We start from the raw sequence: 127,635 nt of genomic DNA, 5'->3' as shown, positions 1-127,635 counted from the left end.
TGAATGGCTGTTTATTTCTGCCCTTTGTTCTTCACTGTTTGACCTTTCACCTCCTAGATTTGAGTCTTGACTGCCTGCTGCTCCTTCCTTAACTGAATTTATATCTTTGCAGAAATGAGCCAATACCTACTTGCTTTGTCATTTTTACCCTCTGTGAGATTTCTGGCTTAGATATGTGGCCTGACTTACCTTTCCATATACATGTGCAAGTCTTAATTACATATGCTCACACAAACTCATTGGCACACTACTAAGCACTTAGTTCCAAATTCTTCAACTTACCCTGTCCCACTGCTACCCAAGTACTAATGCAGCAATTTCCGTGGAGGTGAAAGAACAATGTCCAATAGTATGAAGAATTTCTTTTTTTTTAATTACTCAATGAATTTATTACATTTATAGTTGTACAATGATCAATGACTGCTCAGCATTTGGTTGTAAATTTTGTTGTTTTTACAAGAGAAGTTGAGCTCCAGTCCTTCTATTCTGCCATCTTAATCCCATCCATATGAAGAATTTCAAAGAGCTCAACTCCACCACACTCCGCTCTCTGTTTTACTTTCTCCCTGCCCTCATGGTATAGTGGTTAGAGATCTGCAGCTAATGAATTACCATAGAGACACTATAATTCAATGTATGGTTGCATAAAATGGTTGTTCTCCTGGCTGTATCCTATCTCCCTGTTCCCTAATTCACCTCTTACCAATGTCCCCTGACCCAAGCTCTGACCCATCTGAAGTTCTGGATCTTCTTCCATGCACAATCATTAAATGTACTAATGAGTAATTTAAGAGAGCCTCACAAAATCTATATTTCTATTTTTTACATTTTACTATGTCATTGATATTTACTTTGAATATTTTCACTTCCCATACACAGTTGGTGCTATACCTCCATAACTCTGCTTTAGAAGTTAGACAAACCTGGAGTTCCCATCATGGCTGAGCAATTGGCGAATCTACCTTGTATCCATGAGGACATGGGTTCGATCCCTAGCCTCGCTCAGTGGGTTAAGGATCCAGCGTTGCCCTGAGCAGTGGTGTATGTCACTGACAAGGCTTGGATCTGGCGTTGCTGTGGCTCTGGCGTAGGCCAGCAGCAACGGCTCCAATTAGACCCCCTAGGCTAAGAACCTCCATATGCTGCAGGTGCAGCCCTAAAAGGTCAAAAGACAAAAAAAAAGAAAGAAAGAAAGAAAGAGAAGGAAAGAAAGAAAGAGAGAGAGAGAAAGGAAGGGAGGAAGGAAGGAAGGAAGGAAGAAAACGAACAAACGAAAGAAAGAATCCCACTCTTAGTTATGAGGCAACTTACTGCCTATTTTTTTAACTCTGTTTTGATTCTATTCAAAATCTATTCTATTTGATTCCTAAATCTATTCATCTATTCACCTACTCTTTTTTTCCATTTGGGTGCTCTTACAATCTCATAGTTTGTCTATTTTGAAGAAGGAGGCAGAGAGAAAGAAAGGGATAAGGAAACTGTGTCCTGTCTCCAAACATTATTTGCAGTAAGGTCTCTCTCTGCTGCCCCCTGGAGAGAATTTGGTAAAACCAAAGCTAATGCTTTTACAAAGAGCAAATTCAGCAGCAGCTACACTTTGAGATTTTGATCACAAAGTATAACATCCTAAACATCGTACATTTATTTATATCTTCCAGTTGATATAACAAACTCATTAAACATAACAAATGACTACCCACTGAATAATATAGATGTTATAACCTAAAGAAATACCACTAAAAAAATAATGAATCTCCTGAGATGCCAGGATGGCTTAAGACACAGTGAAGAGATAGATGGGTTGATGAATGAATAGACGGATGGATGATGGATAACAGATAGATTCCAGGGAAATTTGAAATAGATTGTCACAGGTTGGGTACCCTGAAGAGTAAACCCTGAAATGGAATTTAAGGTGAAGGATGGTTTTTAAGGAGTAACCCTGGATCATCCATCCCTTGTGGAAATGAAGGGATAGAAACTGGTGTGGGCAGTAGGAGAAGTCAGATTTTAAGGTTGGCTCACAAGAGGCTCAGCTAAGTCCATGGAGCTTGAACTGCTCTTTGGACTTGTCATCTTTGGGGCTGAAAAGTCCGTCCTTATACACTCTTGCATCTATCGGTCTCATTGGCTCAGGGAAGGGGCATGACCTTGGGTGAGGGAATCCATAGCGGGGCCAACTTCTGAGCTAAGGATAACACTATCAACACTGGAGCAATGAAGTTCTGCATTGACGGGAATCAAGTAGTGCCTCACAGTGTCTGCTGGATTGATAAACTCTGGGAAGTAAACTATTCTAATTCTGGTTTCAAGTACAGTGGTATCCCAGTCAATCAATTATGTTTCATTCCCAAACAACCAAATTAATGAATAGAAATCTTTTTGAAAATTTAACCTTGGAGAAGCTCTGCATTAAGATGCCTGCGAAATGAGGGCCCACCCACACCAAGCTTTCTTCCCCCTTCCACCTCCCACCACTCTACTTCCCAAGGAGACACAGGACATGGGAGAGGAGGAGGAGTATGGGCCTGAGGAAAACTCCTTTCCCTGGCATTAGAAAGAGGCACAGCTGGGGGTCCCCCCACCCATTTCCCCCTCCTTTCAAACTCCTGCCCGGCCCCTCAATCAGTGTTTGTGCCTCCTCCTTCCCCTTAGGCACCCCTCGGTGAATCTTTGGTGACGATTTTGGCAACGTCCAGTATAACTAACAAGTCTCACAGAAGAAGAAAAAAATTTAGAGGAAGTTATGTTATTTTCGTCTATGAGTGACAACTGGGAAGGGGAAGTTTGGAAGAATACAGAAATGAACTGAAAAAAATGAAAATCCAAGTCATATACCTTGGCTGAAAACCAAAATTCAGGCAAACTATTCTGAAAAGAGACACATATTATCTGAGCTCTAGAATGCTCTAATTACTAGAGTCAAGAAGGGACCAGAACTTTAAAAAATAAATATTCCAGACTAAGCCAGATGGGATCATCTTAAATGTTTTAGACAGGATTCAATTAATAAATTATTTCTGTGTAAATTTTCAGTAAGATAATATGAAACGTGAAAATTATATCAATCATAGAAGCTGTTCTCTTCAATTTTCAAAGGAACTTTTTCAAGGGAATGACAAATGTCCTGTTGGTCATGGTTTTTATTATCTCAGTGGCTTAAAATTTGTGTTCCCAAACTATGTATTTGACTCTATGTCTTTTATAAGATGATAAATGTTTCAATGTTTTCAATGATTAGCTAGAAAGTAGTTTAAGTAGTTGGAAGTTTTAAAATGTTAAAAAAAAATAGAAATAAAAATGTTAAGAGTTCTCTGATGGTCTAGTAGTTAGGATTCACTGTTCCCATTGCTATGGACCAGGGTTCAATCCCTGGTCTGGGAACTGAGGTCCCCACATCAAGCTATATGCTATGACCAAAAAGAAAGAGAATACAAATATTGACAAATTTTCCTGGTTTTGAGAGTAGCTGTTAAGACTATGTCCCCTAAAGTCAAACTTTCTGGGTTCAAACTTCAGTTCTGCCGCTCAGTTTTTGGTTACTGCATTGTTTTTTGTTTTGTTTTGTTTTTGTTTTTTTGTTTGATCTAGAATGTCTATTCTGATTCTTCTGCTATCATTTTTATAATTTCTAGTTTTCCACCAAAACTTTTGATTTTGTCTTCTGTCCCCTTGAGCGTAAAAAGAGTATTTTAGAGTCTCTGTCTGAGAATTCCAACATTTAGGGTGGATATGAGTAAATATCTATTATCTATTAGTTCTACTGGTTCTTTCTGTGGCATTGGGTTTCCTCATGTGCCAAGCACTGTGTTTGATTTTCCAAATTGTAAAAATAATTTGAGGCCCTGTGTGATTTTACCTTTCTCCAGAGAGGATTTTCTTTTACCTCTGCCAGGGTTCATGAATATTAGCAATCTGGTATCGTCTTAATAGAAATGTGAAGGATAGATTTTCTAGGCAACCAGGTTGCCACCTATGTGAGAAGTGGTTTTATTTTCTCCTCACCTCCCCCCACCCCTGCCCTAAGAAACTGTCAAAGCACTACTTAACTTTTCAGCCAGCTCTTCTAGATCAACAAATGTCCCCAATGTAAAAAGTACCAGCCTCTTTCTTTTTGTTTCTTTTTCTGGATCTTGTGGTCTAATTCTTCATCACTTTGTGAGTTCTCTGATACTTTCCAAAAGATTTATCATCATGATCATCACTACTACTTATACTGTTACTATTTCTAGCTTTTCTACATGTCTTCATTTCTAAATTTCTATCTACCAATACCTGATATGGAAGTCCCATCTTTTGATTCTTTCTTTTCCTTATCTCTCACAATCCATCAGCAAGTCTTTTGGTTTCTCCTGTAAGATACTTCCTAACTTGACCATTCTAAAAAAAGAGAACAAAGTTATTAATTCAAAAGCATGTTGTTGTTGTTTTAACTTAACTCATGGCAGCAACAAAAAGATAAACACATACCAAAAGCTGAAAAGCCCTTACATTTGGTGGGTGCTCTATTTTATCACAACTTTCTGCAATCCACTCTATTAAAAATCTTTGTTTATTTTGGTCAATCGTAGCATTGATTATGTTATGAAACATAAAAGCTCAGATATTCTATATATCAAATTTAAGAATGTTAGGAGTTCCCTTGTGGCTCAGCAGGTTAAGGATATGGTATTGCCTCTGCATTGGCTCAGGTCACTGCTATGGCACTGGTTTGATCCCTTTCACATGCCACAGCTGCAGCCAAACCAAAAAAAAAAAAAAAATTTAAGTCGGAAGTCCTACTTTAAGATATTTTTCCTGGAATTTTTTTTATGATGTATTAACATCTGTCTAAATTACGTTTCTGTGACTATTTTCCTATTAGTAATCTTTCTTTCTTTTATGTTTTAATTAGTCTTACTTATTTAATATGCTGCCAATAATTTGGGAATGGTTTAATATGATTTGAAAATGTGTCTAGAGGAATTTTCTAAAGAATACTGTTATGATCATCTCAACTTTAGGGGGAAAAAAGCGTTGTGAGACTGTTGAAAATGTTTAGATGTTGAATGCTTTGTATTGAAAAGAGGAAGTAGATAAGATCTTTTTGGTTTAGTCTTTCTATATTTTACTCGGCTGAACATGATAAAGCAATCAAACCTATAAGAAGAGGTGCCCTGGTTCTAAAAACTTTGTCCTAAACCAGTTATGACTGAGCTCCTGCTGGTGAAAGGGAGAATAAACCAGGGATGAGCTTGCAACACAAGTCAATCTATAAACCCTAGTTCTTCAAAATGAGACCCCCCCAGAACCAATGGTAATGGGAACACAGCAGCCATGCTTCCATATTCAAAAGGAAACCATCACCACAGTATCCACTGTGAGAAACCTCCATCCAGAGGGAGGAAACCCTGACCATTAGAATGTCTTGGGAGATACTTTTGGGTGAAGGGATATGGGCAGTGATATCTTTATTAATTGTACATGTATTAAATAACTTTCTTTTAAGATAATGCATTTTATGACTGCTTAAATTTGGTTTGCTGATATGAGAGGATCAGGAAAAAAGAGAATATAAAACATTATTACTACTAAAAGAGTTAAGCTTTCCCAGGAATATATCGTCAGGTATTTAACTTGGGTCTATTTGGAAGCAAATAACACCTTGACCCCTGGGATATCAGTGTTATTGAGAATAAGACTCAATATATAGATTGGAACTTGTTTGGGGGAAGTGATATGTGGTAAAATGCATCTTTTTAAAAATCTTATTTATAGTCTTTTATTCCACAGTTATTCTTCTTTCAAAAGATTATCCCTTTATTCAAGTGCAAATATTAGTAAGTCAGTTATGCTCTTCTATACACCAATTTGTATCTCTATCAAATGGGATTAAACACAACGACTTTAAGAGGCCATTCGAAAGAATGATTCTGTGAGGCAAAACAATGTGTGAGATAAAGTATACTTTCTATAAAAGGAAAGACAAAGTGGGAAAGGGATAGAAATGTATTTTGAATGGTTATTAACATAAAAATAATATCTTCTTGGCAAAAACAATGGAAACAATGTAAACAGTAGCACAAAATTATATAAAGTAAAACATAAAACTATTATTTTGAGTGCTACTATTTCTGCGTGCCTTCCCATTCCCACTCTTCATGGTAGAAAGAGCAACGTTTCTCCCAAATACATTCACATCCTAGTCCCTGGAAACTGTAAATAGGTTTCCTTAAAAAGCAATAAGGAATTTGCAAATGTAAATAAGTTAAGGAGCTTAAAATGGGAAAAGTATTTTGGATTGCCTTGTTGGGTCCCATATAATCACAGGGATCCTTATAAAGCAAAGAAAGAAGGAGGCAAGTCAGAATCAGAGTTGAAAGATGCTGCACTGTGGCTTTGAAGATGGAGAAAGGAGACATGAGCCAAGGAATGCAGGCTGCCTCTAGAAGCTGGAAAAGGCAAAGAAGCAGATTCTCCTCTAGAGCTTTTAGAAGGAACACAGCTTTGCTCAGACCTTGTTAAAGCTATATCAGACTTCTGACCTCTAGAATTATAAGACAATAAATATGTAAAACAAATTTGCTTTAAGCCATTAAGTTCGAGGTACTTTGTTAAGCAACAATAGGAAATTAATACACAAATTTAACCAGTGCCATGCTTGTATAGTCTTCCACAATAGGTACAAAGGCCTGCTGTGATTTTCTTTTATTAATCTCCCTCCTTTATCAGGCCCAGGTAAGAATACAGATGAAGGCCTTAATATTTTAAAGTTATAAATCAAATAAATAAATTACTAAGCAAAATGTGTCTTATCCTCTACCTTAACAAGTGGAACTTCAAAACCAAAAAAAAAAAAAAAATTGGCAGGGGGGCGATGCACATCTGCCACATATGGAAGTTATACGACCAGAAATCAAATTCAAACTGCAACTGCAGTAATACTGCAGTAATACTAGTATACTGGACCCTTAACCCACTACGCCAGGTCAGGGATCTCATCCCAGCCTCAGTAGCAACCTGAGCTGCCACAGAGACAATGCCAGATCCTTAACCTGCTTCACCACAGAAGGAACTCCAAAACAAAAACTATACAGCAGGACGTCATTGCTTATCCACTCCAAATGCAATAGTTTACATCTACTAACCCCAAAATCCCAGTCCATCCCACTCCCTCCCCCTCTCCCACAGCAAGCATAAGTCTGTTCTCCAAGTCCATGAGTTTGTTTCTTTTCTGTAGATAGGTTCATTTGTGCCACATAATTGGATTCTGGATATAAGCGATATCCTATGGTATTTGTCTTTCTCTTTCTGACTACTTCATTTAGTATGAGAGTCTCTAGTTTCATCCATGTTGCTGCAAATGGCATTATTTTGTTCCTTTTTATGGCTGAGTGGTATTCCATTGTGTGTATATATACCACATCCTCTTAATCCATTCATCTGTCCATGTGTATTTAGGTTGCTTCCATGTCTTGGCTATTGTGAATAGCGCAGCAATGAACATAGGGGTGTATGTATCTTTTTCAGTGAAAGTTTTGTCTGGATATATGGAATAGGAGTAGGATTGCTGGGTCATATGGTAGCTCTATATTTAGTTTTCTGAGATATCTCCATACTGTTTTCTGTAGTGGTTGTACCAATTTACGTTCCCATAAACAGTGTAGAATGTGTAGAAAAGTTCCCTTTTCTCCACACCCTCTCCAGCATTTGTTATTCATTGACTTGTTGATGATGGCCATTCTGACCAGTGTGAAGTGGTACTTTGTAGTAGTTTTGATTTGCAATTCTCTAGTAATTAGTGATGTTGAGCATTTTTTCATGTGCCTGTTGGCCACCTGTTGGCATCTTCTGCCCATTTTTCAATTTGGTTGTTGGTTTTTTGTTGTTATTGAATTGTATATGTTGTTTGTATTTTTTAGAGATTAAGCCCTTGTCCATTGCATCATTTGAAACTATTTTCTTCCATTCTGTAGGTTGTCTTTTTGTTTTAAAACAATTTTTTTTAAATGTAAACCTACAATTTGTATAAGGCCAAATGTTAAAATATCAAAGACAGTCAAATTCAACTACCACTCTGTAAGTCTGGGTCTTCTCTTGATGGTCTATGTTTGAAAGAGTCATAAAACATTTATAATTCATAAGTGTTATGTTTATGTCATAAATCCTTTTCCTGTTTCTACATAATTCAATTTTCCCCCTCAGTAAACTGACCATTCATTTGTTTTCCCTAGCCTTTTCTTTTTGTACTTAGGTTAACTATGTTTTTCATGATATATTTAAGTTCCTTATGTTCAAGATATTAATCATGTCATCTGCCTCCTGACTTGGCCCCACCCCATCTGTCTGCTTCCAGTTGTTTAAAAGAAGCATATATTTTGTTTTTAACTTTGCCTCAAAGAGAACATATAGAATCATCTAATGGATTTGAACCTTGCATTTTCATTGTATTTGTTTTTGTTGTTTAACATTATAAAAATTTTATCACTTTATGGGTTAGCTGAAATTTTTTACATTTATTATATTGCTGTGATATTAGTTTCTTTAAGCCATCATATTTAAGGTTATCTATTAAGCATGCTTTTACATTTATCTTTTTGTAATATTCCCATTAGAAGAATTTAATTTTCTTATTCTAAGAGGTATACATCCTATTTTTATTATTATTATTATTATTTCATTTTCTGTCTTTTCTAGGGGCACACCCACGGCATGTGGAGGTTCCCAGGCTAGGATCTAATCGGAGCTGTAGCCACCAGCCTATGCCAGAGCCACAGCAAAGCCACATCCGAGCTGCGTCTATGACCTACAGCACAGCTCACGGCAATGCACAGATCCTTAACCCACTGAGCAAGGCCAGGGATTGAACCTACAACCTCCTGGTTCCTAGTCAGATTCATTAACCACTGAGCCATAACGGGAACTCCCCTATTTTTATTCTTACTACTTCCTTTCTTTTGGCTGTGGCATGCAGTGGCTTCATGTGGGATTTCAGTTCCCAGACCAGGGATTGTACCCTGCAGCGGTTGAGCTGAATCCTAACCACTAGACCACCAGGAAACTCCCCCAATTTTTATTCTGATGGTGGAGAGCCCAACTTAATAAGATTCATATTTATGCTTACTTTTTCTGTAAAGTTTTAAAGTGTATTAATATCTAAAACTTCTCTCCACCACAAAGCCAAGACAAATACCCAAACTCAGGCTCATGTTCCTATGGTCTTGTGCACCTCCACCCCACCTCCTTCCCAAAATGATATCATCTGCTCGCAGGCTACTCAAAATATGGTCCATGAACCAGCACTAGTCTACAAATTGTTTGACATCAGTTATGATATTTTTTAGGTAGGGAACTTTGTGCCAGTGTGTAAATCATCTGTATTACTAAGCAAACAGTTTATTCTAGCTGACATTTTTTTTCCCTAGCAAGATTTTCTCAAAAAAGAAGAAATGTATTCATTTACATTCCCATACATACTTCTTTTCTCTTCCAGATGGATAACAAACTATTCTTGGACTGGCACTTCAAGTAGCATATTGTTAGAATATGCTTTTGTGCGTCTAAATTGTTAAAATATGCTTTTGTGTGTCTGCTTATTTAGTCAACAAGAAAACATGCTAAGCTTGATGTTCACATTCCTTGATACTTTATTTATTTATTTATTTATTTATTTATTTTGCTATTTCTTTGGGCCGCTTTACTGTTCACAGGATATTTATTTATTTTGTCTTTTTGCTATTTCTTTGGGCCGCTTCCACGGCATATGGAGATTCCCAGGCTAGGGGTCTAATCGGAGCTGTAGCCACCGGCCTACGCCAGAGCCACAGCAACGTGGGATCCGAGCCGCGTCTGCAACCTACACCACAGCTCACGGCAACGCCGGATCGTTAACCCACTGAGCAAGGGCAGGGACCGAACCCGCAACCTCATGGTTCCTAGTCGGATTCGTTAACCACTGCGCCACGACGGGAACTCCCCTTGATACTTTAAAAATGCTACTTTATACTTTTCTTGCATTAATGCTGCTACTCAGAATTTTTTATTTTTTTATTTTTTATTTTTTTGGCTTTTTAGGGCCACACCTGCCACATATGGAAGTTCCCAGGCTAGGGGTAGAATCGGAGCTACAGCTACCAGCCTACAACACAGACACAGCAACACCAGATCCAAACCACGCCTGTAGCTCACAGCAACACGGGATCCTTAACCTACTGAGTGAGGCCAGGGATCGAAACTTCGTCCTCATGGATACTAGTTGGATTTGTTTCCACTGAGCCACCAAGAGAACTCCTATACAGTTATTATTTTAAATTGTTTGCCCACCAGATTTGTTCACTCTGATTACTTCTAGTATGATTTTTAAAATTTTTATCTTTTTTTTGGCTTTTGTGTTCATAATGTAAATTTGTGAGGTCATATTATCATGGTAAAATCGAATAGTTACATTGGCAAATAACAGATACAGGAGGAGAAGAGTGAACTAAGCCCTAGCGTGTAGTTAGTCTGGGCAGGAGAGAGGTACCTTACAGCATGAAGACTATCTTGCATTACATTCTGGGCTCAGCCACTCCTTCTACGGCCTCTGCCCATGAAGCCTGTCTGTCAGGTAACTGCCTTGTACCTCTATTCCAAGCATCCTTTCTAAAAGTATTCACAAAAAAAATATTTTGTAATTTATTGTCCACCTCATGAAGGAGAGTGAGTAGGAAGCTGGAGAAAATTTCCAGAACCTAACTGCACTCAACTTTAGCTAAATACCCCAGGATTCACTTAGTCACCCTAGAATCTGCTGTTCATACCAATTCAATCACTAACGTTCATTGTACTGCTCTTTAGAGGCCCCATACTTCATGACAGGTGGATGACACAGCAATGTTGATTATAACCTCCTTCAACATAAAGATTTCTGATTTTTCCACATTTCACTAAAATGATTGGAACACGTTTTTCCCATCTTCCTCAAAAATCTCCAGAAAAGTCATTTGTATTTAAAGTGGAACCTGGGAGTTCCTGTTGTGGCGCAGTGGAAACGAATCCAACTAGGAACCATGAGGTTGCGGGTTTGATCCCTGGCGTTGCTCAGTGGGTTAAGGACCCAGCGTTGCCATGAGCTGTGGTGTAGGTCGCAGACACGGCTTGAATCTGCTGCTGCTGTGGCTCTGGCATAGGCTGGCAGCAACAGCTCCGATTCAACCCCTAGCCTGGGAACCTCCATATGCTTCGGCGCGGCTCTAAAAAAAAAAAAAAAAAGACAATAAATAAATAAATAAGTGGAACCTGAAATACACTTTCTCTACAAGTATACAATCTTACAATTAGGTGCAGATGAGAAACTCATTTAAAAATTTTTTTTAACCTTTTAATCTAGGTGCAGAAAAGAGTTATAGCAGGCCTCTGACTGTTGTCCTTAAAAAAGGCTTGCTTACAAGATTAGCCATTGACTGGCATGAGAACTCGATTAGAAAACGTTCCCTAAATGATAACAATGACTCATTATATGTAATTTGTTTGTACAAACAATGTGATTTATGTTGGTTGACTACTTGCTTTCTTTCTGAGAGTCTGGAATTTGAGTGACCACAGTTAGTCACACAGGCACTACATACTTACACAAACAGCCAATGATAAAATGCTGGGGTCCTAGGCTCAGGTGAATGTTCCCAGTAGACATTTTATACGTGTTGCTAGAGCCCACTGCTGGCAGGATGAAGTACATTCTGGGAAACTCCCCTGGGAGAGAACTCCTAGAAGAAGCTTGTGACTGGTTTCCTCCAGACTTCACCTTGAGTACCTTTCCCTTTCCCAATTTTCCTTTGTATTCTTTCTCTAGGATAAATCATAGACACAAGCAGGAACAACTGCCGAGTCCTGTGAACCCATGTAGTAAATCACCAAACTTGGGGAGTAGTTTTGGGGATTCTTGACACAATGTGAATGAGTTAAACAATCTGAATCTATTCCCACACTTCTGCTTATGGAATGTCATCTCACCTCTTCAGGTGCCAGACAGCACACCATTCACTTCCAATAAGGCAATGACATTACAGACATGCTGTAATGTAAACTTGCCCATCAAAATGATCTCGCCTAAAATAAGAACTAAAATGTTAATAAATTATCTATGAGAACAGCAAAAGGCTTTTTTTTCCAACAAGAGCAAACTAAATTATATAAAAACACAAGTTGAAGGGTGTTCTAAGGTATTTTAATAACATTAGTATGGGAAAGAGATCAAATACGCGTTGACAAGTGAGAAAAAAATATCTAGATAAAACAATTGTTTTTCTTCTATTGAGAAAAACAGCCTTGAGGGAAGTGAAGCTCTATACACCTTCAAACCCAGTTCATTCTAAGAACTCATCTCCTACACATGAACACTGTCTGATATTTAATCTCCAGATCTCTTTAGAGAAATCTGTTAGTACAGCAGGCATAACCTTAGAAGAAAGCTCAAAAAACTTCCCTGAAGAAAAAAAAAAAAAACAACTCTATGAAGTTAGAGATATTCTCTAAAGTTACATTAATGAAATATAAAATGAAACTAAGTGATTTGATGAGCCCCCTAACAAGAGGATTTCTTTCTTTCTTTTTTTTTTTTTTTCTTTTCAGGGCCACACCTGCTACCTGTGGCGTATGGAAGTTCCCAGGCTAGGGGTCAAATCGAAGCTGCAGCTACTGGCCTAGGCTGCAGCCACAGCAATACCAGATCCGAGCAGATGCAACCTATGCCAACAGCTTGCAGCAACAGTGGATCCTTAACTTACTGAGCAAGACCAGGGATTGAACCCACATCCTCATGGACACTAGTCAGGTTCTTAACCTGCTGAGCCACAAAGGGAACTCCTGTCTCCGTTATTTCTTGAATGATGGTCAAATAATAAATTTCAGACATAACAATTTATAAAATATAATTAGGAGTACAAATCATATATCATGTTACACATCTGTGCCATAAATTTGTGTCAACATGTTAGGTGATGTTTAATTTTTATTTAGTGGTTGCACAGAAAAATTGAAAAACATAATAAAATGCATTTTTTAATTTAAAGCATTCATTCAGGCAGTAGTTATTACAATTTAAGCAATTTAAGTTACATGTGGAAAGCTCCCCCATGTTACTCTCATTCAAACAATGTGCCTTCCTAATACATGTGTTTGAGATCCAAATTAGATTGTAACCATCTTTTTCTTTTTCTTTTTTTTCAGGTATTAATAAGTTTTATTTTTTATAATGATTTTTATTTTTTCCATTTTAGCTGGGTAACCATGTTTTTCTATTTGATTCCTGGCACCCAGATCAATTCCTCGCATAGCAAGCAATCAATAAACGTTAATGATTGTTGTTTAAAACAAGGGGAGAAGTATGGTGGAAAAGGTCTTGTGTAAATTAGACACTGAGACCTAACCCATTGCCTCCCTCTGCGTGTAGAAGTAAGTTTTCCAAGAATCTCTGAGTCTATAGGTCTTTCACATGATTTCTAGCTTAGCATCAGAGTTACCTGTGCATATTGCTTGCATGCTAACTCTCTGGTGTCACTGATTCTGCCTAAAGTGTTTGCCTTCTTCATGTCTTAGATGGATTCCCTAAACACTTATAGGACTTGGACATAAATTGAGATCACTCTGGATCCAACGGCCATTCATTGTAAAGACAGACATCACTGAAGAAACGATTGAGATGATCCTGTCCTAATGGTAAGATCTCATCACTGTCCTACCTATGTTCCTTGCGTTCTTATTAGATAAACATGACAGAATATAACTATAGATTTAGGTTGGATCAGTTCCAGCAATAAAAGCTGATTCTAAGGTATGTGTGTAAAGTATATAATACCTTCCCAAGTTATATTAAATAGTAAAATCTTGTTAACTTCGTGTTGAGCTACCTCCTAGACTAAGAGAAGTTACTTTTCCTCAGAAGGGTGACCATTAGCACACTGAACTCTGCTAATTTTCACAACATAACCAGACCATTACCAAAGATAATGAAGAACTACTGGATGAGGAAATATCCGGAGTGGAAGGGTGATTCTTGACCTCCTAAAATCCAGCTGCTACATTAAGAGAGGATAACCGTTTGGCTTGCTTAACCTGCAGCCACAGGCACTCTAAAGCTTTACCCCGCCTCCTCCATAATAGGATTGAAATTTACATAGGACATTCCAATTATCCTTCATGGTAGTCTGATGGCTCTGGATTTACACAAGGAACCACACACCATCTTAAAATGCTACTTTAAACAGGACTCTTGGCTGCAGTCAAATTAGTTTCAGTAACAAGGAGAGGAATGTATTGACTTGTGTGATGGGAGAGCAGAGGGACAGAGAACATGATATTCAGCATAGGTCATAAGGGGTCATGCCACTGCCTCCCCCACCTCTCAATACTGTTTTTCTTTCTGTGTTAGCTTCATTGCCTCTTAAAGCACTATAGGCATCCTTTACAAAGCAGTGGAGAATAGCCTCACATTCCAGTATTGTGACAGGAGGCTCAGGGCAGGGCCAGCTGCCTCTTCAACTTTAATGTAATGATTGCCTTGGTTGGAATCACTCTCACATTATTCAAATAATCATTATTGTCTTAAAACACACAATGTAGGGCCAAATGCCTCTTCCTGTGATCAGAAGAGTAGAATTCTGTTCATTGATACCCCCAGTAGAACCACACAGAGTAGATGTGGATGGTTCCTCTCTATACAAGGGATGCCAACCAACTAAATACAACATATTATATGTTCACTTCAAATATCTATATCAAAGCCAAAACTTGATAGGAATAGCTAGAGTCACTGCCCGCATCCATCTTTTTTTACTTCATCCTGACCACGTTAGCTTCCTTGCTGTTCCTCAAACTAGCCACACACACTCCTGCTTCTGAGCCTTTGCGCTTCCACCAAAATACTTCCCCCAGATAATCACATGCTTATTCCCTCACTTCCTTCACATTCATGTTCAAATGTCAGCTTCTCAGTGGAGATCACACTAAAACACACACACACAGAGACACCACTTACTTCCCTATCTAGCTTTAGCTTTTTCCTAAGCATTTATCATTATCTAATAGACCCTGTGTTTTAGTTATCTACCTCAAGACCATAACATGAGAACATAAACATTTTTCTGTTTCATTTATTCACTCTTCTATCTCCAGCTCGTAGTACATGCCTAGCATGAATATTTGATGAATGAACAAATGATGGACTTGAGCAGGGGTGCCTCACTCCTCTCAGTGTGAGATAATGTACACTACAGTATTGTATGGGAAGGAGTACACAACAGAACAGTACATAAACACAGGCTTCATTTTTCGACCTCCCTGGGTTACCAGTTTAGTACGTCCTCATGTCAGTGCTGTGGAACTAGACCAAGGATGGGTTTTCCACAGTTTTCTGGGAGGAGTGCTAAGATGCCCTTAGATCAATTCAAGCCCCATCTCACATCATTGTTATATCTGTGCAATCTGCATAACTAAGTTGCTGCTTTGTTTCCTAATGCAAATTCTCTTTCCCCATTAGGACTTAAATACTATTCTGAATCACATCCCTGACACCCTGCCTAGTCAAAAGGCTTGATCCTGACTCCCGTTCCAAAGCCATTGGCTAGGGTATACTACTCCACCCAGACAGACCACCTGGAACAAAGATGCTTCCCACAATCAGAGTAAGGATGTTGCCAAAAAAACAGAGTACCACTGCAACCAGACTGGACCCCCTTCTATACTGATTGGGACTCATTTATTTTCCTAAACATTGACAATTCCCTGAGTATCCTATGATTCCCATTGCAGTTCCACAGCTGCATTTCCCCTAAGCCAATTACTCCCATTTCTAGCTTTTCCCCTCTGACTTGTAGGCCTCATATGGGACTAAAAAATGAGTACTGTGATGCCTATTAAGCCCTGAACACCTCCAAAACACCTGTAAGAATTGGCAAAGGTCCTTTACACTCAGGTTTATTTCCACACCTGGGACCAAAAGGTTTAGAAATGAAATGGCACATATGAAATGCTCTTTCAAAGTTCAGAGTTGTCTGCAAACATACCCACATACACTTTCAGTGAAGAAAAGATGAATTATTTCGTAAATATTGTTGAGGCAACTGGCTAATTATTTGGAAACAAATATAGGGGAATTCCTGGCAGATTCTTTTCATTAAAACAAATTCCAATTGTATTAAATATTTAATGTTATTGTAAAAAATTAAATTACTAGAAGAAAAAATTGGTTAATTTTTTTATAATCTTAGAAAAATTTTCTAAACAAAACAAAGCTTAGAACACATAAAAGACTTCAGTTTGGCCACCAACAAATTAAAAATCGATACAATCAAAAGTACTATTAAAGTCAAATTTGGAGTTCCCGTCGTGGCGCAGTGGTTAACGAATCCGACTAGGAACCATGAGGTTGCGGGTTCGGTCCCTGCCCTTGCTCAGTGGGTTAACGATCCGGCGTTGCCGTGAGCTGTGGTGTAGGTCGCAGACGCGGCTCGGATCCCGCGTTGCTGTGGCTCTGGCGTAGGCCGGTGGCTACAGCTCAGATTCGACCCCTAACCTGGGAATCTCCATATGCCGCGGGAGCGGCTCAAGAAATAGCAACAACAACAAAAAGACAAAAGACAAAAAATAAAAAAAAATTTAAAAAAAAAGTCAAAAGTTAACAAGTTGGGATAAATATTTTAAAAACATGACAGATAAGAGGTCAATGTTCTAAATAACTGGTTACTACAGGTCAATTTTCAAAAGTGATTATAACCTAATAAAAAACATGTTGCTTACAAAAAATAAATACAAATGGCCAAATAAAATGTTAAAATGTTTATCCACTTTAATAATCTGGAGAATATGAATTAAAAGAAAATAATTAAATTTTTTCATCTATGATGGCAAGATTATACTTAATACTCTACTTTTATAATGCCTGTTTTAGTGCTGTAATTCTTCATTAATAGGAGTAATTTGTTGTATTTTCTTTAATGATAATTTTTCTACAGAAATATGAAAAATAGAAGCACACATACCTTATGCACCTGTCAAGTCCTCTCCTTGGAATTTATCGGACTTCCACAAGTGTGCAAAGATATCTATTCATAAGTGCTCATTGTAGCACTGTTTGTAATAACAAAACCTAATTAGTGATCAATAAGACACTGGGGGAATATATGGAATAATATGCCTCCATTAAAAACAATCATGTAGGTCGGTATGTGCAGATGTGTAAAGATTTACAAGAATATTGTTAAATTTTTTTTTTTGTCTTTCTGCTATTTCTTGGGCCGCTCCCGCGGCATATGGAGGTTCCCAGGCTAGGGGTCGAATCAGAGCTGTAGCCACCGGCCTATGCCAGAGCCACAGCAACGCAGGATCCGAGCCGCGTCTGCGACCTACACCACAGCCCACGGCAACGCCGGATCGCCAACCCACTGAGCAAGGGCAGGTACCGAACCCTCAACCTCATGGTTCCTAGTCGGATTCATTAACCACTGCGCCACAACGGGAACTCCCGTTAAAAATTTTTTTAAAGGCTATATAGAACAGTCCTTTGAACTAAATGCATTCATAGTTATACATATCCAAAATGTCTGGACATTTACAACAAAGTGTTCTCTTAAGGGAGAATGAGATTAGGGGTTGGAGGAAAGCCTCAAAGCCTAATGCAAAGATCAGTTTTAAAAATTAGCCAGCAAGCAGTAGGTCAGGCTACTCTCAAAGTCCTTGAGTTCTGTTCACTAACTTTTGTGTGACATTACTTCAAGAATTTCCCTGATGAGTCACTGAAAAACCTGGGGAATCGCTCAAGAGACCCTGAGTTCATAATGCTATGCTGTTTGCTGCTAAGGTTGTAGAAAACCCATTGTCTTTAAGCAAGAATATCTTTCAGATATTTATTTTATCATGATCCCTGTATTCCCCACTCTGGCACTGATCAGTTTGAATTGTTTTGGGAAGAAACTTTTGAAATAAGATGCCATTACATAATTTCAATGAAAGAACTCTGGAACACCTGTGCAAACTGTTTTTGCTTTTATTCTGTAAGAAATCTCTAAAACTTAATGACATTTCCTGCAGCTACAGAGATGGTTGAAATGAAATATAAGATGCTTTTTCAACTACATTTCTCACCATCTCTTCTCATTTTTACGAAACTGTTTTCTTGTGACTTGTACATCAACGTCAACGATCTGTGAGACAACCAGAAACTGAAGAGTAAACCCGCCTAAAATCCACCAGAACTTCACACGTTTTCTTCTTCACTTGAGCCTCAAGGGTCACACAGCCAAATAAGCTTTTTCACCTCTAAAAACCGTTGAACAGCCTTCCCACAGCGGCATACAGGGCAAAGGCACAGCTGTCAGCGCTAGAGTGTGAAAGGAAGCCACCGAGTTTTTCCCTCTGCTGGGCAACTTCTGCCTCCCACTCCCAGTACTCGAAGAGCTTCGGCCTGAGCGAAGACTACAATTCCCAGAAAGCGTAGCGGGAGCCGAGTCACGCATGCGCATCCCACATTCTGGGAAAGAGGCAGGGGCGAGGCTTCTGGGAAAGGAAAATGGCAACATGCCGGTTGTGGCCTGGGGTGGGCCGGCTGTTTACTATAGAGACTGTACTGGGGCGAGGAAGACGAGCTTACAGCGCGTCCCTGGCTTTTGCAGAGGTTCTACGGCTGCCAAGCAATCAACGCACGAAGCTCGTGTTCCCGCTGCAAGAACTCCAACGGTTTCTCGTCCCGGGCTCGAACCCAGACCTCCACCTGAAGATCTTCGACCCAACTCTGGAGGACATCGCGAGGGCTGAGAGCATCTTCACGGCATCCGCCCGGAACCGCATCGACTACGTCAGCTCCGCTGTGCGTCTCGACCACGCCCCGGACCTCCGCTGCCCTGAGGTGAGCGGGGGGAGCCCCCGCAGATCCTGGAGATTCGGAAGGAATTTTGCTGTCACTCTTTGTCTTGTCACCAAATAAGAGATTCTCTAGCTTTGTTTAGATGCATATCATTATTATAACTAAGCAAATATAGTTTTAATTACTTTGACAGGGAATATAGAAGACTTTAAAAGGCATTCAGGAGTTCCCATCATGGCTCAATGGTTAACGAATCCCACTAGGAACCTTGAGGTCGTAGGTTCGATCCCTGACCTCGTTCAGTGGGTTAAGGATCTGGCGTTGCCGTGATCTGTGGTGTAGGTCGCAGAGGTGGCTCGCATCCCCCATTGCTTTGGCTCTGGCGTAGGCCAGCGGCTTTAGCTCTGATTAGACTCCTAGCCTGGGAACATACATATGCCGCGAGTGCGGCCCTGGAAAAAGTCAAAAAATAAATAAAAGGCATTCAAAAAATTGCCTGACCATGTCTTTTTTTCTGTTTAATTGAAGTAGAGAAAACATGCTGAGACAGACAAAATGAAAAATGTTAAAGTACAATAGTTTCACAAACGAAGTGATCCTTATCAATAGGTAGTTTTCGCCCAATCTAAATTTCCTATGTACAAAAAATGTTATATATAGATAGTAGTAATCTAAGATTTTTTAAAACAACTTTATTAAAATTCAGTGAGTGTGCATTTTATGAATGTCCTGCAGCTTAATATTTTATTCGCTCTGTTAAAAGAAGGCTCAGACCACCTTTCATATTTGTGCTGTTTAACATCACGCTGAAACTTTCCTGCTAATATATTTAGAACTGCTGTAATAATTTAGGAATATGGTAATCATTTAGTGATTTTTAGATGACATCGTTTTCAATTTAAGCTTCTAAATTACTGGACTTTTTGTGTAATTGGTTTTTTAAGTTGTTTTATTATCTGTATATTATCATTGGATTTAATCTGGGAGAGCATTTGAAATTTATGCAGGAACCAAATGAATTCATTTTGAAGGGACTGACCTCGGTATGCAAAATATATAGCATCGCTGTCTCCTGCATGCTAAATGCAGCCCAAACCTGTTGATAACAAAAATGCCCTTAGAATTTCTTAAACAACCCCCCAGGGGGCGGTACCGTTCTCATTTAAAAGCACTGATTGGAATTGGTAAGTACCCTCTTCAATACTGTATTAAAAATCAGAGCCATGTGCATTAATGGTTAGTATTAAGAATATTTTGTTACTTCTTACACTCTAAAGGACAAAGGAGAAAAGCGTAATTAGAACTAGAAAGGTCAAAAAAAAAAAGGAATAATTACAATGGTGTTTTGGTAAACTCTGAAAGTTTGGATGGAAATGGGGTTCCAAACAAGGGTACACCATAGAACCGGTTTTGTTGAAATGCATCAGGGTTTTAACTTCAAAAAGCTTTGTAAATATGGAATGCTTAGTAAATATTGCAGATATTCTTGAGTAGCATAGTGTAATTAAAAGCACAGGTTCTGGATATAGATATCCTGAGTTCAGATTCCAGCTTCTTCATTTTCTGGGTGTATAATTTTGGGCCAGTTATTTAACCTCTTTCTCCCTCTAGTTTTATCACGGTAAAATGAAGATAATAATATTCTCTACCTCATAGAGATATTTTAAAAATTAGATAAGCAATATATGTTAAGTGCTTAACATAGTGCTTGCCACATTTTATTTGATAGTAGCTGTATGTTAGAATTTGAGGTTTTACTAACCATAAGCCATTTTTTATGGGTTAGCAAGATTTTTGCTGCTAATGCAACATACATATAACGTATATGTATAATATATATAAAATAAACTAATAGTTATCTTCTTTTTTTATATTAGGTGTGTTTTATAGGTAGAAGCAATGTTGGAAAATCGTCTCTAATAAAGGCTTTATTTTCATTTGCTCCAGAGGTTGAGGTTAGAGTCTCCAAAAAACCGGTATGTTAAAATTTAAAATATATCTGAACTATCTCTGAATTGACTAATTTGAATAATAAATGTTGGAGGGTGTACAAGACAACATAATTGCTAAATTCCTAGAAAAATTATTTCTTTCAAATACATACTAATATATGACATTATATCTTTCAAATACATACTAATATATGTATTTTTCTGAAGAAAATGGAATGCGTCTAGATGTGTTTTAATGGTCTTGCCTGTATCTTGAGGAAATCTTTCTTGGTCCAAAAAGTTGTTCTATAGTTATTGTATATTTGCTTCTATGAAAATGATCATCTCGTTCATTGATTTTAGAGGAAACAGCTTTAAAGAGTTATTTTTTCCTCCTATAATCTTTTTTTTATAGTGATTTCTATTTTTTTCCATTATAGCTGATTTACAGTGTTCTGTCAATTTTCTGCTGCATGACAAGGTGACCCAATCACACATACATGTATACATTCTGTTTTCTCACATTATCATGCTCCATCACAAGTGACCAGACATAGTTCCCAGTGCTATACAGCAGGACTCATTGCTTATCCATCCCAAAGGCTATAGTTTGTATCTATTAACTCCAAATTCCCAGTCCCTCCTACTCCCTCCCCTCTTGGCAACCATAAGTCTGTTCTCCATGTCTGTGATTTTCTTTTCTGTGGAAAGGTTCATTTGTGCCCTATATTAGATTCCGGATATAAGTGACATCATATGGTATTTGTCTTTCTCTTTCTGACTTAACTCACTCAGGATGAGAGTCTCTAGTTGCATCCATGTTGCTGCAAATGGCATTATTTCGTTCTTTTTTATGGCTGAGTAGTATTCCGTTGTGTACACACACACAACACACACCACTTCTTAATCCAGTCATCTGTCAGTGGACATTTGGGTTGTTTCCATGTCTTGGCTATTGTGAATAGAACTGCAGTGAACATGCAGGTGCATGTGTCTTTTTCAAGGAAAGTTTTGTCCAGGTATATGTCCAAGAGTGGGATTGCTGGGTCATATGGTAGTTCTATGGATAGTCTTCTAAGGTACCTCCATACTGTTTTCCACAGTGGTTGTACCAATTTACATTCCCACCAAGAGTGCAGGAGGGTTCCCTTTTCTCCACACCCCTTACAGCATTTGTTATTTGTGGACTTATTAATGATGGCCATTCTGACTGGTGTGAGGTAGTACCTCATAATAGTTTTGATTTGCATTTCTCTAATAATCAGATGTTGAGCATTTTTTCATGTGCTTGTTGACCATCTGCATATCTTCTTTGGAGAAATGTCTCTTAAGGTCTTTTGCCCATTTTTCCATTGGGTTTTTGGCTTTTTTGCTGTTGAGTTGTATAAGTTGCTTGTATATCCCAGAGATTAAGCCCTTGTCCATTGCATCACTTGAAACTATTTTCTCACATTCTGTAACTTGTCTTTTTGGTTTCTTTTTGGTTTCCTTTGCTATGCAAAGGCTCGTAAGTTTGATTAGGTCCCATTGGTTTATTTTTGCTTTTATTTCTGATGCTTTGGGAGACTGACCTGAGAAAACATTTGTAAGATTGATGTCAGAGAATGTTTTGTCTATGTTCTCTTCCAGAAGTTTGGTGGTGTCTTGTCTTACATTTAAGTTTTTAAGCCATTTTGAGTTTGTTTTTGTGCGTGGTGTGAGGGTGTCTTCCAGTTTCATTGATTTACATGTGGCTGTCCAGGTTTCCCAGCAATACTTCCTGAAAAGACTGTCTGTTTCCCATTTTATATTCTTGCCTCCTTTGTCAAAGATTAATTAACCAAAGGTATCTGGGTTTATTTCTGGGCTCTCTATTCTGTTCCATTGGTCTGTTTGTCCGTTTTGGTACCAGTACCACACCACTGTCTTGATGACTGTGGCTTTGTAATATTGCCTGATGTCTGGGAGAGTGATGCCTCCTGCTTGGTTTTTGTTCCTCAGAATTGCTTTGGCAATTCTGGGTCTTTTGTGGTTCCATATAAATTTTTGGATTGTTTGTTCTAGTTCTGTGAAAAATGTCATGGGTAATTTGATAAGGATTGCATTGAATCTGTAGATTGCTTTGGGTAGTATGGCCATGTTTACAATATTAATTTTTCCAACCCAGGAGCCTGAAATATCTTTCCATTTCTTTGCATCCTCTTTAATTTCCTTGATTAATGTGTTATAGTTCTCAGCATATAAGTCTTTCGTCTCCTTTGTCAGGTATAATCTTTTATACCTTGTTGACTCATATATATTCACCAATCAAGCACTTCCCAATTTACCCAGGGCTGAATTATGTGCCTATTATCCCAGCCAATCTGCTGTAGTAGCTTTCTTTCATTTCTTTATTTCCTCTACTTCCTTCTCTACAGTGCATACTCTAATATTTAAGATATTGTCTCCTCAACACTCACCCCAGTTCCCCTCACCTTATTATCTGTCCTTAGCAAAACACTCCCACCAACAGTGTTTGCTGCCCCCATTTCCTTGGGTTGGAACCCTTCCCTGAGACTTCACTGGACTTATCTTGTTCCCCACTTATCTTATGATTCCCTGGTAACATCCCTGATGATCGTAGTCATTTGTTAACCCTCCTTTGCTTACTCCCTCCTGCCCTGCCTCACCAATAACCAAGCTAAACTCTGACTTCTGGGTAGAGTTGTTCCCTTTCTGCTCTGAGAGGACAATGAAAGAAATGTATTTTATTTATTTATTTATTTTTTGCTTTTTAGGGCCGCACCCATGGCATACAGAGGTTCCCAGGCTAGGGGCTGAATCAGAGCTACAGCTGCCAGCCTACACCAGAGCCATAACAACGCAGGATCCGAGCTGCATCTGTGAGCTACACTGCAGCTCACAGCAACACCAGATGCTTAACCCACTGAGCGAGGCCAGGGATCAAACCCTCAACCTCATGGTTCCTAGTTGGATTCATTTCCGCTGTGCCACGACAGGAACTTCAAGAAATGTATTCTTGACATCCCTGATCTGTAATTCTAATATTATTTTCCTATAGGTAGACTCATAAGCTGACTGGGAACCTAAACATCATTTTTAAAATCTTTCCTCTGAAAATATTTGTTCTAAGTTCTGAAAAATTGACTTCTAAAAGTATTTGTCTTAATCTTTCCCTTTCTGATTAATAAATGTCCATGGACACAAAACCACAGGAATAAACCACTTTTTATCATCTTTGCGTCAGTTTTATTGCATAAATATTTTGCAGTTGTATATGCTTTAAAAGATGGCTTAATGAAAGCACTAAACTCATCTAATAAAACATGCATGAGTTCCCTTGTGACTCAGAGCATTAAGGAACTGGTGTTGTCACTGCTGTGGCTCACATTGCTGCCACTGGCACAGATTTGATCCCTGACCTGTAAACTTCCCCATGCCTTGGGTGAGGCCAGAAAAAAAAAGAAACAAAAAGAAAATAAAAACAGAAAAGAACCATGCAAAACATCTTGATTTTGGGGAAGCAAAAGTCTAGGCATAATAAACTATCAGGCTTTGCATCTAGGTTTTATGAAAATTTATATGACCAACAGTAACCATTTAATTTAACCTATCTGTGCCATAATTTATTTCTCTTTAAAATGGAGATATATTTTCACAGAGAATGTTAACTAATACAGTCATACTATTTGTTGTTGTTGTTGTTAGGGTTATACCGCGGCAGATGGAAGTTCCCAGGCTAGGAGTCCAGTCAGAGCTGCAGCTGCTGGCCTATGCCACAGCCACAGCAACACTAGATTCGAGCTGCATCTTTGACCTACACCATAGCTTATGGCAATGCTGGATCCTTGATCCACTGAGTGAGGCCGGGGATCAAACCCGTGTCCTGGTCAGATTCAGTACTACTGAGCCACGACAGGAACTCCAACAGTTATGTTATTTAGAATAGAATTTTCACTGAGAGGTTACTAATGAAATAAGAAAAACTCAAAAATATTTTGTCTACATATTTATAATAGGGAATGTAAAGTCATTAAGTCATATAGATTCTCTTTAAAAAATGAATTGGAGGAAGTGGTGTCATCTAAGCTTATCTCCAGTCGCTTCCCTTCTATCTTCTTTTCCTGTATCCTCATCAGTGTAGGTAGGATGATACACAGAATAATTTTATGCTTTTAATAAAATTTTTTTTTGTCTTTTGTTGTTGTTGTTGTTGTTGTTGTTGCTATTTCTTGGGCCACTCCCGCGGCATATGGAGGTTCCCAGGTTAGGGGTCGAATCTGAGCTGTAGCCACCGGCCTACGCCAGAGCCACAGCAACGTGGGATCCGAGCCGCGTCTGCAACCTACACCACAGCTCACGGCAACGCCGGATCGTTAATCCAAAGAGCAAGGGCAGGGACCGAACCCGCAACCTCATGGTTCCTAGTCGGATTCGTTAACCACTGCGCCACGACGGGAACTCCTGCTTTTAATAAAATTTTAATTTAATTTTTAAATTATTGATTAAATAGAAAATATTTTGAGTCATGAAGTATATAAAACACATCTCTTAAGAAAGCTTTTCTTTTTCCATTTACTTTATCAGGGGCACACCAAGAAGATGAATTTTTTCAAAGTTGGAAGATATTTTACACTGGTGGATATGCCAGGTTATGGCTATAGAGCACCTGAAGATTTTGTCGACATGGTAGAAGACTATCTAAAAGAACGGAGGAAGTAAGAAAAGCTTTTCCTTATAGTTATATTTAACCCCCAAACATATTTTCATGAAGAGGACATTCAACATATGAACACTTCAGTTTTATCAAATAAATTTTATTTTCAACTTTATTTTCATAATGTTCTGCAGTACAGTATTTGAGAGCAAAATATATGCTGCTTGCTTAGTTTTCTCCTATAAATTAGCTTAAACTTAAATTCAAGTGTTTCCCTAAATTGAGACTATAACGGTACCTCATCACAGTTTATTATTTTTTTTATATATATATTTTTAGGGCCGCACCCAAGGCATATGGAGGTTCCCAGGCTAGGGTTCCAATTGGAGCTGTAGCCACCGGCCTACACCACAGCCACAGCAATGCCAGATCCGAGCTATGTCTGTGACCTACACCTCAGCTCACGGCAACGGATCCTTAACCCACTGAGCAAGGCCAGGGATCTAACCCACATCCTCATGGATGCCAGTCAGGTTCGCTGACTGCTGAGCCATGACGGGAACTCCTGTTAATTTTTTTATACTAAATTCTTAGCTGGCTATTTTTGAAAATGAAAATTGTTGGTTAATATGGTATTTACCAGATTTATTTATTTATTTATTTATTTATTTATTTATTTATTTTGTCTTTTTGCCATTTCTTGGGCCGCTCCCGGGGCATATGGGAGGTTCCCAGGCTAGGGGTTGAATCGGAGCTGTAGCCACCGGCCTACGCCAGAGCCACAGCAACGTGGGATCGAGCCGAATCTGCGACCTACACCACAGCTCACGGCAACGCCAGATCGTTAACCCACTGAGCAAGGGCAGGGACCGAACCCGCAACCTCATGGTTCCTAGTCGGATTCGTTAACCACTGCGCCACGACGGGAACTCCCGTATTTACCAGATTTAAATAAACTTCATTAAATTCTGATCATTCTTGAAGTTCCCACTGTAGCTCAGTGGAAACAAATCTGACTAGTAATCATGAGGTTGTGGATTCAACCCCTGGCCTCATTCAGTGGGCCAGGGATCTAGCATTGCCATGAGCTGTGGTGTAGGTTGCAAATGCAGCTCAGAACCTGAATTGCTATGGCTGTGGCATAGGCCATCAGCTGTAGCTCCGATTCAACCCCTAGCCTGTGAACCTCCATATGATGCAGGTGTGGTCCTAAAAAGCCAAATAAATAAATAAATAAATAAATAAATTCTGATCATTCTTAAAATACTTCTGACATTACAGTCTCTGTAAATGTGACCTTTTTTGCCTCCATAGGTAGTCAAGTAGCAGTTCTGTGTTTGAAGCATTGCACAATATATAGAACAATTAATGTTAAACTTTTAAAGTGTAAAAGTGTTTACTAGTATTTGCTTGTTGTAGCTTTACATAGAAACTAATACAAAATATTTACACAGGAAAATACAAAACAAATGTGTCTGGTTTCCATTAGCTGTTAGTCTTAAAGTAACATTTGAAAACTTAGGCGTTTTTATGGTAACTTACAGTTAATTTGGTTCCTTTTTCTTTCTCCCACTAGAGTTCAGGCTCTTAAAGGAGGAGGCTTATTCATCTTTGCATCCAGTTCTAGGCAGAATGTCTTATGTTCAATACATGTTATTGAAATAAGTTTATATTCAGCGATTTAGTTATTGAACATACACAGTATTGAGACCTATTAGACTGTAAGATGGACTTCCTAGTAAATTAAGAATTCCTTTTGTACAAAAAATCTTTAATTTTGAATTGATAATTATTCAAAGGAAGTTTCTTAGTGTAGTGAGGGTTGGGGGGAGAAATGAGAGTGTATTTTATATTCTGTTAATCTTCATTTCTGCTTTCTTGTAGTTTGATGAGAACGTTTTTGTTAGTGGATAGTGTTGTTGGAATTCAAAAAACAGACAATATTGCCATAGAGATGTGTGAAGAATTTGCATTACCTTATGTGGTAAGTATTTCTTTTGAATCATGGTCGCAATTAGAAATACCAGTTCCCTGTGTGTGCATGTGTATGCGTGCTCGCATGCATCTTTTTAATGAATGAGTAGGTCTTGACTCCTCAAGAGATAAAGGAACACCAGAGTTCCCTATGTGGCTCAGCAGTAACGAACCCGACTAGTATCCATGAGGATGCATCTTGGATCCCTGGCCCCACTCAATGGGTTAAGGATCTGGTGTAGCTTCTGTGTAGGTCACAGATGGAGCTCGGATCTCACATGGCTGTGGCTGTGGTGTACACCGCTGGCAGCAGCAGCTCCAATTTGACCCCTAGCCTGTGAACTTGCATATGCCAAGAGTGCAACCCTAAAAAGGGAAAAAAAAAAAGAAAGATAATGTATTACCTTTTGAATAATCCTTTTAGTTATCATCCATTAAAGTTAAAACAGGCTCTGTGGTACTTTTATTCTCTTTTCCTTTTACTAGGCTTAAGTTTTCAAAATTATAGTTAGAGTTTTTCTAGACTGTTCATTTAGTTTAGAAAACTAAGTGCTTTCTTTGTTTTGGGGTGTTTTTTTGTTTTGTTTTGTTTTTTGCTTTTTAGGGCCACACCTGCACTATATGGAGGTTCCTAGGCTCGAGCTCGAATTGGAGCTACAACTGCCAGCTTGTACCACAGCCACAGCAACACAGGATCTGAGACACGTCTACGACCTACACCACAGCTCACAACAACACCAGATCCTTAACCCATTGCGTGAGGCCAGGGATCAAACCTGCAACCTCATGGTTCCTAGTTGGATTTGTTTCCCCTGAGCTGGGACGGGAACTCCTGGGATTTTTTTTTAATTATAGTTGATTTACAATGTTCTGTCAATTTCTGCTGTACATCAAAGTGACCAAGTGATACATACATATATATGTGTATACATACATACACACACACACACATTCTTTTTCTCACAATACCCTCCATCATGTTCCATCACAAGTGACTAGATTTAGTTCCCTGTGCTATACAGCAGGATCTCATTATATTTGGAATTTTTTAATAGCATTAGAAATGTTTGCTAAAACATGTTAATAGCTCTTTAACAGCAGCTTGACAGATAGTACTTATCAGAATGTAAATAAAACTGCAAAAGGAAATTTTCCCAAACTGATTTGGAATTTAAGGACATCTCAAGAATGTAGCATGTTCCAACACACATAATAAATAGGATGTTTATATTCTTAAAGAAATAAAGTTTCTTATGAGAATATCTTTCAATTGATTTTATAATCGCCCTAGAATAAAAAACAAATTAGTAGGTTGGTATCCACATTTATTTTGCTTTGTCAGTTTTCCAGATAAAATGGTAGTCTTAAAGTTCCTCTGTAAGGCAAAGAACCCACTGACCATAATTTGGTTTCAAAAGAAAACCACTAAAATGTAACAGTGGAGTTTAATGCAAATCTAACCATGTTACCAATCAGAAATTTTTTTGTTATCTTGAGGTTATGGACTTCTGGGGATTTGCAAAAGCCCTGTGAAACATTAGAGATAACTTATGGTCACAAGGAGCCAAAGAATTGTTAAACATAGTCTACATGTTAAAAAAAATACCAAAATATTGCTGAACTGGTTTTATTAAGTATTCCTAATTTGGTATCATAGATAATGCTTTGTGAAATCATGTATTTTCCTCAGTTTTAACTTAAAGGAAATACTACTTTTTGTCTTTGGCAAAGAGGTTGTTATAGAGGATTTTTGTTTCCTTTTTTTTTTTTATTTTTTATTTTTTTGGCCTTGCCTATAGCATGCAGAAGTTCCCAGGCCAAGGTTCAAAATCACCCCTCACCCCAAAAAAATGGAGTTCCCATCATGGCTTAGCGAACACGAATCTGACTTGCATCCATGAGGATGCAAGTTCAATTTCTGGCCTCAGTGGGTTAAGGATCCAGCATTGCTGTGAGCTGTGGTGTAGGTCAAAGACACAGCTCAGATCTGGTGTTGCTGTTGCTGTGGCTGTGGCCAGCAGCTACAGCTCCCAATTCTACACCTACCTTGGGAACCTCCATGTGCCACAAGTGTGGACCTAAAAAAGACAGGAAAAAAAAAAAGGACACAGCAGTGACAACACCAGATCCTTAACCCACTGAGCCACCAGAGAACTCCATGTCTCCTTTTAAATATCAGCATATTTGCCTTTATGAAGAAAGACTTCCACTTTCTGCTTCTCACTCCTTTTGCCATTAATGTTTTTATATTGAGGTATAGTTGATTGAAATTTAATTGTATAGAAATTTCCTAGGAAAACCTGTGATAGATACATCAAGGTTTTACTTTTCAATTGATTTTATAATCACCCATGCCTTGACCATCCTCTAATATGTTATTGTCTTTGAGTAAGTTATTCAAAGTGGTTATTTACTTTAAAAATTCTAGCTTACTTGGAATATAAATATATGTAACTTATAATATAACTATAGTGTATATAGGTAGTGGATACAGCCTACAAATAGCCTGATTTCTAATTTCTCCAGAACCATTTTGTAGGTCAAAAAGAGTTGGCAGTTTTATATGGATCAACTTAATGTACTCATATATAGCGATCATATGAAACATTTGGCCTATGGCAATTGGCTCCAAGTTCCTTTTCATTGGTCTTGAATCCAAGATATTATGGCCCTGTGTAGTTAAAGCTCCGGAAACAGCAAACACATAGTATGTGCTTTATATTTGCATGTATTAACTCTTTTAATTGTTGTACTAAGTCCTTAAGAAGTATTGCTTTTATTTTATGGATGAGGAAACGAGTACAGAGAGATTAAGAAACTTGCATGAGGAGTTCCCATTGTGGCTCAGCAGGTTAAGAACCCGACATAGTGTCCATGAGGATGCGGGTTTGATCCCTGGCCTTGCTCAGTGGGTTAAAGGGATCCCATGTTGCTGCAAGCTTTGGTGTAGGTTACAGATGCAGCTCGAATCAGACGTTGCTGTGCCTAAGATGTAGGCTGGCATCTGCAGCCCTGATTTGACCCCTAGCCCAGGAACTTCCATATGCCAAAAGTGGGGCCCCAAGAAGAAAAAAAAAAAGAAAGGGAGAGAGAAACTTGCGTGAGTCACCTAGTGTTATTGAATATTTGTAACTAAAATGTATAAAACTGTATATTAAGAAATAACAGTTGACCTTTGAACAATGTGGGGGTTGGGGCACCAACCCTCCTTGCAGTCACAAATCCAAGTATAACTTAGAGTCAGTCTTCACTGTTTGGGGTTCCTCCATGTTGGCGGTTCCTCCATACTGGCAGTTTCACATCCACAGGTTTAATCAACCACAGATGATGTAATATTGTAGTATTTACTATTTAAAAAATCCACATAAAGGTGGACCTTTGCAGTTCAAACCATGTTGTTCAAGGGTCAATTATACTTTATTTTTAATCCTTAAATACTTGATTCTTACAGATGGTATTAACAAAAATTGATAAATCTTCCAAGGGACGTCTTTTAAAACAAGTGCTTCAGATCCAGAAATTTGTTGACACTGAAACACAAGGGTGTTTTCCTCAGTTGTTTCCTGTAAGGTAAGAGTTGAATTGCCTTTATAACTTTATATGCTAAGAGCCCTTAGTGTTAAACCGGTGTTTGTGAAATTGAGGTATCATTTAAAATTAGAGGAATTTGGAAGACTGTGCACTTAGTCACGATTTATTGGTATATCCCATCCACATTTTTATTTTTTTTTCCCTCTATTCTTTCTTCCTTCTGCAGATTCTTGCTGAATCTTCCCTGCAGTATCTTCATTATCTTTCTGTTTCAGCCTTGTTCAACCCTAGAACACAGTAGGAATGAAATCTTTTTACTTTTAAAATCAGCTAAACAACAGCCACAATAAAGATACTACCATCCTTTCAATCCAAAGAAGAATAATTCATCTTTATGGTGGAAAGCTCATTCAGGCTGTGAGGGATAAGAATTTTCCTTTTAAAGGACCATAGGTAAAGAGGAAAGGCTTCACATAAGTTAGAACTAAGCTTTGGTAGCAGACAGAATGGTTATTTCCTGAGCCAGCAAGTTTTGAGGTATTAGATGTGGTTTAGCAATGGAATATGTGTTTGTACTTTCAGGGTATACTTTGGGTACAGTAGGTAACCTATACCATAGCAGAAATACAGTGCCACTTCCTTGTGATTTTCTTACTCTTCGTTGTGGAAGGCACTATGGTAGTTTCTATTAGAAAATAATGAAAACAAGTAACTCTTAGTTGTATATGAAACTGTCCTCTAAGGAGTCATTCTAGGCCCTACTAATCCGAATCACAGTTAAATTATTTATAATTAATGAGCATGCCTGTCAAAATCAGTCGTTAATCATTCCTATGAAATGCTTTTCTCCCTTGACTTATGTTCAAGTATTCATTCTTTTCATTGTCTGTGTCCCATACATATATTGGAAACTCCTAGGAGCAGGAATGAAATCCTAATTCTTCTTAGAGCCCTGAGCATTGTCATAGAAAAATAACTTTTTTTTTTCAAATGTTTAATAAGAAGGAAGTGAGACTTCAGCTAAAAAGGCAAAATAAAGATAGGGCAAATTCTGCCTAACAGCAGAATTTATTGGGAAAAAAAATGTTTTAGTTGACTATAAGCTAAGTTTAATAGTAGAGTGGGGCTGGAGAAAAACTGACAAGGTTTTATTGAGCACATTAATAGAATTATAGTGTTAGCAAAACAAGAGAATAATCAAACAGTAGTCCCACACTGCTATAAGCTGTGTGCTACCAAACCAGTCAAGCTAGATTATGGTTTGACATTTAAAAACAACTAGAGGAGTTTCCATTGTGGCTCAGTGGAAATGAATCTGACTAGTATCCATGAGGACACAGGTTTAATCCCTGGCCTCACTCAGTGGGTTAAGGATCCGGTGTTGCTGTGAGCTATGGTGTATGTGGCAGACGTGGCTCAGATCTGGTGTTGCTGTGGCTATGACCATGGCCAGCAACTGCAGCTCCAGTTCAACTCCTAGCCTAGGAACCTCCATATGCCGCGAGTGTGGCCCTAAAAAAAAGACACACACACACACAAAAGAGAGAAAGAACAGCCAGAGCTATCTGAAAACAGACTTGGGAGAGGTTATATCACTTCATTATTCAAAACACTTAATTGAGCCACAAGGCAAACATCCCTGTTTCACAGGTATGATTACAAGTAGGAGAAATGAAAGATATTTGCTGAAATAGAAAGAGTATGGACTTCAAGGTCAGACAGCTATGGTTTTGCATGGTTTCTCTACTTCTTGTTAATAGATTTTAAAGCAACTTATTTCATTTTCTGAGTAAAAATGTGATAGGTTAGAAGGATTAAATAAAATATATTGTGACTGATGTACACACATTAGCCACAAAATAAATTTTAGTTTCTTTCTTTCCCAGAGGTCAGTCAGGCAATGAATGGCAGGGTCAGGCCAACAGTCAAAGCTATCAGATTCTCAGTACTTTTTAGAGGCATTCCCTTCTTTAGATATGCCAGCCTTTTCTGCTGCATGACCTTGGAATCACTATGCCACCATACTCCCTAAGTGACTAAGGCACTGCACAAGCCACACAGCATTCAAAGTCTTAAGAACTGAGACATAGCAGGCTGCTGGCTTTCAGGAACTTAACGTTCACCATACTACAGTGACCACATACAGGAAGTTGTCAGATGGTACTCTGTAGCTCTCAAAACCTAGTTCAGAAAGCAGAGCTATTTATACACCTTGCTTTTTATTTGCTTGACCAAGTCCCAGTGCATCCCTCCAAAAGAGTTTGTCCTCCTCACAGAATAATTATTACAAAATAAGTCAGGTTTTAGTCTCTCCTCTTCCTATATGGTGTTGGTAGGAGAAAAGTAGAAGCGTGGGTAGATACGTAGTCCAGCAGGGTTTGGCCTTTAAACATGCTGGCAAAAGTTAAGTGCTAACCTTCATGTCTGAACTCTTCCCTAGTTGAGTAGAGAAGTAAAATTGATGCTAGGATCAGTCTGTTTTTATAAATGGTATGGAAGAGATGTATAAGTAGATACTATATAATTGTTTCTCTAGTTTTCTATGTAGTAACATTTTAAGCAAATGAGAACTAACTCTGAGGACAAAGAAAATCATCAGTTGACAGAAATGTCTCAGATGTGTTCATGGTGCCATAGTTAGTGTGTGGACTTTCAAAACTTGTATCTCTCCTTTAAACCATATGTGGGTAACTTCAGTTATAACTGGGAATCATTATGGGCTGCTCTCAAATAGGCAGCTTTGGTCAAAAAGTCAAAGATGCTGTACTTTTATCAAGGGTATTTAGGACTACAGCAGAAAATATCTTACATGTTTCATATGTAGGTATGCACTGTACCTGTACCCATAAAAGTCATAGTGTCTCCATAAAAGTCTATGTATCCCCGGAAACCATGTGTTCATTTCCATGCCAAAAAAATGAATGAATGGATATGGGTGGATACAGTGTGACAGATCAATAATAGATACAATAATGGCGATGATCATTTTAAAAATCATGAAAAAAGGTCTAAGTCATCAAGATGATTGGATCTTTGTCACAAAAAGAACAAATTAGAGAGATCAGAATTTTAGTTTGGGAAATAAAAAGCAAAATAGAAGACATTCCAGTGGCATTTTTCACAGAAATAGGACAATCCTAAAATCTGTGTGGAACCACATAAGACCCTGAATAGCCAAAGCAGTCTTGAGAAAGAACAAAGCTGGAGGCATCACACTTCCTGATTTCCAACTATGTTACAAAGTTATAATAGAGAAAACAGTATGGTGTTGGCATAAAAGAAAAAACCTACAGAGGTCAGTGGAACAGAATAGAGAGCCCAGAAATAAACACATGGCTATATGAGCAATTAATTTACAGAGGATCCAAGAATATACAATGGGGAAAGGACAGTCTCTTCAATAAATGGTGCTGGGAAAATTGGACAGCCACAAGCAAAAGAATTTAATGAGGCTACTGTCTTATATCATATACAACATTTAACTCAAAATGAAATAAAACTTGAATCTAAGACATGAAATCATAAAATTCCTAGAAGGAAATTGGTGAAGTCACTTGACATCAGTCTTGGTGAAGTCCAAAAGCAAAGAAAGATAAGTATCCCTCAATGGATGAGTGGATAAAGATGTATTATTATACAATAGATCCTTGAACAACTTGAGGGGGCTCTGACCCTTGGCCCAGTCGAAAATCCAATTATAACTTATAGTTGGCCTGACATACCAGTATAATCCTGTAGTATTTACCATTGAAAAGATGCCATCCACCCATTTCAAACCTATGTTTTTGAAGGGTCACTGTGTATACACAAATGGAATACTACTAAGCCATTAAAATGAAGGAAATCTTGCCATTTGCGACATTAATGGACCTTGAGAACATTATGCTAGGTGACGTAAGTCTGAGAAAGACAGATATTGTGTGATCTCATTTATATGTGGAATTTAAAAAACAACAACAAAACAAATAGATAAAGAGAAGAGATTGGTGATTGCCAGAGGTAGAGCTTTGGGGTGAGAGAAATGGGTTAAGGAGGTCAAAAGGTACAAACTTCCAGTTATAAAGTAAGTCATAGGGACTCACTGGACAACATGGTGACTATAGTTAGTAATACTATATTATATATTTGAAAGCTGCTAAGAGAGTAGAGTTTAAAAGTCTTCATCACAAGAAAAAAAAGTTTTTAACTACATGTGGTGGCAAATGTAACCAGACTTATTGTGGTGATCATTTCACGATATATACAAGTATCGATCATATTGTGCTACTAAAACAAATATAATGTTATATGTCAGTTATATACCACAATAAAAAAATTTTTATCTGGAAGATAAAAAGTAAATAGATATGGTGAAATTTTTAGAATCATGAAGGAAATAGATGAGATAATGTGGATCACCAGATATAGAATACTGTAAGAGGCTGAGGGAAAGAGAGGAAAGGTAGAACAAACTAAGACATTCTCTTTCACACATGGAACTCACAACAATTTGCGAACAGATTTTAAGTTAGATGAATTCAGACCTGTTCCCACCTCTGAAGTAAGGAAGAAAATGATTTTTCTTTTCTTTTCACAGTGCTGTTACCTTTTCTGGAATCCATCTATTGAGATGCTTTATAGCAGATATAACAGGAAATCTTAAGACTAGTGGCTTCCAGTTTAGCTGAAGATTCAAAATTCTCTATTTCAACTGAAGTTAAATATCTAGAATTTCAACATTGTTTTAAATGTTGTGTTTCTGTAACTTACAGAAGGATCACTTCAGCTTTAAAACCTGCATCTTCCCAAAGCAAGAATGAATTTGTGCCTGGTGGGGGAAAGGTTTAAAAATGATTGAATTATACCGTCCATTAGAATAGATACAAGAAGATTTTTCTGTTTTAACAAACTGACAAACAAGAACATATAGAAGAAGTCCATAAAATGAAAACCTGTTTGTTTCCTACTGTGTAGACAACGGTTTGCTATATTATTTATTGGGTTTTTGTCTTTTAAAGAAAATATCTATTACTTATATTTTTTAAAATATTACAATGGACTAGGTTAAAAAAAAGGGGCTACTTTTCTATTGAGCACTGGTAGTTTGAAGATAAATTCTCATATATGTATGGCTATAATTTATCTTTTTTCAGCGTCCTTATTTGAATGTAAAAGAAACTATTCTTGGGATAAAATTTCAGTGGAAGCACCAGTCATTTGAGGCTGGGATCAGTTAATTTAAGGTGACCACAGGGTTTGGAATCAGAAGATGAAGGTTCAAGTTCCAGTTGTAATATTTATTGTATGTTGGACGTTGGACAAATTGAATTCTCTGAACTTCTTTTGTTATCTCTTACTTCAGAGGCTATGAAGATTAAAATGTGAAAAGGACATTTGCATATTCTGCATATTTGTAAAGTGAAACCAACCCAAATATCTAGCGAAATTCACAGGTAGATTTATCACAGAAAACATCCTGTCATGGAGGAAATAACATTTTATCTAATGAAAGGCCAGAAAAAAAGAAAAATAGCTTTAGGTGAGAAAACTGATTTGCAAAAAACAATACCATCGGATAAAAAATTAAGGCTGTTAAACAACTTTGTGGCTTTTTTAGAAAATTCAATTCTGAATATATTTTCAGTTTTATAGTTGATAGTGCTAGTCTCTTCTAACCAGCAGTGTTTTAAGCTTAAAAAAAATCTTTTTTATATATGCATTTGCAAAATAAAATACATAGTAGCAACAAAATTATCTTAAAAGTCATCTTTCTACCCGCCAGTGTTACTTTACTGCTTTTCTTAGCCTTGGTTCTGATTCCCCAAAAGCAGGACCCGAGACAAAAGCTTGTGTGTAGTAGTTTATTGAGGATGTGATCTCAGGGAACAGGAGTGATGGAGAAATGAAACATGTGGGAGAAAAGACAATCAAAGATGCATTGAGTTGGACACCATGTAGGCACTAGGGCTTGAATTTGAGGGACATGAGGGAGCCTTATGAAGTATGCCTCTGAATTGTCTTTGAAGGGGGGGTTAGAGGGTGGCCCCACACCTCTTCTACACTATACATGCCCAAATACCAAGCAGTTCATATAGCTTCTCAGAAGCCAGGAGGCAGGGAGAAGCCTTCAGAACAGAGGCAAGGTGGATTGCCCAGTCCAACTTGAAACTGGTTTCCATAGTAATGGCTGAAGTACGAAGACCAAAGAGGATCTGAAGTGATACATGGGAGTTCTCTCACACTGCACTTATAAATGGCCTTACTGTTCTAATGCCACCAGAAGTCATTAAATTGGTGTTCACTATGACGATGCTAACAGTAGTTTCTAGTCTAATTTACTGGCTAAGTTACGGGTTTGTATATATAAGATTTCACTTTCAAAACACTTGAATTTGTTTGGAAAAAATAACATAGAATACTATATTCCTTACCTATAAATTGTCACTTCATGGCATATGAAGCTCTTTACTATTTTTTCCCAGAATTTTAAGGAGCAGGAGGTGAGAAAATGAAGAAATATTCTCAAAGGAACAATTGATGAAGCAGAAAAATATGCTAGGCTTATAGTCCAATACAGTTTTACCTCCTTAGACAATTCACTGAGCTACTGTTTTTTCCATGAGGGATAATCTCTAGTCTATTCCCGCTGTAAAAGTTTATGATTATTGGACAGTAATGCTACTTCAGATGAAGGAACCTAAGCCAGGGAAACTTGCTGGCTTAGTGGAGTCGTGTGCAAATAAAAGCAGAAGCAAGACTGGACCTTAAATCTTAAAAGTTAATGACGGTTTCTAGACTCATGAATGAAATTTCCTTGGTTATTTTCCATGTTTTAAGGCACTAAGTAGTTCTACCACTTGGTAGGAAAGCAGGAGAAATATAAACAATAAAAAGTGACTAGAGATTAAGAACTCAATTAAATCAGGATATTTAGCAAGGATTCAGGGCAGAAGAAAGCTAAACCAGAGCTTATCTAACTGTGCATTTTGGGGTACTTTGTATCAAAATCACCTGGGCCCCTTATTAAAAATGCAGACTTCTGTCCCTGTACCCTAGCCATGTTTATCAGTCTCTTTGGAAAGGACTCAATCTGCATTTTTAAACAACCCAAGTGATTCTCAAAACAGCATACAATTTGAGAACCACTGATACAATAGGTAAGTGGGAAAACCTATAGAAAGCAGACAAGGAAATGGCCAGATAAAGAAGAAAAAGGAAATTTTAAAATGATGGGTCCTTGCTATTCCCAACCCCCACTCCCCATTTACTGAAGGCACAGAGTAGGTTTTGTAAACCTAATTCTTCACATCTTGTTTAAGTCAAAATTTGACTATTTAATAGTCAAATATTAAATAACACAAAGCTATGATAAATGTTTATTGAACTGAAATGAACTGTACAATGTTGTACTAAAGCAGCTCCTCTGAGTCCAAGTGGTACTTTCCAGATCTTTCCAGACCTCAGCTATTCTACTTACAACAGCAGAACACTGGATCAGCTGGTTAATCACTTAAGAGTCATATAAAAGCATCTAAACGCCCATTAAAGCAAAAATATCATCAATGTCATCTGTCTTAATGGTTCCTAATGTATTATGTTTATTTATTTGCATCATTGTCCAAGAAGAATCAGTTTCATTTTTATTGCTTCCTCTAAGATTTTCATGAGTTTGTTCCTCCTTGGTTTGTATGAAAGGATTTGAAACTCCTATACTCGGGAGTTGCTGCTTGTTAGGGTAGAGATCAGTTCTATGAACTGCAGGGTATGAGAGTCTTCCTTTAATGATGTCTGTAGCACTCTGGGTCCCTTTAGGGGACTGCTGGATTTCCTTTGAAAGAATTGACTGTAACTTTCTCTGTGGTTTCCTTTGTCTCAGTGAAAATTTATTCTGTGATCTTCTTTGTCTCAGACGATGCTTTGAAGTTTTGATGCCTGAGCCATGAAGAAGGCAGTTGCAAATAGAGGTTTTTATGCACTCTAGTTTCTTTGGCAAACTTTAAAGGATAAAGAGAGGGAAAAAAATGGAGGTTGTTAAGATACAGGAAAACATTCTCAAAACTTGTTTTCTTTTTATCAACTCCCAACTGAAAAAAGACAATTTGTAAGTCCTACGCCTGTGTACAACTCCAGAATCATAAGGAAAAATAAGGAAATTAGAGCTTCCATCCAAACCTGTTTTCAGAATACAACATCCCCCTGATTTGGACTGTAGGCAAATGTGTCCCCATTATGTTTCCAAAGTAGCTGTTGCAACTAGCAAGGGGGCTGAATGGTGAAATATCTCTGTATTTTAATGCCAAAGCTTTCCCTCAATAATTGCTCATCTGTTCATAATATAATAGGAGGTGAACTGGGGAAAAGATGTATCACAGGCAGAAAATTTGCCAGGATGCATCAACCTCATTTCTTGATTAACACCGCTGTGTATTATGGCAGGAAATGAACAAGGAAAAAAGGAGTAAAAGTGAAGAGGGAGTTTTCCATAAATTTTTTAAGAAAATTTAATAAGTTTTAGACTGTGACTCATCCATTGAAACCATTATAAAGTCCTGAACAGATAAATGTGTACAGCTAAGAAATTATGGTGGATGCACAGAATATTTCTTAAAGGATACATAAACACTGGTCAGAGTGATTGCCTCTGTGAAGGGGGAATAAGAATCTTTATGTCTGAAAGTGTTACCATGGGCATCTGTTTTTTCCAATAAAAACATAAAACTGGTATCTAACTTCATGTACTGTTTTAAGCAGTACTGGCTCACAGTCAAAGATAACCATCTTTAAGCAGTTCTTTGAATGTAAGAGTCACAGGAAAACGAAGAAATCATTACATGGAGAGTTGAGCTCCTATAAATGGAAATTTTCTGGCCCCAGAGTCTTCTGTGTGCTTTTGTAGGAAGCACCTTCTGCTCTCCCACCCTCATTGCACTGAAGCTGTAGGCAGACTAGCCTTCTCTCCCACTACAGATAGTTCTATCCAACATAAGCAGCAAACAAAATTGCAATTTGAGTCTATTCCAATTTTAGCCCCCAGGCTACTGGACATCCCGTTTTAAAGAAGGCTAACTTGAATACATATATATATATATACTTTTGCCCCAAATGAAAACAGAAAAAGTAAAGGAATATAATTTTGTAATATACCTACCTATAGCCTTGAGCTTCCAAATGTTTAAACCGGTTACTTTTAAGAAGTTTATTACCCAGAAAGGCAGTCTGGGCCTTGAGTTTTTTGCTCCTACACCACAGAATTGCCGTTTGGATTTCTTCAGAAAGTTGTCTGAAAGTGTCAGCCTCTCGGAATCTTTGCACAAAACTTTTTATGCAAGGAGTTCCTATTGCTTTCTGAGAAGAATGTTTGGTTGCCTTTAGTTTGGCTTGAGAACATTTAAATGCAACACTGGTCTCCTAAAATATGGAAAGATGAGAAAAATATATTGATTTGTTACTGACTTATAAATACATGGCAGCTGAGAAAGTTGACTCACAGACTATTAAAATTTGAAAATGTCTTTTTAAAAGAAGAAAATTTTGAGACACCAGCTTTACCTTAAATTTACTTGGTTTCCAAGTCAAGTAACTGGAACCAGCTCACCTAGGAACAGGTGGGTGGACTACAGAAGTTTCAAAGGTCACAGAGAGCCACAGTTCCTAAGAGAGCTGACAAAACTATTTTGGGGACTGGTATATTGATAAAGGACAAAGACTATGTAACTAAACTGCCTGAGTTCAAATCCCAGCTCTGCTGCATATTTGCTGTGTGGCCTGAAGAAATTTCTTATCCTTTCTGTGCCTCAATTTTCTCATCTAAAATATGAAAACAATAATAATAGCACTTTCCTTACAGGGCTCTTGCAAGGATTATATGAGTTGACAAATATAAAGTGTTTTGAACAATTCCTGGCAAAGAGTAAATGCAATATAAGTATAATGATGAGAATGATGTCATCTCCCTCTGGAACTCGTGAATGGACAAAACATAAATGCAAGCTGGAATCCTTGTAAACCTTTAAGAAAGTACTCTGACCCATTAGAAATGGTTAAAAATTCGGGGTTCCCTTCGTGACTCAGTGGTTAACAAACCCAACTAGGATCCATGAGGATGTGAGTTCGATCCCTGGCCTGGCTCAGTGGGTTAAGGATCTGGCATTGCTGTGAGCTGTGGTATAGGTCACAGAAAAGAGGGTGACACTGATGTACTTATCTGTGTTAAATCCAGAACAAGCAGAATTACAGACAGTGGCCAAGGAGAGGAATTGTGTTAATGCTCAAAATGCTGACATGTAGAAAGAAATAGAAGCCTCATGAAAAGGATGAGGATGATGAAAGTAGCTTATAGCATCTAACACCAGTTAAGTGCTGACCACAATCCAGACTCTGTGCTGAACACTTTATGCGCACTAAACCGGGCACAGCCCTATGGGGTACATACCCTTAATAGAAAGTAGAGGTATAGACAAGTCAAGAAACTCATGTAAGGTCCCACAGCTAGGAGAAACCAAAGCCAAGACTCAAACCATTTCTGTCCGACTACAAAGCCCTTAGTCTTAAGCTGAAATACAGTCCACTCCTATGATGGATCCTAGGATCATTTTAAAATTCTAGCAAACCCTTAATGTTTCTGAAGCTATTCTATTAACTGAATTAATTATATGCACTTGAATCCCTTGGGAGTGCCCCTATTCATTCAGAAGCACAGATTGAGACCTAAAATGGTACTGTGCTTAGGCTGGGGATAACAACAGAGGTAAGATTCGGTCTCTGCCTTTGGTAAGTGGTCTACTCTACAAATTAGCAGAAATCATAAGCTATATTAAAATGAGCCAGACAAACCTGCATAGCTTTGTGTTTCAGCTGTTTGTAGAAAGCCCTCACATCAAATTCTGATGACTTTTCTGTGGAAGGAGCAGACGCAAAAACTTAGGCATGCTATTTTCAAATAGTACAGATACTATTTTCAAATCAACAAATTCTTAAGTGCATGACAACATTCCTTGTCAAATTACTACAAAAAAAAAACAAAGGGAATTAAGCAAGCAAAGAACTATGAAGAAACAACAGAAGCAAATAACTTTAAATGCTCAAACTTAGAAAACACAGGTACCACTGTACCTCTCTAAAAATAATGAATATGACTTACAAAGAGAGATGCCGAATTTTTTCCTACACAATGCATGACTACATCATAATGTCAATAGCTTTTTGTTTATTCGTTTGCTTTTTAGAGTGTGTGCGATATCAAAGCAAATTACCTTTTAAGATTTTCTTATTCTTTACTGGCTGTCCAAGATCCACATTATTCTGTATATCAATCTTCATTTGTTTAGCTTTTTTGGAAATTTTAAGTAAAGTTTCTTCACTGGACCTCTGTGATTGCTCTTTTGTTAAAAACAGTTTATTGAGCAATTTGGTTACTCCTTTAGCTGCAAAAACTGTAGGCATTTTTTTCTTAAAGACTTCAAAATAGGGCTGTCCTAAAAATTCGGCAATATCAGAAGGAAAGGTAAAACCTTTGAAGTAAGGCAATGGTTGAATCTTGGAGACCTCCTGAAGTAATCCAAACAATGGCTCATATAAAGAAATCAGCCTTTTTAAAACATCTTTATAGAGAACCCTAGAGAAAGAAATAGGAGCAAATGAATTAGCCAGTAATTATAATTTGCAGATTATATAATAACTGTAACAGATTCACAGATGAAAATAATGCCTATCAATCTGCCTCTATGGATTAAAAAAATGATATATCTCGTACTTGCAAAGAGCCAGATTAGTCCAGCCCAAACAGAAAAATCCAAGTAAAAGATGTACATAAAACCAAATAAAGTGCTATATGCAGACATACCTCAAAGATTGTGCGTCAAAATCCTAAGTGTGGTTTTATCTACAATCTTAAGTGAGACGTTAGGCAAATTTCAGGTTCTTCACCCTTTTGTCTATTTTTTAAAAATGTTTCTTAAGCATGTATTATTACTATAATGAGCAAAAATTAAAGCTATTTTCTTTTTTTTTTGTCTTTTTTGTCTTTTTGCCTTTTCTAGGGCTGCTCCCACGGCACATGGAGGTTCCCAGGCTAGGGGTCTAATCGGAGCTGTAGCTGCTGGCCTACGCCAGAGCCACAGCAACTCAGGATTCGAGCATGTCCGCGACCTACACCACAGCTCATGGCAACACCAGATCCCCAACCCACTAAGCAAGACCAGGGATCGAACCCACAACCCCATGGTTCCTAGTCGGATTCATTAACCACTGCACCACAATGGGAACTCCAAAGCTATTTTCATTATGGAAAAGAATAATGTAGATACAACATTTTAAAATAATATGATTAGTAATTCTAACACTGTTAGCTCTAAGACTAAGCAGAATGCAAAACAAGATGATTAGAATAGTACTTGAGATATCCAGGTTAAGATATCAAGAGTTCCCATTGTGGCTCAGTGGGTCAAAAGCCTGATATAGTATCTGTGAGGAGGGAGGTTCACTCCTTGGCTTCACTCAGTGGGTTAAGGATCTGGCATTGCCATAAGCTGCGACAAACACAGATAACAGATGTGGCTCAGATCTGGCATTGCTGTGGTTGTGGTGTATGCTGGCAGCTTCAGCTCCAATTCACCTGCTGGCCCGGGAACTTCCATATACAGGAACTTTTCTTCCATAAAAAGAAAGAAAAAAGTTATCAAAGCAAGGGTTAAAGAGAATTATTTCTCTCTCTCTCTCTTTTTTTTTTTTTGGTTTCATTCAAATTAGAGCTAATCACCCCTCTTGTTTAAAATGGCTGAAAATAGATCTCCTTATAAACATGGGCAAGTTTTGAGTCCAATAAATAAGTTTTATAATACATATTATGAGTTGGACTAGTATTTGGTTTGGAACTAGTATTACCAGTTTTCCTTACATCAACTAACTATGCCTCAAAAAGTAGTGGTGTTTCAGGTGGAATAAAGGAATCTAGAACACTTAAGACCACTGCCATTAAAAATTAGAAACCTAGTGACAAAATCAAATGATACAGACTGCACAGGAACCCCTTCATTTTAAATGTCTCAGCTTCTCAGGTGCTGAATGATTACAGCAACTTTTTTTTTTTTTTAAATGCCAGCTAATCCTAGGAATTCATTTGCTTAGTTGTTTAGTGTTGAGGTGATCTCATGGCTTCAGATTCAAAGCCTAGTCTTTTTGGACATAACCATCAACACTCAGCTTCTCAATCCATCCCAAATAAATTCTAATCAAATGAAAAAATGAAATTCCCTCATCTTCAGCATCCCATATGGGAGAGCATATATGAAAACTATTAATAAGAAACCTAGTTTGAGTTAAAGAGATGAAAAAGAAATAAAGGGTTTCACAAGTACCTACTACATACCATAACCTGCTCACCAGCCCAACCATCACAAGTTTTAAAATAACGAATTCTTGCAAACCTAGGTGTTTCACAGTCAAGCTGGAGTATCAAGTTAAAGTTGGAAGACAAAATCAAAGGAATTTAGGTTTTAAGTTACATTTATGAAAGAAACAGACTGGAAGTAGAAAGAACTTTCTTGAAGGAATTAAAGCCTTAAAACATGTTCTATATAAGTCATGGAAACGTATACACTCTGCTGGAGGTCTCATTAATAAATTTAGTTTCTAAGATTAAGAATTTCTGTCAGAGTTCCCTTTGTGGCTCAGTGGTAGTGAATCTGACCAGTATCCATGAGGACACAGGTTTGATCCCTGGCCTCACTCAGCAGGTTAAGGATCCAGTGTTGTCATGAGCTGTGGTATAGGTCACAGACATGGCTCAGATCCTGCGTTGCTGTGGCTGTGGTGTAAGGCTGGCAGCTATAGCTCCGATTAGACCTCTAGCCTGGGAACTTTCATATGCTGCAGGTTCGGCCATAAAAAAGCAAAACAAAAACCATACACACACATACACAAAACAAATTTCTGTCAGTGCCCTTAGGATAACACATACTAGGCAGAGACAGAAGTCTCTGGCAATGGCTATATCAGGCAGTTCCCAGGAAAAGAGGCCAAAAAGCAAACTTTTAATAATTCTCTTAAGTAATAACTCCTATAAACTCCCTAGCTTTCAAACAGCTATACTGCTAAATATAGCCAAACAATCCCAAGTCAGAAGAAGGTATTTCATTGACTGAAGGATACAGAAATGTCTTGCAGCAGCAGTCCAACAAGCGAAGTAGCAACTTGCAGCCTCCCAAAATCTTCATCAACACCATTTCTACCACTGGTTGGCTGGGGATGACGCAAGCTTTGGAATTTAGAGGCTGATTTTCACTTGACAGAAATAAAAAAGTACATTACTTTCCTTCTTAAATGTAAACCACTTACATAGCAATTTTCAAGTGCAGACGTACTTTAAGTTCAATTTGAGGTAGTTATGCTTAATAATGACCCACTGAAGTTGACTGACACTTAATATTTCAGTATAATCCATCATGACCCAGATTTCAGAGTCACACCATTCCCTCCCAAAGGCCAACAGAGGGAGATTACCACAAACACCAGGGACCCTTTATTTGAACAAAATTTGTACATCTGAGATAAAATTATTTATATTCTAACAATAAGTGGAAAAAAGTCTAAGCAAAGTCACAGCAAGACACTGAATTCCCAGCCCATCACAAAGCCTACTGCAAAGAGACTGGACCACTTACTTCGAAGAAAACAACTCAGAGAGATCTTGAATTGAACATTCCAAATCCATGTTTTTCAGGCGTTTTAAACACTGTTCAACCTGAAAGGGGAAGAGCGGTTCAAATTCATATGTATATAATATACAGACAAAGCCACCAATGTGACCAGGTAAACAAAGAAATGCAAAATTTCAAAGTATGGAAATATACTGAATACCACACAATACCTTTTTTTAAGGGGGAAAAAAAATCTGTAGCCCAAAGCAATTGCGTCTGCTTAAAAATTTGAAATTTATCCAGGTAGATACATTTATCAAATCAATTATCTCAGGTTATAACTAAGAATTTACTATATGCCAGGATGTGCTTGATGCTACAAAGGGAACCAAAGAAGATATTATATTCAAGATATAATTTTTCTGGAGCAACATAATTTCTAATAGTGAAACTATCAAAACGAGATAGTAAATTATTAAGTACTAAATTTCAGCAGTCTGTCAGTGCCACAGACATGAAGAAAATGTTGGAGGAATTGGGCGTTCTAAACAGACAGGACCAGGTGAGCAAAGGGAACAGAAGAGGGAACACATGGGGTGAGTAGAAGGACTCACAAAGAGTTCAGATTGCCTGGAATATAAAATCTATGAAGATGAAGACCAGAGAGAAGCCTGAGCTAAGGAAAACTGAAAAGGCCAGATCATGGAGGATTTTGTAAGTTAAGCTAAGAGGTTTAGTTTTTATTCAGTAGACAATGGAGAACCATGAAAAATTAAAGATGTGTTTTAAGATGATTAAATAGAGGAAAGACCAGTCAGGATTGCAAGACAACTAAAAATTGACAAAGTCTGAAAAAAGAGATGGCAGCCAGAACTAAAAGGGACTAGATGCAGAGAAAGTTTTGACTGATCAGTGTGAGCAGGTGGGAGAATTACATAAAAGGAAGAAAAGAAACAGAACACCAGGTTTTTCTGACTGGATAATTATTCACAACTTGGAAGCCAGGAGGAGAAATATGTACGTTTAATCTAACAAGTTTGGTTTCGGTGTTAAATTCTCAGAAGGAGATAAAAGCTGCCTGAGAAAAGAAAACTTTGGGAAAGACCATGATCCCAAATCTTTCTTTGATGAAGAAATCTTGGAGTTCCCATCATGGCTCAGTGGAAATGAATCTGACTAGCACCCATGAGGACACAGGTTCAATCTCTGGCCTTGATCAGTGGGTTAAGAATCCAGCTGTGAGCTGTGGTGTAGGTTGCAGATGAGGCTCAGATCCCACGTTGCTGTGGCTGTGGTGTAGGCCAGCGGCTACACTTCTGATTCAACCCCTAGCCTGGAAACCTCCATATGCCCTGGGTGTAGCCCTAAAAAGACAAAAAAAAAAAAAAAAGAAGAAGAAGAAATCGTCATCTTTTTTGCCTTAAGTAAGGGAGTGAAAAACTAAAGAGCATGAACCTGTAAGGTTCAATACTATGCCTGTATTTTTTGGCCCATACACCCAGCATGAAGCACAGTGCCCAGCACATAGGAAGGCACAGTAATTTAAGATTGCATGTAATGAAGAAAATTTTTCCTCAAATTACCTATCTACTAGAAAAAAAGACTGGGAAAGAATCAAACATAATTCCTTTCTAAATAAACTTTTAAAAAATGCTTTCACAAAAAAAGAGAACGCCCACATGCAACTGTGGGCTGAAGACCTATAAATCACAAGTAATTTACTGTGATTTCCATAAATAACAAAATATTAAGTGGCAGTGTGATGTCCATCTTCATCAAGTAAACATGTTGAGTCTTAAATACAGGACTTCCTCCTTACCTGTTTGAGGGCCAAATGGGGCTTGTGGCGGCCCATTCTGTTGTGATTGCTGTAAAGGAATGCGCATAACACATCCGTTTCTGCATCTAAGGTTTGGCTCTTCAGTGACAGTATAACAAGAGAGCATTCTTTAATTACAGCTGCAATGCAAAGGTCTAAAGCAGAGATGTTTAGTTAGACTTAATATGCATTTCTACATTTTAAGTATAGCATATAAAATGTACATTGAAAGAAGCATCTTCCCTTATTTGTTTTAATAAATCAAGAACAAATTAATGTCATCAGTCTCACCTGTAGGAACAAAATGATTTCAAGTATGTGAGAAGTCACATAGGAAGGAAGGAAAATGGTGCCAGATGATATCAAGTCCAAGAAGTCACTGAGAGAACATGTGTTAAACTAGTATACTTAACACCTTAAGTACCCTAAGGTGGGAAACATGTTGTATACGTCTCTAAACGGATAAATTAATTCTCTTAAAAGTCAAAGGCACTGTATTTGGGTACTGCTTTATAAATATATTCAGAAAAGAGAAACCACTGTTAACAACTGGAAATTATGTAATTTATGTGTGACTGAACACATGGTACTTAGTAGAATGAGATGATAGCTTTTTGGTCCGAAAAGCTTTGAAGATGGAGTTAATGTGTTGTCTGTGGCTCTCAGGGTAGTACTAGCCTCCTAAGTGGAAGTAACACAGAGGCAGATTTCTATAGAACATAGAGAAGTTTCTTACCGTCCCAACTATTTGAGGCCAGAAAGGGGTGCCTTTGGGATAAAGAGAGAGCTGGTGAATTTCCAGGCCTAATAGGAATCATGTTAAGGAATTTTTGAATAGAGGATGGGGTAAGGTTTATTGTAAACTGAGCAGGATGGATGGATAGGGCTGGGGATGTGATGATTAGGTAAGTTACAGGTATTAAATATTATTAATAACAGCTATCATTTGAGTATTTATTCACTGTATCAGGCACTGTTCCAAATACTTTACTCTTTCCATCAAAACAGTTCTATAGGAATTCCCGTTGTGGCGCAGCTGAAAGGAATCCGACTAGTATACATGAGGATGCGGTTCAATTCTTGGCCTGGCTTAGTGGCTCAGGGATCCGGCATTGGCATGCGCTGTGGTGTAGGTCCCAGATGTGGATCGGATCCCCCATTGCTGTGGCTGTGGTGTAGGCTGGTAGCTGTAACTCTGATTCCACCCCTGGCCTGGGAACTTACATATGCTGGGTGTGGCCTTAAAAAGCAAAAAACAAACAAACAAAACCCCCAAAAAACCAAACAGCTCTGTAAGGCAAATACTGTTTTACCCTCATTTGGAAATGAGCTGAGACCCAGAAATGTGAAATAAGGACACTCCCATCCCTCACCCTAGCTCCAGCAGAGGAAGAGCCAGGTTTTAAACCCAGACCAAGCTCCTGCTGCTTGATAACGGCAATGCCACCATACACTGATATTTCACTTTAGAGCATACTCACCTAAATGACATCATTAGATCCTCCCAACAACCCAGTGATGGGCAGGGAAGACTAACCCTATTTTACAGAAAAGAAAGGGGGATCTAGGAAGAGTGCGATTTAAGTGCAGAGTGCTTGAGTGACCCGCCGCCCCTCGGTGGAAGAGGTCGGGAAAGACTGTGGAGTAACCACGGCTCTTGGTGGCCTGCGTCAACAGAGGGTTCCCAGGCAGCACTTTTCCCTGATGCTAGCTGCGTTCGTCCCTCTCTGCCTTTTCGGCGCCCCATGGAAGCCCTGCGGTCTGCACGGTGGGTCCAGAGAACAGCAAAGCCAGAGGCCCCCACAAACGCCAGACCCCAGATGCCGCACACCGCTGTCATACCCAGCGTTCCGCGGAGTCCGGAAGTCCCGCCCCTCGCGCACGTGCGCCGGCAGCGGCCAGACGCCTCCTGCGAAAGAGCCTGCGCCCCTTATGGGGCGCCTCACTCACCCAGCGGTGCGTCAGGGTTCTGCACGATTACTGTACTGCGACTCCCGGCTTTGGGGATCCTCACGCGGTTCCACAGTTCCGGGCCCGGCGGCAGCGCAGCCATCTTGAGAGACAGAGGAGGACCTGGAAAAGGCGGAGCTGGGCGAGACAGAGTGAAGCGACAAAGCAGGAGACGTCCGGGGCAGGCGGGGGAGGGGAGGTTGAGGAAGAGGGAGAGGGGGCGTGGCCTGGAGGCGGGGCGGAGCCTGGAGGCGGGGCGGGGGAGGGGGAGGGTCCTTTACGGAATCAAATGCGGTGTACCTGAACGACCCAGAAGTCATTCAGGCGCTGGTCAGGTACCAGAATATTTGGGAGATTTGCAGATGAGGGGGTGAGGCGGAGCCCCATCCATGTATTACTCAATCAAAATCTCTGAATAGGGCGAGGAATCTGCATTGTGTGTATGCTTCTCCAAGGGATTCTGAGGCGCAATCAATTTTGGAACTATTTCAAAGCATTTCACAAATGTGCAGAGTGAAGCTCACAGTTTAGTTGGTGCATACACCTCTATCTCCACCCCAGACATTAGGGGGAAAGGAAGAAGGGAAATAAGGAGGCAGAGTTTACATTTGTAACATAAGTGATTTACTTTGAGTTAGTCAGGGACAGCTCTACCTTGAGCAGCAACAAAACCACGATCACATCACAGAAATTGGAGGCCGTCTGACTCTATCAACCCCATCTTCTGTCAGCGTCCAAAACAAGTTGATATCCCAAGCACTGCTGACCCCCACCTCCTTAGTATCTAATAGTTCATTTATTTTCAGCCACCCTGATGCTACTTTACTAAAGGCCCCCACCGCAGTGCTAAATTACTAGCTCCTCCAAACCTTAGTATCCGTATAGATAAAATGATGATGATAATACAGAATGATAAAGTGCTCAGAGCTGAAAAGTGTTTTGGAATGGTGCCTGGCATACAAACAGTACTCTTAGCAGAATTAATATTGTTAATATTATTTTTACTGTTTAATGCAAATAGAGTTGTCATAACACTTTCCATGCTCTCTGTTTATACCTTTATACATATTAATTTTTCTACCTGGACCATTTCCCTTAAACACAATCTCCCTCAGCTCTCAGTAATTCTTCCTGAACATCCCTTTCCCACTCTACAACTTGATGTAGAGACCCCTTTATGTACTACCATAATGCCCTGTGTTGGCTTCTGTATTAGCTTCCTGTTGCTGCCATATAGTCACTTACAGTTATATTACATTTCTGGAACTTAGAAGTCCAAAATTGATCTCACTGGATCAAGGTTGGAAGCGCTAGTGGAAAATTCATTTTCTTGCTTTTTGCAGCTTTTAGAGGCCACATGTTCATGTTCATGTTCCTTGGTTCATGTCTCCATCTTCCATTTTCAAAGTCAGTAGCAGAGCATTTTCCAGTCTCTTTGCACCTTCTTTTTCTCTCTCATCCTCCTGCCTGCCTCCATCTTAAAAGGACCCTGGTGATTATTTTGAGCCCACCAAAATAACCCAGGATGATTTCCTCATTTCAGAATCTTTAACTTAATCACATCTACAAAATTTGTTTTGTAATGTAAAGTAGCATATTCATAGATTTGGAGGATTAGGATTTGGACATCTTAGAAGGGGGCATTCATTATTCAGCCTACCACAAACTCTCACAGAATTTACCTCACTGTACTATATTAATTTGTATATTTGTATATCTCTTTCTTCAGTGGTATGTGGGCTTAATGTAAATACTGTAAATAATGTAGCTTATTGATCTCTATATAACAATGCTCAGCTCAGAGCCTGACATGTAGTAGGACCTCAATTAATTTTTGACAGCTTTATTGAGGTACAGTTGGTATGCCAAGAACTGCACATACTTAGTGTGTACAGTTTCACTAGTTTGTCAATATTTAATGGCTTAAGTAAGAGACTAGGTATTCTTGAATAATGCTTTTGATGAACAAGTAGGAATTTCCCTAGCAGATAAGGGAAGAAGACATTCCTGACAGAAAGATGGTGAACAACGTGGGTTGAAGAATCACTCATCCTGGATGCATCAGTATTGCTGGAGCATGATGTATTTTGAGGGATAAAGCTGGGAGTAATGGTGTCAGGGACAGAATTTGGATTTACCTTGAAGGCTGGTGGCTCTCAATCCTGGCTGATATAATAACCTGGATAGTCTTTTAAAAGAGAAAAATTTCAGGCTTCACTTTGGAAATTCTTATTCATTAGGTCTAGAGTAGAGTTCTAATCTGTGTTTTTAAATGCTCCTTGTGATAGTGGCCTATATTAGGAATCCCTTATTGCAGGTGACAGAGAAGTCATTGAGTCTTAGGCTGGGCATTTGTGGTCACCTTGCATCAGAGGACAAGCACTCTGGAGAACAGATTTGAAGGAGGTAAGCCTGGAGAAAGGGAGGTAAGGTGATCTATTAAAAGCTGAGGCAAGAGGGAATGAAGGCCTGAATTCAAACCCTGGCACTGAAGATGGACACTGACTTATTTAGATGTCTAGTATTTAGGTATATAAATGTCTAGTATGACTTACAGACTTTTGCCTTGAGTTTGAGATGTCACATCCAAAAGAAGAACAAATTTAAGTAGTTGGCAGGAATAGAGAACTCTTTGACATTCTGAGTTTGAGATTGCCTGTGGGCCATGTTGATACATAAAACTGACCATGATAGACAGAAAATGATTTGATCACCAGAATAGGCCAAGGGAAATGGGGCCAAAAGAGTGAGTGAAGCTGGACCTACTAAAGAGATGAAGGGAAGAGAATTGATGAAAGAAGATGCATTATTCATTCAGCAAGGTTTTGGAGCATCAGCTGTTTGCCAGACACTATACTAGGTCCTAAAGGAAACAAGCAGTGGTGGAATGAAGTGCTTAGGTAGAGGGTTTGTCTTAAAGATCAGAAAGCTTTTATTTTCTGAGCCAGGGAGAAAACTAAAGATAGCTTTATACATGAGTATGTTTGAGGTGGGGGAACAGAAAGATGAAGGAGCTTCAGTGGAGTAGGATTTGCAACCATTACCCAGAGCAGAGGGCAGGGAGATGGGTTCCAGGCGAACAGTGGAAAATTAAAACCAGAGCTTGCTTGAACTGGGGGATATGGAAGAGGCATGGGCTCTGTATTTTACAAAGAAAGTAAGGTTTTAGGGCCATGCTTTAAAAAGTTTGAATTTGTGAAGAAAGACTGCCACAAACACAAATCACTGTGAAATAGATGAAACCCTGTCCATCTCATTAGTAACCCAAGAAATACAGACTAAAATAATTTTGGAGTATTATCAAGTAGACCATAAGTAAAAAGCATTATGTCCCATGTTACTAGGGCTTTGGACAAAAATTTATATATGAAGTTATCCTTTGTCACAGTCATAAAAATGGAAAATGATATATCACACAATGAATCAGTGGTTTTCAAGTATTTTGGCAGTGGAATTCTTTTTCCTCACAAAAATCTTAACATGGAAATCAGATATGTAAAACAAATGAAAGCAGAATTGCAGTGGTTAAGGGTGCAAGGTAGAATGCAGGGTCCTTGCATTAAGGCCTCTTCCTAGGAAAGAGACACTTCCTAGAAACAGTTTGGAATCCAGTGTTGTAAATAAATGAATTTGTATTAATGAGAGCACTTTTAAATGATACATTAAAAGCAGCTTAGAAAACTATGTACAATGTGATTCCATGAAAAAAGTTGTCGTCCACACGTTGAGAAAGGTCGGAACGGATCTAAATGAAGGTGTTAATGATGGTTATCTTTTCAGCAGTAGGATGGGTCTTTTTTTCTTCTGTGATCTTTTTTGTATTTTCTAGTTAAAGGAGAGAAATATGTGTTGCATTGTAATGAGAAAAAATTATTTTTAATGCTAAATAGCATATATCAAACTCTTAGGATATGTGTGTGCATCTGTGTATGTGTGTGTTTGTGTGCATACGCCGTATATTCAGAGACATACACTTTATGGGCCATTTAGCTGCTACCTCTCAGGGCCAGTCCCAGGCTTCTGTACTTGGCCCTGTGATGCTGGGCTGGGATTCTGCCAAACCCCATGGTCTTTGCCAGCTAGTAGTTCTCCTCATATGGACCACTAGAGGGAGATTGGAAGGCAGGAGGAGCGAAGGGACTTGTTTCTTCCTGTTTTCTTATTCGTGACAGTGTTACCTGGCAACAACTTTTCATCCCATGTAATGGCCTTTGCTTCTAGTTCCTGACTCATTTTTACATATTGGCAGAGCTAATTGACCCCTCAGAGGTACTCGTAGCACTTGGATGCTAGTATGCTGGATGCTTTTCTCGTCGAAAGATCTGGGTCCACAAATCCTTTCTCTAAAAGTCTAAATTCTGGTAACTCTAAACTCTCCCTCTTGTCTCCCCAGCTCCAGGGGTTGTAACTGTTTCTCAACATTTATCTCAGAGTTATATCAGTGTTGCCTGTGTGCTTTTCAGTTCTTAAAATCATTTTAGCCAATTCATTATATTATATTCTCTCTGGTGAAATATTTAGTATGATTCTGTTTTACTAAGAATGATTCATGAATAAGAAGTAGTTGGCTTAGCTTTGGACACAGTAGTGATCTCTTTACCAAGGGGAAACGGGATTTGAGTATCCATGATATGCTGTGACATTATGCTTAATCATGTGTATTTGATTGTGATGAAATGCCTTATACAGCCCTAAGGGGACCAGATGACTGTTATGCTTCTACAAGAAATGACAGGCTCAGATCATTAACTCTTAGCTTGAGTCACAGAGAATCAGAGAGCTTCTCTGGTGGTTCTAAAAGACTCATCTATTGCTTAAAGCTTCAGGGCTGACCTTGTCCCAAAATTTAAATTTGTGGGTTGCAGAATTTCAACCTAAATTGAATTTATAGATTCAAAAATCTTTTACGAGTAAGTTAGGACATTGATTAATAAGAAGGACTCTGAGACTTGAAATAGGAACCATCTAGACTTGGGAAAAGCAAAGAATTGTGGAGCAGTTTGCCTTCTTGTGTCTGAGGGGACTCGCATAAAGACCCTATAATAACCTCAAGACCCACTCCAGCTGCTTTTCTTCATCTCTAGAGCTAACTCAAGTCAGATCTCAGTTTGCTCCAAGGGGACAAGTACAAAGTCTGACATGGAATGAGATGGTTTATTCCAAAATAATTGCAAAATGTTACTAATTTTTATTGGTGGAGACTGAAGTAATAGTGGATTTTAAGGTTATTAGACTAGAGAATAGAATACAAAACACTGTATTAGGCCAAAGGTATTAATGTGGGTCACATATCGGTTATTAAAGATTTTTACAGTTAGAAGTTTATCTAATTTTCTCAGTTGCTTGAAACTTGAACACACCTATAGCCTATACTCAGTGAAGGTAAAATGCTAGGTTTTTCCTTGCATTATATAGAAGGAGGAATCCAAAGTCTCAGGGAAATTGGAATGATAGAGTAGGTATATAATCTGTGACCTTCAGACCCCCCTTTCTGAACTTTGTCCTTTGAGAGGTAACTCCCTCCACTGAGGCATTGAGAAAGACATGAATGAGAGGCTACCACTGTCCTCACAAAGTTCAGTGATGGGTGTCTTCATAGGTTGTGGTGGTAAAAGATACTGCCATTGAAATCAGCTCCCTGATTTCAGTGAAAATGATGGGATCCCAGAATGACAAAGGCCAAGTGACAATGATTATTAACTGTAAGAGACAAGGTTAGGGCATTTATTATAACGAGCAATAGAAACAAAATGTAACCAAATTGTTGTGAGTAGCAGGAATTTTTAGTAGTAACTAATTGATTATGGTATATGTAAAAATTGAATAGATGGCAGCCTATTAAAGTTATTAAAATATTATTTCATTTTATACTATTTGTTTTTATAGTGTAACAGGGGCCCCAAACCTGGTTTGAGCACCAAAATGGAAAGACAGGACTTCTTATTCATTTTCCAAACTTAAACAATTTCAATAATATAGAATCCTTTGATGAACAAGGAAGCTGGTACAAAGATGCTTATCACTACTATTTATAGTAACAAAACTTTAGGAACATGTAAATATCCCTTATCAGTTATCTATTGCTGGTTGGCAGTCAACATATTAGTGACTTAATCATTTCATTGCTTACATTTCTGTGGATCAGGAGTTTGGGCAGGGCTCTGAAGGACTAGCTTGTCTTTCCTCCACATGATGTTGGCTAGGGGGGCTCTACTGGTTCTAGAAGACCCACAATGGCCTCCCTTACAAGCCTGGCACTCCCTTTGGGATGACTCAAATGGCTGAGGGTGAGCTGGGATGGCTGGGTCTCTCTTTTTCCAGGGCATTAGCTGGGCTGACACATGCATCTGAGGTCTCAGTTCTCCTCCATGTGGTTTCTCTCTCCTTGTGGCATCGCATCCTCTCAGACTCGTCCCCCAACCCTCCCTCCCCGCAAACACAGACTCCGTCTCCAGTAGGATGTCCTAGACTTCTTTACATGCATCTGGTTTTCCCCTGAGCAAAAGCAGGTGCTACAAGGCATCTTAGAATCTGAGCTCAGAAATCCCGAAATGCCATTTGCATCACATTTTATTGATCAAAACAAGTCATAAGGGGGCAGCATAGATCCAAGGAATGGGGAAACAGACACCAGCTCTTGTTAGAAAAAGCAGTAAACATGTTTTGCAAAGAGATGTGGACACAGGGAGACCTGATCCAGTTCTTGGGGCCATTTTCAGCAACTTACTATAGTCTAATAAGAAACATTTCTTTTAAAAAATTAGAGTATATCCACACAAGAAAAATAGACAAAATTGCTATAACAAGAAGACCCCAGAATATGTAATGGTTCAAACACTGTACATGTTTGTTCTCACCCATGTTGTGTTCAATACATGATTGTTCAAAAATTTAGTTCCCTTCCACTGCTTGACTTTGAATCGCCCTAGGGCCTTGTCATTGTCTTCATCTAGCTGCAAGAAGAAAGGACATAAAAGAGACATAACTGCCTCTTAAAGGTGTTGGCTCACGAATAGCACACCACGTTCATTCATATTCTTTCGGCTATACCTAACTGCAAGGCCTAGAAATGTAGCCTAGCTGCATGCCCAAGGAGAAGGAAATAGATTTTGATGAACAACTAGAAGACCTTGCTTGCCACAGTGATTTGGTAAAGATAGGTAATAGCACAGGGAAATGCTCACAGTTTATTAAATGAATGAAAGAGATTATAAAACTTTATATACAGTGTGACTTCAAGTTGGGGAAGGGGCAGAGGTGTATATCTGGAATGAAAATGATGCTAAGATATTAATGAGTTTTGTTTTTCTGGTTGGTGAGAGTACAGAAGTTTTATTTCCTATTCTTTTCATTGTCAGTGAACACAAATTACCTCCATAAGATGAGAAATAATATTTTTAAATGTTAAAATTTCTAAAGTATAAACTCAAAGCACTCTTTGGGCATCATTGCTGACAATCAGTCTCAATCCCTAGAAGCTCATGGAAATGTAAAGAAAAAGTGTCCATTGATAGGTAGCATTATTTTTGCCACTCTATTTTCTCAAGTATTTAGGGGCTGGCTTACAATTTTAATACAGACAGTTCCTAACTTAGAAAGGCCATTTCTAAATGCATTGTTTGAAACTGAATTTTTTCTCTCATAAAATGAAGTAAAGGATGATCATTAAGATCCAGAGCCAGCCACCAAAGCCACTTTCCTCCAGGCATTCATCATGTCCCAGCCATTGATTCTACAGAGGACAACTATGGATTCCAGGATTGTTGCAGAAAAGCACTTTTTACCATCAAGATTAAGGTAGCAGGAGCACATCTCTCAACTTGCGTCACCCTCACACCCAACAAGCCCTGGCAGCCAGAATGGGGGGTTCACACACTGCCACATCCCAGAATCGGTTTCTCCACCAGGGAGAAAGTGGAAGCTGGAGTGGAAGCTGGCATGGGGGGAACAGAAGGTAGAGGGGAAAGCAAGGTTCTAGGCCTGGGCAGGGGTTCCCATATCGCATGATCATAGGAGATCTGGGATTCTGAGGGAGATGTGGTGGTGGGATGTCAGGTTAGGATGACGGGGGAAATGCTAGGGACTCCTAGGATGGAGAAGAGCTGTTTTTCCCATTCACTTCCCTGTCATTGATGTACTGATCTTGAATGCTTTAGTTCCACTCCATCCCAATCCTCTGTCATCCCAGCTTCTTACCAGTCCTTATCTCCAGTTACGGTCACAGCCACTTCACTTCAGCCATGTGCTCTCGTCATGTCCCAAATCTTGTCACCATCCGCAATTATTCCATCTCTGATGTCATAAATTCAGACATTTTTTTCTTTCTGATGATAGTGTCCTATCTTTTCAACTTTCTTACTCAAGTTACTTCTTATAAATCTGATCTTAAACCTCACTGGATCACCTTTCTGTAACCTCTTACTCTTCCCATCAGTATCTTCCACTTCACCCTGATTTGTATACAGCTTAGAATCTCCCAGTCCCTTGCTTGCCAATGTCATCCATCCCCACTCTCCCTTATACTGCCATCATATTTGCCCAGCAAATGTCCAACCCTTTATTAATTCTACTCTCTGAATTTTCTGTAATTAGGAAAAAAAAGAAAAAAGAAATCCTCAGACAAGAATTCAACTTCCTAATACCAAACCTATGAATTTACTTGTCCCTCCGCCCATACTGCCTTCCATTCCTCCAGTTAGAGTGGATAAGGTGATCCTCCCTTCACCTTAACTGAAGTGAATCACTTAATTAGTTGTCTCCACCAGGGAAAGCTTTTTCCGAAAAAAGGTCATGTGTGCTTGTACCTAGCAGAGCATCTGGCGTAGAACCAGTGCATGACATTTATCAAGTGAATAGTAAGTTAAGGAAGAGATAGGGACTGAAAAGAGGAATAAAATGGTTACTTGTCCTCCCTTGTTTTACTGTTTATAGTCAAGAGACAAGAGCATTTTGAGGAGGAAGGCAGAAATCTTCTTATATGTAGAGGACAGAGGTTGAACAAGACAGTCATTGAGCTGTTAGTAAGTCTTAGATTTCAAAAGTCACTTGAATGAATGAATGAAAATCATTTCCATGGCACTTATTTTCCTAAGAAAAATTCTTCCTTTAAAATATTCATGCACAATTTTTTTTTTGGCCACACTCACGGCATTTGGAAGTTCCTGGATCAGGGATCAAACCCATGCTGCAGTTGCGATCTGTGCCACAGCTGCAGCAGTGCCAGATCCTTAACCCACTGTGCCACATGGAAATGTCCTCTTCCTTTAGAATAAATTTCCAAATAAATTCCTTCATTTCTGCCATGTAGAATAATTTTATGTCTGAATCCTATTCATCCTTTAATTCCCAGTTCAGATGCCTCTCGTTTCACCTGCCCCCAAAGCTGGAACTGATCTCTTCTGTCTCCCATCTCCCTTTTTCTCTACCTCCCTACGAGAGTGACTGACAACAGTTTGCCTTGTTCCTGAGACACCTGTGCTGGGTCCTCTAAGCACCTTCAAGCAAGGGATGTATGTCCTCCCTCCTGCTGGCACATGGGTGCTCAGTAAATACCTGTTGAATAAGTACTGAATGAATTAACTAATGAATAAAAAGGCCTTTCAATAAGAACCAAGTACTAGCATAGCATTAAAAATTTCTTAATTGAAGAAATACAACAGCTCTGTAAGTCGCTGGACCACATTTGAAAGGCCAGTCATACATATGCATAATGGGTTAATAACCCATACGCTAGTGTCCAAAATGTTTCCTTGATTCTAAAAAGCATCTTCTACCTGACTAGACTTTTAATATAGTTTCCCATTTTTAGGGCTGTAATAAAACATATTTTCTTTCAAAATGTAATTTACATGTAAAAGTCCTAAGGGGACAGCCTCTCATTTGCATTCAGGAGCTTTCAGAAGATATAAGACTCACATATTTCATTTGAATTCCTGAATTGAATTTTCGTTTGAATTTTGATCTGAATGTATAGATATAAATCCCAGTTTAAGATCTAGAGTATATAAAAATTTTAATTTTCATGGGTCAAATGCTGATTTTCACTTTTTGGAAATGTGTGAAGATGACCCCTTGCAAGAATCTTATAATTATCTAGAGATACATGAAATGATGAAGAAAAGAGCTGAGAAGACATTAACAAATGAGTTCCCAGAAAACAGAAATAAAAGAGGTATAGAGGGTTCCCTTTTCTCCACACCCTCTCCAGAATTTGTTATTTGTTGACTTGTTAATGATGGTCATTCTGTGTGAGGTAGCACCTCATTCTTGTTCTCTAATAACTAGTGATGTTGAGCATTTTTTCATGTGCCTCTTGGCTAACCATATGCCTTCATTGAAGAAATGTCTATTTGAGTCTTCTGCCCATTTTTCGATTAGGTTGTTTGTTTTTTTGTTGTTATTGTTGTTGAGTTGTGTGAGTTGTTTGTATATTTTGGAGATTAAGTTTTTGTCTGTTCCATTGTTTGCAAAGATTTTCTCCCGTTGTGTGGGTTGTCTTTTTGTTGTTGTTGTTGTTGTTTTAATGGTTTCCTTTGCTTTACAAAAACTTTTGAGTTTAATTAGGTCTCATTGGTTTATTTTTGTTTTTATCGACCTTATTCTAAGAGGTGGATTAAACAGATGTTTCTGTGATTTATGTCAAAGAGTGTTCTGCCTATGTTTTCCTCTAGGAGTTTCATAGTATCTGGCCCTATGTTTAGGTCTTTAATCCATTTTTGAGTTTATTTTTGTGTATGGTATTCAGTGTTGGTGGGAATGTAAATTGGTACAACCAGTATGGCAAACAGTATGGGTGGGGTACCTCAGAAAACTAAATATAGAACTACCGTATTATTCAGCAATCCCACTCCTGGGCATTGATCCAGACAAAACATTCATTCAAAAAGATACACATATCCCTATGTTCTTCGCAGCACTATTCATGATAGCCAAGACATGGCAACAACCTAAATGTCCCTCAAGAGATGAATGGATTAAAATGTGGTACATATATGCAATAGAATATTATTCAGCCATAAAAAAGACAAAATAATTTGCAGCAATATGGATGCAACTAGAGATTCTCATACTAGATGAGGTAAGTCAGAAAGAGAAAGACAAATATCATATGATAGCACTTAATATATGGAATCTAAAATATAGCACAAAATGATCCTATCTGCTAAACAGAAGCAGATCGCAGACATGTAAAGCAGACTTGCAGTTGCTGGGTTGTGGGGCGAGAGTGGGATGAATGGGGAGTTTAGGGTTAGTAGTGCACACTGTTGCATTTGGAATGGGTAAGCAATGGGGTCCTACTGTACAGCACAGGCAACTTATGTCCAATCTCTTGGCTTAGAACATGATGGAAGATAGTATTAAAAAATGTACATGTATGCATGCTCGTGATACTTGTTATACAATAGAAACATTGATGAAACATTGAAAGAACATTGTAAATCAAATACAATTTAAAAAATAAAATTTAATAAAAAACAAAAAAATTTAAAAAGGGATAGAATAAAAGCCCCCATTACTGGGAAATCAGACTCCTATAGAGCAACCTTCCAAACTCTATTCAATACATATTTTTATTATAACATTTAGCTTTACAGTAGCATATAACTTAATAGCTTTAAGTGGAATTACTCCCCATGGACCTTTGTATGGACACTGAAACAGCTCAGAAAATCAGTCCTCAGTTATGGCTTGTGCAATACCCACCTCTCCACCAGAGGGCAGCAAGAGGCTGTACCCAGATTACTCTTTGCTGGCTTCTAGCTTCAGTTAGAAGCCAAGCAGAACAACCTAATCTACATACCAACTCGCCAGTGGAATCTCAGCTTCACAACCTCAGACAGAATGGAGACAAATGGACTTATCCCTGGCAGAGGAGATTTAAAATATCAAAGAAACGTCTTCTTATAGGCAAAGTAGATGCGCATGATTTCAAGGCTTTGCCCCTGACTTGGAAGCAAGTCATGTGACCTGAAGACCTCCTTTGGCCAGAAGTGGCATAACTTAGTTTATTGACAAGGAACAGAGTCACCTGACCCTAGCATTGTCAAGACTTAGAGAAAAAGTTGATAATCAGATAATTGGATGTGCTTTTTTTCTGCATTAAAGGCTCAATGCCCAAGAACTGGCCTTGGAGAAAATGAAATCATTATTCCTATTCTTTGACAGCCTTGAGGCAGAATTTCCAAGGCAAATTTATAAGGTGTATAAGGATTTAGTTTCTTGTTTTGCTTTCTTCTCTCTTGCCAGTTACCTCCTGAGAGCTGGGCATGGATCAGTAAAATCCCTCTGCTGTGGCTGCCAGCAAGTCTGTGCCTGATTTGGTGCATTTCTGAAAAGGTACCAGGGCCTCTAGTGGAATATAACACCCTAATACTAGGCCAAGGGTTGGATCCAAGCCACATTTCAATGTCTGCTGCTGAACCAAGCTCTAAGCAGGGACCATCTTTTCTGCCCAAGAAGTTGTTGCTGGAATCTTTCAAGTGTTTGCTTTTGCAACTAAACTGGTCAAGAAAATGTTTTTAAAAATTAGGAGTCACTCAGAAAGGAGATAGCCTCTTTTCACCCAACATTTCCAAGAGACACATCATCTGTGTACCCAGATACCCTCACAAAAATACACATGTGTACATGCACACTTGCCAAGACACAGAAAGTTCTCAGGAGACTCATGTTCCTAAAAGCTTTCTGTCTTTTACACCAGTGTTTATTGCTGTCTAGTCTCATACGACCTACTATGGGAGATACTGGCATAGCAAGAATTTTGCATCAGGAATATATAAGAAAACATGATCAAGGCAGAAAGCAGGTGTATTCAAATAGCGTCAAGGTATTCAAGTGTGATAGAGCCAGCAGGTAGAGTAACATCTAACTCAGGTCGACTCCAGGATAAAAAGATATTAAAATTCACATTGAAAATCTCCCTCCAGGAGCCTATAGGCATCATGAGAACAGGGATGTTTAGTTCCTTCTTCTAACAAGAAGCTATTTCGTCCCTCATTCTGTCCTAAGTGCCTAGAACAGTTCAAATACTCAATTTTTGTCAAATAAAGAAAATACTTAAGAAAGTTACCACATCAGAGACCGATAACTCTCAGTGAATCTGTTTCAGACAATCCTTTCCCCCTCCAACATTAAGGCAGATCATGATTTATTCACTTGAACACTAGCTGATGTAGTTGGCCTGGCTCAAGAGGCTGTGTTGTATGCATCTTTAATAATAGCCGCATCCAGAGAGGCAAGTTGCTCGCCTCAGAGAAGCCCATGGGCACAGATGCTGGCTGAATAAAGGAAGATTCCCTTCTCCTACTCTCTTGTGGCCAGATTTAGCAAGTAAAAATAGAGCATGCTCTGTTAAATTTGAATTTCAGATAAATGAATTTAGCATAGTACAAACTTGTACTAAAAAAACAATCCATTATCTAAAATTCAAAAGTAAATGTGTCCTGTATCTTTGGCAGCCCTAATCTACAGCATATACTTGCTGAGCAGAAGGAGGGAAGAATTGTCTGACCTTTAAATTTTGACCTTCCTAGGGTCACACAGGTTGTATTTTTTAACTTCAGTGTATGAATGCCAGTGTAGCGTGACCATGACAGTAGACCCCATTTAATTCCTTTAGGTGTGCCATTGAAAATTCCAATATTTGGAAATGTTCCCTGAACTCAAAGTTTTGAAAACCTAGTATAGGGTCTTTGGTAATCGGTCTCCTTTGATCTGAATGAAGGGTCTTCCCTGTAACCTTCTCCATCCTCTAGACTTTAATTCTAGGCAGATTTTAATTGTAAACAGACTTTGATTTCTGGGCAGATAGCTTTGTTCAGAAGGTTGAAACTAGACATAGGAGGTCCTGTGTTTCCTAAGTGATTTCCAGCCTATTATCAACCTCCTGATCATGAAGCGGCTATCACAGCCAATTTTGGGAGTGGGGCAGGAATTCATATTGCAAGAGTCGGGGAAAGTACTGAATTAAGTAATGATAACATGAACTCACTTTTTCCAACATGAATATGGTTTAGAAAAAGTGATCCCCAGACTTCTGTTCACAAACATCATTTATTAGTCCTGGGCCAGAGCCAGTCTTTCCTGAGAACCCATACCTGGCTGTAAGCTAAACAAGTGTTCAGTTCCTGGCTGTGGTCTCAGAGGGACCTGGTCCACCTTTACCCAGAGCTTAGCCCTCATACATGATGGCTTAGCTCAGCCAAAAGGCTCTGTGGATAACCCTGGGCACCTTGGGTGGGGGTGGGGGTGGAGGAGTGGCAGGGGGCAGAGGAATTTAGGTGGTAGTCGGAAAAGGAGAACTCTTTTCATTGAAAATCTTTGTTCAGATAACCTCAAAATGTATTGACAGAATTTTGTAAAGAAAATGTTCTTTTGTCACTTGTAAGCATTATTGCTTTTTATTGAACTATACTATACATAAATAGAAGGAGACCAAATAAATGAATAAAAATAAAACTCTTACCTTCCTAGAAACCTCCATTATATTACATGGCATTTAAGATCTTTCACAAATTAACACCAGTCTATCTTTCCAACCCCATTTCCTGCCACTTCTTTCTAGGACTGTCATACTCTACCCTGGGGTTTCTGAACCTCAGCACTATTGGCATTTTGAATAGACAATTCTTGTCATAAGGGACTGTCCTGTGCATTGTAGGATATTTAGCAATATCTCTGGCTTCTACCGACTAGATGCCAGGAGCCTTCCCCAACTCCCACCTTGCTATCACCCTCATGATAGCCAAAAACTATCTGGAGACATTGTCAAATGTCCCCTAGGGAACAAAATCACCCCATTAAGAACCACCAGGGGATAACTCCTCCAACCCCCACTGAAACCACATTTCTGTGAACACATTTTTACACCCCCCCAAAAAAAACCCTCTCTTCCTGTTCCATTTACCTACTTCCCCCTTTCCATTGACTAACTACTTACTCTTGGAAGCCTAAATCAAATGCTACCTATCTGTATAGTTTCCCTTATAATCCATGCCCACTGAATTTCCTTTCCCTCTTCTGGCTGCCAAAGGCACCACACACATCTTTACTGCTGCTGCTAATGGTGTTTACCACACAAAGGTGCAATTATCCCTTCCTCTCAGGAGATTGAGTTTCTCAAGAGCAAAATTCGCATATCCACACTACCGGCTGGGTCTGTGTGTGTGTGTGTGTGTGTGTGTGTGTGTGTGTGTGTGTGTGGCAAGAAATATATATAGCACTCAGGTAGATGTTTTTGTTGAAACATAAGCCAAAGTCCTGAGTTATACTGTTTTTTTCTGTATTTCCTAAGGAAATAAATGAATTTTCATACTTATCAAGTTTATCTACTAGACTGCGCTTCAGCAAATCTGGATTACTCAACATTTCTCAAACACGCATGGTAATTTCCTATCTTTAGACCATGGATGAAATTGTTTTCTTCACCTGGAAGGTTCTATTCTCATTTCTCCCTATTAAAATTCTCCACAAACACCATCTCTACTTCTCACAGCTGTAGACATGCACACACACTATGATTTCTTCCTTCTGAAGCCATCATTGCTTTTTTTCTCTTCCTTTCTAGCTCTTCTCATTCTCTTATTCTCAGTGGTTTTCTCTTAAAGTTGGAGTCTACACTTTGAAGGCAAAATCTCTATCTTCCCCTTTTTGCAGCTCCTCCCCAACGGATTTGTATACATGAGGCACTGATCAAACATTTGTTGAATTGAATAGAAAAATCAGAGGTTGTTTAAAAAACGCTATGCAGAGATAAATATAAGTATATGCAGAAAGCAAGGGGACTGTGACCCATCAAAGGGAAGCTTTAGAAAGATCATTTCACCTAGGCCAGGAGAGAATGGAGGTGCGTTATCAGACAAACTCAGTGTTCCAAGGGTAAGGTAAATTCATTGCTTCGATAATAACAAAGACGTCAAGAACAATGACAGGGTTTGGTACCTAACTGGAAATGAAACAAGAGAGAGAGGAAGAGGAATAAATAATATTCAGATCCTGATTCTGAGTGCTAGGATGATGACAGCATCACTCACCAAAATATAAAGTTTCAAGGGCAAGGTCATGAGTGCAACCGTTGAGTGTCACTGAGTCACCCCAATAAAAATATAACAAACACAGTTGGAAAGATGAGGCTTAGAGAAGAGGGGGGACCCCAAGGGAGAGCTTGGGAGTCAGACAGCTGAGGCCAAGGGGCAATATGGTGTGTCTGAGGGGGTGAGGTCAAGAGAAGAGAAGAGGGGCTGGTGGGGGAGGTGAGCGAGCAGAAGAAGGTGGAGCACAGCGCTGTGGGATGACGTTTCAAGGGTTTCACCACCACAAAAGTGGATGGGAACGAGGGCTGAAGATGGGCCAGGACGGTCATTGATCTGGAGGTCTGATGAGATTCCATGGCACAGAGGGTCTGAAAGCTAGACCGCTAGAAGGTAAGGAGAGAATGAGGGAAGGAGCAGTGAGAATGTAATGGCTGAGATAGAAGAAACCAGTTTCCTCAACAAGCGTGTCAGAGGGAGGCTGTGGGTACCTCAGTAGCTTGAGGGCAGAGCAGGGTTCAGGAAGGTTGTGTTTGTTTTTCCATTGTGTGAAATTGGAACCTGTTTGTAGACAGGGGGAAGGGGGCTAGAAAGTAGGAGATGTTGAAGCTGTGAGAGAAATGTATCAAACCAAGTCTTAGAGGAGGTGGGATAGGATGGGAGTCTCAGAGGAAGGGCTGGCTTTGGAAGGAGAAAGGACCACTTCCTCTGAGAGAGAAGGAAAGAGAGGGACAGCAAGGAATCATGATGAAGCCAAAGAGGAGGGAGGAAGGGCCCCACCCCCACTGCCCTTACCCTCCACTCCCAGGAGTGGAGACCTTGTGCCCAGGAGGCCCAGGTTGTGAAGCCGAGTTACCTGAGGACCATCCCGAGACCACTATGTCAGGGAGATGACAAGAGTTGAGTGAAAGGGTGACTGAGCAGCAGTGAGGTCCCAGGATTCCTTTCAGATGGACATATCTTTTCCTGGAAAACTCTTCCTTACCCTTTAAGACCCAAATCAAATCTTTCCTTCTCTGGCTTCCCCAGGTGGAAGCTGAACTCCTGGGAGTCAACTTCCCCCCACCACCCTCATCCCTGCAATCCTCATAAAGGTATTACCTTGTTGTATTTCAAGTTTCACTTATCTGTCCCGCCCATGGTTCTTAAGCTTCTCCAAGATCATAGTTCATCTCTGTATACCCTGAGTCTGGCAACATGGCCAACACACACAGTAAATGCTCAAAAAACAATGAGTAAGTGAATGAGTGAAGGGACGAATATGTGAATGAGTGCTACTTCTTCCCCTGAGGGAAGCTGACTGCTGCTTACGGTATATTAATAGAGCAAAGAGGGATCTCAGGAGAGAGATGGGGCAGGGGGACTGCATGTGTGGAGACATGTGAAGTAAAAGCAAATGAGAACAAGAATAGTCATGAAACAAATGTGAAACTCCAATGGTTTTCTCAAAAGCCATATGCAGTCCTGAATAGCAGGGGAAATGAGTGGGAGGATAGGGAGCTGAGTAAAAAAAAGTAACAGGCCCAAGAGATAATTTCCAGTTGGGAATGGAATGACTTCCTAAATCGTAGAGTGTGTGGTCCAGGGAGCAGAGCACCACAGATGCTGTTAAAAACAAAACAAAAAAACAACAAAAAAAACACTCTTGACTTTTTTTTTTGGCGAAAAAGAAAGTCTGTTTTGAATCTGACAGTCTCTCTAGCAGTACATAACCTTGCCTTAAAAAGCAACAGTTTCATGAAACTCTCTTTCAGATGGAATTCAGTTTAACATGAATAACGTTACCTTTTGACACTGGCGATGCTGTTTACTGAATCCCAGCAAGCCGAGGTGCTCACAGCCTTTCTGCTTGGTGGGAGTGATCTGTCCCTTTTACACATGAGGAAACTGAGGAAAAGAGCAAGTGAGGAAACACATACACAGAGGTCACACATACACAGAGGGCCAAAATTAAAGATCAAATCTTTCTTTCTTTCTTGGTCTTTTTAGGGCCTCACTCTTGGCATAGGGAGGTTCCCAGGCTAGGGGTTGAATCAGAGCTACAGCTGCTGGCCTACTCCACAGCCACGGCAACTTGGGATCTGAGCCACATCTGGGACCTACACCACACAGCTCATGGCAACACCAGATCCTTAACCACTGGGCGGGGCCGGGGATTGAACCTGCATTCTCATGCATACTAGATAGATTCGTTTCTGCTGAGCCACAACAGAAACACCTCTTTTTTTTTTTTTTTAATTGATATATAGTTAGCTTGCAGTAAAGACTAAGTCTTTCTAACTGCAAAGCCCATAATCTTCACACTCTATTAAGCAAAGGCTTCAACAAATGTGATCAGAAAAGGGTAGCGAGGAGACACCCATAGAGTCAAGCCCAGCTTCCTGGGCGTGCTATCTGGTCAGGCACGCAGGGCTCTGTGAGTAGAAGGGCCCTGCTTTTGGCTTCATGTTCTGCTCTTGCTGTGTTGAAATTCTTAATAATTTTTCTAGCAAGAGGCTCTGCATTTTCATTTTGCACTGGGTCCTGCAAACTATGTAGATAGTCCTGCCTAGAATCATAGTGTGTGAGCTGGAAGGGCTTTAAGAGGTCATCACTTCCACCCCACCCACTTTTTTTTTTTTGCTCTTTTTGTCTTTTCTAAGGCCACACCTGGGGCATATGGAGATTCCCAGGCTAGGGGTCTAATCAGAGCTGTAGCTGCTGGGCTACACCACAGCCACAGCAATGCAGGATATGAGCCGCATCTGTGACCTACACTGCAGCTCACAGCAATGCCGGATCCTTAACCCACTAAGCTAGGCCAGGGATCAAACCCGCAACCTTGTGGTTCCCAATCAGATTCTTTAACCACTGAGCCATTACAGGAACTCCCCCATCCACTTTAGAGATGAGAAAGCTGAAGCGCAGAGAGGCAAACTGTCCTGCCTTCGGTCACACGGCTCATTGGTGGCAGAGCTACAGCAGGACCCAGGTGTCCAGGGTTCTTCCTCCTTTACCACACCAAACCCTCGAGAGTCTTTAAAGTTAGAGAAGGGAGGTTTCCCTCTTCCCTATAGGAGCTTATCTCTAGCCAAAATACCACTTGTGGCTGAGCTGAGTCAACTCATTTCACTCTTGGGTGAATAGCCCTGGGTTTTTCATAAAACCAAATGCACATAAACCTGGATGTGATTCCAACAAAACCACAATGTCTACACTGTGGTAAAGAAACCTCTATCTGAGTCTTTCACCCAACACCCCCTCCCCCACCCCATCCTCTCTAAGGAGCATTTCTTAGGCAGAGAGAGGCTGGCTCAGCCAGGGTCGGGCTGGGGTCAAGGCCAAGGTAGACGGGGGAGACCAGACTCAAGGACAAGGCCAAGCTCCTACAAAAGCTGACCCAGAGAAGAAGAAGCACTTTGGCACTGCCCATCTCTGTCTGTGCCCGAGGCATAGATGTGCTACTCTCCTAAATTGGTAGCACATTAAACCCCGACGGCAGAACCTGTCAGAGCCACCCTCAGATCAAGACTGAAGTGACCAAGCATTGGTAAAGGTTTGTGCTCTTCTTTTCCATACCCGTATTTGGAAGTTTCAGCAAGGAAGACATAGTGTTCTGATTTTCAGCCCACAAAAACGTGTTTGCTGCAGAAGCACCAGGGCATGAGGCTCTGCTCAGGGAAGAGCTGGTGCTGAGAAGCACTGGACTGTTTTGAAGGTCACGTCCATTCCCCCAGTGTGAAGAAGAAATGCTGCCCATGTAGGTCACCAAGGAAACTTGGTTATGTTATGAAAAAACTCTTTGAGGTTTCCTGGTGTTGTGCAAAGGCTTTACCTGTGGGCACCGTGTGAGCAGTTTCCGTTTCAGTCAGAAAGAACACAGTTGGTTTCAACACTATAGTAAGTAACATGGGGACAACTGAGTGAACTGGCCCCAACCAGACGACCATCATCTTTGTGTCACATACATCACCACCTAACAAAGAGGATGGGGAGGGGGTTCTTACTTTTGTTCACCGATGTGTCAAAGTACCTGAACAGGACCTGGCACGTGATAAGTGCACACTGAATACTTTATGTGCAATTGAATGCAACTTGTGGCTTTGAGTGATCATTGAGATATTGGCATAAATGAATGATAAATGTAGGGTCATAGATTCTCATTCTAGCATGACAACCAAAGAGGGGTATTTCAGGGACTCTGAGAAGGTAGAATGGGTCCATGAGGCCTTGTGTGTATTTGGTCCAAATGATGACAAGATGGGAAAAGCATTAGAACCCACTGTTCCATTTCTTGATTATTTCCCTGAGGGCTCTATGTATTTAGGCTAATTTTAGTAACTCTAGCATATATACATATCTATGTATATATTTGTGTATATTTATAAATAATTTATATATATATATATATATCCATGTGCATATGTGTGTGTGTACATGTGTATTTATATATATAAACACCTGTGACTCCTAAATATTCCGTATCTACTTTCACAAAACGAGAACACTTTTCTTTCCAATATGGAAAACCAGTATCAACACAGTACCAGCCTCCACTCCACTGACCCCATTCAGTTTTCTCCAATTATCCCAACATCTCTTTTCCCTTGTTCCTCTCCAGGAGCACCCATTGTCCCGTTGTTCTCCTTCAGTTTGGGACATTTCCTCCTTCCTTCCTTGGTTCCATGTTCTTGACAGTCTTAAAGAGCATAGACTTTCCATTCACTAGGATGACCCTCCACTTGGATCAGTCAGATGTTTCCTCGGACTCAAGCTTTGCATTCTTGGCAGGAAACTTGGAGAAAAGATGCTGTACCACGTTAGGAGGCTACATGATAGCGATCTGTACCACTTCTGAGGATGTTAACCTTGATCATCTTGGCCAAATCTGTATCTGCCAGGTTCTCCGCCATGAAAGTCACTGTTTTTTCTTTGTATTTGATTAGTATTTTGTGGGGAGATAGTCCAATATTACACCAATTACTGTTTATCAAACCTTCACATTTTATAGTTGGAATTCTACTATGTGGAAGAACTTCTTCATGTGTTTATTTATACATTCATTTATTTATATCAGGTGAACTTATGGATTTTTATTTTATTCATTGTTTCAATTAAATATCTTCATTATTTATTTTGATGCTGTCATTGTCCCAATCAGTGGGAAGTCCTTCAAGCTGACTTGTAGTCCCTATCATTCTTTGGGCATTTCTGTACTTTCTCCCACAACAAGTTAATTCAGACTCATCATGTTCTTTTCTTGTCCAAGCCTTTCAATCACTTATTCCTCTAAGGAGCTCTGGCTCCTTAGTGCAGAAGATATTTAAAAGCCAGCATCTGGAATGTGGTGTGCTCATTGTTACATATATCTATAAGTTTTCTGTATCTATATGTATGTATTTAAAACTTCATGAGTTTACACCAATAGTTCTAACCTCATTCCATTACCTCAGGATCTTCCTAGTTTTCCCAGTTTCTATGTTTGAAAATCTTGTCTCATCTGGTAAGAAATGTGGATCTGATTATCTTCAGTATTCTTGACCACTTGCTCAGTCATTAACCTGTTTGCTTAAGGTAACCAATCCCCAACCTTCCAGCTGCCCACTATACATGTCATCCCTGAATCTTCCCTTCCAAAAAATTGAAGTATAGTTGACTCACAATATTGTATTAGTTTCAGGTGTTCAGCCTAATGATTTGTGGGGTTTTTTTACAGATTATATTCCATTATAGGTTATTATAAGGTATTGAAGGTAGTTCCCTGAGCTGTATAATAAATCTCTGTTGCTTATCTAGTTTATGTATAGTAGTTTGTATCTGTTAATCCCATACTCCTAATTTGTCCCTCTCTTTCTCCTTTGATAACCATAAGTTTCCTATGTCTGAGAGGCTGGTTCCATTTTATATATAGATTCATTTGTATTATTTTTTAGATTCCACATATAAGTCATGTCATACGGTGTTTATCTTTTTCTGTCTGACTTATATCACTCTAGGTCCATCCCCATTGCTGCAAATGGCAATATTTCATTCTGTTTTTTGAATGAGTAATATTCCTTTGTATATACATGCCACATTTTCTTAAGCCAGTCATCTATTGATGGACACTTGGGTTGCTTCCATGTCTAGGCTGTTGTAAATAGTGCTGCCACGAACATTGGGGCGCATGTATCCTTTTGAATTAGAGTTTTTGTTTTTTTCAAATATATACCCAGGAGTAGAATTCTGGGTCATATGATAGTTCTGTTTTTAGTTTTCTAAGGACCCTCCATAGAGTTCTCCATAGTAGCTGTGCCAGTTTACATTCCTACCAACAGTGTAGGAGAGTTCCCTTTTCTCTTATTTGTAGACTTTTTGATGATAGCCACTCTGACCAGAGTGAGATGATACCTCATTGTGGTTTTCATTTGCATTTTTCTAATAATTAGCAACATTGAGCATCTTTTCATATACCTGCTATGTCTTCTTTGGAAAAAAGTCTGTTTAGGTCTTCTGTCCATTTTTTTTTGATATTGAGTTGTGTATACTGTTTATATCTCAGATATTAGCCCCTTGTTGGTCACGTCATTTGCAAATATTTCACCATTCTGTTTTTTTTTTTTTTCATTTTGTTGATGGTTTCCTTTGCCGTGCAAAAGTTTTTAAGTTTGACTAGGCTCTATTTGTTTATTTTTGCTTTAATTTCTCTTGCCTCGGGAGACTAATCTAAGAAAATACTGCTATGATTTATGTCATGGAATGTTGTGCCTATGTTCTCCTCCAAGAATTTTATGGTATCATGCCTTACATTTAGGTCGTTAAGCAGTTTTGATTTTATTTTTGTATATTGTGTGAGGGAATGTTCTAATTTCATTGATTTAGCTGTCCAGCTTTCCAAACACCACTTGCTGAGGAGATAGTCTTTTCTCCATTGTATATTCTTTCTGCCTTTGTCTAGATTAATTGACCATAGGTGTGTGGGTTTATTTCTGGGCTCTCTGTTCTGTTCCATTGATCCATCTGTCTGTTTTTGTGCGAAAACCATATTGTTTCGATTAATGTACATTTGTAGTATTATCTGAAGTCTGGGAGGTTATGCCTCTGGCTTTGTTCTTTTTTCTCAGGATTATTTTAGCAATTCTGGTTTTTTTGCAGTTCCATATAAATTTTAGGGTTATTTTTTCTAGTTCTGTGAAAAATGTCATAGGTATTTTGAGAGGGGTTGCATTTAATCTGTAGATCGCTTTGGGTAGTATGGCCATTTTAATAGTATTAATTCTTCCAATCCAGGAGCATGGGATTTCTTTCCATTTATTTGAATCATCTTCAGTTACCTTAATTCATTTTTTGTACTTTTTAGCATGTGGGTCTTTTACCTCCTTAGTTAAGTTTATTCCTAGGTATTTTTAAAGGGCAATTTTAAGTGGAATTGTTTTATACTTTCTTTTTCTGATATTTCATTATTAATGTATAGAAACCCAACAGATTACTGTACATTAATCTTGTATCCTGCTACCTTGCTGAGTTCATTTTTTTTTTAGTTCTAATAGTTTTTGCATGGAGACAGTAGGAGTCTCAATATAGAGTGTCATGCCATTTGCAAATAGTGACAGTTTTGCCTCTTCCCTTTCAATCTGGATACCTTTTATTTCTTTTCTTTCTTTCTTTCTTTTTTTCTGCCTGATTTCTGTGGCTAGGACTTCTAATAGTACATTGAATAGAAGAGCAAGCATTCTTGTCTTCTTCCATATTTCAACAGGAGGCTTTCAGTTTTCACTGTTGAGACTTATGTTGCCTGTGGGTTTGTCATAAACAGTTTTCATTTTGTTGAGATTAAACTCTACTTTAATGAGAGGTTTTATCATGAATGAATGTTTTATTTTTTTAATTTTTTTTATTTTTTTTGTCCACACCTGCAGCATGTGGAAGTTCCCAGGTCAGGGATCAAACCTGTGCTTCATCAGTGACCCAAGCTGCTGCAGTGACAATGCTAAACACTGTGCCACAAGGGAAATCCATGAATGGATGTTGAATTATGTCAAATGCTTTCACTGCATCTATTGGGATGATATTGTGGTTTTGTCTTTGTTTCTATTAATCTGGTTATCACATTGATTGATTTGAATTATGTTGAACCATCCTTGTGACCCTGAAATAAATACAACTTGATCATAGTGTGTGATCCTTTGTATACATATTGGATTCAGTTTGCTAATTTTTCATTGAGGATTTTTGTATGCATCAAAGATATTGGCCTCCTTTTTGGACAGTGTCTTCGTCTGGTTTTGGTATCAGGGTGATGTTGACCTCATAGAATGAACTTGAGAGTATTCCCTCCTCTGAAGTTTTTTTTGGAATTGTTTGAGAAGGATAGATTAAGTTCTTCTGTGTATGTTTGGTAGAATTTCCCAGTGAAGCTTTCTGGTTTTAAACTTTTGTTTGCTGGGAATTTATTATTGTTGTTATTATATATTTAATTTTCGTCTAGTAATCAGTCTGTTCAATCTGTCTGTTTCTTCTTGACTCAGTTGTGGAAGGCCATATATTTCTAGAACTTTCTATTTAGAGAAGACCCTTCAACATTTCTTTAAGGTTAGGTTTGGTAATACTGAATTTTTTTAGTTTTTGCTTGTGTGAGAAATTCTTTCTCTCTCCTTCTATTCTAAATGATAATCTTGATGGGTGGAGTATCCTAGGATGCAGGGTTTTCCCTTTCAGGTCTGTGAATATACCATGCCACTCCCTTCTGACCTACAAATTTTCTGCACAGAAATCAGTAAAAGCCTTATGGAGGTTCCCTTGTAAATGAGTCTTTTTCTTTTGTTGCCTTTAGAATACTCTAATTTTCACTATTTTAATTATAATATGTCTTGGCGTGAGTCTATTTGAGTTCATCTTGTTTGGGACCCTTCATGGTTCCTATAACTACATATCTGTTTCCTTCTAGGTGGGGGTATTTTTTTAATTCAAGGAATTTTATTATATTTATAGTTGTACAACCATCATCACAACCTAATTTTACAACATTTCTATCCCAAACCTTCAGACCATCCCTCCTCCCACCAGCCTGTCTCCTTTGGTAACTGTAAGTTTTCCAATATCTGTGAATCTGTTTCTGTTCTGTTTTGTTCTTCCTGATCTTTCATTGTTAATATATAGAAATGCAGTCAATTTCTGTGTATTAATTTTGTATCCTGCGACTTTGACAGATTCATTGATGAGCTCTAACAGTTTTCTGGCAGCATCTTTAGGATTTTCTAGGTATAGTATCATGTCATCTGCAAACAGTGATAGTTTTACTTCTTCCTTTCCAATATGGATCCTTTTATTTCTTTTTCTTCTCTGATTGCCAAGGCTAGGACTTCCAAAACTATGTTGAATAATAGTGGTGAGAGTGAAAATCCTTGCTTGTTCCTAATCTTAGTGGGAATTCTTTCAGCTTTTCACCATTGAGAATGATATTAGCTGTGGATTTGTCATATGGCCTTTATTATGTTGAGATAGGTCCCCTCTATGCCCACTTTCTAGAGGGTTTTTATCAGAAATGGGTGTTGGATTTTGTCAAAAGCTTTTTCTACATCTATTGAGAGAATCATATGGTTTTTATTTTTCATTTTGTTAATGTAGTATATCACACTGACTGATTTGCAGATATTGAAAAATCCTCACATCCCTGCTATAAATCCCACTTGATCATGGTGTATGACACTTTTAATGTATTGCTGGATTGGCTTTGCTAGTATTTTGTTGAGGATTTTTGCATCTATGTACATCAGTGATATTGGCCTGTAATTTTCTTTTTCGTGTGGTATCTTTGTCTGGTTTTGGTATCAGTGTGATGGTGGCCTCATAGAATGAGTTTGGGAGTGTTTTCTTCCACAACTTTTTGGAAGAGTTTCAGAAGAATAGGTGTTAACTCTTCTCTAAATTTTTGATAGAATTCACCTGCGAAGCCATTTGGTCCTGGACTTCTGTTTGTTGGAAGTTTTTTAATCACAGTTTCAATTTCAGCACATGTTATTGGTCTGTTTGTGTTTTCAATTTTGTCTGGTTTAGTCTCAGAAGATCATACTTTTCTAAGAATTTGTCCATTTCTTGTAGGTTGTCCATTTTATTGGCATATAGTTGCTTATGGCAGTCTCTTATGATACTTCATATTTCTGTGATGTCCATTGTAACTTCATCTTTTTCATTTCTAATTTTATTGATTTGAGTCCTCTCTCTTTTTTTTCTTGATGAGACTGGCTAAGGGCTTATCAATTTTGTTTATTTTTCCAAAGAACAAGCTTTTAGTTTCATTGATCTTTTCTATGGTTTTCTTCATTTCTATTTCATTTTTTTCTGCTCTGATCTTTATGATTTCTTTCCTTCTGCTAACTTTGGGTTTTGTCTTTTTTCTCTCTCTAGTTGCTTTAGGTGTAGAGTTAGTTGTTTATTTGAGCTTTTTCTTGTTTCCTGAGGTAGGTTTGTATTGCTATAAACTTCCCTCTTAGAACTGCTTTTGCTGCATCCCTTTCTTTGTTGTTATTTGCTTCTAGGTATTTTTTAATTTCCTCTTTGATTTCTTCAGGGATCCATTGGTTGTGTAGTAGCATGTTGTGTAGTCTCCATGTGTTTGTGTTTTTTGCAGTTTTTTTCTTCTTGTTGATTTCCAGTCATATAGTGTCATGGTCAGAAAAGATGCTTAATATGACTTCAATTTTCTTAAAGTTACCAAAGCTTGATTTGTGGCCCAGGATGTGAACAATCTTAGAGAATGTTCCATGTGCACTTGAGAAGAATTCTGTTGCTTTTAGATGGAATGTGCTATAAGTATCTGTTAAGTCCATCTGGTCTAGTGCTTCATTCAGGGCCTGTGTTTCCTTATTGATTTTCTGTCTGGATGATCTGTCCACTGCTCTAAGTGTGGTGTTGAAAATCCCCTGCTATTATTGTGTTATTGTCCATTTGTCCTTTTAAGGTTATTAGCAGTTGCCTTATATATTGAGGTGATCCTATGTTGGGTGCATATATATTTAGAATTATTGTATCTTCTTCTTGAATTGATCCTTTGATCATTATGTAATGTCCTTCTTTTTCTCTTATAATATCCTTTATTTTAAGGTCTATTTTATCTGATGTGAGTACTGCTACTCCAGCTTTCTTTTGATTTCCATTTGTGTGGAATATTTTCTTCCATCCTCTAACTTTCAATTTGTATATGTCCCTAGAACTGAAGTGGGTCTATTGAAAACAGCATATATATATATGGGTCTTGTTTTTATATCCATTCAGCCACTCTATGTCTTTTGGTTTGGGCATTTGTTCCATTTACATTTAAGGTAATTATTGATATGTATGTTCTTATTGACATTTTATTAATTGTTTGGATTTGTTTTTTTTTTTTTGGCCTCCCCCCCTCCATTCTTTTGGTCTCTTCTCTTGTGATCTGATGACTATCTTTAGTGTTTTTTTGGATTGCTTATATATATACAAGTCTACATATATACAAAATTGTTTTAAGTTGTTGGTCTCTTAATTACAAATGCATCTCCAAAATCCTGAATTTGTGCCCTCCTCTTCTCATGATTTCTGGTTTTGGTAGCATATTTGTGTGTGGATGATTTCCTATCTTTACTATATGTATGCCTTTACCAATAAGCCTTGTCATTTGTAATATTTTTATTTTAGGTTGTGGCCCTTTCCTTTCCACCTAGAGAAGTTCCTTTAGTATTTATTGTAAAGCTGGCTTCATGGAGCTGAATTCCCTTAGCTTTTGCTTGTCTGCAAAACTTTTGAATTCTCCTTTAAATCTGAATTAGAGCCTTGCTGGGTAGAGTAATCTTTGCTGGAGGTTTTTTCCCTTTTATCACTTTAAGTATATTGTGCAACTCCCTTCTGCCCCACAGGGTTTCTGCTGAAAAAAATCAGCTGATAACCTTCTTGGGGTTCCCTTGTATGATATTTGTTTCTTTTCCCTACTGCTGTCAATATTTTCTCTTTGTCTTTAATTTTGGTCAGTTCGATTAATATGTGTCTTGGGGTGTTCCTCCTTGGGTTTATTTTATATGGTACTCATTGTGTTTCCTGGATTTGAGTGAGTGATTCCTTTCCCATGTTAGGGAAGTCTTCAGCTAGTATATCTTCAAATATTTTCTCTGGCCCTTTCTCTTCTTTCCTTTTGGCATGCCTATAATATGATGTTGGTGCATTTAAAGTTGTCCAAGAGTTCTATTAGACTGTCTTCATTTGTTTTCAATCTTTTTTCTCTTTTCTATTCCATGTCAGTGATTTCCATCAATCTGTTTTCCACCTTGCTTATTCATTCTGCCTCCTGTATTCTGCTCTTGGTTCCTTCTAGTGATTTTTTTATTTCAGTTATTGTATTTTGCATCTCTGCTTGCTTAACCTTTAAATTTTCTATTTCTTTGTTCATTGTTTCTTGTAAGTTATCAATTTTTATCTCCAGTTTATTTCCAAGATCTTGAATCATCTTTACTTTAATCAATATAAAGTCTTTTTTCATGGAGGTTGGTAATATCCAGATCCCTTAGATGTTTTCCTGGGGTTTTTTCTTGTTCTTTTATCTGAGTTATAATTCTCTGCTTTTTCATTTTTGTATAGATTTTTGGTGTGGTCTTTTTTTTCAGACAATAGTGTAGCCTCTCTTGCTTCTGATGTCTGCCCCTCTAGTAGCTGAAGTTGCTTCAGGCTTCCTGATTGGAGGGACTGGTGCCTGCCCACTGGCAGGTGGAGCTGATTCTTATTCCTTTGATGGATGGGGCTCTGTCTCTTGGCATGATTAAAGGCAGTTGTGTGCCTCGAGGGGTCTTTTGGCAGCCTGTTTATTGATGGGTGGAGCTGTGTTCCTACAGGTGGTTTGTTGTTTGGCCTGGAGCTTCTCAGCCCTGAAGGGTGGGGCCATATTTTTTCCAAAATGGCCCCCTCTAGAGGAACTCACACTGATGATTATTCCAGAGACCTTTGCCTCCAATGTCCTTCCCCCTCAGCAAGCCACAGCCACTCCCTGTTTTCCCAGGAGATCCTCCAAGAACCACAGGCAGGTCTGACTCAGATTCCTGTGGAATCTTTGCTTTGCCCCAGGATTCAGTGCACATGAAATCTTGCGTGCATCTTTCAAGAGTGGAGTTTCTGTTTCCCCCAATCCTGTGAAGCTCCTGCATACAAGTCCCCCTGGCCCTCAATGCCAAATGCTCTGGGGGCTCCTCCTCCCAATGCCAGATCCTTAGGCTTGGGAACCTGATGTGGGTCTCAGAACTCTCACTCCCATGAGTGATCCTCTGTGATATAGTTACTTTCCAGTCTGTGTAAATTACTTTCCAGTCTGTGAGCTGCTCACCCAGCAGTGATGGCATTGCTTATATCATGTAATCATCCCTCCTACGATCTCAATGTGACCTCCTCTTTGTCTTTTGGAGTAGGATATCTTTTTTAATAGTTTCCCGTCTATTTTGTTGAATATTGTTCAGCAGTTGATTGTAGTTTTGTTGTTTTCATGAGAGAAGGTGAGCTCCAGTCCTCCTGCTCTGCCATCTTAATCCCATCTCCAGCCATAATTCTTCAAATACATTTTCTATTCCCTTCTCTTTCACTTTTCCTTCTGGAACTCTTATTATGCATAAATTGGCCCATTTTATGTTATCCTTTAGATCTAGTAGGTTGTTTTTTTATTTGTCTTTCTGTCTGCTGCTCTTTTTTTTTTTTTGTCTTTTTGGCATTTCTTGGGCCGCTCCCACAGCATATGGAGGTTCCCAGGCTAGGGGTCTAATCGGAGCTGTAGCCACCAGTCTATGCCAGAGCCACAGCAACGCAGGATCTGAGCCACGTCTGCAACCTACACCACAGCTCACGGCAACGCCGGATCGTTAACCCACTGAGCAAGGGCAGGGATCGAACCCGCAACCTCATGGTTCCTAGTCGGATTCGTTAACCACTGCGCCACAACGGGAACTCCTCTGTCTGCTGTTCTGATTGTGTGTATTCCATTATTTTATCTTCCACACCACTTATTTGTTCTTCTGTGTCATTTAGTCAGCTATTCATTGCTTCTAGATGGCTTTTTTTTTTTTCAGCTCTCCCTGTAGCATATGGAAGTTCCTGGGCTGGGGTCGAATCAGATCTGCACCTGCAGACCTATGCCACAGACACAGCAATTCCAGATCCAAAGATGTACTTTGCAACTTGTGGCAATGCCAGATCCTTAACCCACTGAATGAGGCCAGGGATGAAATCTGCATCCTCACAGAGACAATGTCAGGTCCTTAACCCTCTGAGCCACAATGGGAACTCTTAGATTACTTTTTATATCAGTAATTGAATTATCTACTTTTGATTTGTTCATCTTTATAATTTCCAGTTCCTTGTTATATTCTTGATAATATACATTTATGTTGATAATCTTTTTTAGTTCAGTTAGCATTTTCGTTACTACCTTTGTGAACTTGAGGTCTGGTAGACTGGTGATCTCTGTTACATTATTTATTCTTTCAGGGGCTTTCTCTTGCTCTTTTAATTGGGACTAGTTCCTCTGCTCTTTATTTTACTTAACTTTATCTGCCTTTTATGAATTTAGGAGAAACAGTATCCATTGTGTTCTTGAAGAGGTATTTTTTTTTTCTTTTTAGCACAGCTTCCTGTGGCATATGGAATTTCCCAGGCTAGGGGTCCAATTGGAGCTGTAGCCACTAGCCTACACCACAGCCACAGCAATGCCAGATCCAAGCCAAGTCTATGAACTACACTACAGCTCATGGCAGTACCAGATACTTAATCCACTGGGCAAGGCCTGTAATCAAACCTGCTTTCTCATGGATGCTTGTCAGATTCATTTCCACTGAGCCATGACGGGAACTCCTTGAAGAGTATTTCTGTGTGAGAGCACCCCTTTGTGGACTATGTATGTTCATTGTCTTTGGTGAAAGGTCTGGTTTTGATATGGATGCCAGCCATGCCTTTCTTTAGGGGTACTGGCTGTTATTACCTTGTTAGGTGTTGTGCTTAATGTGGGTATCAGGTAGAACTTCCTCTCCACCCATGGCTGCTATCAGCCTGTCAGGGATGGGATCTGTTCCCTATTCCCTAGTTGTTGGAAGCCCTGAGGGTTAAACTTAATCAGGCTCTTTTCCCTTTGAGTGCATGCCCTGTCCCTTAGTAGGATGATTGCTGAAATAAGTGGAACCCATGTGCTCACAGAGGATTAATGCACTGCCTGTGTAGGTATCCACTGCTGTGTTCATATACAGCCAAGCCTTCCCCTGTCATGGTCATCTCAGATCTAGTGCAAGGCTGTGACATGGGGTAAACTGGGCTGGAGCATTTGCTAGCCTGGGGCTAGAGGTTGGGGCATTGAGGCTGCAGGAATTGAGGTGGCAGCACTGCTGCCAGAGATATGGGCTGGCTCTGTGGCAGTCTTCTCCCAGGACCTGTGTACCCCAGATCCAGCGCTAAGCTGCAGAGTGGAGTGGGCAGGGCCAGAGCTCTCATTTGGCTGCAGCATGCTCCTGAGCCCATGCTGACAACAGCCACTGCCATCCTTCCTGGATCACACTCCAGGCCCCCCAGCCTGTCTCTGCATAGCTAAACCAAGTCTTTTCCCATGGCCTGGTTGGCCCTGATCTCACACCAGGCTATAGCATCAAGTGGACAGGGCCACGGTGTTTACCATGTTCCAATTGGAGAATGCAGCATGGTGGCAGCCACCAGTTCAAGGCTCCCTGCACCCTGACTATAGTAAGCCAGCCTGTGTGCACTCCTCATAAGTAGAGTCTAGGCTTCTCCAGCCCTTCTATCTGTCCAAGTGGTTATCCCAGCAGCCAAGGGGGATTTTTCTTTTCCCTCTGTGCAGGACCCCAGGACTAGGACAACCAGTCTGTGGCTCAATTCAGTAGTTCCGCAGGGTGAGGATCTGCCCGTGAAGACCTTTTCTAGGTTCCTCTTCTGTCCTACCTGTTTACATGGAAATCTTTCTTGCAGCAGTTTCCAGGTGGTTTTCTGTGAGACTTGTTCCACATGTAGATGTATTTTTGATGTGTTTGTGGAGGAGGTGAGCTCCAAGCCCTCCTACCCCACCATCTTGATCCCTCCTCCTTTGCGTCTTCCCCACTTTATTCCTCAGCCATCAGGCTGCCTCCCACCACCACATCATCATAGTACCCCCTCCCCCTCACTTCCCTGCTTCCTTGGAGGAAGATAGTAAGGGAAAAGAATGGATTGGTATTTTGAAAGGCTTCCCAAGCAACTCTAGGTCTGCTTGCAGGTTTGTACATCACTGGACTAGAGAGCAGTCAGGAGGACAATGTTTACATCTAAACCTGAGTTCCAAACTCTCAAACTCACCATATACATTCTACTGAAGTATCCCCTTTTTAGCAAGAATTCAGTGTCTCACTGAATGAGTGGGTTAGGGAGGCATTTGTAAAGGGTGAGAAGCCATGAGATTTAGAAGCAAGATAAGATAGTGGAATAACAAAAGTAGGGGATGCCAAGAGAAATCGCAAAATTTTGCTTAAGGTTGGTCTTGACTGTACCCTCTCAAAATTATCTTATATGTCTGTCTGGAATGTGCATATGTGTCACTGCTTCTTAATCTAGATTGCAAGTGGCCTCCTAATGTTTTGATTCCTGAAGACTGTGAAGAACTTGACTGCTTTTCATTTGTTGAAGGCTCACTCTATTTTTTAATAGCATTTTTTAATTACTCAGTTACATTAAAGTTGTACAACAGACATCACAACCAATTTTATAGCATTTCCATCCCAAACCCCCAGCACATCCTCCCATCCCCTAACCTGTCTCCTTTGGAAACCGTAAGTTTTTCAAAGTATGTGAGTCAATATCTGTTCTGCAAAGAAGTTCATTGAGTCCTTTTTTTAATATTCCACATGTAAATGATAGCATTTGGTGTTGGTGTCTCAGTGTCTGACTGACTTCACTTAGCATGATCATTTCTAGTTCCATCTATGCTGCTGCAATGCCTTATTTCTTTCATTTTAATGACTGAGTAATATTCCATTGTCTGTATGTACCACATCTTCTTTATCCACTCTTCTGTTGATGGACATTTAGGTTGTTTCCATGTCTTGGCTATTGTATAGAGTGCTTCAATGAACATTGGAGTAACATATATCTTTTTGAGTCGTGGTTTTCTCTGGATAGATGCCCAGGAGTGGGATTGCTGGATCAAATGGTAATTCTATTTTTAGTTTTCTGAGGACTCTCCATACTATTTTCCACAGTGGTTGCACCAATTTACATTCTGAACAGTGAGTGTATGAGGGCTCCCTTTTCTCCACACCTTTTCCAGCGTTTATTGTTTGTAGACTTTTTGATGATGGCCATTCTGGCTGGTATAAGGTGGTACCTCTTAGTGGTTTTGATTTGCATTTCTCTAATAATGAGTGATGTTAAGCATCTTTTCATGTGTATTTTGGCCATCTGTATGGGCTTCACTCTATTTTGAGTGCCCTCTGTTTTTCCCCTTCGGAAAATTGGTTGCACTCCTGGGAGTGAGAATTGCCAGCAGATGCACAGTTTGGTCTTTGGCACATCTCTGCTGGTACATCTCTGCCATCACATCTCTGCCATCATATCTCAGCTTAGACCTGTGGTGTCTGCTCTCGGCTGATCCAACCCTGACACCCTCATTCAGAAACCTCATCTTCTTCTTTATTTAGTTTTTGCCATACAGGCTGGTAGGAGTAATAAACCTCACACTGCACTCCATAAGCCAGAACTGCCAGGCTAGAGCAGTATTAGCCCACCTGAGCCAAGGTTATTGCACTTTCTCCAGCTCCACACTAATGAAGAAATGTGTCAAATATTTATTCTGGACGAGAAATTGAAATCAGGTTCATAGGAAGGAAAACGAATGACTGAATTCTGATATTGCCTTTCCTGGCTTTCAACGTTGTTAGAGAAAGCCATAAAAACCTTATTTGTACTGTTCATTTTCATAGTTTCATGCTTACATTATGGCTAAAAGAAAAGTCAAGTCTGGCTCCAGATGAAACATCTCTGCCTGGAAAAGGAACACTTTGTCCCAGAGCTGCAGCTGGCATGGCCCTGCAAAGCAAGTTTGCACAACAAAGTTAGGGCAAAAGTTAAACAAGAGAAGAACTAAAAAGAGAAAGAACCCCAAGAGGAGGTTCTTTTAATTTATTAAAGCTTTGTGAAGTCCGTATCTGGTTTGCTAATAATAGGTCTCTAAAATCTTTCTCTGACCTGATGGTCAATTCCCAGAGATCACCATGGATGGCACTTGGGGAAGGAATCCTTGAATAAATCACAGACTGACATGGGCTACAAGGAAACTCCAGTATGAGATGGAATTTACTGCTTAAAATTTACCTCTAAATGCACCTTTTCTTTGTTAAAATAAGAACAGGGAAGGTTAAAGTTGATTTTGTTTGTGTAATGTTGATTTGGGGCACCTTCTAAATCAAGGCACCAGCAGACTTGGTGTCTGATGAGGGTCCCTTCCTGGTTCCTAGATGCCTGGCCCTCTTCTCACTGTGTCCTCACGTGACAGAAAGGGATGAGAGGGCTTTCTGGGGTCTCTTTTATAAGGCACTAATCCCATTCATGAGGGCTCCATCCTTATGACCTGTTACCTCCTGAAGACTCCACCTCCAGATACTTTCATATTGGGGCTTAGGTTTCAACAAGTGAATTTTGAGAAGTAAATCTTCACGCTATAGCAGAAGGTAAGGAAGATTGTATAAATTAAGTCATGTTGAGGTTTAGTCAATCAAAGACTTCACTTGTGTTCCTGTTTTATGGACTGCATTGTGTTGACACCATGAACTGGTGAAAGAAGTAGAAGGTCTGGTTCCTATTTACAATCTATGTCAGGCCAGTGCTGTGTTAGAATCAGCTCACGCTGCCTTCAGAGAATAGAGTGTTAAATATTCAGGAAGTTCTTGAGCAGGTTGTTAAACCATTGTTAGCTTGAAATAGGCCACAAAAGTAATATCTATACTATGAAGGTAGATAAATGCTGTAAATCAGCACTTTACTCTCAAAGAGCCAGTTTGCTGGTGCACCAGGAGCAGTGCCCATACAGAGACACTCCCTAAGGTTGGAGGTGATAAAGTTAGAAGGAAGGTGAGGATTGACATGAGAAGGGACAAGGTGGCTCCTGTGATGCCAGCCTCCAGAAGATGGCAAAGCCATCTGATGTCTAGGGGCGGCTCCTGTTGAAAATAGGACTTAAATAAAGGGGAAGAAAGAAACATCTGTATTTTGTCCTCACCAGTCTTAATCACTATCCCCAGCTTATCCCTAACTAGAACCATCCGTCAGCTTACTCATTTTCTAGGGAGAGGTGGAGAGGAGCACAAACCAAGACAAGAAGGAGAGAGTAGAGAAGGTGCTGAGGCATACATCTCATTGGCTTTTAGAGATGGAAAGGGCCTTGAATATAACTCACCCCAACCTCTCACTTAGAATTATGGAAATAGAGCCAAAGAGGTAAAATGACAGTAAGGTCATATAGTTAGCAAATGACACAGTCAGGGCTGGAACCCACATCTCATCCACTGCTCCTACTATGATGTCAGGTACCATGACGGTTCCCAGTCCTCCCTTTTTCTACTGCTGTCTCCAGTGTAATTTACAAGTAGAGGGTAGCAGAGTGGGATTAAAGGAAGAACTGAGATGCATGAATCTGTTCCCAGCACATTGAACATGAAATGTTTCAAAAATTAATTGGGTTTATTAATTCTGACCACACATGGCCTCCTAAATTAAAAGAGGGATGTGTCCTTGAAGGGCTGGTAATGAGAGTGCTGTATATGTACCATGTGGTGTAATTAGGAAAAAGGCATCTTTTGTTCGAAATTGAGTTCCAAGTCATGGTTTCTTAAATCACAAGAAACTACCAAAAATGAGTGGGTGATTTCAGTTCTTTCCAGATGGAAAAAGGTTGACATCATCCTGAGCCTTGCCTCTATACGTGTCATTTATTCTGCCCAGTGTAATGGGGTAGCTGAGGTAGAGGCATCAGATTTGGAATGAGTCCCTGAAACCAAACAGCCCCTCTAGAGCTAATTGCTACCTGTTAGGATTGCACCTCTCAGACTTGGGGAGAGACACTTGTGCTATGGCTATGCCAGCCGAAACTTCTTGAGGCACAGAAAATTTGGTTTTCTGTTTGCCAGCCAGCCCTTGTCATCAGCATTAAACTCACATTATATTTTAAGAAGACAGATTCTTATTAAGCTACTCTAAATAAAGCTCTTCTGAGAGAACAGTTCCTTGCTGGTCTCCAGAGCGGTGAAGTCTCATGCATTCTCATTACTTCTGAACCTGCAGATTGAAGTCCCAGTAGGCCCGAAGAGTACTGACCAGAGTTGATGATCCATGAGAAGGCACAACATACACAAAAAGAATTGCATGATTTTGCCCATTTTTTACTGATAGGACCTGAGGTAATATATGGGAATGGACCCTAGGCATGATGGATCAGAGTAGAAGGAATATAATGTTGGACACATAGATCAGAGTAGAAGGAATATAATGTTGGCCTATTTCATTGAGGTGGGGACACTAAACAGAGATTCTACATTCAGAGTACTATCTCAAGCAGCCAAGAGCATCTGGGAATAGCTCCAACCTGGGTTGTGTGAATTCTGGATGCAAAGTAGCAAAGTTGGCCTATCCCAAATAAAGGGCCAAAGCTTCCTTGATACACTCTAGATCAGTGGGTTTTTTTAATGAAGTCCACTGAACCCTGGGGATCCCGATCAGCTTTTCACAGAGTCCATAGATCAAAAGTATTTTTGTAATAATACTGTGATGCTATTTGCCATTTTCACTACGTTGATAGTTCCACTGATGGTGAAAAGGCAATAATGGGTGTATCTGCTAGTGTGTTAGCAAGATCAAGCAGGATCACCAAACTATACTAGTCGTCAGTATAGTCTTCACTGCCATATACAATAAAAAGGCACATGTGAGTTGCACGTAAGAATATCCTTGACAAAGTAGTAGAAAGATTAGTTGTATTAAATGTCAACCCTTGAATGCACAGCTTTTTAATATTCTGTGTGATGAAATGGGAAGTTCACACAAAGCACCTCTGCTGCATACTGAAGTAGGACAGCTCTAGAAAGAGCCCTTGTATGACTGAGTTATAAGTGAACTAGCCAGTTTTTTTTTTTTTCTTTTATGGAATACCAGATTTTACTTGACAACCTGACTGACAAACTATTGACATTTTCTTAGCATTTTCATGTCACTTCAATGAAAACAGCTGGCAAAATTTGTCGATAAAAATGTGAACATTCCAGTGAAACTATATGCCACTATATGCTTGACAGCTTTTCAATTTCTGATATTAACAAACATAATTTTTAATAATGTGAAATAAAATGTGTCAACATTTAGAAGATGCAAACTCAGTGAACCAATATTTTCCAAATGACATAGTAGCATAAAAAAAAACATTCAAAGTTCAAGATAGATCAGTGGATTTTAAGAATAAAAAATATTTCATACTTACTTAATACTTACCAAGTTTTGGTATAGTATCAAAAGAATATTTTTTAACTTCTCAGTTTTAATTTTTAATATGATGCTCAATGATAAACATATCCTAAGTGAACAAAAACTCTTTGGAGTTCCCAATAATTTCTAAGAATGCCGAGGAGTCTGAGACCAAAGGACAAGGCTGCCACAGAGAAAGATATCTAAAGGCCTAATGAGATCTGAATGCTAGAGTAGACCTACCTTATAAGACCTGCCACTTCCCACTGCGTTTCCCAAGAGAATCCAGAGGACACTCCTTTTATCTGGTCTATAGGAAATCATGAAGGGAGCTTCAGCACCCTCCATTTCCTCTGTGTTGCCATCTAACTGGTCCCCCTGAATTTACTGGGGATGATGGGATCCATGGATGGCAGGGGCAAAGTGGCAGACAGTCACCAGAAACAATGTGGATATGGTTACCGTAATGGGCAACAGAGTGAAAACAATAAACAGAATGATTTGAATTTCAGAAGTCCAAGGCATTGGCTAGTTAATCTTGGTGTCCCTAGAACTGAATAGATGGACAGTCTACTGAAGATGTATTTAATTTGTAAAATCAGAAAATCTCTAGATTTGTTCAAGAGAACTCTGACTTGAATTACCACAGTGGCCCTTCATTCAACCCCTAGGCTTGAGCCAGTTCACAAATCCAGAGCCCCTTAAATGAAGAGGCAGCTGAGCCCTTTTGAACAAATCATCTTTATACAGCCAAAAACGTATATTGTAAATCATCTTCCTAGACATCTCCTCCTAACAACAAGCCTATTTGCCAACTCTCCAGGGGCTTGGAACTGTCCTAATTAGTTATTTTTTTCCATGTAAGTCATTCCAGTGCAGCAAATCATTGCTTGGTGCTGTAAGATCCCACTCAGGTCAAGAAAGGGAACACAGATCTCTACAAACACTGGGCCCCATAGCATCCACAAGATGCGTGCTGGACCAGTATTACTTCTACAAGCATACTTCACTTTGTCTCTGCCTCCTCTCTCCAACATCTCTCCACTTTATCTTCTCAGTGTACACTTTCATTTCTGCCTTCTCTCTGGCCTCAAGGTCTTTTTCTGTTAGCCTAGTTAGTGGTAGGTCTGTCACAGATGAGAAGGGGAGTCTTCTGTATTTGAAATTGAAAAGATACAGGCAAGGTATCTAGACCATCATTGTCATGTCTTTAACTTCACTTTCCATCCCGAAGTAAAGCTGTGACTTAAGACCCTTCCCTGCTGTAGTCTTCTTAAAGGGCTGACACCACATCCTACTCATGACAGAGCTGGTTCATAGGAGCTTAAGAAATGTGTCCTGAATGAATAGATGGATGTTCACACTCAACCTTGTTGGATGTGTGTGTTGAGATCAGGTACATCTTAGCAGTTGGAGAGCAAGCCAGAAAGGCATATGCCTAGGTATATAGCTAAGGTATATAATGACAATAAACTGAAATTTCATCTCCAACACACTAGGGCCCTCAGTACAAGTCCTCTGTAATATGAGTTTTCTATATAGCTGAGGATGTATCCCTTTAAGTAGCAAATATTTTAATTGAACGATTTTGAAATTATAGATATAGATACACAGATTTGCATATATGTTTCACATATATTTTCATTTGATATATATATTAAAATATTTATATGTGTCAAATGGAAATATATGTATATATATCAAAAATGAAAATAGATATGGGTGTATGTGTGTATGTGTGTGTGTGTGTGTGTATATATATATATATATATATATATATATATATATATATATACCCCTACTTAACCAGAGTCTATTGCACATACTTTTTCATGTTCTGAATATCAAATTATGACTATCATACTTAGTTTAATTATAGTAAATCTATTCCTGTAGCAGTTGGATATATTCACAAATTAGTCAAGAGTGAGGTTCTCTCTCAAACAATAGTTTGATAGCTAGGCACTGGAATGGGATAAGTATCCCCTTAATTCTTTACATTCAGGTCACAAATAAAGACAAGGTCTATCCTGTGGCTACTTCCTGTCAGGCACTGTACCAGGGGTTGGATACAGAGGAGTAATAAGACCTGGAGAGAGTGCTCAGTCCAAATGGAAGTTTCTTTAGGAGACAGAGGATGGGAAGGGAGCCCTGGGAGCCTTGCCCTCCACAGTCAGTTTGTCCCCTACCTCGTCCAAATGGAATTGCGAATAAGTGTCTTTTCCAAGGTTTTTTTTTTTCATTGCTCTGTTTTTCTTGGAGAAAAAGTTTTCATGTCAGCAGCAGCAGTGACTCTTTCGATGTGTTGAGTGCTTTGCTAATCAGTAATCTGGCACCAGTTTACTGATTCTTTCGCCTGATTATTTATTATTTATAGAGTGTGGTAAGTGCAGATGGCATTTTGCAAAGCACAGAACTCTGAGAATGAAACCCCAGCCTCAAGGCGTTGACTGTCTGATTTAGACATAAACAAAACATTGAATAAACAGACATCTAGTTGAGTTCATGTGGCTGGAAAGGAGGAAAGAACTGGGAGACCAAGAAAAAGAAGTAAGGTTTATGGAGGGATTCGAAGGAAGAAAAGGAAGCATCAAAATGCGAGCCATTTCAAGAAGCATATGAGCAAGATTACCAAACCAAGGTGTTAAAAAGGAGACAAAGGGAGCATGGAGGACAGACTCCCAGGAAAAAGAATTCAATGAGATTCCTGCTTGTGTCTTTTGGTGGGAGAGATGAGAGGCAGGGATGTCAGGTGAAGAAAACTCTAATGATCATGGACAATGGTGACAAGATCAGAGACAAGAGTTTAATTTCTGGAGAGGAAGAGAAAAAGATGGCAGTCAGAACTATGAGAAGACTTGGAGGAAATCTGAATGAGAAGAGAGAGGGAAGGAAATGGAGAGTTCAGAAGATAAGCTTTGCTTTCAGCATGGGTCAAGGGAGTTGACCACATCAGTTAACCAGGCCTTCTACACTGATTCTAACTTTTTAGATTCAGAAATTTATTGATTTACCTAGAGATGATCCTACTCTTAATATCTTACTTAAATTAATGAAATTTACAAAGGGCTCTTAGGTAAACAGGAATTTAGATGTATGGATTCTGCATGGATGATATAGGTTGAAACTAACTGAGTAGAAAAAATAAACCACACGAGGAGTAAGCAGAAGATAGGTGGAACGGTTATATTAATATCAAATAAAATAGATTTTAAGACAGAGTATTTCCAGAGAGAGAGACATTTTGTAATGATGAAGGGGTCTATCCTATAGGAAGACATAAAATAATAAATGATAATATAAAAAGTGAAAATAGACAGAATCAAAGGGGCAAATAGACAAGTCCACCATAACAGCTGGAAATATTTTAATGCAATTAATAGAACTAATTTCTATTTCCTTTTTCAGCAACCGATATAACTAGACACAAAATTAGTAAAGACAGAGATGATTTAGACAACACTATTGACCACCAGCACTACTGACCTAATTAATATTTTGGACGCTTCACTCAAAATCTAGAGAACACATTCATTCTTTTTAAAAATGGGTTATAGTTCTTACCTCAAATCTGGTACAGGTTACCTGGATAAATTATGCCCACAACATGGCAGAATGTTTCAAAGTCATCCAAATATTACATTCCTACATCCAAAGAGATTACAGTTTACCTTACATTCGTTGCTGTCTTTCTGATTTTCCAGTAGTAGTCCTAGGTTCCTCAGTAAGACCTGAGAAATACTTTTGTCTATCACACCTGCAAATGTTCTTTGAGGTTGAATTATTTTTGGAGACGGTATTGCTAATGTTAATATCTTCAGTAAAAACAGAAAATTCATTCTCCAGAACAGCATAAAACATTCTGTGCCTGACTCCTAAAAAACTTGGATTCTTGTTGCTCCCCACCACCTCCCAGACATACACACAACTTCCTAGCTGTGTGACTTGGGCCCATGACATGACCTCTTTAAGCCTGACTCAGTTTCCTCATCTGTAAAACTCTTGGGGCTGTAGTGCAGTTCAACTGAAAAGCTATCTGAAGCCTTTTTGTAAACTATGAAGCACTATCCAAGTATCATGGAGTAATTTTTTTTTTCTGCTAATACCAGTTGGGGTACCTATTCTCCAATGAAAGGGAAATTGGGGCAGATGTCCTGCTTCTGCCTTCAATTACAAATGAGTCAAGCCTAGTATGGAGAGAAGTTGTATGAAGAGAGAATAAAGTGAAGGCAGAAGTAAAACCTGTAAGAATATTAGATTTCATGTCACAGAAAAGATTATAAAAGATGTAATGGACAGCTTTTTAAGTTTGCACAAGGAGACAAGGGGAAAGCCTTGGCCTAAAAATAAGAATAAGCCATTGGAAATTTTGTTGAAGGACATCATGGATGACATTGAGCCTAAGAATGATTAATTCTAGACCTCATTCTACCATGGAGCTTCTGAGTAACCTTGCGCTGGAGATTTACTTTCTCCAAGCTCATTTCTCTGTCTGAGAGCTGAGGGTACTAATAGAGGCCACCTACGACTGTCCTTAGGCTTGATGAGTGTTTGTGAATGTTCAGAGCAGTTTGGAAGGATAAAGGTTTTAAGAATACAACATGTTATTTAGAAAAAGTGAAAACATGATCAGAGAAGACTTGGAGCATCTTCCTCTATGTAGCCTTTTCATGAGATTCCTCTTTTTGTCTTATAAGGGAGAAAATCAGGTCAGGAGATGACTAATCCCACAGGCTAATCCCTTCCTTTAATGATCTCTGGACACACGCTCTTCTCCCAAAGGAGCACATTGGAATGTTGTCTTCAGATTCCCTCCTCAATGTAAATGTGTTCTTTCCTAGGAATACGAGAGTAGAGTTTTGGTAGTTTTTTTGCTGGCTGTGGGCCTGGGGCAGTCAGATGTTCTTGATCCCTCACTTTACCTTGGGCTTTGTGCAAATCACAGTGCTGTTCAGCTTCCTTTCCTCATATGTACAAGTGGAATAAAAACACCACTGTCTGGGAGGTCAAGTGAAAATTAATTAGCTGTGTTTTCAAGTTCCTCTCCATTGATATTCAGCACTCTCTGTATCATTAATTGGAACAACACGTTCAAACATTACTTCTATCCCATGACCACAAAGTTCTCAATGGAAATGGGTATGAAGGGATCTGGGAAATTTGCTCATCACTAAAGTGTTGGGATTCTGGTGACATTTCCTGAGCTTTACACTTTAAAAAGGCTCAGGGGACCTTTGCTACATCTGGTAGCCACTTTTCAATTGAGTGTTAGTTTAAAAATGCCCAAAATATTTTTATTTCTTTGCTTTCTCTTCCTTTCTTTCTTTGTTGATATTTCTCTCTGAATCTCTCTGGATTTCACTCTTTCTCACTCTCTCTGTTTCTCTCTCTCATTTCCCTAAACTTGAGGGAAGTGGTGAAAATGAAAGTTTAAGCTGAGTGTGTTTTAACAAAGTTGGCCAGCTCGCAGCCTTGCTGGGAAATAAAGCGCTTTTTAAATACAAGTGTCATCAAACTCATTAGTGTCCTCCTCCCCTTACCTCTTCCACATTGGGTCACTAACAAGTTACACTGTTTTTCTCTTTCCTCTCCAGTCGCCCTTGTTCTGGGGTTTTGTTCTCTTCTTCCTCATTTCTGCCTTGCTTGCTCATCTTAGAAGCTTGGGCTGCCCCTGCTGCCACCACTGTCATCACTCCCCAGCAGACAGAAAGGCTAAAATGTCAAAAGATGCCTCGGTTGCCTCTGACAAAAGTGCAGATCAGCGCTGAAAGGGAATAAATATGATAGGGGGCACAATAATAACAGTGTGCACTTGTTAACTACAAAAATCCAGCGGGACCTGGGGGCAGGAGGGAGGGAACCATGGAGAATAGAAGCTGCCTGGGCAGGAGCCCCCCCGAGGGGAAAGAGTGGAGGGGGTCCTCCAGCAGCAACCATCAATTCTATGGGCTGGTTTTGTTTTGTTTTGTGAGGTCTGAACTGAGGCTCAGCTGATGGGGCAGGGGGTGGCGAGGGGGTGAATAAGGGATTTTACCCAAACCAGTGACTCTGAATGGAGGTCTTGGGCTCTGTTGAGGGGGCCTCGGCAATGGGAGCTTGAAAAGAGGGTCTTTGGGTTGTTTGGGGGGGTTGGGGGGTGGGCGGGGGCTGAGGGAACATTTTGAGGTGGGAGGGGTAGAGGGAAGGAGGAAAATAGCACAATAATGGGAAAAAGGAGGCCAGCTTCTGAGCTCTCATTTCTGACAATGAGTCCCATGTGGTTCTCTTTATCTCAGCCATTCAGGAGTCAATAGAGAGAGCTTTTTTATTTTCAACTCTGAGTGTACAGCCACCCCCATTTCACACACACACACACACACACACACACTCACACACACACACTCACCTAAAAGTGCAAGACAGAGCAAGACATCGGAAATATCTAAAAAGCTATTTCTTCAGCACTGATCTGCTGAATTGTAGGTCCTTTTGCCAGCACTACACATACGGGACATTCAATTCACAGGCATCTCTGCCACTGGTCTGCTTCTGTTCCCCCAGCATCCCCACTCTCAGCCTCTAATCCCTTTTTCCTCTGTTACATACCCCTCCTCTTCCCTTTCCATGGATTCCTTGGTCCTCAACTCTTTAGAAAGACATGAGTCATGTGATGACAGGTGAAGCAGAGATCCATGATGGAGAGATGGTTATCTTTCACTAAAATAAGCAAAAAAAGATGGGAGAAAAACCAGCCTGAACTCTAGCCTAACTGTTTCAGTGTGTAGAAAACAGCAGACAACAAACAACAACATTGTTTTTGATGGTAGATTTCTGTGAAATAGTAAGTCCCCAGTTGGGAAGATCCCTTTCCATTTGTTCCTACACTATCACTGTGGCAACCACAGCCTCTGAAGTTAGCCCAATAGAAAATAATCCATCTATTTTTGTTTAATGAATATCGTTATGGATTCTCATGGGATATGGGAGTCTGATCAGGTACAGTATTCTTAATCAGGGGTGGAAGCTTTAAAAAATATGTAGATTCCAGGCCTCATCTCTGTAAGATTCAGATTCAGTAGCTCTGAATGGGGCTTGGGATTTGTGAGTTGTGTGTATGTGTGTGTGTGTGTGTGTGTGTGTTGGATCAGAGAGGCATTAGTCAAATAATGGTCACTAGGTATGAGTCCAATGCCAGACAAATGGCTGATTACTTGATTCAGATCCATCTGACCATGGGAAGGCTCTCTGCTATGAAGCAGTGTGGTCGAATGAAAGAAATGGGAAGGAGGAAATGATCATTTTCACTACCAAAGAAGATAAGGGGAAGAAGTCACTGAAAATGACAATAACATAAAGCAATTGTTTTATGCCACACAGTTCCTCAAGTGACTTGCCCAAGGTCACACAGCTGCTAAGTGGCTGAGCCAGAATGCCTCCCCAGACCTGAATAATATGAACAGCATGCTCTGAAGTGTGGGGAGACCCCAGGAGTGGGGTGGGATTAAGGGAACACTGGAAAGCAGGCTTTGCACAGCCCATGGGAATGCTCATAAGGATTGGTCATGCACACAATGGCTGTGAGCTATGGAGTGGCTCCTGGCCACTGCCTTCTCATCAAGGCCTCCATGATGACTGCTCTGGGTATTTGAAAGTTACTAAGAGAATTGATCTTATAAGTTCTCATCATGAGGGAAGAAATTATAACTACATGAAGTGATGGGGGTTAACTCATCTTGTGGTGATCCTTTTGCAATATACCTATACATATGTCAATCATTATGTCATCACTTTAAACTTATACTATGTTCTGTATCAATTATATCTCCATATATCTGAGGGAGAATATGTAATTTTTTAAAGAATCCAGGCTTCTCTTCACCTCTCACAAATCTCATTTCCTCCTTGTAATACAACTTGCTTTGCTGGGCAAAGTACCCTGCACCAAGCACAGAAGGAAGATGAGTATTGCTTTCAAATCTCTCTGAGCAGAGAAATGAGTGTAGCTTTCAGGTCTCTCTCATATGAAAAGGAACTCACAGTTGCTCTTTCCTTGGCTCCATTTACAGTGTCTTGAGGGTTCAAGCTGTGTGGCTTGGCTGTGAATATTGGGGAGGATGTGAAGAAGGTAGGTGACGGGTTGACTCCCATTCTGCCATACTGTTCTCTTCTTAACCAGCTCTCATCCTGCCAATTCTTCACAATATTTGAGTCCTAACTCTACTGCACAGTGTGGATGCACTCACAGGGTTCCGATGTGCTGATCCCCTCCCTCCAACTACAATAAATGTCCTCGAGGGCAGGAACACTGCCTGGTATTTCTTCTGTATCCCCAACATGCCCAAGCCCAATACTGGGCATATGGCACTCAGTTGGTTACTGGCCTTTGCTGGATTCCCAACAAGTACATTTTAAATTGGAATGCTCAGAGTCGACATGGTCTCCCGTTGTTTTTGCACACTATTCTTAAGCATCTTCCTGTTGTTGGCATGATCTAGTTCCTGGACCATCCCAATTGAGGTGTTTTAATTTCGTGTGGACTCCAGTGACGTTGGTGCTGCCTTTAGCTCCTTGCATTCAAATGCCCACTTCACTTTTCCCAGCCTGTCGTGTTAGTTCCACATCCTGGAGTCAAGCCCACTGTCTTTAGGTGTGTGTCTGTGCTTACTTAGTGTATTCACACTCATCTCAACTGTTGCTTAGCAATGCTTCTTGTTCACCTGTTGCCAATTTCCTAATACAAGGGCCACTCCAAACCTTCTCCGTTCTTCCACTTTACCTCCAGGCCCAGAGTTTGAAAATAACCTACATGCTACTTTATTGAGGTGGTGAGGCCCCAAGAAGCCTGAATATTCCATCTTGGCACCCCTCTTCTTCCAGATATGTGGAGACAAATTTGTTTGGGGTTGCTTTTTGTTCGAGGGGGTCCACCATTTATAGGGCTCACCCCTTTACCAGAGGACCTTTCTCCTTCAGGACTTTATCTCCTCAGATTCCTGTTCCTCTGCAGTTTTAGATACCATCAAACAATTTTCTCTCATTTTTTTCCCTTCTCCTTAATCAAAAAAGAAATCTATGTCACCACTATCATAAATTAAAAGACAACAAGAGCCCTTGCTTTTACATTCTCCTTCAGTTTCCATACTACTTTTCCTTTCATCTAAAAGATACATTCTAACTTTGTTATGACTTGGTCACTCCTTAATCTTGCATCATCTGTGTTTCTCTGTGTTGCTCTGTCATCTGTATTGCTCCCTTTTGCTCTGTGTTATCTGTACTGGAAAAGGCAACAGTAACCTTGAAGAGTCTTCCCTTGATCTCATTGTGCGGGGTTCTCTGATATGTTTGATGCTGTGGCCACTCTCTTCTCCTTGCACTTCTTTAATACTCTGTGTGCCTCTGTTTCTTTGGCTATTTCTCCATCAAGGCTGCACATATGGACATCTTTCCTAAGATTCAGTCTCTGTGTATTTCTTCTTGGAGATGTCTTTCACTTACAAGGCTATGACCACGTCTCAGCAGGGTCACACTATCACACTTCCAGTTGTCTATTGGATTTTTTTACTTTTCCTTCTTGCTGTTACTTAAATCTTAAAATATCTCAAATTGAATTTATGCCTCCTCCAAAACTGTTCATTTTCTATTTTACTAACTTCAAACTTCAAGATCAAAAAATAAAATAAAGAGGTTCCTGTCGTGGCTCAGTGGTTAACAAACCCTACTAGCATCCATGAGGATGTGGGTTCAATCCCTGGCCTCGTTCCATGGGTTAAGGATCTGGAGTTGCCATGAGCTGTGGCATAGGTTGCAGACAGGAGGTCCTGTGTTGCTGTGGCTCTGGTGTAGGCCGGTGGTTATAGCTCCAGCTGGACCCCTAGTCTGGGAACCTCTATATGCCATGGGTGTGGCGCTAGAAAGACAAAAAAATAAAAACAAACCTCAAGGTCAATACCTTTCCATTAAGTATACTATCCTATCAGTCATTAAAGTCTGTAACTCCTTTAGATCAACCCTTAATCCCATCTATTCAGTTCCCATCACCTCCATCCTAATTTTGACACTTGGACTATTGAAATTAATCTATTAAACTGCTTTTGTTAAAATGTACTTTTCTACTCAAAATATCCAGTGTTTCCATATAATTTGCAGAATCAAGTCCAATCTTAGCCTAACATTCAAGACCTTGGAGTTCCTGTTGTGGCTCAGTGATTAACAAATCTGACTAGCATCCATGAGGACACAGATTTGATCCCTGGCCTCACTCAGTGGGTTAAGTATCCTGTGTTGCTCTGACCTGTGGTGTAGGTTGCAGACACAGCTTGAATCTGGCATTGCTGTGGCTGTGGTATAGCAACTATAGCTCTGATTTGATCCTTAGCCTAGGAACCTCCAAATGTTGTGGGTGCAGCCCTAAAAAGAAAAAAAAAAAAAAAAAGGCTAACATTCAAGACCTTTCTGTGTTCCCATTGTTTTTCCGTCTGCCATATTTCCCTTAAACAAAAACATCACTCCAGCAAGCTGTTCTGCTCATAAGCTCCCAACTACTTTATGTTATCCTGCATCCACACAGTTGCTTTGGCCTTCCCCAGGCACTTGTCCCTCCTAGTGCCCTCTCTCCTGGCCTAACCTTCCTTCAAACTCCAAGTCAAATCCTACTTTTCAGAAAACCTTTTTTGACCATCTCAAGCTAAAGTAAACTCTTCTTTCCCTAAACTCCTTTTAACTCCCATAAGCCCCTAGCAGTTTATGAAATTATGTGTAATTACATTCTAGGCTTGAAATTTTGCTTCACCATTTGTTATCTTCCTAACTAGATTGTCTGCTCCCATTTGGATCTGGACCCCCAATTGACACCAAGCTCAGACTTAGGAAATACTAGCTGTCCTCTGCTGATTCTCCATGGATTTATAGATACAAGCTGCCTGTGTAAATTAAGTCCCAAGCCTGTGTGTGTATGAGAGCAAATACCTTGGGTAGGATTAACCATGTGCAGGTGTGGATATTTGTTGTACTTCTTTTCAAACAAAATCTTATTGATTGGCTACCAATGGAGCCATAGGCACCTTTCATCCTTTCTTTTTGGCTTTTCTTGAGCAGCTGGGAAAGAAGCAAGGTGGATAGATAGTCATATTCTCTTTCAAGTAACCTCACTTATCATTACCATGGCTAATTTCTTTCTTTATAATAAAGTAGTTCCACTGTTTACAGCAAAAAGATAAAAAAGAAAAATTTTGTGATAGAATCTGATTCAAGTATGTTAAAAGTGGAAATTTATATTGGACAAAGAGCTTTAGTTCATCTAGATCATGAGTTAATTTATTATTTCCAAGCACCACCTGCACTCATTTACCAAAAAGGAAAGTTATGAAAATATAGATCTAAATATATAGTTTTCTTATGTAAGGAATCAAAATCTCTATTAATGAGACTTTACTTCTTTAATTCAGGTCAGAGTCAATCCATCTTCATAAAACTCTCTCCATTTCTTGCCAAGTTGGTGTAGTAACATCTTGCCACTGGCGCAAATGTGTCGTGGACCAGCAACAAAAGTCATCACATGGGAGCTTGTGAGAAATGCAGACTCTCGGGACACCCCTCAGAATCAGCATCTTCACAAGATTGCCAATTGATTCACATTAAAGTTTGCAAAGCACTAAAGTAAAGCAGATTTGATTATCAGAAAGCATTGGAAATTCATCTCAGGTGGCATGAATGTGAAGCTTGACAATTCTGTAGGAATCTTAAAGCAAATATATGGGTGTTGATGAATTGACAATATAAGATACCCTCATCTTGCAGAACAGAGTGTTGCCCAAGACTGCAAGAGCCCTGAAAGAAATAATGCCCACACCCTTCCTCTTGGGCTCTGAAAATCCCTCCAAGATTTACAGTCCACCCTCTGGCCCTCACTTGTTTCTGTCACTTTGCCCTCCTGGACCTTCCCCTCTGTCTTTCTACAGATGTCTGGTTTAGACAGGCTGGCGTGAATTCCTGCTGCCATCCGTGGATGCCTATCAGTACCCTTCATGAGGCTAGGCTTCAGGAGAGAAAGGTCTTGAAACTGTGTATAACACAGGTGTGAATTGTCCCAAAGAGTGTTTTCCTCTAAAATGCCATCTGCTGCTGTCTTTACTCTGTCATCTTCCCCAAACCCATATGGAAAAATGTAATCATTTTAAGCATTGTATTTATTTCCTGCTGTTTTCCTGGTTGGCTTTTCCTAAATGTATCTTCATTTTAAATCTTTTTTTTTTTTTTTAACTGATACTCATATAAAAGAGCAAAGACTGGAGTTCCTTCTGTGGCACAGTGGGTTAAGCATCTGACTGCAGCAGTTTGGATGGCTGAAGAGCTGTGGGTTCGATTCCTGGCCCAGTCTGGTGGGTTAAAAGGATCTAGTGCATCGTTACTGAGGCTTGGATTTAATCCCTTGCCCAGGAACTTTGCAGGTGCAACCATAAAATTTAAAAAAAAAACAAAAAACAAAAGACAGCAGACCAGGAACAGGCAAACCATGTTGGTGTGAGGCTGAGTTCTCCTTAACCCTGAGAACCACCAGTGGTATTGCCTCCAATGAGTTTTTGCTCATGTATTTCTTTTCTTTTCTTTTTGTCTTTTTGCTATTTCTTGGGCCACTCACGTGGCATATGGAGGTTCCCAGGCCAGGAGTCGAATCGGTGCTGTAGTCACCAGCCTACGCCAGAGCCACAGCAACTCGGGATCCAAGCCGCATCTGCAACCTACACCACAGCTCACGGCAACGCCACATCGTTAACCCACTGAGCAAGGGCAGGGAGCGAACCCGCAACCTCATGGTTCCTAGTTGGATTCGTTAACCACTGCGCCACGACGGGAACTCCTCACGTATTTATTTTCATCAAATGTGATTGGCCCTCCTTGTGCCAGGTGCTATCCTATGGAGTGCAGGTATTTTGGTGAATAAAACCTAGTCTCTTTGTCTCTCCATGGTAAATATATTTGGGGTGGGTGAGGAAGGGGAGAGAGAGAACAAGAGCAAAATCCCTGGCCTCAAGCCTCCAGAATGAGCAGAATGATCGAGGCACAGAGAGGAGGCAAAAAGGGGACTGTGGGAAAATAGAGGAGAGGAAGGCAAGACGAAGAGACAGAAGTCAGAAAGCCTTGGGAGTGGTAGGGGGTGCCAATCACAGCCACTGCCCAACCCATGGCCACCACAGGGCAGCAGGCTCCCACCCAGGGTCTGCGGCCAAAGGATGTGTTTCTTCTTCAGAGGCAGGAGAGTTGCAGAAGAAAAATCTGCTAATAAGCCAGAGGCGAAAGACGCTCTTAGTAACAAGAAACCTTCTGAAGAAAGGAAGTTAGGAATCAGATCATAGCAAAGATAGAAGTTGGAATTTTAAAGCTCTGTCATTTGGGGAGGTTATAAGGCCGTGTCAGAGCATCCTGCTCTGAGAGTTCTCACAGTCCTGCGCAATCATCGCACAAACACCTCAGGGTGTGACTATAGGATCCTATGTGTATATGTGTGTTGGGATCGTGGGGGTGCGAAACGCTTGGGCAGAGGGAAAGAAAGAAGGGAAGGCCATTAAAAGCCTTGCTGAGAAAGGTATTTCTTGTGCACAAAAAAGAATCAGGCCCCTCGCTCCCTACTGAGCCCATTTCTCCTGCCTTTACCCGAGCTGTCAGGCATGAATCCCTGTAGCATTCCGTAACTAATTGACAGTAATGGGGGCCATTGGGAGTCTAAGAATACATGGCATTGCCCGGCATGCACTGGAAAGAAGGGGGGCTGCCTGGGGGCAGCTATGGGGAAAATAAAGGCTGTCTTGTAAACTTTTTTAACTTGAAGGTAGGAGGTAGAAAGGAGGGAGGAGCAGATTTAGGCAAACTTCGACTTTAGCCTAGAAATGAAAAATTGTAAATACCCTGTCTCATCCCGGGCTGACATCCCAGGATACTCAGTTTGCCACAGAGAAGAAACAGATGGAATTTCAGTTAACCCCAGGGCCCCCTGTGAAATCTATATTGTACCCTCTGGATTTACAACATATTGTAATATATGACTGCAGGCTCTCGAGATTCCATCGCAAATCAACGCTCTTTATTCCAGGGGTTCAGGAAACAGCTACAAAGGCCCACTTCAGAATCACAAGTGGCCAACTTTTTACAACTTCTTCCTCAGAGTTGAAATCAGATTTTTAATTTTACAGCAGATCTTGTTATTTGAGCTTTCTCACATTTTTTTAAAGAGGGGACACTTTTTTCCCCCTTCTATTTATGATGATGTTTATGTGTTAAAACTGGTTAACCCAGAGAGAAAATTGGTAAAGATACGCCATTATCACACCCTGAGGAACGATTCACCACAGACCCAGGGTAAATTATATCCCAAGGATTTTTGCATTTGAAAAATGCATACCTTTCTAAAATGTAGTTTTTAATAGTAACGATATTCAACATAAAAACAAAAGCATTACCTCTGCTATGGATAATACACTGAAGTTGTAAATGTTGAAATAACTTTTAAGATTTCCAAGTTGTTTTTCGAAACCAGAATTGTTTATCTGGTACCTACAGACTTAGAGCTTTGACTTTTATTTCTTTGCTCTTCTGGTATTACTGGCCTCACCTATCTGCATGTGTTCTTCATTTCGGAAATAATATTTGTATAAGCACTCGGCTTTTCACAAACACAAACTTTCCGAATTAATTTTGATGTTGATACATTTGATCAAGGGATCAAATAATGATATTGATATTAGGGATACATTTTCAGCGTATTTTTCTCAGCAGACTACTTTTCTCTCAAATTGCCCTTCACCTCAAATCTTTCATGACCTTCTGCAGAGACGAGTTACCGCTGTGCAGTAGCTCAGACTCTTTACTCTTCAGGTCGCTGCTCCATGGCCCAGCATTGTTTTATGGAAGATTTGCCCCCAGATTCATGGGAAATATCTCTAGGAATCCAGATAAACATAGTCTTGTACTTTGAGAAAGAGTCATTTTGGAGAAATGAAATATGTCTTTTAAAAAGAGGTTGAGGGGAGGTTCCTATTGTGGCACATCAGAAACGAATCTAACCATTAACCATGAGATTGCAGGTTCAATCCCTGGCCTCTCTCGGTGGGTTAAGAATCCAGCATTTCTGTGAGCTATGGTGTAGGTCACAGACACAGCTCGGATCCTGGTGTTGCTGTGGCTGTGGTGTAAGCCAGCAGGTGTAACTCTGATTCGACCCCTAGCTGGGAACCTCCATGTGCCATGGGTGTGCCCTAAAAAGCAAAATAAATAAATAAAAATTAAAAGAGGTCTAGGGGTTGAAATAGGATGTCAAGTGTCTTCCTCTCCAGGGGAAACACGAGGAACTGAGGCCCAGAGGGCTGTCCTTAAAAACACATCTTATTAGATTCAGATGCTGAGAGCTGGAAGGACTGGGAAAAAATGCCATTCAGGCAGCAAAGAGATTGTGTGTCCCCACTCTTCTGTTTCATGGAAACAAATAGGCAGAATTCAGTGAGGTCATAGCAGGGAGGTTCTTCCCCAGATTGTCAGGAGGGTAGCGTTCTCTAGCCAGCTGCTCTTTTCCTCCACCAAATGCACGGTCTTGGAGGAACACATCAGGGAACGCTTTCTCCGTGCACCTACCAGCGTATGGCTAGACCAGCAGGGGCCATTACTTGGTGGGGACATCCAACCCAGTGAGGCAGAGAGCCTTGGGGTGGCACAGGGACTCTGGTGGGGGCCACAGGGGAAACTTAAGGGACTGGCAACCTGCTCTTCCACAAGGTTTGGAGCATTGGCCCCACGGTTGGAAGAAGGTCCTTCTAATGGAACAAGCCCATTTTTCTAGTGACGTTGGTTTATCCCCATAAACCCACTCTTTAATCAGGAAACAATTGTGTGCAGTGTTTCTAAATAGGCTGAACACATGCCTGTTTTGGACATCTTAATATCAGGCCATCAAAAGTCATTTTAATGTAGTCGGATGTTATTTCCTCAGCTGAGCGAAAACATGGATTTGTTATTAAATCCAGACCAACATTCAGTTAACCTGCCTCATTTCTATTCTAGACATCATTTATTTTGAAAAGAATAAATATGTGGTTACTTAAAAATAACATACCAACCAAATTTTAGGAGTGATTGAGTTTTTGTTTGCTTTTTTACCTTGAGCGTGTATTTATCACATGTGAATATTAAGTTGATACTTTAGTACTTGCCATGTGCCAGGCACTGTTCAAAATTTTTTATATTTATCAATTATCTAATGAACACAGTTCTCTAGGAGAGATTATTGTCCTCCTTTCCAAAGAGAGAACATTAATGACATAATAACAGTATTCTGAGTACAGAGATGTCTCTCAGCCTTTAGACTTTATGGCCAGGCATCATGTTTTCTGACAGCTTGTTCATTTGCAGAGTTGAAAGTGACTTATCGGAGTTCCCGTCATGGCGCAGTGGTTAACGAATCCGACTAGGAACCATGAGGTTGCGGGTTCGCTCCCTGCCCTTGCTCAGTGGGTTAACGATCCAGCGTTGCCGCGAGCTGTGGTGTAGGTTGCAGACGCGGCTCGGATCCCGCGTTGCTGTGGCTCTGGCGTAGGCCGGTGGCTACAGCTCCAATTCGACCCCTAGCCTGGGAACCTCCATATGCCATGGGAGCAGCCCAAAGCAGCCCAAGAAATAGCAACAACAACAACAACAACAAGACAAAAAAAAAAAAGAAAGTGACTTATCGTTTAAAACATAACCAGCAGGATCCTTCTTCATCCTTCCTCCCTTACTCTGCTCTGAACTCTACACTATTTACAACTTGTTTGAGATGCCCGCAGTTGTGCTTGGCAACTTTACTTTTGGTACTTTTGTTTTTATTTTTATCCTATTAATTTCCTATTCCAACACCACCAGAAATTAAATCGAGGTAAAAGAAGGAAAGGATAATATGGGAGGTGTTCTGAAATCACCTGGTTTAAACTTCATGATCAGATAAGGTGAAAAAATATATGGGTGGTGAATTTTTTTGCTATTACTTTACTTTTTCCTTGTATGTGTGTTTTCTGGGTTGGTTTTATGATTTGAGCATATCTTTTCTTGAAGACTCAAACCATGATTGTTTTTAATCTCTTTGCTGAGCCAAGGAAAGTAAGGACATTAGGCCGAACAAGCTCTCTGTTGGCTCTCATACACTAGTTTCTTCCAAAAGTCTTCACTGACAAGTCTTTCCCAAAGGTATCTCTTCCTTTCTTTGAATTCTCTTGGCATTTACATACATAGGCAGTACCTCACCACCACGCCTGTGTTTTTTAATTTGCTTTGGGATTCTTCTCTATGTTTAACTGGCACACATCTTAGCTTCAGAATCAAGTTCCAAGAAAAAGGGCTATTCTTTTCCTTTGAAGATTCTTCAGAGCCTGATTTTATAGGTCAGACCATTTGTTGAGCTGACTTAGAGAGAGGACTATCTATAAATGACATATTTCCCTGAAGTATGATTGCTGAGCACTGAACTGATTGGGAAACTAGGCCAAGTAGACAAAGTATCACAGTGAGAATAGGAGGAGCACTGGTCTGGGCTGTGCCAGATTCTGGCAGATAGAAAGATAATCTTAGGTGAAATCAGGGGCCCAGACAGCAGTGGAGACAGAGCTGGAGTCCAGCTTGGGCCCCTCTGTAGTGGCGGGACCAAAGAAACGAAACTGTCCAGAATGTTGGAAGATGCTGAAGATAGAGACCAGAAGTAAGATTGGGTTTTCTCTAAACAAAAGAAGAGACGTTCCCTGTAACATCTGTAGAGAAGAGTCCAGGGGAAGCATTTGCACTGAAGTTGGAAAGCCAACCCATGGGACAGCAGAGATGAAGATGTTCAAGGAAAAGCATTGATGTGGCTGAGTGACTTGCCAGGAATCTTTGACTGGGCTGTTACGACACTACTGATTCCAGGATCTCATTTTTGTGGTTTCGACAACTCTTCCTCCATTCTCTGCAGATTCCACTCTTTACCATAAGTATGAGTTTTGACCTTTTGTTCTCTTTATCTTTGAAAGCTCCAGGAATTCATCGTCTAAGGAGGATCAGATTCTGCTTGTGAGAGCAGAGTCGTGCCATGTGCACTGTCCTAAGCCTGCCACAGGCACCATAGCAAGGACAGCCACTCAGGCCCAACAGCATTACCATTTCTGGCTGTATCTTCTTCTGTATATCAGCAAGCTGTTTCTGTGTCTTCAGAAATCATTCCTGCCTGCCATTAACACTGACAAAATAAATTGTCATTCATGTAGGATCTTTCCAACAAGCAGCTAAAATTTAGTAATGGCAAAACAATGTCTCTCTTTTTCTCTCTAATTGGTTTTATTTTTCTAGTAGTCTTTAGGTTTAAAGAAACATTGAGTGGAAAATAAAGGGAGTTCCCAAATATTCTCTCCCTCCCCATTCCTTTACCTCCTTTCACTACAGATTCTCCTATTATTAACATCTTGAATCAGGGTGGTATATTTCTTATAACCTATGAGCCAATATTGATACATATTCATTAACTAAAGTCCATAGTATATATTAGGGTGTTATACATCCTATGGGTTTTGACGAATGTATAGTGAAAATCATCCACAATTATAGTATCAAACAGAATAGTTTTATTGCCCTAAACTCCCTATGCTGTATCTAATCACCCCTCCCTCCCTATCCTCCCCTCTAACCCCTGGCCATCACTAATAGCTTTTACTGTCTCCACAGTTTTTGCCTTGGCCAGAAGGCCATGTAGTTGGAGTTACATAGTATATAGTATTTTCAGATTGGCTTCTTTCACTGAACAGTATTCATTTAAGGTCCCTTCATGTCTTTTCTTGACTTGATAGCTTGTTTCTTTTTATTATCAAATAATATCCCACTATCTGGATATACCACAGTTTGTTTATCCATTCACCTTCCAAGATGAAGGACATCTAGGTTGCTTCTAAGCTTTGGCAGTTCTGAACAAAGCTACTCTAAACATCCATGTGCAGGTTTTTCTCATTTTGAAGTAGAGCTGCAGAAGCAAGCCTCCCAGAATTCTGTGTCTCTGCACTTCCCCATCTGGCTTATTAACTGGCTGGCTCCAAGGCTCTGGGAACCAATTGCTCACAATTACTATTGGTCCTCTTCCAAGCTTAACATGGCAGTAGTTAAGGTCATAGTTATGTCCAAATGGCCTGATGGTGGATCCCAGACCAGGGAAAAATGGGCATTAAGGTATCACCATTGTGAAGGAGAGGCAGTCAGCTGACCCAGAAGAACCTATCCCACCTCACCTGTGGCCCGTGGAACCTGGACTTCTGTCTGAGAAGTCATCTTAGAGATGCCATTTCCAGTCACATGCTGCAGACAGACCACTTTCATCCTCTAAAGCCGATGCCCAGGTTGCTCAATGCTGTATTTACACTCCACCCTTAACCTTTCCACCTGCGTGTTTTTAAAACCTGCTTCAGCCTCAGGAACATAGTCCTCAAATTCTTTGTTCCATTTTGGGAAGAGGTTCTTAGGTTCCCAAACTGCAGAACAAAACCAGTCTACTGACACTGGTTTTTGTGAAGGAAAACCAGCATTTACTATAGGCCAGAAACCAAGAGAAGAGGCAGCTCATGCTCAAAAGACAAGAACTCCCTGATGTTTTTCAGAAAAGGGCTTATAAAGGCAACATTTGGGGTAAGGATTGCAGGGGGCATGATTTTCTTCTGATTGGTTAGTGGTGCAGTAACAGAGTGGTGGTTTAGGTATCTTAACTATCAACCTTCGGGTTGTAACCAGTCTGGGTCTGTGTGCGTGTGGTCAGCATGTAGTCGCCAGCCTCTACCTGGGTGGGGATCTTAGTTGCTGCAGAACAAGGCAAAGATATGGTCAGATTGTTATGTATATCCCTTGAGGAGGAACTAAAACTGTGTTATTACTGACCTATTTTTTCTTGACTGCTTTTCCTTTGTTTCTGCATTCCCTCAGTCTCCTGATGAGTAACTATTTGAGCCTGCTCTTTGGAGCTCAGGGAAGGGCTAAGAGATTAAAGCTTTTTTTTTTTTTTTTTTTTTTTTTTTTCCCAAATAAGAAACAAGGGTTCCAGAGGGGCTTTTGTACCATATAGGGTCCTGCTCAGTTTTCACCTCTCCATATTCTTTGATACTTCTCAATCCTGTTGGGTAATAGGCATGGGACAGGAAAGGGAATAAAGTTTTGGATAGGAAGATTCATCTTAAGGGGACTTGGTTTTAGGGGGACTTGGTTTCAATCAGAACCATCCACTTTAGATTTCTTCAACTGGTTCCTTCCCTCTGTTAATGTGTTAGCCTCTTGACTTCCACATACACTTAAAATGCATTTGGGGTTTTTTCTTTCCCATGAATGTGTGGGCTTCCACAGCAAAGTTGCAAAGGTGGTCTCTCTCCTCAGGCTTCTCCTTCCCACCCACCCTCTGATGCCTCTATGCTCCCCACAGCCCCACCCTCGGCACCCACAAGAGCCCTCCCAACCTGCTCCCAGACTCTGTAGTTACGTCAATCATCCCAAACAGTAAAGGGCCAAAAACAGCTTAAGCATTTTTCATCCCTTATTGCATTTCAAAAAGGGACTGCTAGGATCAGCCGGGAGTAGAGGAGACACATGAAGCTTTGGGATACCCAGCCCCACCTCAAGGCAGAGGCACTCTGCCTGGCCTGACAAGATGAGAACACGGTGAACTCCTTAATAGCTTCTGCTTTAGGTTACCTCCTCACTTAGAGCTGCCTGAACATCTGCTGGAAACTTTCTTATCATGTAACGCACCTCTTGAACATTCCCTGAAGAGGGTCCACCTTTCAGTTTTCTTAGGGCGATTTTTTGGAGTTCACGTCCTCACCCTCGTTCGTTCGTTCAGAGGTCTGCTCTGAGCTGAGCTCCTGGTGGAGGAATGTGTGCATTGCTCTGGGTGTCAACAGAGTGGGCTTCTGCTGGCCAGGCCTAGGCAACCTCTCCCTATTTTGTATAACCCTCTGTGAAGTGTGGCTGACAGCACTTAATATGAGGTTACCTGTAAACCTGCCCATTAGCATTTTAGAGAGGAGTGGATACTAACCTGTCAAAGTCAGTGAAACAAGGCAGCAGGAGCAGAAGTAGCAGGAACTGGACATCAAATCTTGGTGGTTCTGAGGTAGAACCAGGAAGACCAAAGGTGAAGAAGCAGTGAGGGTGAGTTGAGTGAGATGGTGTAATTAATGATAGTGTATTTTGTGTGCCAGGATCTCTGTGGTTACAGAAATAAAGACGGCAGTCGGCTCTCAGGGTCTAGGTTTGGCAATGAAAAACAGTTCTCTCTCATCCAAATAGCAACACCAAGTTGGAATTGGGAGAAAGCCGTTGATTTTCCTACTATCAGAAAACTTTTGAGTCAGCGCTGCCTGTTTCCTAAGCAGAGCAAGCAAGGCAGTAGGCTCTAATGTTTTCACAGGATCTGCCATATTTGCTGAGCCACACTTCAAGGGGATTTACATGTATTACCTCAGTTTAGGGAGGTACCTCTGTCTTAAACAGAAGTCAATGAAGGCAAGGAAGGTTAAGTGACTTGCACAGGAACACACGACTAATAATTATCAGAGTCTTGGTCCAGCTGTTTCCAAAGCCTGTTCTCATGCTCTGTAGAGGATTAGAATTCAGTCCCCCTACGTTCCTACCCAAGACCCTCCTCTAAGAAAACACTTGTCCCTTAGGTAGAAGGAGGAGCTTGAAATCTTACAATTAGACATTTATCCTTTACCTAATCGCTTTGTTCCTTGGTAAATTTCTGCTGAGAGGAATGAGCCATTGAAAAGTTTAGCATAAATGTCTTGCTTAACTGAGACTATATTTATGAAAGAATTTCCTGCAAGGAAAATTTGATTGTGTGCATGTGAAAAAGGGACAAGAAGAGAGACTAATACCAAAGGGGAAGCAGAGATGGAAGACAACTTTGCCTACTCCTCAAATTGTGGGTGCAATGCTACCTGGAAGAAGCTCTACTTCTCTGGGCTTCTCTTCCTGTCCAGAGAACATGAGGGTAACTGGCTCGTTCACCGCAAAGGATCAGTGAGTGGGCAGAGGCCAGAGAGGAAAATGCAGGCAAAAGCAGAGATGGGGGTGGGAGCAGTGGTGTGGAGACAAAGGGGGAAGTAACTTTTTAAATAAAAAATGATAAGTGATGAATAGAATGGCTAATCCTGGGGAGCCCTGAGAATCCTGGCTGCCAAGCAAGGGCCTCTCTTTTTTTCACTTTCCTTTTTCTTTTCTTTTTAATTTTCTTTTATTTAATTTCGCTGCAGCACGTATAATCAATTACAGCCTGAATCGGGATAAAGGGAGGGGAAGCACTTTAATTCATAAATCAATTTTATACGGTCATCAGTCAGGTTGTGAATGCAAATACCTCTGTCGGTTTAGGTTATTCAGAATTAATTGACTCCCGCCGGGCTGGGCTGCAGATGGAGAGGGGCTTTCTCACAGAGTCTCCTTGGGCCCAGCATGGGGGCCGACGGCTTCCTCCCTTCCCCCTCAGGCCCTTGGCCACCCCTCCTCCCTTGCTCCTTTACCCTCTGGGCCCCAAACTTGGAGATGATGGGATTGGGCGTCCAGCAAAGAAGCTGGGTGGATAAGAGCCCAGGAAGATTATCTGAAGAAGGAAGGGGATACACAGTAAGATGAAAGCCCCCAAACAAACCCTCTTCAGCCCAGGCCCTACAGAGACACCTTTATGTGATTAGAAATGCTTAGCTTTCAAGGGTCTGCTTTTAAGTTCTCTTGAGCTTCTTAAATAAAAGAGAAAAAAGAAAACAAACAGAAAAGCCAGAGCCCCTGGGCTGAAGCTGAAGGGATATCGTTCAGAAACTACCAGGTGGCAGGGGTTTGTGTGCGGCTGCCAGATTTGAGCAGCCGGAAAGCAGCCTGGGACAGAGGGCCATACACCCGCCAGGCCCAGCAGAAGTGAGGTCAAGGTCCTGCCCCAAGCACCTGAGGCTGATGGTGACAGAGACAGTCCTGGGCTGTGGCCCCGTACTGTGGATGCAGAGGACGAATGAATCAGGTATAGGAAGAACTGAGGTGGCCTCTCCGGGCATTTTCCTAAGGCAAGGTCTTCTATCACTGGAGTTCATTCCAGTTTGGAAAAGACACACACCTGTCCACCATTCAGCATTCCCTGTCCTCTGCTTTGCAGCTGAACATACCCCTAGGTGTCTTGCTCCAAATCAGACTGTTTTCGTGGTGTTCACCAGTGGCCCCCATGTTAGAATCACCCAGGGAGCTTTTTGTTTTGTGTGTTTGGCTGCTGATTTATTAATGCTGATATGCAGGTCCACTCTTAAAAAGTTTGCTTTAATCAGGTCTTGAGTAGAGCCCAAGAAATTGGGCTTTGTTAATAAAGGTGCAGGTCTATGTACAGGTAAGGATGGAGTATCTGAGAACCTCACCCCACCCCCAGGCCCTCTCCACAACCTGGCAGTCGTTCTCAAAGTGTGGTGCATTAGAATTATGTGGGCAGGGGGAAAAAATGCTAAGAAAAAAAACAAAACAAAACAAAATAAAATCTGAGATTGCATATGTTACAGATTCTGTGCAGATCCCCTGCAGACACAGTGAATCTCTGAAAAATTCTGAAACCTAGACAAACTCCCAGTAAGTGTGGGAATCTCTGCGGGGGCAAAGCACCAAGATGTCAGCACTGTCCTTACTGAAAAGCAAATGCTAGCCTGCTCCATTGGTAAGTATCACATTTGCCTTCACAAACAATTCTTATTTGTGAATTCTGCCAGGAAGTGCTCCTGAGAGACCCAGATGACCTGAATCCAGATGCAAAAGGAAAACAATCCATTGGATGGGATGATCTTAAAGATTCCCAAGCGTGGGTTCTCCATCCATATTGAGCCTCTAAAAAATCAGCTGAAAATTCTTACGTATTTTTAACCAGAACTCAAATAACCACCCCCTGATCTGTAGCACAGTTGTTTGTATACAAATGAGCCATGTTTATTTATCATAAAAGGCAAAATAAATTCTTGGAAAAATGTTCCAGTTAGTCATTCATTTGTATTACCGTATGTTATTGGAGGCAATAAAACTGCCTTTCTCTAAAAATCTCAATACTTCAGGCTTTATTCCCAAGTCAGACTAGACTTCCTCTCCCAAAAGTCTGAAGGACTTAATGGAGATTAAATGTGTGTTTTCTCCTGCTCTACTTAGCCAGCAGCAAAGAGAAATTGGGGGCATGTGCAGTTTCAGAATGAAAGGGCACCTTGTTTGCAAAGCTCCATGTTTATAAGGTAGAAGACGAAGACATCCATGTCTGTGAAAAAAATCCTTAGACCATTAAAGCAATATGGCCAGGTGATTAAACACACAAGCTTCAGAGTCAATACTGCCCAGCTTTGAAACAGCTTCAGCACTTAGCCTGGACAAAATGTAAAACCTGTGTGCCTCAGTTTCATCCTTTTTAAAGTGGGAATATTAACAGGAACTATGAGGATTAAATGAGATTAAAACATCTAAAAAGCTAAGCAGAGAGCAAGCTCAGAAAATGGCAGTCCTTACTTTGAGAGAAAGTGTGGATGTGAAGTTTCTGAGGAGTGGATCAGTGGACCTGTGGATATGATGTGGTCCCCCCATGCGTATCAGCATCCTGGGGAAATGCGTTAGAAATGTGAAATCCCCAGGCCCATCCCAGAACTACTGAACGGAAGCCCTGGGGTTGGGGATCAATACCCAGTGTTTTAACAAGCCCTCCAGGGGATTCTGAGCCACACTAAAGTTGGAGAACTACAGGCTAAGTTGAGGGCTGGAGGCTCAGCAAGCAACAAGAACATTCTTAGAGCCAAGCATTTGTGATAAAGAAAGAGGTTGGACTTGGCTCTCTGTAGAGGAAATAGATGAAGACGGTTCACACGATGGTGTTTGCAGCTGGAGTGTCCAACAAAAGGGTGAGATCTCACCAGGAACCATAACGCCTTGTACAGCAGCACTGTTTGCAAAGCCCTGCCCCAGGCAGCATCTCAGACTTACAACCTCAGACACCTTCCCCCTCCACACCCTGGCCCCTCCCCAGATTCTGAGGCCCAGGGGTGCCTCTGACCCCACTGAGCCCTGGGACCTCAGCAGGCTGCACTGCCCACTCTGTTGCTGGATGGGAGCAGCAGGGAAGTCTGAGGCTCCTGCCCCAGACTGGTGCAAAGAGGGCAGCTCTGCCAGGAAAAGGGTCCTAGAAGAGCAGTCTCAGCCATGCTGCTTTGAGATGCCAGTGGAGTCCCTTCACCCTGGCGCTTTACTTCTCCCACAGCAGGATTCCCAAGAGCCAGATGGTAGAGATGGGGGGCAAGGCAGTCTGGAAGGGTGGGAACAAAGGAAGGTCATGCGTATAGAGGTTTTTTAAAAGGTATCAAAAAAAAAAAAAGAAAGAAAAAGAAAAGAGAGTGAAGGAATGAGAGAGAAGTCTGGGGTTTTGGAGATAAATCAGGTTACAGATCTACAAGAGGCTAAAGTAGGAGAGGCAGGCACAAGGAGGAGCTGATGGGATGGCTAAAGTGTCCCGTTAAAGGTTTCTACTTCCTTTCCACAAACAATTGAGCACCTACTGGGCACCAGGGGCTCTACTAGGCTCTGAGAGACAAAAATGCCTAAGACACAATTCCTGTCGTCCAGGAGCCTTTGAAGAAAGGCAGAAGCAAATAGAAAAATTGTGCACATTCCTCCCAAAATGACATCTGAAGAAAGGAAGCAAACAAAACAACTCCCAAAGTTTTTTAAAACATTTCCCTTAAATTTGAGATTTGAAGTTCAGTGAACAGGTGAAATGTTAACGATCCACTCCTGATCCCTCTCCTTTCCACGCACATACATACATGGGCTGCCTACAAACACACACATGCACGCCACAAACACACTTCAGTGGCCAGTGTGTCCTTGTGGAGCTGGCCTGTGAAGGATCAGCCCAGCTGCTTCGGGCCCTGCCACTGGACTCCAGTCTTGATCAGAAAAGCACAAGAAGTTCATGAAAGAAACAAATCCTAGGAGTTTCTGGTACATAAGCCACCACCAGTCTACCTTCCTGTCAGTGAGGTAAGGGTAAAGGAATCTGACAAACACAGATTTAATTTCCTGTGAAATGCACAGGGGATTAGAAACTAAGAGGGGAGCAGGATTTGGACCAAGACTTTTGGGGTTTTAGCACACAGGCACATAAAATCCTTTTGGTGTGTTTACCAGGCCCAAGCCCCTTGGTTTCAGCATCCTTGGCGGGCACTGCCTCCTCCACCTGAGCCCTTTAGCTCTCCTCCCTTAGGGCCGTCTCTGCATGGGGACGAAAATGAGGGCGTCTTTGTTGGGGTGGTGGCTGGGACTTAGGTCACACGCTTCCCAAGATACCTGTCCCAGTGTCACTTTCCCAGGTCACTGTCCTCCCTTCACACTTTCTCCAAAATTAGGCTGGGGCAAAAAGGAAACTTGAAAAAGGGCCCCTTTGTTACTAAGCACGCATCAGCCCCCAGGTATTCCTGGGATCTGTTCTCTTGCTCCCTGAAGGAAGAAGAAATGAGTTTTCATTCCCGCTCAGGGCTCTGCTGATGTTTATTTCCCTAGGTCAGTTCCAAACAGCCAAATGAATTTTTCAGAAAGCCCACAGCTGGAGTGTCAGGGTCCAGGTAACAATATTAAAGTAATCAAGGGAGGAAACGTTTCAGAATCCCTTGGTTGTCGTTTTCACAAAGTTTTCTTCTGGGCATCCTTATACCTCTGGGTTATTCTTTGTTTCCGTCCTTTTGTCCTCCTTGGTCATTTTCCTCGGCCACTTTTTTCTCTATATCGCTCCCCAAAGCATAAGCTATGTGCCTGTGATCCTTAACAAATTTGATTCCTATTTTTTTTTTTTTTTAAAGAATGTTCCTTAGACAAAACACAACCCTGGCTGCAGCTGGAGGCTGCTGGGATTTCTGTGCCTTGTTTTAATGCATGGCCCCTTTCCTGAAACCCAGGAGAATTGGGGGGAGGGATGTGGAGGAGAAAGAGGAGGAGGGGGAAGAGAGGCGTGAACCTTTACACCCAAAGTGGGAGTTTAGAAGAATTTACAGCCGTCTTTTCTGGAGACCATTAAGGTTTTATTGCCCTAGTACCAGCAGTTACAATGCTCTGTGGAACTCAGGGCTGAGCCCCTGCCAAGGATCCTCCTGCTCACTACAGCTGGCAAGAGGCCAACTCTAAAGCATGTTCACTTCAGGAAGAGAGGGGGAGGTGGGTGGGAGGAAAGAGAGAGAAACCCAGAAAGTAAATAAGGCATTCTAAAGTCAGAGCTTTAGCTCCACAGTCAAATAGAGCTAACTCTCTGTGACTTTCCACCATTTACTAGCTTCTGATATTAAACAAGTGGCTTGACCACTCCAAAGCTGGGGTTTCCCATCTGTAAACCAGAGCTCATAAGAGCACCCACTTTCTTGGATTATCGGGAGGATTAAATAAGATAAATTCTGTAAAGAGTTTAGTACAGTGTCGGGTTTACAGTAAGAGGTGAATATGTATTCTTTTATATTGATATGTTTGTAAGTATCCTTCCCTTGCAAGAAGGGAAAGACCACTGAGTTCACACTTTCTCTAAAGATGAGCGTGTATAGAGACGAGACCGATTGTCTTTCTTACCTCTAAACATTCCCTTTTGCGGCAGCTCTCCCAGCCAAGCCTGCTGGGTACCTCGGATGTGGGAGAAAAAGACCAGTGAAAAAAAAAGAAAAGTGAGAGGAAAAAAGAAGAGATGATGAAAGCAAAGGAGATTTATAGGGATAAATAATTGGGAAAAGACAGGCAGAAAAAAAAAAAACTGAGGTAAAGAAAATAAAATGGAAATTGTCAAAGATGGAAAGAAGTCTTGCAGCTGGACATAGACTAAGCAGGAAATGTGGACGAGAGGCAGAGTAGCCTAAAAACCTGCAGGGTTTGGTTTGCTGGCCACTGTGCCCTCAGGGAGGGTAATAACTCCTAAAAGCTACGAGCCGGTGGGTATTTAAAAGGAACCTAAGCAGCAGAGCAAAACTTCCTGCAGAGCATATAACCCCTGTGTATACTTTCTGTCAATCACAATTCTCCCTTCTCAGCTTTCCTGCGCTGTGGATAAATGACCCACCTCTAGCTCCCAGTCTCACACCTACAGACTCTCCTGTAAATCCTGAAAGAGACTCTCAGCTCTCTAAGGTAATGGCTAAGTTCACCGTGCTGTGAGTGCCCCTGCTGCAAGGTGCAGGGTTAAATTATCTCATGCCCATGTGTGTCTGTTGAATGACTTGAATGAATGAGTGAGTCATTTGATGCAGGCCTACATGACTGCTAAAGGTTACAGGGTTTCTTCTTTTACAGGGAGGGGTGAAATGTTTTAGATTTAGGTAGTGGTGGTGTTTGTGCAACCTTGTGAGGGTACTAAAACTGCTGAATTGTACACTTTAAATCAGTGAATGTTATGATATGTGAATAATATCTCAATGAGACAAATACAAATGCGCTAAGTTAAGCCTTAGAGAAATAGTCACAACTAACACTATAGTCTTCCAGTTTGCTCTTGACATTGGGTCCTCTTCCTATCCCTTTGCTCCTTCTGAGAACATAAGGACTAAATAATTACCTTCAAAAGTCTTTTTCAACTTTTCCTTGGGTTTTCCCAAGTGAGGCCTTACCCAAGTGAAGCCAAGGATGATTAGAGCTCATAGAAATGAGGTGACTAAATAGGTGGGGCTCAGCCTCCTCTTGAACATCTCTCTGAGCTGTGTAAACGTTTCCTGCTGGAACACCCTGAAGACAAAGATTCCCCCTCTTTCCCAGCCACCAAGGCTTAATTCACATTGTCTTAGTTCATATCAGCCCAGCCACCAAGACTCAGCTGCTAAGAAATTCTAGGAAATCAATGGCAGTGTTAGCTCATCTTAAGGTATGTTAGCCTTAAGTGCTTTTCTGAAACACCTTATCTTCTTTGACAGTCAGGAGCAGTGATGTGAGCAGCAGTGATTTTCCAGACGGGATGAAGAACAAAGTCTAGCAATAGATTTGCATGCTCTTTCAACCTCCGCGCACAGAGTACCTATATATACACAGACAGTTTCCTAGCATTGGAAGCTACTCTTTTCTATAAACACTTCAGTTGTGTGAGATTGTGTGGTTAACTTAGATACAGTGCACTTCTCAAAGCATGAAGCTTATTTCACTTACTTGTTTAGTCCCAGCAAAGGAGACTCCCAAATCTTAAGCACCATTTAATACATCAATAAGCAGATTGCTTAGACAAACAGGATTTCAGCTTTGGAGGCTAATGTCTGCTCTAGTCCTATAAAGTAAAGAGGGACTGAGTCCATACATGTCTGCATCTCATTCTAAGCTTTGGGCCATGTACCAGGTCTCCAAGAAAAATTGAGAAAAGCAGGCTATCTTCTCTTTCAAATTCCTTCTCTAGCATCCAATCATGGACAGAATAAAAATGTAAAAAAGTGAAATGCTACTTATTCAATCTTGAACTAAATAAACAAACATTAACATCTTCTTTCATTCAAGAATTTATGTGAACTGAGGGGCCTTAGGAGCTTCCAAAAAGCCCACCCCGTCATTCTACGTAACCCATCAACTCACTAAGAATCTCAGTTACCAGTCCTACAAAGTGAGATTTGATCTTGATCTTGATTTCCAGTGTTGTCACTACCAAAGCCCCATTCCTATATTTTTCCCATAGTGTCATCAGCCCACCAGAGCCTCAAATCCCCACGAGCTCCCAATGCTAAAAACCAAATTAATTACCTGGCATCATCATCAGTCAGGAGTTTGTTGAAAGTTAAATGTATATGATTCCTTTTAAACTTTAAAGTTATTGAAGAAAAGCTTTTAGAGCCTTTTTTTTTTTTTTTGTCTTTGAGGATCCCCACCTGTTCAAGGACCCCAGATTGGAGTTTCTGACCAGATAATCTGTGAGGCCTTTCCTAGCTTCAGGATTCTCCAGGTCTAGAAATCTGAAGGTGAATGAATGCATCACAAGTTTCCTGGATTTACCTCTCCTTTCAGCTTACCCTGCAGATTTTCCCTGAAAATCAGAGCCACCCCCTGGCTGGACTGCCCACTCAGAACCAGCTCTTACTATCCTCAGAGTTAGGGGGAAACAATGCAAAGCCAAGGAAATGGTCATTATTTGGATTTAAATCCTGGTTGTTAATTTCTTCCCAATGCCCTTGGTCTAGAAATTTAAGGGAAATGGCTCCCTCTTTGTCTTTTCCACAAGGCTTTGCAAATATATGAGATGAAGAGAAAAATTCTTATCACTGTTCCTCAGGTAGTAAGCCATAAAACTCGTGACCCAGTGCGACCTGAGAGAATCCTTGCACAGAGGGAAACAGCCATTCTGCTAAAATTTAAGAGAAAGGCAAAGGAAGAGAAAGGAAGGCACCCAGGTCCCCAGAGATGCTATAGCTTCTTTCCCCAGTGCCTGTCCACTTGTAAGGGGGCAGAGACCTCGATCCCAAGCTCATCCTTTATACCTCTTATTAGTGTAGTTTTGTAGACACTGTGGATGGCATCCATTCGTATCAAACTTCCATCATTGCAGAAAATCCAGAGTGGTTTCTTTTGCTATAGCAAAGATCACTGATGCCAGCAGCCCTTCTCACAGTGGCCAGCATGGTCACTTTCGCTGTCTCCAGTGTCAGCAAGCTTGCAGTGTTCCTTGGCTTGTCCGCTTTTATTAGAATGCCTACGTTGCCACTGCCTAATTTTTAAAGGTCAAGATAAAAAATGCTTCCCCTCAAACTTAGAAATTTCTGTTCACGTTGGGAGAGGACAGTTCTTCAACATATTCATTAGTGATCTAATTGATTTATGAAGAGTACTTTATATCCCTCTTTGGAGTCTCAAAAGAAGACATTTCTGAGAGCCATATTTGTATACAATAGTCCCCACTTGTCCACAGGGGCTATACCCAGTGGATGCCTGAAACCGTGGATAGTTCTGAACCCTGAATAATTTTTTTTTCTTATGCATATATACCTATGAGAAAGTTTAATTTATAAATTAGGCACAGTAAGAGATTAGTGACAATAACTAACGATGAAATAGAACCATTATAACTATATACTGTTATGAAAGTTATGTGATTGTGATCTCTCTTTCTCTCTCTCAAAGTACCTTACTGTATTATACTTGCCCTTCTTTTGGTGATGTGAGGTTTTAAAATGCCTGCATGAGGAGATGAAGTGAGGTGACGATGCAGGCATTGTGACATAGTGTTAGGCTACTGTTGGCCTTCTGGTGATAGTTCCGAAGAAGGACTATCTGCTTTGGGTGATGCTGCAGCTTCACACCGTGATGATGTTGATGGTCGGGGATCCCAAAGGGGGAGCACAAGATTTCGTCATGCTTCCCAGAATGGCATGCAATTTAAAACTTATGAATTGTTTACTTCCAGAATTTTCCATTTAATATTCTCGGCCCACAGTTGATCACAGATAACTGAAACTGTAGAAAGTGAAACCACAGGTAGTAGGGGACCAGTGTATTTTCATTGCAACACACTGGTCCTTGCTCTATCCTTTCCAGAGCACCTTAAGCATTGTTGTTCCCTTTCCTTGATGCTCTTTCAAGAAAATGCTTCATGTTTTCAGGTTGAATGTGTTATTAATTCAGGCTGTATGAGCCTCTTCCTAGGAAGTTAACCTGTTTCCTGGTGGCCCCCAGCAGTCTTTGTGTGTTATTCATATATTAGGTTGATTTTGAATTATTCCTCCAGAGAAATTGGAAAATCATCCAAAAACACTTCAGGAAATTAAGCATTCCTGGTTTTTATTCATCATCACTGTCATCATCATCTCTCAGCACCATGCTTTTAAATCTTTCTATAAGCAAATAATTGAATTGAATGGGCTTCTGAGGTCAGAAAAACTTAAGATTGCTTACTGTTTTCCACATTTATGGAAAGTGTGTTGGAACCTGAATACGAAGCACACTCAAGTTTACTGGTATTTTTAACAGATTTTATTTGAGCATAATTGACCTATGAAGCTGTGTTAGTTTCAGGGGTACAGAAAAGTGTTATCAGTTATACATACATCCATTCCTTTTCTGATTTTTTTCCCACGTGGGTTATTACACAGTATTGAGTAAATAACCCTGTGCCATACATAGGTCCTTGTTACCTATTTATTTTATATATACTAATGTGTATATGTCAGTCCCAACCCCTTAATTTATTCCCCTCCCCTACATTTCACCTTTGGTAACCATAAATTTGGTTTTAAAATCTTTGAGTCTGTTTCTTTTTTTGGAAGTTCTTTTGTATCATTTTTTATTAGATTCCACATATTGGTGAAATCATGTATTTGTCTTTGACTTTCTTCGCTTAGCATAATAATTTCTAGGTTCATCCATTTTGCTTCAAGTGGCATTATTTCATTATTTTTTATGACTGAGTAATATTCCATTGTGTATATGCACCACATCTTCTTTATCCAGTCCTCTGTTGATGGACATTTAGGTTGCTTCCATGTCTTGGTTATTGTGAATGGCACTTCAGTGAACATTGGGGTGAATATATCTTTTTGAATTATGGTTTTCACCAGATATGGGTGCAGGAGTGGGATTGGTGGATCATATAGTAGTTCTATATTTAGTTTTTTGAGGACCCTCCATACTGTTCTCCACAATGGTTGCACCGGCTTATATTCCCACCAACAGTGTAGGAGGGTTCCTTTTTACTCATACTTTAAGAATTAAATTCCACTCAGGACACTGACACTTTCCCTTCCATTCCTGTCCTGGGTGGCATCTTCATAGCCATAAATGAAGGGGGAGTAGAAACAATTTGTGAACCCTACTGCATACTATGTCTGGTTATTTCAGTAACTCTCACCGCAGACACTTGAAGCTGGTGTTACTATATATCTTCTAACTTTTTAAAAATTGAATTATAGTTCATTTACAATGTTGTTGTCACTGTACAACAAAGCGATTCAATTATACATATATACACACTCTTTTTTAAAAATATTTTTTTCCATTATGGTTTATCAAGACATTGAATATAGTTCTCTGAGCTATACAGTAGGACGTTGTTGTTTATCTCCTCCATATATAATAGCTCACATCTGTTAACCCTAACTTCCCACCTCATTCCTTTCTCAATACCTCCCCACTTGGAAACCACAAATCTGTTCTTGTCTGTGAGTTTGTTTCTGTTTTGTAGATAGGCTCATTTTTGTCATGTTTGAAATTCCACATATAAGTGATATCATATGGTATATGTCTTTCTGTTTCTGACTTATTTCACTTAAAATGAGAATCTCTAGGTCCATCCATTTTGCTGCAAATGGCATTATTTCATTCTTTTTTTTTTTACAGCTGAGTAATATTCCATCATATATAGGTACCACATCTCTTAATCCATTCATCTGTCGATGGACATTTAGATGTTTTCCTTGTCTTGGCTATTGTAAACAGTGCTGCAATGAAAATAGGAGTCCATGTATCTTTTTTGAATTAGAGTTTTGTCTGGATGTATGCCCAGGAGTGGGAATGATGGATCATGTGGTAACTCTATGCTTAGTTTTCTGAGGACCCTCCATACTGTTTTCCATAATGGTTGCACCAACTTACATTCCCACCAACAGTGAGTGTAAGAGGGTTCCCTTTTCTCCACACCCTCTCCAGCATTTGTTATTTGTAGACTTTTTAATAATGATCATTCTGACCAGTGTGAGGTGGTACCTTCTTATAGTTTTGATTTGCATTTCTCTAATAATTAGCAGTGTTGAGCATTTTTCATGTGCTTATTGGCCATTTGTATTTCTTCTTTGAAGAAATGTCTATTTAGGTCTTTGGCCCATTTTTCAATTGGGTTGTTTGTTTTTCTGTTGTTGAGCTTTATGGGCTATTTGTATATTTTGGAAATTAAGCCCTTGTCATACACCTTCTCACTATTTAACAACAGTTGCTCAGAGTTAGTCACCTTGTCATCTTTGGTTTGTGCAAAGCTCTTACGTTGGCTTATTTCTCCCTCTATACCCATAGCTGCTCCCGTTTCACTACCATACCCCATAGGCAACATGCTTAATACAACTTTAAAGGCACTCCTGCACTAGATATTACCCTCTGTGTGTGTATTTTTATTTACATAAATAGATTCCAAAACATCTTTTGTCTATCACTGGCGATTGCCTCTGATGGCATCCAAGTGTCTCTGTGGGCTTCAAGATATTGGAAATGATAGCTGTTCTTTTTACACTTTCATCTAAGTGACAAAAGAACCTAAGGAATAACCAAGCATCCTTTCATGCAAACCTCCTTTCCCAGTCTCCCTGTACCCTCTACCGAGACAATATCCAGAACTAAAAGACAAGGTACACAGTACACTTTTGCTAAATCTGAAAGTCTGTTAGATTAGGCTTTGTTCCAGTCTGAAAAGTATTATTTCCCCTGTTCTGATGAGGGATGGGTCACATTATTTGTAAGGCAGAGTCCCAATATGGAAATGACATCACCCAAACCAGGAGAAGCCAGAGGTGTCTCCTCAGCCATTTCATGAACAAGGGTGGAGAACTGAAGAGATGTTGGGCACTTTTATGGTTAAATGCTCATGCCTCACTTATTTTTCTCTATACTGGGTGAGGTTCTGCATATGATCCTGGTTTCTAGCCACTGCCTGAATGGACTTTTAGGGCCTATCCATGTGGAACAGTCTTGCCAGAATCTGCTTTTGATGGCTCCCTAAGGAAGACCAGCCCTTCTTAGACCTCACAGATGACCGTTAGACAGTTTCTACCAGCCGTCTCCACATTGAAACCCATCAGCCCCTTCCCATGTTACATTCCTGTAAGGTTTCAAAATGTCAGAGACCTGGAGAGGCTATATTTTGGGCTGAGTTTCAGCTCCGTCTTCTCAGGAAGAAAGAGATGAAGTGCACCATTGGCCACAAAGGGAGATTCCAAGGTCAGAGGTCTTAGGTCCTAGGCTCTTGCCCTTTGAACTTCTATCCCTTCTGTGTCCTCTCTCTCCTGAGCCCATACAGTTCCATTCTGAACACCCAGGACACCCCTGACCATCCCAGGGTTATAGAGGGCCAGGTAGAATTGCTCCTGAGGGATCCTCAGCTAGACATTCATGTGTATGCTGTCTTGTGTAATTCAAGCATGTTGTTATCCTAAACAGAGGACACAGACTGTTTTGCTCTTGTCCCAATGGGCCCCTTGGTCAGCAGCAGGATTCAATCTTCTCCCTTCGATAGTCAAGTAGGAAGATTTATTTTACTTTGCTATGGCCCAAGATCTGCTTATTGGGAAGAGATGCTTAGCCAGTTTGCTGCAGCCTTGCTGGGATCTGGATGGGAAATTCAGTGAAATATCTTTCTGGCTTAGCTGCAGGATTAAAGTTCAGAGTTCCAGCATGCTTGCCTTCACTCACCCTGCAGGGTCACTGCTGGGACACATGGGGCCCTACACTGCTCTGGGACTTCACACTTTTTTTAAAAATATTTTTTTTCTTTTTATGGCCTCATCCACAGCATATGGATATTCCTGGGCCAGGGATTGAATCCAAGCCACAGCTGTGACCTGAACTGCAGTTGCAGCGACACCAGATAATTTAACCCACTGTGCTGGGCCAGGGATTGAACATGCAGCTCCACAGCGACCCAAGCTGCTGCATTCAGATTCTTAACAAACTGTGCCATGGTGGAAATGCCATTGCTTTTTTTTTTGTTTTGTTTTTAACTTTAAGATCATGTTATAGCAGAAAAAGCAGTGGCCAGGAAAATCCAAACTTTATTGACCATGCTAAGTGAGATAAGTGAACATTATAACCAGCCTCATTGGTTCACACCAAGTTTTTGACCAAAAGAGTTTTGAGAAAAAAAAACATTTTGTGATTTTTAGAGCTCTTTTTCAGATGCAGAAATTGTATATAAAGGATTATGGAGCTAATTAATTGAAAAAAAAAACATGTACTAAACTTTCAGCACCAGAAGGATACATATTCAAATCTTTTTAGACCGACTTGAGCAAAGTCATTTAACTGCTCTGAAATCAGTTTCCTCATCTGTAAAAATAAAGGTTCTCATAACTACCTGGTAGTAGTGTGTGGAAGATTAAATGAGACATGGCAGGTGCAGTACCTGGCTGGCATAGAATAAGGGGAAAAAAGAGAGAGAGAGAAATATTAATTTTAGGCTATGTGGAGGGATGCAGGGATGAACTGGAACAATGAAACATTGGAAGAAACTTAGATCTGGGGAGGGCAGTGAGCCAATGGAAAAACCTTAATCTGAGTTTGGAAAGGAACAAGGGAAAGAAGAGGCTGAAGAATGGGAACCCACCAGTGGGCTAGGTGGGTTCCAAGAAGGCTGGAGCCTCTAAAGTATGTGTCTTGGGCCATCTATATCAAGAACATGGCACACTGGAGCTAAGGGATGGGCATAACATTCAGGGGTAAAAGTTGAGACCCCAAATGGGGACTTTCCTGTTGGATCTTTAAGGAACCAGTTGATGTGTCTCTCAGCATCAAGTGAGTTTTTCCACTAGGAATACCTGGCTCTTACTCACCTGGATGCGTGCCTCCCGTATGATCTTACTGCACTCAGGGCCAGGTGACTAAATTCATATTGCACAAAAGCCCCCAAACAGAAATGAGAAGTAGCTGCTAAAGGCTATAATGTAGTGCATACTTAGGAAAGGGCCAGACACTGGGCAAAGGCATTTTATATCCATCACCTCCTTAAATTCTCACAACACCAGGAGGAATGTATTATTTTCCACCTACTATAGATGAGGAGACTGAGGCTCAGGAAAGTTAAATGATGGCCCACAGTCACAGGGTAAGTGGCAAAGCTGGAATTTATCTCTGATTAATGGCACGAACCACTGCACTGTACTTACTTACTGCTGGTTAGCAACATATGTCATAGATTTTATATGAGAAATCCCTAAGCTCTCAGATATTGCAGATGGAAGGCTACGGTGGTGGAGCTTTTGTGGGTAGGACCTTGGCCCCCTTCAAAGTCCTTCTTCTCAGCCATGTCCCAGCTCCAGGCTGACACCCACTGGGTGCAGCAAACATAGGGAACCCACAATCCTTTAAGAAGCCATCCTTTTAAGGAGACATAAAAACATTTTAATTTGTCATAAAATCAGAAGAGAAAAATGTATCAAATTTATTATGTTCAAAGGAGTTATAAAGGATACCTTTTAATGCTTTTTTATAATGATTTTTATTTTTTCCATTATAGCCGGTTTACAGTGTTCTGTCAATTTTCTACTGTATAGCAAGGTGACCCAGTCACACATACATATATATACATTCTTTTTCTCACATTATCATGCTGTATCATTAGTTACTAGATATAGTTCCCAGTGCTATACAGCAGGATCTCATTGCTTATCTATTTCAAAGGCAGTAGTTTGCATCTATTAAGCCCAAAATCACAATCCATCCTTTTAATACTTTTATATGGAAGAAGGGGCATACAAAGGCCAAAGTACCTAGGGCCCATGAACACCTCTAACACGGTCCTGCTTGCTTGCTTGCTTGCTTGCTTGCTTGCTTTCTTTTTTCGTCCTTTCTTTACCATTTTAATTTTTTTTTCTTTCTTTCAGTTGCACCCACAGCATATGGAATTTCCTGAGCCAGGGATCAAAAACAAGCCACAGCTGCAACTTAAACATCAGGTCCTTAACCCACTATACCGGGCATCGAACTTGCGCTCCCGAGCCACCAGAGACAACACTGGATCCTTACTGCATTGCACCACGGTGGGAACTCCCCCTGCATGCTTTCTTAAATCATCTGGAAAATGTATGGTGTGTAATTGCAGTCCTTGCATAGCATTGCCTCCTCTTTCATTCATTTGAGGAGACATCATTCTGGAAATCCTTAAGTAGGAAACATATGCTTTTCTTGGCAGGCTGTACTTTTTGGCTAACATAAGAGTTGATACAAATACATCCAAGTACTAGGATATACAAATGTGAACAGATACTTAAAGCTTAATATTCACAAGCTATACCCAAGGATTGTGTACCCCAACTTGTCCATGGATATAAATTCATAAGCACCAAGGGGCTTCACTGTAAATATAATAACCTACACACACACACACACACACACACACTTCTCCAACAACAAAACAAATAGACAAGGAGCCAAGTAGATCAAATTACTATACCACCAACAGTTGAAAAGAGAAAAATCCCAGATTTGGAGTCCAATCTGTGGTAGGTAAATAAAGAAGCAAGAAAGAGTAGGAAAAAGGATACTGCTTTGCAAATTGAGCCAATGCATTTAGTATTATTATTTTTTAAGGTCCAGGACCAGAGCACTCTCCGAGTTTCCCCAAGTAGGCATCCCCTGTTCTCTGAGGGCTTCCAGATCTGCACAAGCCAGCAATAACATCAGATTTGAGGACTGAGTTGGGGGTCAAGACCAGGGAAGAAAGGGAGGGGTAAAAGCTTTGTGAGGGGGTCCATGGTTAAAAACAAGCTCAGAAACAGCTGAAAAGCCAGAGAAGAAGCTATCTCATTAATTGGACCTCTTTCATCTCTTTCCTTTCCCTTTTTGCCTGCAATTCTCCTCCCTTCACAGAATGTGCCCAGGCAAGACAGTAGAAAGGGATTATCTGTCCTGTTCTACAAAGCCAAGTTATTTTTGGTTAATTGGGGGTGAAAATGTGAGGCAACCTCTCAGAAAAGATACCAAGTCCTACCTATTTGGAATCAACAGATCCCAAACCCATACCCATGAGATGTGTACTCATAATGGGGGCCTCAGGCTTCAATGTGATTCCTGTAATATTCATTGATCTAGAAAGCTGGGAGATTTAGGTATTTGGGTTCACTAATTCATTCCACGAAGATATAATGCCACCTATTGAAATAATAATGTGTAGTAATAATAATAAAGGGATAACTATGTGCCTGGCACTAAGTACTTTATTTGCAATGATCTCATCTAATCCTCACACCTCCATGAATGAATGAGTCACTGCTACTGCAGAGAAGAAAGTTTACAGACAAGGAAGCCGCAGCTTGGAGACATTAAATAATCTACCCAAGTTCTCACAGCTAGTGGATTGATCAGATGCACTGTAACTCAGATCTCTTGTTGTATAGTTTACCTTGCACTATTTTTTTATTACTATTCATCATTTAGGGTTCTTTCCAAATTTTAACTGCTAGAAATACTATGGTAATATAATTTTTATACAGAGCTTTTCTCTTATTCTTGATTATTCCTTAGGATGAATTCACAGGAGTAATATGTCTGAATCAAGTGGTTTAAATATTGGTTGGCTCTCACTATGTATTGCCAAATTACATTTTGAAAGGTTTTGCTCATTTACACTGGGAACATCATGCTACAAATGACCTATTTTTCACAAATCCTTTTCAACACTATTTGCTGTTAAGATTTGGCTGCTCTCTGGCTACCATTTCACATTCACTGGCAAAGGTTCTCAGGAATTCAGTAGCATCCCAGGGCTGTGAATCTGCTGGTTTATAATTGACTCCATGAAGGCCTATCACCTCTTACTCCATCTCCCATCTGTTGGCCAATATCTGTAACTCTACTATTAAGGACTCATTCTTTTGGCTGAAGGTTTAGGGTTTTTCTAAAATGTCCCCTGGAAAGTGTTACTTTTAAATGGCTATCAGTTATTTACATTCTGTTATGAAGGTAAAGAACCAGATAATTTTGAGAAGGAAAGGAAGCCAGGGGACAGTGATTGGAGTGATACATCTATGGACAAAACAAAGTTCTTGTCCTAAAGAGGCTTACATTTTAAGTGACTGGAGGCAGTCAAACAAATAAACATATAATGTGTCAGGAAGTCATCAATGCTGTAAAGTGTTGTCTCTAAAGAGGAAAGTTGTCAGAAGCCAGGATCTCTGACAGGGACTCTGGGGGTCAGATAACCTGCAGACTCATGGGCTTGGGGCATGTATGTGAGACTGAGGCATATGGCAGGAAAATAAAAATTACAGAGAAATCACTAGAAAATGAGGTAGCTTTCTGACTCTTACCAGACAATACTCTAGACCCCCTTCATATCTTCCAACAAAGATCCATGATTTTAGTTACCAGATCCCTCACTTGGCTATAAGCATGTGAAAGACTGTGTATAGACAGGGTATTATTGTTCTATGTCCGGACCCCGCTTGCAGGCTTCCCTGAGAAGTGCCTGTGGTGGGAAGCATGGAAAGCCTTGGAAGTCAAGGTTCTCCCTAACCCTTTGCTGCAGGACTTGGGCCAGGCCCCTAACTGCTCTGTCCTGGGCCTCGGTTAAGCAAAATGAGGAGTTTAGATTCTAGAAAGATGGTATCCATGGTCCCTTCCAACCCCATTCCTCTTCTTCTACCTCAGCTTGCATTTCTGCCAATGAGTCTTCCAAGTAAACGGCAGGATTAATCCATCAGCTCCGCTGGGCTGGGAGAGGAAGGGAGCAGGCGGAGGAAGCATCAATGGTATTGCACTCCAGTGAGCACTGAAGAGGCTCCATTCATGGACCAACAAAACCTGGGAGAAGCCTCAGACTTAATCAGCCAGGGAGACTCCAGCAGTAGGAACAAAGGAAATCACAGCCTTATTTGGGAATCCAGACATAGCTTCTGTGTTTTCCCTCGGACCTGAGTCTACAAGCTCCTCCAGTGCACGCGTGCATGCAGACACACACACACACACACACACACACACAGTGGGATTACAGGTTTCAGAAGGAAAGGGGAAGACAAAGAGGTAAAGACAGAGCAGCTGAGGATTTAAGTAACAGCTGATATGAGAGCCTCATTTTAACACTATCTTTTAGACCAGCCTCTAGGAACAATTATAGTTTGGTTAGTTTTATAAAATTAAGATCCCTTTCACACTTAATAACTGATGAGCCCTTTGATGAAGTTCAGAATGAAACTCTTGCATGGATTTCTGCATGAAACCTTT

At 40.1% G+C, this 127,635-nt stretch overlaps 2 protein-coding genes across 9 annotated transcripts; one reads left to right on the top strand and one right to left on the bottom strand.

Annotated features, from left to right (window-relative positions):
• Window positions 1–18,461: 18,461 nt before the first annotated feature.
• GTPBP8 (GTP binding protein 8 (putative)) lies at window positions 18,462–110,322 on the top strand. 4 transcript variants are annotated; one of them, XM_047792466.1, is made up of 6 exons: window positions 18,462–18,856; window positions 20,692–20,790; window positions 25,312–25,442; window positions 27,266–27,365; window positions 30,807–30,925; window positions 31,113–32,215. In XM_047792466.1, exons 1-6 carry the CDS (start codon window positions 18,521–18,523, stop codon window positions 31,234–31,236), a joined length of 909 nt encoding a protein of 302 aa, XP_047648422.1. In that variant the 5' UTR covers window positions 18,462–18,520; the 3' UTR covers window positions 31,237–32,215. The 4 variants fall into 4 exon arrangements, with proteins under 4 accessions (XP_047648422.1, XP_047648439.1, XP_047648448.1 ...); XM_047792483.1 differs by lacking the exon at window positions 31,113–32,215 and adding an exon at window positions 35,638–38,433 and having other exon boundaries at window positions 18,464–18,856; XM_047792492.1 differs by lacking the exon at window positions 31,113–32,215 and adding an exon at window positions 110,271–110,322 and having other exon boundaries at window positions 18,465–18,856.
• NEPRO (nucleolus and neural progenitor protein) lies at window positions 38,230–49,475 on the bottom strand. Of its 5 annotated transcripts, none has more exons than XM_047792415.1 (9): window positions 49,271–49,475; window positions 47,321–47,475; window positions 45,526–45,605; window positions 45,014–45,145; window positions 44,232–44,309; window positions 42,118–42,479; window positions 41,699–41,760; window positions 40,014–40,273; window positions 38,230–38,859 (listed from the first exon to the last, which is right to left on the bottom strand). In XM_047792415.1, the coding sequence occupies exons 1-9, from the start codon at window positions 49,371–49,373 to the stop codon at window positions 38,397–38,399; spliced, it is 1,695 nt and encodes a 564-aa protein (XP_047648371.1). In that variant the 5' UTR covers window positions 49,374–49,475; the 3' UTR covers window positions 38,230–38,396. The 5 variants fall into 5 exon arrangements, with proteins under 5 accessions (XP_047648371.1, XP_047648390.1, XP_047648381.1 ...); XM_047792434.1 differs by having other exon boundaries at window positions 48,802–49,382; XM_047792425.1 differs by lacking the exon at window positions 49,271–49,475 and adding an exon at window positions 48,057–48,398.
• Window positions 110,323–127,635: the final 17,313 nt, after the last annotated feature.

The sequence above is a fragment of the Phacochoerus africanus genome, chromosome 1, assembly GCF_016906955.1.
Source record: "Phacochoerus africanus isolate WHEZ1 chromosome 1, ROS_Pafr_v1, whole genome shotgun sequence".
Classification (NCBI taxonomy): domain Eukaryota; kingdom Metazoa; phylum Chordata; class Mammalia; order Artiodactyla; family Suidae; genus Phacochoerus; species Phacochoerus africanus.
This window is presented reverse-complemented; position numbering and strand designations above follow the sequence as displayed.

Bases quoted from the DNA above. Each gene is read 5' to 3' on its own strand.
- GTPBP8 (XM_047792466.1), top strand. From the start codon at position 18,521: ATGGCAACATGCCGGTTGTGGCCTGGGGTGGGCCGGCTGTTTACTATA. The intron at 18,857-20,691 runs GTGAGCGGGGGG...TTTTTATATTAG, and splicing joins CGGACCTCCGCTGCCCTGAG to GTGTGTTTTATAGGTAGAAG. The intron at 20,791-25,311 runs GTATGTTAAAAT...TTACTTTATCAG, and splicing joins TTAGAGTCTCCAAAAAACCG to GGGCACACCAAGAAGATGAA.
- NEPRO (XM_047792415.1), bottom strand. From the start codon at position 49,373: ATGGCTGCGCTGCCGCCGGGCCCGGAACTGTGGAACCGCGTGAGGATC. The intron at 47,476-49,270 runs GTGAGTGAGGCG...TCTCTGCTTTAG, and splicing joins GAACCCTGACGCACCGCTGG to ACCTTTGCATTGCAGCTGTA. The intron at 38,860-40,013 runs GTAGGTATATTA...TATCCTTTAAAG, and splicing joins TTGGAAGCTCAAGGCTATAG to TTTGCCAAAGAAACTAGAGT.